This window comes from Rattus norvegicus, chromosome 6, assembly GCF_021556685.1.
Source record: "Rattus norvegicus strain SHRSP/BbbUtx chromosome 6, alternate assembly SHRSP_T2T, whole genome shotgun sequence".
Lineage (NCBI taxonomy): Eukaryota > Metazoa > Chordata > Mammalia > Rodentia > Muridae > Rattus > Rattus norvegicus.
The window spans coordinates 17,858,593-18,002,771 of record NC_141539.1 but is presented as its reverse complement, the minus strand read 5'-3'; the positions used below and the strand labels follow the sequence as shown (position 1 = coordinate 18,002,771).

Sequence of the window (144,179 nt, the reverse complement as noted above, 5' to 3'; positions counted from 1 at the left end):
CCAGACCTATCAGGGATAAAAGACGACCCTACTTTTCTTAATTTTTTTATATTTTTTACAACAACACATTTTGCCAAACTTTTTTATTACTTAAAACAATTTTAAAATGTAAACATATTTTGATCATATTCTTTTCCTACCCCAAGTTTGTCCATATTACCCACTCCATACACATCCAACTTTAAATTCTCAAAATAACAACAACAAAACCTCCAAAACCAAGAAAATGAAATAAGAAAATAAAATGCACCCAAAAAGAAAACACCAAACTGTAACAAAATAAACACGCGCACACACACACACACACACACACACACACACACACACACACACAATCTATGAATTGATTCCATTATATGTTGGCAACTACTTCTTAGTTGATATGCCCAGTGTACACTGTTGGAAAAAATGTATTTCTCATTTCCCAGCAGGTACAAATGACAGTTCAGTTGTTAAACTTTACCCTGGTGGCTAGGTTTTCATTCTTTCATTTATCCATTCATTCATTCATTTTTAAATATAACAAAATAAAATATAATAAAATCAAATAAAAACTATCACATCAAAGTCGAACAAGACAAACCAACAGGAATAAAAGGAGCCCTAGAGAAGGCACAATAATTCGAGACTCACTCAGCTGCACATTCAGGAGTCCCATTAAAAACAATAAACTGGAAACCATAATAAAAGCACAGAGGGCCTGGTGCAGGTCCTGAGCACGCTGCTGCAGTCTCTGTGAAGTTATACAAGCTTTGTAGTTGTTGTTTTACAGGGGCCTGTTTTCTTGGTGTTTCTATCCCTTCTGGCTTTTATACTCTTTCCACGTCTTCTTCCAGAGGGTCCCTGATCTCTGAGGAGAGGGACTTGATGGAGTCATCTTATTTAGGACTAAAAATTCCAAGATCTCTCACTCTCAGTATAATGTCTGCCTGTGGGTCTCTATATTTGTCTCCATCTGCTGCAGGAGAATACTTCCCTGATGGAGTCTGAACAAGCACTAATCTGAGTATAGCAGGACTCATTAGGACTCATTTTATCGATACATCTTTTTCCTGTTTTTTTGGACCAGTGATATCAGGTTTTACTTAGGTCGCTGGGTTATCTAGTCCCAGGTTCTTGGTCACCCACGCAGTAGTGAGTATGGGCTCCATCCCATGGAGTGGGTTTTAAAATCAGTTATTGCCTGGTCACTTCCACCAGCTTTGTGCTACAGTTGCCCTGGCATATCTTGAGGGTGGTACAGCATTGCAGGTGAAGGGTTTGTGGCTAGTTTGTGTTCAGGTCTCTCTTTTGCTAGAGTGCAAAGCACCGTGTAGCAAGGACAGTAGGACACAGGAGTGGAGGCTCTGTGGAGGCTCCATCTGGACAGCTCTATGTTCTACACATTCTGTTTTTCCTCTCCCACCTTGTTTGCTATGCAGCAAATCTCAGACTGTCATTGTCATTGACTCCAAAACTGCGTCAGCATTCATCTCTAAGAGATAACTGTTTTTAACAACACAGTAATTTTAATTTTAATTTTTTAAAAATTCATGCTGTCATTAAATAGCCAGAGAATATTAATATCTCTCCAATTTTCTCACAAATGAGTTTATTTCTATAGTTGGTTTTCTTAAATCATAGCCAGGTAAAGTACACATTTCATTAGGTTGATATTCTTCTAAAATCAATCTTACTAAATTTTATTCCTTCCCCTCTATTATTCTTCTTAAATGTGCATTTAATGTGCATTATTGGAGAACCTGGGTAATAAAGAATCTCTTCATTCTAGAGGTGCCCTTCGCTAATATCATTTAATATAGCTCTATGTCTCTCGCAAACTGGTAGTTAGATGCTCAGACTTAGATTGACAAACTGGGTCATCAGTAAAATAGAAAGCTATTTGGTGGTTTAAAAAGGCAAGAACTATCAGGCCAGGAAAAAAACAAGCCATCTTTATTACCTGTGGCTAAGTGAAAGAAAAATCTGCATATATGAATTTCAATTACATGAAATTCTACAGCAGGCAAAATTACAGAGCCAGGAAAATGACCAATGGTTGCTTGAGATTTGGGAGAACTTGAGGATGTGTTGATGCAACAAAACAGAAAAGGTCTTTCTAGAAAACCAAACCGGGCTGGAGAGATGGCTCAGCGGTTAAGAGCACTGACTGATGTTCCAGAGGTCCTGAGTTCAATTCCTAGAAAACAAAACCACCCTGTATGGTCTATAATAGAGGACATATATATACACATTTTTCAAATCCACACACCGTCATGGCAGAAAAAGAGTTTTTTTCTCCAAAAAAAAATTGCATATTCTTTTTTTCCTTCCTTTTCAGAAAAGCACTTAAAAGGTTGACATATCCCATCCTGGGATACAGCCTCTGTTGGAAGACTCTATGCTACAAAACAGCCTGACTGCCTTGGTATGTGCAGATAAGAGCTTAATGCAGAAGGGTTTTCACATAAGCACTGTGTGAGGAAGAGTTCTTGCTTATCACTGTTTCCAGTGGGAAATGACTGAACAATTCTAATACTGCTATCGTCTTACTTTTCTATCATTGTGATAAGACACCATGATGAGCACGACTTATAGAAGAAAGTTTATTTGGGGCTTACAGTTTCCAAGGATGAGTTAATGACCATCATGAAGGAAAAGCATGGCAGCAGGCAGGGAGGCAGCCATGGCACTGGAGTGATAGCTGAGAGTTTACATCTTGAAACACAACCATAAGGCAGAGAAAACTAACTGGAAATGGTATGGGCTTTTGAAACCTCAAGGCCCACTTCCAAGTGCCATACCTCCCCCAATATGGTCACACCTCCAAACTCCCCCAAATAGTTCCACAACTGCGGACCAAGTATTCAAATATACAAGCCTAAGAGGACTATTCTCATTCAAGCCATCACAGCTATACATGTATCCTAGAATTTTTTAATTAAATATGGTAGATGGTGACCTAGGTTTATCACTGTTGAAGTGGAAAACTGGCAGACCAACAAGTGAAAGAAGCTAGAACGAATCAGCTGATTCAGAGTTGGAGACATACTAGTGTGGATAGTTAGAGAATTATTTGCATATTTATTGATATGTTCGTACATAAGCAGGTGTATACACGTTTCCTTACCCTGTCATCTGAAAGCAGAAACAACCCAGGAACACACAGCTTGGCTCGTGCCCACATGTCAGTCTCTAGGATCATTGGCTAATAAGGAGAACCAAGTCTCCTTGGAGAGACGGGTGGTTCTGGGGCTGGAAAACAAAGCCTACAAAATCAATTTCCAACATTTTATTATGATAGAAAGTAAGAAAACTATTTTAAAAAATGGGTGGGAGTCTGTCAAAGGAACTGGGATGCCAACAAAAGAACTTCCAGTCACTTTGTGAGCAATAAAACAATAACGATTAAATCAATAATGATATGTTATAACCCAAAGTATAAAATAAATGTCAATTTCAAGTATAGCCAAATAAAGGGAGGAAAAATAACTCTCATGTGGGAGAATACCAACTTAAGTAGATCTATCTATCTCTCCTCTCTCTGTCTTTCTCTCCATCCCTCCTTCCCTCCTTCCCTCTTTCTCTCAAAAATGGAGTACAGCTCACCACTCCCTATTTCTGGGCTAAGCCTAGAGCCTCCATCTGAAATCAAATAAGGCAGAAGCAGGAGAAGGTGACTTTATGCAGAAAACACACATAGTAAACATTGAAAATGGCATTTCTTTAATATAACTCAGATCCCTGATGTGTTTTGAGAATAACACCTGAATCTCTAATGATCGTCTTTCCAGAAACTTCACCACCATGGCTTCCTCCTATAGGAGAAGCAGTACAATCAGAACTGTCAGTCATTCATGAAAGAGGATATAGGATAACCTTCAGGAAGGAAGAGGAGAGAAATAGGCAGCAAATAGGCGTGGTCAAAGGGATGTGCATGTATGAGCATGTTTTCATGAAAGCCATCCCTAAGAACAATGAACACATCGATAAAAATTCAAGTACCATCAGTCATCAAAACTAAGGAGAGCCTGAGAAACTCACAGTTCAAGGCAGTCTAAGGAGAACAGCTGTTAAATGTAATGGGACATCCTCTATGAGAGCCTGGAGTAGAGAAAACGGACATTATGTAAAAGCTAAGTAAATGTGAATGAAGAATGAACTTTTAGTTAATAATATTGTGTTGGTGTTGGTTTGTGAGTTGTAACAACTTACATCATAGCAATGCAAGACATTCAGAGTGAAGCTGTGTATGAGATACATGGAAACTCTTTACTAATTGTCTGGAAACCAAACCCCCTGTCCCCATCCCCCTTTTTTAAACTGTGTTTTATTTCCAGAACTAGGGGTGAAACTCAAGGCCCCACAAGAATCAGGCAAACACTTCTCCACCACACTGCATTCCCAGCCCTTAAATCAGTTTTTAAAGACAATCATTTTTTTTCTTTAGCTATTTTTAACTGATCATTCCATTCATTTACATCTCAAATGATATCCCACTTCCTGGTTACCCCCTCCACCAAACCCCCATCCTATGATGTCCCATTTCCTGGTTACTCCTCCACCTGTCCCACAACCTACATCCACCCTCCCTCTCCCCTTTCCCCAGCCCACCCATACTCTCCCACCCCACCTCTCAAGCATCCCCCTGTGCTGGGGTATCAAGCCCCTCTCCAGGACCAAGGGCCTCCCCTCTTGTTGCTGTCAGACAAGGTCTGCTACATATGTTTCTGGAGCCATGGATCCCTCCAGGTAGACTCCTTGACCGGTAGTCTAGACTCTGGGAGAACTGAGTGGTCAGATCAACCTGTGTTGTTCTTCTAATAGAGTTGCAATCCCCCTCCTCTCCTCCAGTCTTTCTGCCAACTCCCCCACCAGGTTCCCTGAGCTCCATCTAATGTTGGCTCCAAGCATCGCATTGGTCAGTTGCTGGCCGGACTTCCTCAGGACCCGCCACACTAGGTTCCTGCCAGCAAGCACCTCTTGTCCACGGAAACAGTGTTGGGTTTGGTGCCTGCAGACAGGATGGATCCCAGGTGGGCAGTCCCTGGTTGGCCCTTCCTTCAGTCTCTGTTCCATTTTTTTTTTTTGTCCCTGTTCTTCCTTCGGACAGGAACATTTCTGGGTTAAAAACTCTGTAATGGGTAAATGTTCACATCTCTCCACCATGCATATCTGCTGGATCTATATCCCCCTTCTCTGCACATTTTGGCTAAGGTCATCCCTGTTGGGTCCTGGGAGCCTCACATTTCCCTAGTGTCTTGGACCCACCAGTGGCTATCCCCAGTTCCCCATTCCTCCTGCCACATATTTTTGTTCAATTTCCTGACCCTTTGAACCTCTCTCACATCTCCTCCAGATCCTGATGTTGCCACCCTTATTACCTCCCTCTTCTTTCCCCCTCTCCAGTCCCCCTTTCCCTCCACCTCCCACAATCATCCTGTTCCCCCCTCAATGCAGGACTCAAGCATCCACAAAATGATCTTCCTTCCTTCTGTGCTCCATATGATCTGTGGGTTATATAATGGGCATTGTGGGCTTTTGGGCTAATATCCACTTATTAGTGAGTACATACCATGTGTGCTCTTTCGTGTCTGGGTTACCTCACTCAGGATGATATTTTATAGTTCCATCCATTTGCCTGCGAATTTCATGAAGTCATTGTTTTTAATCGCTGTGTAGTACTCCAATGTGGATATATACCTTATTTTCTCTATCCATTCTTCTGTTGAGAGACATCTGGGTTGTTTCCAGCTTCTGGCTATTATAAGGCTGTCTCTACACTCAGTTTTCAGTATGTCAGTCTATCTTTGGCTGAGTAACAACTGTCTAGAATAGCAGTCAGTGGCTTACAGGTAAGACAGGCACTGTCTAAAAGCCAGACTCACCTCTGGCTTCTTCCATTTTGATGAAATTCTAGCCTTCTTTACACCACTGTGCAGCATTCCACTGCCTTTTATCTGGCAACAATCTGGAACCCTTTTTAATAGCAATGATGACACTCCATGAGACAAGTGTCTCACAGACACTAGGGGTTTTGTTGATTATATATATATATATATATATATATATATATGTGTGTGTGTGTGTGTGTGTGTGTGTGTGTGTGCGCGTGTGTGTGTGTGTGTGTGAGAGAGAGAGAGAGAGAGAGAGAGAGTTGTTTATTTCTTAGAAATTTGCTACCTTGTCACTTTATCATTTATGAGTCTTGTCATAAAACTAATTAAATAACTAAACTAAAAAACAATATTAGAAAGTCACATATCTGAGAGGTCCCAAGCTAGATCTGACCAGGTAAAATTCTATTTATGAACCCAAGTACTGTCCGCAGAACCCAGTGACTCTCCATCTCTTAGGCCTTTGCTTCCAGCTCCATTTTCAAGTTCTGTGTAGTGGCCCAAACAATTCAACTCACATCTTCCCAAGTTCAAGTTCACTGCCTAGAGAGTCTGACACTTGCATCACAAATGCCTGTTTTCCTCCAATACAAATGGAACAGAGGTCTCAGGAGCATGGATGCCCTCACGCATGATCTCAGATGGAGGTGGGTGTAGAAGTCTCTCCCCCCCCCACACACACACACATACACACACGACACACAAGCTGAGATTCAGGAACACAGTAGATGCCCCAGAAGAAGATAGCCTAAAATGAAGCATGGAAAATGGAGGAAAGGTGTCAAATATCCAAGCAAAGCAGAAAGCTATTGTGGACAAGCACAAGAAGATGAGGAGCCCTCAAGAACTGCCCTCTTTCACAGCCAATCGTTTTCTTGCAGTATATCCTTCCATCATCCTGTATGCACACAATAGCTCTGCCATATTCAGATCCTTTCCCCATTGTCAGCATCACCCACACAATGCACCGCTCCACCCTCCTTGCCTGCGTCAGCCCACACTTCTGTCTCATCCACACTACAGGAATTGAGGGGGGAAAGAAGGAAAAATTAATGATCCCACAAAATTAAAATTTTATGCTAGGATAGTCTGTGTTTTCAGTGTTAAGAGAATGGGGTGATTTCAAGGCATCTTCCAGGAAATGTGGACTCCTAATCTGGTTTGGACTAGATACCTTATGAACTTCAAAGCTCATTTGCTGTTCTCTCTGGGTCCACTACTTGTCTACAAAGTGAAAGCAGCAGATTTACAAAGAACCTGAAGGCTCTAACCAGAAATAATGCCGTGACAATCTGCCAAAACTTGTGCCCACCCACTAAGCTGCTTACCGACTTTCCCTGAGTAATTCTTTTCCTATTCACAGACAAGGAAGGGTATGTAGCAGCACATATGTGCAGTGTAAGCAACTCGGAATGATTCGTAAATCACATTATGATGCTGCTGTGCATGCAATGGGCACTTAAGAACTGCTTGCTAAGAGAACAAACAATAACAAAATGGAACCAAGACAAAGGAAGAAAAATAATATTAATTTTTTTTTACTTCTTCAGGTTTTTATGGCAACTCCTAGCTGGAAGGTTTTTCTCCTCCCGATATTAGCAACAGGATCCAGTAGTTGGTATCTGGGGCTGTCACTACAGCAATCCTTCACAGAGGATTGCCTGCCCTTGGTTATGGGAGCTGGCTCCCTTGCAGATTTCTGAAGGTTGGCAAAGTCTCGGTTTTCAGATAGACTGATAGGAATGTCAATGTCAAGGTCAAGCAGCTCATATCTATTCTTAGAGTGGAAAAGTTACAAGTGTATGAAAACTCAAGCTTCATCTACCAGGAAAGTTGGGTGGTCTGAGTGCTGTGTAATAGTATTCTCAGACAGTTACAGTACCAGAGACCTCTAATAGGCTCTCTAGGAGCTTCCTGCTTCACTTAGTTTTTTGTACTCTTTGACACTACTAGCCATAATGAAGCTAGTTGGTCATTTCACAACCACAGGTCCTTAGCACATCTATCTTCCCTGTCAACAGGCTATCAGTAGCTCAAAGATAACCTGTCTTTGACCTCTGGCTTTGTCTCACCAACACATCTGTTAGTGGCCTTGGTCTGCAGATTCTGCTTTGGTAATGTGTTCTACAAGCTATTGTCTCCTTTGTATCTTAACCAAGCATGTTAAGCCCATTAGCACCTCTTCCCTAGAGTATTGCCCTTGGCTACCCCAAGGCTGGAAATTTCAAACATAGTTTGTTACTGTTACTGTCATTCAACAGCTTTTAAAAAAAGGCTCCCAACTTTTACAGAATGAACCCAAAATGCTAGCCTAGATTCACTCTTAATCTAATTGCACCCTAAGCCTTTCTAATACCCTCACAGAGTTATTCTTGAGTAGCCATTCAGAAGAGGGAACCCACTGTGCCTTGTGCTCTCCAACCTCCAGCTCTTCACTTGAATCTCCCTTCCATCTAGAAAGACCATCCCCTGCTCACCTCTAACTCTGTCCATCTGGTCTACCTTCTCCAACATATCTTGATTTCTCCTTTGTCAAAATGAACCTCATTCCTTTGTCTTTCTAAACACTGAACTTTATAGCAGGTGTAACATTTGTGCTATCTGCCTATCTATATGTCCATCGTGACTGCTGGGCAAGCAGCTATGATATTACAGTCTCCTGTCATCTCATCCTTGGAGAGCACAAAGGGTCTAACTCCCTCCCAGTGACTTTCACATGCATTCTCTCCTTTGATCTTCAAAACTACACTACATGCAACTTCTATTATTTTTGCTATATCATTCAATAGAAGAAAAACTTGAGTACAGAGAAATTCAGTGTCTAACCCAGGAACAAGCAGGTAATGAGGGATGCTAGCCTGCAGAGGTGTTGGGTTTCCCACCAGAGCACACAACTGAGCACAAGACAATGAACACACTCTGGGCTCCCCAGCTCTAAGATACTAAGTTCAATTTCTATTCAACTAATTAAAAAATGACTAGCAACAACTGTTCAGCTGCAACATATTGTTCAAACCAACTCAGAGTGTCTGGCTCCAGTCTCACATTCTGATGGCATTCATGTTTTTCCTTTTCTGCTTGCTTTTAAAACAGAAAGCTAATTAGAACTTAGTCTCAGTTCTCCCTGTAGAAAATGACTTTGCCTCAATTTTTTCCAGGGCTGTCCCTCAATATCCACTCCCACCCTTAAGTTATGCAGCTCCATCAATAAGATACCCCTCTACGAACCATGATGCAGAGTCCTCACATCAGGAAGCTTGTAAGAAATTTAAACAGATGGGATACTCATCAGCAGAGTTCTGAACCTGAGTCTTTTCTTCTTCAAGCTCATTAATCTGTTTTTTAAACCCTTTTTTTACCAGATGATTGAATAATGACACATTTCTTTTGTCACAACTTGAATGCATTGACTATGTTCCAGACCTACAGGTGAGTGCCTACTCTGGGAAAGTGACAAGCCAGGCTTATTGCTTTTGTGTGGGAAGCATTTCAAGTAGCAGAGAGAAAGCAAGGCATGGAGATGAATACACAATGAGTGGCATTCCTTTTCTGCAGGAACATTAATTAATCAAGCAGAGTTGACAAGGATAAGTGGTCTCAAAAGGCGGGGAAGCAAAGGTTCTTGCTGTTTTCTAAATGGTCGAGGTATCTTTCCCAGCATCCTGCTTGAGAGCTGTGCTTGCAGTTTCCTTGAGTGCTAACTCCCTTTCTAATGTTGCCATAGCAACATGTGGGTAAGGGGTTTTTGTTGTTGTTGTTGTTGTTTTGGTTTGGTTTTTTTGCTTGCTCTATTTCTTTTCAGGTTGCCGGGTGAAATGTTTGAAGGAAAAGCCTTTGTTGCATTAGAGAGGAAACGAGATGTATTTGCACTTTTATTCTGAGATGCTATCTTGTGTGGTCCATTTTCTGAGATGAGTTGGAGGTATGGAATATTGCATATTTTCACAATCCTGTGAGGAGGTGCCCAGTTTGAGACAGTTTTGCAAATTTTAAAAGCAAGGAAAGTCAAAAACAGAAGAATCATGATAAATACCTTGTAAGGGAAGATTCAGGGAAAACGTATGATGAATGACACTGTTCTTTAAGGACTAGGAACTAATGACATAACTGCCCCTGTCTTCTTCGCTACTGCATGTTAATCTCAGTCAATCCCAATAGAAATTCTTGGAGGAAACTATGGTGTTTGCACATAGAGGAGTAAAGGATTGCAAAGAAGATTGTAGAAATGATGGGAGGAGACAGGACAGGCTGTTGGGAGAGCTAGCATGTATAACAGGCAGATGGGGACACTGCAAAAATCACATGAGATGATCTTCTGAAGGTATGGTCAGTCTGTGGTGAGAGGCGGGGGAATAGAGGCAAGGGTGGTGGCAAGGACAGTCAGGAGGCAACAGCAGAGGTTCACAAAATGGACGGTGATGGCTAAGGTGGAAAAGGGCCAGAGAAGGATCAGACCAGACAGATAGCAAAGAGAGACTGTAAACTTCCTGATGCTTGGCTGTAAAAAGGAGGAAGAAAGCTCAAGGATAACTTCGTGGTCTGGGACTTTTTAAATGGAATTGCTATATCAAGGAAAGGTAGCGAGCAGCTGTTGTGGCTTTGGCAAGAATTAGGAGAATGAGAATTCAGGTTTGAGAAACTTTCAGCTTGAGAAGATGATCTGTCTTTCAAGTGGAAGTGCCAAGAAAGCAGCCGGCTATAGGAGTCTGGAGTGTGAAAGTAGCCCTCTAAGTTGTCATGTTGCTGGCACATAGAAAGTAGCTATAGTCACAGGACAGGATGGGGTTTGGAGGAGAGTGGATGGATATGTGAAAGAGCCTATCCCAAAGGTAGACCAGAGGGAGGAGGAAGATCCAGCAAACAGTTCAAAGATTTGTGTTGCAGTCAGGGAGAAAGAATGAGAGGACTAGCTGGTGGGGGGAAAACCTCACTGTTTGAAGAGGGGACGACAATTGTATGTTCATAAGACAGGTCCAGGATAGAGCGAAAGGCAGCAGTGACACTGAGAAGGGAAGAGTGGCTATGCCAACAATCTGAAAAAGCAAGGTAGTAGCTGCAATGTAGGCTCCCGGAGACGCTGGGGTAAGCTTGACACAAGAAAGCTGGAGCACAGAGGATATGGTGCAGGTGCTGGTAGGGGAGCCTCAGTGGAAGCCTCTTCTAAAGGCTTTTAGGTTCTCAGTGCAGTAAACTATAGTCGCCAAGCAATGTGGGAGGAGAAGGTGTTGACGGTTGGAGGTGTGAAATAATTGTCACTTGAAGGCACAAGGAGGAGTGCTTCACTGATCTTTGAGTTTAAAAAAATAAGCACTTGGCTACTTGTGATGGCCAAGTTAGGGAACATGCTATATCATTTTCTGGAAAAATAAATAGAACCAGAAATCACTGGGTTATGTGAAACAAGCAAGGTGGATATCACATGTGTTCTCTTCTTCTTAGAATCTAGAAGGAGAACAAAGGACATGAAAACAAAGGGAAGTTTGTCACACATGTGAAGGAGAAAGGGTAGAAGGAAAGTGAGCAGTGGTTATTAGTATGATCAAAGTGCCTTACATGCATGTATAGAGATGTCACAACAACCCATTGTTTATCATAATTAATATGTGTTAATAAAAATAACAAAACAAGAATAAGCCCTTGAAACTATAAATGCAATAAAATTCACTCTACCCAATAGGGATTCAATTCACTTCAAAGTTTAAACTTGAGAAGACAAGTTTCTCGCATCCAAAAACCAGCTGAAATATTTCCAAGTACGATTTCCCAACTACTACTAATGGCTGGGATAATAGAAGCATAGGCTATCAGCCCTTTCCTAGATGTTAGAATTCGAGGTTAAATCTAGACTTTTTCCTTCATTTACAAGAGTAGTTGTAAGCTGAAGCCAAAAATAAGAGGTGGAATCAAGAATTTTAGTTGAAACCACAGTACAGGAAGCAAAGGGAGAAAGCGGTAACTTAAAACTAGCATGGGGCACTTGATCAGGATGTAGGCTGTATGAAAGGCAAGATCATAACTCCAGAACTCTGGGGACAATTGCTATGGTTTTGCAGGGACAACAGAGGGTTGTGTCTGGGGTAGAAGAAATCTGTCCCACCTACCACAGCAGAACATCCATCACATCAAAAATGCTCTAAGAAGGAAAATGCCTGATTGATACTGTGGCTTAGAATTTGACCTTTCTACCACCAACCTTCCAGTTGTTCAGTGATTCCCTAACTACTACTGAAAAACAAACCATGGCATGTTTATAGCCTACTATGCATAGAGTTGGGCATTGAGTTCAATGGTAGAAAGCTTGCCGAGTAAGCACAAGGTCCTGGGTTCAGTCCACAGGTAGAAGAAGAAGTGGGGGAGGAGGAGGAGGAGGAGGAAGAGGAGGAGGAAGAGGAGGAAGAGGAGGAAGGGGAAGAAGAAATAATCAGCCATAGCTTCAGTCATGGCACAAATCAGCAAAGGAGGATTTTCCTCAATATGCATGTGTTTGTGGATGACATTCAGTTCTTTGAAGACTTATGGCACAAGTCATCAATTTCAGAAGGTCCTCAATTTCCTCAGTCCGTTCTCTAGGGAGAAGTCCACACTGGGACAGCTTATTCCAGATAAAAAGCAAGTGAACAGAGGAGGAATGGGAAGGGCACAATGCAGCAACAGATTCTCTCTCTCTCTCTCTCTCTCTCTCTCTCTCTCTCTCTCTCTCTCTCTGTGTGTGTGTGTGTGTGTGTGTGTGTGTGTGTGTGTGTGTGTGTGTGTGTGTGTGTGTGACTATGCCTGCATGCAGAAGCCCAGGGTGGATTTCACCAATCATCCATGATCATTCTTCCACATCACTCACCAAGGTGGTGTCTCTCAACTAAAACCCAGAGTTTGCCAGTGTGGTTGGTGTTTCTAGTCCGTTTGCTCTGGCAATCTCTTCCCCACCTTCCGAAGCTGCAGATACCACATCCACCAGGCATTTAAGTGGGTTTCAGACTCCAGTGCTCATGCTCGTCTGGCAAACACTTTGACTGACGAGCCATCACCCAGCCCTAGTCTCCCTTTCTAAAGCAGGCAAGTCTCTAGCTATCGTTTCAGCTCCAGCAGTGCAGTCTGCTTGAGATCTCGGGCCCCCTGGGCTCACAAGGCCCCTCAAGAGGCTTCCTCTTTACAGATCTGTAAGTTTATTTATTGTCTGTTCCACCACGTCTCCCCCTCTGAAGGCCTCCATCACACAATTAGGGAATCCATGGCTCCTTCTATCTTCTATTAGATTTCCTGTGGAAAGTGAGTGATTCCTTTTTCTCTCATTCAGACTCTAACCTATTCTACTTCCCTCAAAGGGGACATGGATGACAGAATTAAATAATTTAGAATGTTTCCAAACTTCAGTTGTGATGAATTCCACCTTGCAGAAGTGATCACTCGGCATCGTTTGTATGTCACGGGCTGTGCCCTCTGAGAGCAAAGGGCCACTTTCCTTCCTCACAGGTTTGCAACTGCAAAGAGGACGGTGGGGTAAGTGGTGACTGCTTTTCATACTTTAGAGCCTCACAAACCTAGGCTTTGGTCCCAAACATTTTCTTTTTTTGCTTTGCAACCCTGGGCTCATATCTGAGCCTTCTGTGCTTGTTACACGGGAAAGAGGGGGAAAGGTTTACACAGTGTGATTCCTGGCAGAGATCAGAGGCCAAAGAGCGACAGCACCCTCTCAGAGACTTCTGTTTTCCTTGGGCTCTCTGCCTCTCAATTCCAAGTCTCTGTTGTTCCTCTGAGCTATGCTTCAACCTTTTCCTCAATCCTTTTCCCCCAAAAACCTCACTTTTCAACTGTAGTGTGTCAGAAAAAAAATCTCCTCCAGAGGGCTCTCCCGCGGAAGATCAGAGTGTCTTTGTGCTAGGGCCTTCAAGATCTGGGAAGCCTGTAAGCCACCCATCAAGAATGGCTCTAGGGTTAAAAATAGACGCACAGAAATACCTTGAGGCGCCCCTCTCAGATTTAATCCCAACCTGTAACCGTGCCAGTTCCCAGCTCCAGCTAAGCCAAATCATCCACTTCATCCACTCCTGCTCCTAAGCTGTTGAAAATTACAAACGCCCGCTGCCCAGTCCCCATTACAAATCTGTGTAGTTCAGCATCACTTGCTCGCTAACCCTTTTATTCATTCTTATTAACTTTCTAGCCTGCTCCCTGTGGCAGCAATTTAAGTCGATTTTCTTTCTTCTCTAATACCCCACCCACTTTTTTCACAGCCTCCGGCAGGACTGCCATCTTGATGCCCTTTCCCGCAGCGCCTCCTTCCTGTTCCTTGGACAGCTGGCTGGCTTCCCCCAGACGCCTGGCCTACACATTATGCAGAGGAGGAAATACATCCCTTTTCTCTTGTCAACCGGGAACTTTTTATCTCATCCTTTATGCCTAAGATTTTATCACATGAGCCCACCCCTCTCCCCTCGTAGGTTCAATGTCCCCCTTTGGGTCATTGGTTCTCAATCAGTGGGTCCTAACCCCTTTGGGGGTCACATATCAGATCTCCTGTATATTGGATATTTATATTACAAGTCATGACAGAGGTATTTACATTGTCCTTCTTGGTAGTTATAAAATTAGAGCTATGAGGTAGCAACAAAATAATTTTATGGTTTGGAGTCACCACAACATGAGGTTTTTAACTGTACTAAATAGTCATAAAATCAGGAATCTCGACAAAAAGATTGAAAACCACTGATCTGGGTCTTTTCTGTGTCCTCCTCACCTGGCCCTGTGACAGCAACTGTCCTTTCACCTACCAACATCACAGCAAAATCACACTTCCCAGCCATGGACCCACACAGTCTCCAGCCATGGACCCACACAGTCTCCAGCCATGGACCCACACAGTCTCCAGCCATGGACCCACACAGTCTCCAGCCATGGACCCACACAGTCTAAAGCCATGGATCCACACAGTCTCCAGCCATGGACCCACACAGTCTAAAGCCATGGATCCACACAGTCTCCAGCCATGGACCCACACAGTCTCCAGCCATGGATCCACACAGTCTCCAGCCATGGATCCACACAGTCTCCAGCCATGGATCCACACAGTCTCCAGCCATGGATCCACACAGTCTCCAGCCATGGATCCACACAGTCTCCAGCCATGGACCCACACAGTCTCCAGCCATGGATCCACACAGTCTAAAGCCATGGATCCACACAGTCTACAGCCATGGATCCACACAGTCTAAAGCCATGGATCCACACAGTCTAAAGCCATGGACCCACACAGTCCCCATCCATGGATCCACACAGTCTCCAGCCATGGACCCACACAGTCTCCAGCCATGGATCCACACAGTCTAAAGCCATGGATCCACACAGTCTAAAGCCATGGATCCACACAGTCTACAGCCATGGATCCACACAGTCTACAGCCATGGATCCACACAGTCTAAAGCCATGGATCCACACAGTCTAAAGCCATGGACCCACACAGTCTCCAGCCATGGACCCACACACTCTCCATCCACGGACCCACACAGTCTCCAGCCATGGATCCACACAGTCTACAGCCATGGATCCACACAGTCTCCAGCCATGGATCCACACAGTCTCCAGCCATGGATCCACACAGTCTACAGCCATGGATCCACACAGTCTAAAGCCATGGACCCACACACTCTCCATCCATGGACCCACACACTCCCCATGAATCTACAGTCTTCCAAGGAGGAGCTGACAACAGAAGAAAAATATCTGTGTTTACTATTGCTTAAGAGTTGTTAGAAAAGAATGGAGACAAAACTAGATGCTGTTTCTGCCTTGTGAACAAAGAACCTCTCAGGAACAAATTAAAGGAGAAGTTTGTTTTGCCTCAAGTTTTCACTGGAGTAGGGAAGGCACAGCAGAGTTCATGTTAACAGGGCTTAGTGACAGGGCTTAGAGAGGTCCTTGACATTGTGGTGAGTCAGGAAGTAGAAAGCAGCCTGAACCGAGGTCTGGGCGTTAATCTTCAAAGGCTCACTCCTGGTGACCCGCTCCCACCAACTAGCCTCCTGCCCCCTCAAGGTTGCACAGTTTCTCAAAATATCCTCGCCATTTGACAAGCATTCAGAACATGAGCCCGTGGGGGACTTAATAGGTGATGGGGCGTGTCTGACATTTGAGAAAGCATTTTCCACAAAATGCTGAAAATAGACACCTAGGACTTGAGTCTTTTGCCCCCAAATGATGAATATTACACTGGAGTAACAGAGTTCAGTCACAGGCAGTGAGATAGGATCATGGAGAAGTTCAGCCAGTGAATGAACAACTGAGGGGACGCAAAACCAAGTTATGACTGAGCACAGATGCCTTCACTTCTTCCAGTGTCTGGTTATAAAAGGAAAGCCCAACAGTAGGGATGGCAACACACACACACACACACACACACACACACACACACACACACACACACTTCCTCTTTAACTATTGAAGCCTGTGAGAATGAAGGCAAGATCTCCTTAAGGACTCTGAACCAGAAGAAGATGTCTTAAATCATTCCACAGAGCCACCAGGAAGGAGACTCTTCCTGCAAGGTATTGATGTGAATGGCTGTCCTTTTTAATTTGAGGGGAGGGGTAGAAGAGGGGAGGACTGTGACCACAGATAGACACAGCACATCCAGGAATCCTTTTGAGTCAAAAATCAGAGCTTCTCTCTCAGGTATTTGTCCCATCAGGAAAGATTATTCCTGTCATAGCTTCACCTTCGTGGGACCGGCAAAGCTGGGAACTCTAATGGAGGACAGAGTACAAACCAGATATTGTCTCCAGTCCCTTTCACCTGATTCCGACGTTCTTGTGATTTATCGAAACATCAAAGGAGACAGGAACTCGTTTCTGAGCTCAGTACGTTTCTCTGCTGGCAATGAACTTGTGAGGGCAGAGAGCATGAGATGGTCACCAGCCAAGCGAGGCCAGCTTTGCTAACCCGAGGGTTCAGACACATTCATTATGCTCCACCGCCTGAAGGTGCCACAGCCTAAGGTCCCAGGGCTCCTGCCTGCTTCAGCAACCTTGTGTAGAAGCACGCAGCCGATTTCCATGTCCCTCCACATCACATCTATCATTCCTCTCCCTAGTTTCATCAAGATTTATAGGGATGGCTGGCAGCAAGGAGTCAGCAATGATTAACTGGAAGAGATACCTCTAAGTCACAGAACAATCCCCTTCCTTCTTTGACAGTCTGGAGAAGGCATCTCATTTCTCCAGGTTATTTTAGTATTTGAATTCCGGTAATAAATGAAACCCTGAGTCCCTTGCTCCATTAGACAGTGAGAGTGCTGCCATCTAAATTTGGGGGCTGAAGCAGAACTGGAAAGAAACTTTTCAATGGACCTCTCCTACCAAGTAGGCTTTCCCTGCGCCATGACCTCCCATCTTATTTTATGGGCCACCGAAGGCTCTGACGTCACTTCTCAGGTGATAGGCAAAAAGGAAGTCTCAAGATTCATGGTTTATTCAAGGAACACCTGGGAAAGAGACCTCAGCCCTCTAATCAACACTGATCAAATTACCTTTTTCCAAGTTAGCTCAATCTTCCCATAACACCTCAGTGCATTTGGCAATAAAATGCTCAGTAAAATATTCATGCCTTGTAAGCATGAAGACCTGAGCTAGAACCCTCATACCCATGTTTTTAAAACTCTGGGTACAGTAGCACATGCTTATCATCCCTGCACCGAAAAACAGGAGACAGGCAGATCCTGTGGGCTCACTGCGTGTCACTCTCTACTGTCAGTGAACCTGTGAGGCAGATGGGGAAGGGCAGGGATGGTCAGAGGGCCATTATCCAAGTGAGGCCAGCTTTGCTAACTGGATGAGTTGATGTACTTATCATTATTTAGCATCATATTCCGCCTTCTACCTGCAGGTGCTGCATCTTAAAATCTCAGGACTTCTGCTACGGCAACCTTATATAGAAATGTGCACCTATTTTCCCCTTGGTGTCACAGCCATTATTTCTCTTCTTAGTCACCTAAACTAGTCAACTGGGGACATCTCAGCTAGTGACAGTCTCATGAGAAATATTTAAAGGTGGACATTACCCGAGGAACAACACCCAAAGTTATCTCCTGGCCTCTCTCTCTCTCTTTCTATATATATGCAGAGGAGCAAGCATACACAGAGAGAGAGAGAGAGAGAGAGAGAGAGAGAGAGAGAGAGAGAGAGAGAGAGAGAGAGAAGAGCTAATTAGGAACAAAGTGCAGTACACCTATTCTTGTTCATTACTCCATGAATGTTACAGAAGATAGCTACAGAGCTACACAGTGAATCCTGAACCACTGGGAGAGAAGTCGCTAGACACTTCTAGACACTAGAAGAACATAGCCAATGAATGCTAGCAGATCATGCCTTCATCTGTTTAGGCCTCTAGAGTCCCTGTGGTTTGATTCTATTAACAACTTTATCGTTGAAGAAACTCATTGCTTGCCAATATTTGAGTACTTCCATAGAATTCCATATCCATGCTGGTCCCAAAATACAACGACCATGCACAGTGCTTCCTAGGACTCCTGGTTATTTTAAAAGGAAAAGAAAATTAAGTAAAAACAGTAAGATGCTTATCCATTTTCTGGCTTCGAAGGACGTTGAACCATATTGAGTGTCTTGGTTTCCATGTCTGTGAAACAAGGATGACAAGAATACCCACTACCCCATAAAGCAAGGTTTCTCACTATGACTTTCTGGGAGCAGATGATCCTTTGCTGAGGATCCTACATATTACAGGATTTATGGTATCACCCCACACCTCCAATAACCCTATTCTAGTAGCATCTCCCTCTTGCCCAGTTAGATCTTCGGAATGACTCTGTGTGTTGCCGGAAGTCCCTCTTAAGAGGCAGAGGTCACCCCTGCCTCAAAACCACCGCCTCAGAGGAACAAAGGAGTCGAGATGTCTAAAGTACTTTACCCTGACAAACACACAGGAGAGCTCCCTGCTCTCAGGAAAAGACAGTGTGTTCTATAGCAGATGACTCCAGTCTGCTGGCAGAAACCCTAAGAAAGTTTGCCTTTCTGAACCACCCTCATCCTCCCAAGGCCTTGGTGAGAGAGTCCAGGTGTCAGAGACCACCTGAAAAACTTATAAGCACATTTCTTATTATCTCTCCCTCTATCGACTGGTACAAGCAATTTGTTGGAAAATAGACTTTATTACCTGCCTTCAATACTTGAACGTCTGCCCAGCCAAAGACATTATACACTATAGAGAATATTTTATGGGATTTTTACAAACAATAAAAATAAGCCATCTGGTCTCACCTTTTTAATCTTTGCTTAGAGGCCATTTTGTTATAACATGGAAATTCTGGCTTCCCTGCTGCACAGAACACTACTGTATCTCCTTAACCCTCCAGTGCCCAGCACTGTTCTGCTGCCGCTCAAATAGTAAAAGCAGAGCTTGTGTTTAGCTGACAGCTCCCAAGAGATGGGTGTGAGTGATGGTTGTCAGTATGCCAGACCTGACCTTCCACTGACATGGTCAGTCAAGTTCATAGCAGTTGCTATGCTCCAGCTCCAGTGGTCCTTGAACCCACTCACAAGCCCTGCCCCCTTCCACTGTGGAAATATAGATATATGAAATAGTGGTTTTTCCTCAGTTTGGTTCTCTCTTTTTTCTGATTAAAGGATCATTCATCCTTATACAAGACATTGCCCTGCCCCCTAATCATCCCGGTGTCTCTCATCTGAGGACTTGGAGCTTTTGCCAGGAGACTCTTAAAATAGGTACTACACAGCACCATGCTTGGGTGATCCTATCCAAGAGTTGGTGGACCTGTATTACAGCCCATAATAAGCTGTCCATTCAGTAGTCTCGAAGACTCCTATGCTTTAGGCCAAGTAAGATCTCAGGTCTTTTCACACAAATCCTCACCTATAGCGTCTATGCCTACCCTCCGTACTCTTGGGTCAAACTTTACACTAGAATGTGTAAAGGTCTATTTATCCATTCCATTTCAAATATTAGCACCTTAAACAAAGACCAGGTTATTAAGACAACTTTAAGTCTCTAAGTCAATCTTCAGTTACTCCTCCTTCCCCCAACGTTTTTCAGCATCTTTAAACCCTCTTAAATTGTGACTGAATTAATCCCCCGTCAAAACACAGGGTGAGTAACAACCCAAGCCCAGCCACAATCTACCTTTCTAAACAACATTTTATTGGAACAGCAGCCGTGCTCGTGATTATGCATTATCCACGTTGCTTTCCTACCACCACAGAGGCCATTAATAGGGCATAGAGCGGAAATACCTACCCTCTCACCCTTTATGGGGAGTGTTTACCAAAAACCCCAACCTAAGCCTTGAAGCACAGAGAGCCTAAGTCAGGTCGCTATGGGTTTTCCATTTGTTTTAAAAATTGTTTAGAAATTATAGTCCACAAAGTTTTGAATTCATATTTAAAAAAATGTGATCATTCAAAGAGGCCTCTCCTTGCAGCAGATTGTAATTAACACGGAGATCCACAGTTAGATGGTGGACAGAGAGGAAGACACTTTGGAGTACCCAGCCCAAAGTGGAACCTCTTCATCCTGTCCCCTCAAGGCTCAGGGATCTATGCCAATGAGGGGAGGTGACTCCAAGTAAAGAGTGTTTCCCAGATCCAACATGTCCGGTGCATCTGTGAATGGACAGGGAGTGTGGCAGCAAGCATTGGATCTGCCAAGGTTCAAGCCAGATGGGACTCCAGCCCTGGGAGGGGGAAGTGGATGATTAATCCCACCCCTAACCAAGAAGCTATTTTCAGTTGGCAAAGGGAAGAGCGGTTTTCTCCAATGGTGTGTCACTGAGCATAACAGACAGATTCCAGGCCCCATGCCCAGGAGTAGTTGGCCAACACAAATAAACTCCATGTTTGGGGGCTGGTCATTTGTTTGGTTTGCTTTTAGCATTTTTTTTGTGTGTGTCTTATTGGGTTTTGTTTTTGTGTTTTGATTTTCCTTTATGGGTATGTGGGGTGGGGGGGCGGGGATCTGGGAGAACTTAAGAGAAGAGAAAAAACATGGTCAAAATATATTAAATTTAAAAAATTTAATGAAATTAAATAGATTAAATAAATATATGTGGTCAACTCTAGGGATTTACTCAGAATTCAAGATACACACTATTCTTTTTTTTATCTTTATTAACTTAAGTATTTCTTATTTACATTTCAATTGTTATTCCCCTTCCTGGTTTCCGGGCCAACATCCCCCTAGCCCCTCCCCCTCCCCTTCTAAATGGGTGTTTCCCTCCCCATCCTCTCCCCATTACCGCCCTACCCCCAACAATCATGTTCACTAGGTGTTCAGTCTTGGCAAGACCCAGGGCTTCCCCTCCCACTGGTGCTCTTACTAGGCTATTCATTGCTACCTATGAGGTTCAAGCCCAGGGTCAGTCCATGTATAATCTTTGGGTAGTGGCTTAGTCCCTGGAAGCTCTGGTTGGTTGGCATTGTTGTTCATATGGGGTCTCGAGACCCTTCAAGATCTTCCAGTTCTTTCTCTGATTCCTTCAACAGGGGTCCCCTTCTCAGTTCAGTGGTTTGCTGCTGGCATTCGCCTCTGTATTTGCTGTATTCTGGCTGTGTCTCTCAGGAGAGATCTACATCCGGCTCTTGTCAGCCTGCACTTCTTGCTTCATCCATCTTGTCTAATTGGGTGGCTGTATATGCATGGGCCACATGTGGGGCAGGCTCTGAATGGGTGTTCCTTCTGCCTCTGTTCTAAACTTTGCCTCCCTATTCCCTGCCAAGGGTATTCTTGTTCCCCTTTTAAAGAAGGAGTGAAGCATTCCCATTTTGGTCATCCTTCTTGAGTTTCATGTGTTCTGTGCATCTAGGGTAATTCAAGCATTTGGGCTAATAGCCACTTATCAATGTGTTTTTCTGTGATTGGGTTACCTCACTCAGGATGGTATTTTCCAGTTCCATCCATTTGCCTATGAATTTCATAAAGTCATTACACATACTATTCTTGGTGTAGCTTGATTCTAATAATTCCATCGAAGTAAAGAGGATTAATTAATTAACCATCTGATTCAAAATATGCTCATTTAAGTATAAGGGGAAGGAACAGAAGTAAATTCTGAAGGAAGAATAGAAGTCTAGAGACAAATTGATGCCAAGAAGCAGCCAGAGGCCCAGGACCAGAAAGATTTCTGCAGAAATAAATGGACTTGTCCCAGGAGAAGCTAATGATTTTCACTCATGTGGGCCTGGATGTGTGGAGATGTAATGTGGCTCCCAAGGCAGAAACCTTGAAAACTTACCATCGTCACTGCTCGAAATGAGGCTCCCTCTTTGTTGGCCCTGTAGACAGGTGGTTACTTATTAAACCTAACAGTGTAGTCAATTCCAACATCATTACATGGAAGTTAATTCTCACAGCCCGGAATTCAGAGAATGTATGGCCATTTGTCTCCTTTTAAACTCTGGAACATTCTCTTGTATCCAATGGACAGATCTCCCAGATGCTTCCAAGATCAGAGATCAGCTGTCTAAGTTATTCAATGTAGAATTAGCTGTTCAAACAAGAAAGTGCATACATTTGAACACATGGAGATGCTCAGCTAAACTACTATTAACAAATATTGAGCTAGGAAAAAGCAGAGACAGGTCATTTTCGGGAGAGAAGATGTTACAAATTGTTCAGAAAACTGGGGTTGGGATCTGGCAACCTTGGATTACAATCTTCTCATGTGACCTGATATTTCCATCCTAGATAGTTCCTGTTGCTGATGAACTACAGGAACTATCTATAACCAAAAGCAACTTAACATAGGGAAGTGCTTGTCTCAGCTTACATTTCTGGTTTCATGTTCCATCACCAAAGAGTATCAGACAGCAACTCAAGACAGGAACCTGGAGGCAGGAACTAAAGCCATGACTACAGAGGAGTGCTGCTGATTGGCTGTCATAGTTAGGATTTTACTGCTGTGAACAGATGCCATGATCAAGGCAAGTCTTATAAAGGATAACATTTAATTGGGGCTGGCATAGGTTCAGAGGTTCAGTCCATTATAATCAAGGCAGGAACATGGCAGCATTCAGGCAGGCACGGTACAGGAGGAGCTGAGAGTTCTACATCTTCATCTGAAGGTTGCTAGCAAAATACTCACTTGCAGGCAGCTAGGATGATAATCTTAAAGCCACACCCACAGTGACACGCCTACTCCAGCAGGGCCACACCTTCTAAAAGTGCCACTCCCTGGGCTGAGCATAAACAAACCATCATACTGGCTTGCTTTCCATTGCTCACTTAGCCTGCTTTTTATATAAGCCAGGACCACTTGCCCAGCAAGTAGTAACATCTACCATCAATCATTAAGCAAGAAAATGCCTCACCGACTTTTGAACAAGCCAATCTGGTATACACACACACACACACACACACACACACACACACACACACACACACACACACTTCCAATTGGGATTCCTTCTTCCCAGAAAAAAAAAAAACTAACCAACATATCTTCCAAGCCTCAGTTTGTTCACCTGAAAAATAGAAATACTAGCAATTTTCCATTAGAGGGACTACATAGGGATAATTGATATGACATATATCATATATATACATATATATATGGCATATGATATATAGATATAGGTTAGATAGAGAATACATGGTAGCTGGAGCCCAGTAAGCACTCAGGAAACATTAGGATTCTAGTGATTTCTAAGATAATTTCCCAAATACTCCTCCTCATATAACATTGAAATCGCAAGCTTCACTTAACTGATGAGAACATGTGGGTATAAGAATGTCTCTGTTTTCCCACAGCAAGAACCGAGCTCTGGGGATTGATATGAAAAGAATGTTCTCAGTCTGCTGCCTACCAGGGATGCACGCATCAAAAATGCTGCTGCAGTAAAGCAGCAACCGCCTCTGTTTTATTGTTTTTCCAAATAAAACTCACCCATGTTGAACTTGAGCAGCAGCTGCACAGGCATTCCCACGTCCTCCAGCCTTCTGCGTACCTCACCTGTTAAAGCACTGCGTGTGGCTCAAACTAGACTGAAGCTTATTCTGTGTGGGAATGGCCCAGAGGTGACACAGGGTGTTAAGGGCACCAAGGACTGGAGATCCTTCTCCTTGGCTCTCCCACCTCCTGTGGCCCTTGTGTTGGACTTCACACCACCCAGAAACTTGCTAGTAATTCAAGTTCTCAGACCCCACCCCAGGCTCACTGGATCAGGAGCTATGCATATGGCTGGGCATCTATACTTCAAGAAGCCTCTTCAACACTATCCTTATCTGTGTGGACATATATTTATGACTTACCACCCTTTCCATATCTAGACTTCAGAATTTCCAAAAGGAAGAAATAACAGACAAATTATGCTACTAAATACAAGACTAGATTTGGGGCCTCTGGAGTCTGCTTCAGATGCTGAGGACATGGCTCAGATGTTAATGTGCTTGCTTTGCACTGAATTTAATCCCCGGGACCCACGTAAAAAGCCAGGCATGGTAGGACAAGCTTGGAATCCCAGCACTGGGTAAGCAGAAATAGGCTGATCTTTGTTAGTTTGCCTAAGCATTGGGACCCGAGTCCCTGTAAGCCATTCTCTCTCAAAATCAAAGTTGGAGCAGGGTATGGTGATCAGCAAGATGTCCCTGTGGGTAGTGGTGCTGTGAGTCAAGCTTAGTCCCCAGAGCCTAAGTGGTGCGAAGTAAGAATCAACTCCTGAAAGTGGGCGCATACCAGGATTAGTCCTGTGTGGACTTACACAGAGGAGACACACACACACACACACACACACACACACACACACACACACACACCACAGAAAGAGAGAGAGAGAGAGAGAGAGAGAGAGAGAGAGAGAGAGAGTCAGAGGGAGTCTATACTACAATTCGAGGAGTCTTTTGCTCCTTACTTGAGAATATCAGCATCTCTCAGGTTACAGTCATTTCCCTTGGCACCTATGACACCTCTAGCTGACTTCTTCCCTCCCCTAAATATTTATCTTTCCCAAGTTAACCCTCCTAAGGATGATCTTGTTCTTTCAGCCACTCCAGGTCTCTTTCCGCAAATCCTTTGAGCGAGGGAGAGAATGTGTAAACCAGCAGGAGCATAGCAGGACCACTCTGAATCAAGTCGCTGTGTTCCTATTCCCCTACCCTACCCCATCCTCACCCCACCTGCTTCTCAACCCCCTGATACTTCCTTAGCTCTGCTTTCTTGACTCCTGACTTCCCTAAATAAAGGCAAAGTGTCACACTTTCCCAAAAACGTGATAGAAACCAATATTTTTAATCTCTACCCATAAAAGGCTATAATAATAATAATAGTAATAATAATAATAATCCAGATAAATAATCCAAATAAATAATCTATTTAAACCAGTCAAATTTAAAGGTCATAGGAGAAAGAATTAGGCATAAGAAATATTTGACCCAAGGGTTTATTTTCTACTTTTTAAATGGGTCATTTGGTGCCAGATTTTAACTGTAAAGTGGCCCTGGTTTTATTGAGGCATTATTTATAGACAAAATATCCCATCCATATTGCTACCTGGTTATTTCCCTTGATTGCTAGAAGTGGAGATTCCCTAGCTGATTAAAGTTTCTGAATAGAAGAAGTGTTTAGTTAAGTGATTGGAATAGTGCAGGTAGGTATGAAATCAAAGGAACTGTTTCCCCAGTTGTTTTCTTCCCTAACTTTACTTGGATGGCTAAGGTCATGCTTGATCTTTTAAGGCCACACCTGAGTGATTAAGGTCACACTTGGTTGGTTAAAGTCACACTTGGGTGGTTAAGGTCGTACTTGATTGGTTTAAGGTCACACTTGCCTGGTTGAGGTCACACTTCGTTGCTTAAGGTTATACGTGATTAGTTAAGGTCATACGTGCTTGGTAAAGGTCAGTCTTGGTTGGTCAGACTATAATAATGAGTGTCTCTGCAGAGGTTCTGGGCAAGCACCCAGAGCTGAGCACTACACTAAACGTCTTGCATTCAAGTCTATAATCCTTGAAACAGTCTGTCTGTCCTTGGCTCCATCTTTACGGGAGAGAAAAACGATTCAGGGAGACATCATCACACACCAAGCCACAGAGATGAGAGCAAGCCCTCAGCACTCTGCTATGCACAGCCTTCCGCCATGGAGACATGCATTTCTCAGGGGAGCTCCACAGAGCCACTCCCTCCTGAGACCCCCCAAGACAGAAGAGTGGTTGTGTAACAGATGCATGGTGTGATGAGAACAGGAGATGGAAACTAGTCACCTGTGGCCGGACCACAAAGCAGCAGTTCTCAGAAAATGCCAGGACTGCTGCTTCCTGATTCTTTGCTGTCTTTTACCCCTGACTCAAGCTACACTTGAGGAAATGACTGACAACTCATGGGTGACATCTCCCCATGCCTCACCCCAACTTCTGCTAACAGTTCTGATGCCCCCGGACTAGCAGCTCAATGATACCCCATCTAAAACTCGCTACTGTAATCTACAACTTTCGTTCTTTAGATTCACAAGACAAGAGCCTGGAGGCCACTAACCTGATGGAACTCTTGAGTGACTGAGTGTCTGGCACCCTCCTCCTGAGATAAAACCCACCTGAAGCAAGATGGAGGGCCTCTTTTGCATTCAAAGACACTATTTGAATTTTCCCTGTATCAATATTACTGATAATGTACTTTCTGCTCAACAAATAAAAATGTATATTTAAAGGAAGGAGGGAAGGGAGGGAGGGAAGGAGGGAGGAAGGGAGGAGGGAAAGGTAGAAAAAAGAAGGAAGGAAGGAAGTTTAGTCAATCTAAGGGCAACCTTAAGGCCATCGTGGTCAAGTGACAAGGTTCCCAATGTCGACTGGCCCTCATCTGTGGGGACATTCCCTTTGAACCTACTATAGCAGATCAAAGCTGGTGTTTTCTTTCGTTGGTTTTGAAAAGTGGTTGGTTTTTTGCTTGGACTTTTTTTTTCCTTTCATCTCAGGCTTCCTTCCCTCTCCTTTTGGGCATCTGAAATGTTAGAATTCTGGAATTCACTTCATTTAAGGAGAAGGCACTGAATGGTAAAGAAGCATTTCTCAGCAATGCACCAACTCAGCTGACTTGCCCTCCCCCACTCCCAAAGCAGCCCTGCCTCCTGAAGAAGCAAGATAGCAGCCATCCAAACACTGCTATGGCTGGCAGGCTTAGTCTGGCTAATTCAGGACACCTTCTCCGTGGATGGCTTTGGTACCATTCTATTCAGAGACAAGACAAATGGAAGACCGTTGGCAAGGAAGACAGATGTTCAGACAGTCCACAGCAATTCATGCAAAGAGGAGGAAGCATTCAAACAGAGTTACCAGGAGCTTATTCACAGCCAGGACTGCAGAGAGTAGCTGTCTCTACATCTGAAAAGGAAAATGACTCCGCTCTCTAAGCCTCTTTAATGGAGCCTTCATGAAATCCAGTCTAATTCCCATCTGCTGGATGTGAAAGTTTCCGTCCAAGGCTTTGCTATATGTTGATATTTCTTTTCTATTACAAAGCTTTGTAGTTGCCCCATGATGATGCAAATACGTGTCTAAAACCCAAAGCCTGGCACTGCTTCCCAGCCTCACCTGCCTGGAGAGGAAAGAACCCGCCCACCACTGCTCATTCTCCCTCAACACATTCCACATTCACCCACGCAAAAGCACAGCTCTCACTCTTAAGGGAATAGATAGTGTTTATTCTGGAGACAAATATGAGTGACAGTTACCTCCAAATCTGAAAGTGGTAAGTTTTTGTCAAGTTTTTATAGTTACAGAAGAAAGGAAAGGCATAAATCAAGGGACTTTGCAAACACATGGGGGGGAACGTACAGTCATAGCAAGGACATTCTTAGCTACAGGCATTCTTAGCTTTTGGGTTAATGGAAAATAGTGGTCTGTTCATCTACTACATCTCAGATTACTTCATCTGATATTTACAAGGACATTAGATCAGATACACAGAAGGGCAATGAATGACTATCAAGGGGCTAACGATAGATCAAGATAATTTGGTCCCAGATCTGCAACATTCTAACTCATGGTAGTCACAGGAATTCTAATCTTTAATACAGGTATGGTTTGTTTTGTTTTGTTTTTTGGAGAACTCTGGTTCACACGGACAGTAATGAGGCACTAAAGGATTCTTCTTCCAGGTTTCTTCATCCTACATGGCAAATAGACCCTTCTTGTCTCTGGAGATACCCTCCAGGCTTCCCAAGAACAGAAATGCAGGGATTTCCGTAGAAAATCTTCTAGACATTTCTTCTAAAGCCTTCTTAGAGAGTCCTGGGGACCCTGTGAAACTCCCCGGGGGTTGATTTGAGTAAGATGAGAATCACGGAAAGAGACAGCTCTCATGTTTTCAAAAAGAGCTGAGCTCAGTGTGGATGACCATGCAGGCTGAGATCTCTTCCCAGGGAAGACTGCAGTAGTCACCAGTGACATTCACACCCATGGGGAAACCCATTCAGCTGCTTGCAGGGAGAGAGAGAAAGGAAGCAACAGCCCCATCTGAGGAAGCTTCCTCTGCATGGAGGGACAACAGCTCTCTGACCCTACAGATCAGCTGATCACCCTGAGGACTGGGCTCCACTGAGTTTATCAGGAAGCCTTTTTATTTAAAACAGAAACAGATTAACTATTTCTTTGGACTTGGCTTCAGTTTGGGGAAAATGTTTTATGATTATATTTTTTGTTTGTTTTCTTCAAATACCATTGAAGTAGTATCCACAAGAGCCTGATGCTTTTCAAATCAAAGATGACTGTGACATGGAAACATGATATAAAGTGTTGATGGTTCAGCATGGCTCTCAGGGAGAACATGAGGTGGTGAACCATGAGACGTAGCCTGGTAAGACTGAGCTGGTTTGAACGCCCTGGGGAACCAAAGGGACTGTGGGAGCTTCATCTGCTCCCAACACCAGGCCCCTGTCTAGTAGCCACAGCCCTGCATAGAGAAAGTTGTAGCTATCAATCACATACTGGGAAGCACCCTACACATGATCCTACACAAGATCCTACACATGCAGATGAGGCATCCCTAACATCTCAGACCAAGCCAAGAGGAAGCACCTACTGTCAGACCCCAACCCACCCCAAAACTGTATGTAAGATCCTATCCAGAAGGGATAAGTGTGTGAGAATTACTCCATTGCCTGAGAGCATCTGTCCTGTGAGAGCTGTAACACTGCCTGGGAAGAGAGCGCTCTCCCGAAGCTTTCCCTGCTAGAAGGTTCCCCTGTACCTCTCTCACTAGCCAGCCCTCCTCTGGTCAGCACAGCAGGAGCAACAGTAGTGGCCTGGCAGAAGTGGCAGAGGCACTTCCCTTTCCCTGCCCACTCGATATCCCCTTGAATTCTCTACCAGGCCAGGCCAGAAACCTCCACAGATAGCATCCATTACACAGAGCCTTAGGAGAAGACCCTGTCAAGTATGGGCTAAGGGGCCTGGGTCTTGGGCTCCATGTGGCTGGACTGACTCTCATCTTTCTTTTTAATTGAATATTTCATGTATTTACATTTCAAATGCTATCCCCTTTCCTGGATTCCCCTCTGGAACCCTCCTAGCCTATCCCCCTCCCCCTGCTTCTATGAGGACGCTCACTTACCCACCCACTCCCTCCCAACTCCCTGCCCTGGCATTCCCCTATACTGGACCATCGAGCCTTCACAGGACCAAGGGCCTCTCCTATTGATGCCAAACAATGCCATCCTCTGCTACATATGTGGCTGGAGCCTTGGGTCCATCCCTGTGTACTCTTTGATTGGTGGCTTAGTCCTTGGAAGCTCTGGGGGCTCTTGTTGGTTGATATTGTTGTTCTTCCCATAGGGTTGCAAACCACTTCAGCTCCTTCAGTCCTTTCTCTAACTCCTCAATTGGGGTCCCCCATGCTCAGTCCAATGGTTGGCTATGAGCATCCACATCTGTATTTGTCAGGTTCTAGAAGAACCTCTCAGGGGACAGCTATAACAGGCTCCTGTCAGCAAGCACTTCTTGGCATTCCCAATAGTGTCTGTGTTTGGTGACTGTATATGGATGGGATGGATACCCAGGCAGGTCAGTCTCTGAATGACCTTTCTTCCAGTCTCTGTTCCACACCTTGTCCCTGTATTTCCTTTAGACAGGAGCTATTCTGGGTGAAAAATTCTGGATGAATGAGTGGCCCCACCTCCCAATTAGGGGCCTTGCCTAACCTCTGGATATGGTTCTCCCTCCACTTTGTTGGGCATTTCAGTTAATCTCATCCCCTGTTGGGTCCTTGGGAACCTCTTGCTTTCCTGGTATCTGGAAACTTGCTGATGGCTACCCCCAGTTCCCCATCCCTCGTTGTTGCACACCTCTGTTCAAAGTCCTGACCCTCTTCTCCTCCCATACCTGATCCTGCTTCCCCCTTTTTCCCCTCCCCCTCCTCTATTCCTCCCAAGTCCCTCCTACCCTCTTCTCCCATGAGTACTTTGTCCGTCCTTCTAAGAAGAACTGAAGCATCCACATTCTGGTCCTCCTTCTTCAGCTTCACATGGTCTGTATATTGTATCTTGGATATTCCAAGTTTTTGGCTAATATCCACTTATCAGTGAGTGCATACCTAATAATTTCATGAAATTATTGTTTTAATAGCTGAGTACTACTCCATCGTGTAGATGTACAACATTTTCTGTATCCATTCCTCTGTTGAAGGACATCTGGGTTCTTTCCAGCTTCTGGCTATTATAAATAAGGCTGCTATGAACATAGTGGAGCATGTGTCCTTGTTATATGTTGGAGCAGCTTTTGGTGTATGCCCAAGAGAGGTATAGCTGGGTCCTCAGGCAGTTCAATGTCCAATTTTCTGAGGATCCTCCAGACTGATTTCCAGAATGGTTGTACCAGTCTGCAATCCCACCAACAATGGAGGAGTGTTCCTCTTTCTCGACACCCTCGCCAGCATCTGCTGTCACCTGAGTTTTTGAACTTAGCCATTCTAACTGGTGTGAGGTGGAATCTCAGGGTTGTTTTCATTTGCATTTCCCTGATGACTAAGGATGTTGAACATTTCTTTAGGTACTTCTCGGCCATTAGCTATTCCTCAGTTGAGAATTCTTTGTTTAGCTCTGTGCCCCATTTTTTAATGGGGTTATTTGGTTCTCTGGAGTCTAACTTCTTGAGTTCTTTGTATATATTAGATATTAGCCCTCTATCAGATGTAGGATTGGTAAGGATTTTTTCCTAATCTTTTGGTTGCCATTTTGTCCTAACCACAGCGTCCTTTGCTTTACAGAAGCCTTTCAATTTTATGAGGTGCCATTTTATGAGGTGTCAATTGCTGATTTTAGAGCATAAGCCAATGGTGTTCTGTTCAGGAAATTTTCCCCAGTGCCCATGTGGTTGAGAATCTTCCCCACTTTCTCTTCTATTAGTTTGAGTGTATCTGGTTTTATGTGGAAGTAATTGATCCACTTGGACTTGAGCTTTGTACAAGGAGATAAGAATGGATCGATTTGCATTCTTCTACATGTTGACTGCCAGTTGAACCAGCACCATTTGTTGAAAATGCTATCTCTTTTCCACTGGATGGGTTTAGCTCCTTTGTCAAAGATCAAGTGACCATAGGTGTGTGGGTTCATTTCTGGGTCTTCAATTCTGTTACATTGATCTACCTGCCTGTCTCTGTACTAATAACAGGCAGTTTTTATCACTGTTGCTCTGTAATACTACTTGAGGCCATGGATGGTGATTTCCCCCAGAAATTCTTTTACTGTTGAAAATAGTTTTCACTATCCTGGATTTTTTTGTTATTCCAAATTTGCCAATTGCTCCTTCTAACTCTATGAAGAATTGAATTGGAATTTTGATGGGGATTGCATTGAATCTGTAGATTGCTTTTGGTAAGATGGCCACTTTTTTGCTATATTAATCCTGCCAATACATGAGCATGGGAGATATTTCCACCTTCTGCATTCTTCAATTTCTTTCTTCAGAGACTGGAAGTTCTTGTCATTCTGATCTTTCGCCTCCTTGATTAGAGTCACACCAAGATATTTTATATAACTTGTGACTATTGTGAAGGGTGTTGTTTCCCTAATTTCTTCCTCAGCCTGTTTATCCTTTGAGTAGAGGAAGGCTACTGATTTGTTTATTTTATATCCAGACACTTTGCTGAGTTGCTTATCTGGTGGAATTTTGGGGGTCACTTAAGTATATCATCTGCAAATAGTGATATTTTGAATTCTTCTTTTCCAATCTGTATCCCTTTGATCTCCTTTTGTTGTCTGGTTGCTCTGGCTAGAACTTCAAGTACTATGTTGAATAGGTAGAGAGAGTGGGCAGCCTGGTCTAGTCCCTGATTTTAGTTGGATTGCTTCACATTTCTCTCCATTTAGTTTGATGTTAGCTACTGGTTTGCTGTACATTGCTTTTACTATGTTTAGGTATGGGCCTTGAATTCCTGTCCTTTCCAGTACTTTTATTATGAAGGCGTGTTGAATTTTGTCAAGTGCTTTTTCAGCATCTAATGAGATGATCATGTGGTTTTTTTCTTTGAGTTTGCTTATATAGTGGATTACATAGATGGATTTCCATATTTTGAACCATCCCTGCATCCCCAGGATGAAGCCTCCTTGATCATGGTAAATGATTGTTTTGACGTGTTCTTGAATTCAGTTTGCAAGAATGTCATTAAGTATTTTTGCATTGAAATTCATAAGGGAAATTGGTCTGAAGTTCTCTTTGTTGAGTCTTTGTGTGATTTAGGTGTAAGTATAATTGTGGCTTCATGAATGAATTGGGTGTTTTTATTGTCATTGAAGACCAGCCTTACTCCATGATGATCTGATAGGATGCAAGGGATTATTTCAATCTTCTTGTATATATTGAGACTTGTTTTGGGACTAATTTTAGGGTCAATTTTGGAGAAGGTACCATGAGGTGCTGAGAAGAAGGTATATTCTTCTGTTTTAGGATGAAACATTTTGTAGATATCTGTTAAAACCATTTGATTCATAAGTTCTGTTAGTTTCACTCTGTCTCTGTTTAGTCTCTGTTTCCATGATCTGGACTGGAGACTGGTTGGGGTGATCACTGTGTTTTCTGTGCCTACATGGCCAGCTTTAGAGGATTCAAGGAGCAGAGGCATGTGCTTTTCTACTAGTGTGTGTGTGTGTGTGTGTGTGTGAGAGAGAGAGAGAGAGAGAGAGAGAGAGAGAGAGAGAGAGAGAAATAATGAAGAAAATGAACTCTCTCAACTCTCTCAGCCACTGAGCTGGGAGAACCTGCAATTCCTGACTTGACTTAGCAGGGCTTGATTCCTTGAAAACCGAGCAAACAGAGGCTTGATGGGAGCTAAATAGTTTGACCAAATGCAGCAACCAAGTTGCTACCAAGTCAACTTTTAAAACTCTAGTCTGGGCGAACCCCAGAGCAGGGTCAGCATTGCACTGACAACGGTGCTGCCCCTGTGCTGTCTTCACTTACAAACTGGAAGTAGCCAGGAATGCTTGTTAAGAAAGGATGGATGGAGGCTAGAGATATGGCTCAGCAATTGAGAACACTTAAAGTTCTTCTAGGGTTCAGTTCCCACAACAGATGGCTTACAATTCTCTGTAACTCCAGTCTCAGGGGAGGACATCCTCTGGCCTCTTGAGACATCTTGCATACATGTGCAACACATGAACTCATGCAAGCAGACCTAGACACATAAATATAAAAAAATAAATCTTTGAAAGACAGAAATGATGGATGAGATCATGTCATGTAGAAAGAATTATACAGCAATTCCCCAAAGTATTCAAGCCTGGTTCTCTCTGGGGTCAGGGACAAGCACAGAGAAGGGGGAGAGGACTGGGCAGAGCAAACCCTTTCCTGTTAGATTGAATTTATGTGTCACGTGTGCAATTAACATATAATACAGGTGGCAACAGCACTTGGTGTGGGAGCTGCAGCCATGGCTGTCACTATTAAGGGAGCCCGAAGGGAAGAGCTCATGCTCTGCCTATTTGCAGACCCCTCAAGCCAGCTCACTAGAAAAAAAAATGACCCTGAGGTACCAGCCCTCCTGCAGAAGCTGCAAAGTGGGATGCAGATTGGTGTGGCGGGTGGCTCGGACTGAAAAATCGTTAAGCAGCTGGGTGATGGGGATAAAGTCATTGCGAAGTCTGATTGTGAGTTTTCTCAGAATAGGACAGTGCAGTACAAACACGGATGGCTACTCTCCAAGCTGCTAATGGAGAACCGTGTGCGGGGGAGGAGCTCATACAGAACGTGATCAGCTTACGCCTCCATTACAAGGCTCTGCTCGGACAGTCCAAAAAGGGTGGAACCTTCCTTGAGTTCCGAAATGGCATGCTGACCATCTCGCCTACCTGCCACAGCTGCACCCTGTTGGAGAGGATTGAGTTCTACAAACAGGACAAGGAGAATATCGGGCAGAGGTTCGCCCGAGGAGGCATGGTAAGCTTCGATGTCTTCCCCAAGGGCTAGGATAAGCCCTTATAGCCTCGGCCTGGATGAGGACAACTTTGACATCATCCACTTCTTTGGGAATGAGATCAGTCCTTGCGGGAATGACTTTGAGATCTATACAGACCCCTTATAGTTGTCCATAGCCGTGGTCTTCCCTGAAGACACTATACAATAATACAGAGGGCTTTTCTTCCCAGAGATAGCCCACGAGGCATGACAGTACCTACAGCTGAACATTGAGACTGTCACAGAGTTCTGGCCAGGCTTGAAGAGAGAACCATGGAGTGCCACGGTTCCTCTCCCTCTGGCCCAACATGTACAGTCATGTAGGGTACCACACTGTCCACACAAAAAACCAGGCTTCGTGTGGCAACCATCGAAGCCTGGTGGCTTCTGATGAGAGGCATTCCTGTGCTCTGCACAGATGGCCCTGGCTTCTGATGCTGCTGGTCTTTGGGACAGAATAGGTTTCATCCTAAAGATTAGCGAGTGAGTTATGCTATAAAGCGTGCTAGCCACAGACCGACAAGAATGGCAGAGGACATTATTCAAAGGACTTTGTCACAAATATTAAAGTTCCCAAATCAGAACAAAAAAATGACAATAAAAATGCAAAGTGAACCAGTTAACTCCCAAAGTCCCTTCCACATGAGCCACTGAATAGGGCTCCTTACCAAGCGGTCAATCCCGTTGCCTCTTGTAGATGCAGTTAACTATGTGGTTTTACTAACATTGTGGGGCAATTTCGCCATCTAGTGGCCACTTTCGAAATTAACCCTCTTCCCTCAGCCTTTCAAGAGCATTACCCCACACTAGGCTTCTAAATACTGGTATTGTTCCTGAAGACAAAGAAAAAAAACGATTTTTAAAAAGTCTAGAAGCAAAGAACATAACCAAAGATATGGAAATGGCTGGATGTTTTAGGGTACTTCAGGGATTCAGTGTTTTATGAATTGTTAAAGGTAGATTTAGATTAAAGAAATTGACTGGCAGAGATTTCTGTGGTATGCTATTGAGTGGGAAAAATAACCTGCTGCAAAAAAGACTTAATGCATATACATACATGTATACATACATACATACACACATACATATACACATACATACATACATATACTTGCATACATATATACACACATACATAGATATACATACATACATACACATACATATACACATACATACATATATGCATACATACACACATACACACACATACACACACATATGCACACAAACACACATACACACACATACACACATACACATACATACATACATTCATACACACAATGGAAATAATGTCTAGATGAATGTCAATTAATGAAAAATTATAATTTTTAATAATATACTAACTTCCCAGCTTATTATCTATACAGGTAATTTCAAGAGAATGCGAAACAAATTACCAAAGACACTAAAGATGCCCCTGCCCAAGATAACCATATTGTCCCCCACTGAATCCTCTGCACTGTGTGTTGGGTCTCCCCTGGTGAACGAGGGGAATGGAGAAGTATTGAATACCATACATGAAAGTCTATACTCATATGAACACAGACACGTGGACACACACACATCAAGGACTGACAGGGTGGCATCCATCTATCCCAACATCATTCTGAGAATCACATAAGATGGTGTGCTTCAGCACTGTGCTATAGGAATGGCAGCAATGGTGTGTACACAGTGACTGTTGGACGTTTAGCACTCAGCAATTGGGATTTCTGCTACTACTACTCCATTGCTACTGAAAGACCACATTTGGGCCCCATAGAATCTTGAGCATTCCATCTCTAGGATGTTAGACAGGGTCAGATGACCAGCTGTCTCTCAAGCTAGATAAGACTGAATCCGGTGGAGTCTGCTTTGTCCTAATTCCATGGTTCTGGGAGTTTCTTTCTGATTAACACATTTAAGGATCAGAAATGCCTTGAGTTCCTCTTGTCTGCTCCACCTCAACACCATCTGGTGGAAACAAAGAATCACACACGGGGAAGACCTAAGGCTTGGGAGAACGGAAGGAGAAGAGGCTCTGGGGGCTACAGCTTCCACCCTTCTCACTGCAGGACATTGCACTGCCTGGCATTTATTAAATACATGTTTCTTGAATTCCATTATTTTGCTCTCTGTGCAATAAAGATATGACTTGTTTCTTGACCTTTGAGAACGGTGAGGTTGGATATCACATTGCAGTACTCCTGACCCATGCAAGGGGCACGTGATTTCTACTCATCTTCCTTGTGACCAAAATCCTCCACAACCACCAATGTTGATTTTGGTGTCACGGACGGATTCTTCACAGCTCCCAATGCAGTCTCGCTGAAGCCCATAAGCCAGTAATTAAAATGCACTTTGTCACAAATAGGACAGCGATGTTGGCATGCGACTCTAAGGACCCCTAAGAGTCACCAGATGTCGGGTAAGAATGTTGAGAAAGGTTGCACTAAGAAGCAGAGAAATTCAAATCAAACTCTCAGTGATGTATCTCACCCGCTTAGAATTGCTAGCGGCAAAAAGACAGGAGACAGCTTGCTGGGGATACAGAGATAAGGGAGCGCTAATCCACTCTAATGGAGGAGTAAGTTCATGCAGTATTCATTATTGTAAAATGCTTAAGTTAAAAATATACACTTTTTAATGTAAAGAACCTTAAGAACATTTTGATAGAAGCCTCCCTGGTCCCTAGTACCTTTGTGAGCAGATCGCCATTAACATCACCCTATTCTCTGGTCCAAAGACCACGTCTTTTAGCTTGTCACATCTGCCCTGTCTTTTTATTCTGTTTCAGGAGATCACTGCTCATCTATGGAAGTCTATTGATCTGCTAGCTACAGAACCTCCCTGGGAAGCAGGCAGAACAGAAACCGAAACAGTCACTACCGCATCATATTCAAAGCAACGACTTTGGAGTTAACCAGGGCAGACTTACAAGTGTCACTTCTGGCCTGGGGTAAGTCAGTGTGTCTCTCTTCCTCTGAGACACAGGACAAGGAAAGCTGTGTCACAACAACAGTGCATGTAAAGGGTCCAGTACAGAGCCTAGCAGATGGTGAGTGTTCTGAGCATGATTCCCTCCCTCCACAGAAGGGTTTGAGAGATGCCACATGCTGGTGACCTCCCCTTTCAACTCCAGTTTTCACCCATCTTTATACTGCTTTCCATGTAGACAACATTGCTGTATTCCCATATCTGGCTAAATCCATTGGCTGAGAGACTCCAATTGGATACCAAAAAAGAATAGAAAATCAAGTTCTGGCTTTAACTATTTCCATTACTGGGTCAATAAGGCGGATGCACACTTCTAGCAAGTGCCACAGCTGTGGTCAGTCATAAATCTCCCTCCCCCTAAAGCTGATCTCTTCAGGCTTCTATAACCACCTCCTCCCCTTGGAGTGATAGCCCCAAGACTCTTGAGCCTGGAGTCATGCACTCTATTAGTTCCCAAGTCTGTACCACTATAGGCACTCCTTTTGAGAAAGACACCTTAGTTTCCTCCACAAGGGTGACATCTGTTTCCCAGTGGAATTTGACTGACTTAACAAGTGTTGGCAAAACGAAGAATGCACCTGTAACAGTCCATGGTGCATGTGCCACATAAGCCAGATACAGGCACACACAGGCACACACACACCAGGGTATGTTGGGGTAGGGGCAATGCAGGAGAAGAGGAAGTAAGAAGTAGGAATTATATAAATGCAATTTGAAGTATCCAGAAGCCTTTCTTGCTAACAGAAGCCACAAACTAATTTATTTCAACAAATGTATTTCACTAAGCAGGCTGTCATTTAACAAATGTTACTGGAGAACACAGATACAGAAAAGAGAATAAATGCACTTTAATCCAAACAAACCTCAAAGACCTGAAAACAATTGAAAAAGCAAACACTTGTAGAAAAACATTTAGAGAAATATCGTGCTGCCTTCAAGTTAGTGATGACTTCTTGAGAGAGGCTCAAGACTCCTGACTTTTGGGGGCTGCAAAGATGGTTCGGTGATTATAGGTTGAGGTAAAGGCAGAGAAGTTAGGTCAAGGCCATGACTGGACAGTAAAAACATAAGACAGGTACAAATCTTTTGTAAGGTGGGAGAGAAGGAGGAAGAGGGGAATCAAGACGGAGATGGAGAAAGATGACCCAGTTCTGGGTGGTCTTGAATTGCCAAGGTAGCTGCGATGGATTTCTGTAGGCAAATTTATCTTATCTAAGTGGGTGGTTTATATCCTTATCAATTGGTTGTAAGTTTATTGTGTGGATGTGTTGTGGCTTGAGATTTTAACATGTAAATATGATTGTTGAGTTACAGTTTGTTGAGTCTTGATTTCACTGAGTAGTTGGTAGTTTATACTTTAACTACCAGGGGGCAGTTGCTGGGAGTGTGGGCAGAGTCCGTGGCAGGGAGCCAAAATAGGCCAGCCACTGCTGGACTTCTAGAGCCCTGATTTTACCAGGTAGCTGGAACCAGAGATTTCGCCAGGAGAGATACTAATCTGAGATAAATTAGCACTAATCCAATGGCCCGATAGAGCTGGAACTAGCAAGAAAGTGAGACCACCAGGGCACGAGCAGGAACTGGTTCGACTGTTTTTTGTTTGTTTGTTTGTTTTTGTTCTTTTTTTACTGCAACAAGTGATTAGGAGCACTTACTGCTCATACAGACGATCTGGGTTCAGTTCCCAGCACCCCTATGGAGACACACAAAAAAATAATTAAAATAAATCTTTTGGGAGACACCGCCAGAACCTGAAAGGAGTGACCAGAAAACAGTTCTCTGCACCCAAATCCCATGGGAGGGAGAGCTAAACATTCAGAGAGGCAGACACACCTGGGAAACCAGAAGAGACTGCACTCTGCACACATTACTGATTCCAGAGGAAAACACCAAACGCCATCTGGAACCCTGGTGCACGGAAGCTCCCGGAAAGGGCAGCGCAGATCTTCCTGGTGGCTGCCGCCACGGAGAGCTCATAAGGAACACCCCACGAGCAAACTTGAGCCTCGGGACCACAGGTAAGACCAACTTTTCTGCTGCAAGTGACCTGCCTGGTGAACTCAAGACACAGACCCACAGGAACAGCTGAAGACCTGTAGATAGGAAAAACTACACGCCCGACAGCAGAACACTCTGTTCCCATAACTGGCTGAAAGAAAACAGGAAAAGAGGTCTACAGCACTCCTGAAACACAGGCTTATAGGACAGTCTAACCACTGTCAGAAATAGCAGAACAAAGTAACACTAGAGATAATCTGATGGCGAGAGGCAAGCGCAGGAACCCAAGCAACAGAAACCAAGATTACATGGCATCATCGGAGCCCAATTCTCCCACCAAAGCAAACACGGAATATCCAAACACACCAGAAAAGCAAGATCGAGTTTCAAAATCATATTTGATCATGATGCTGGAGGACTTCAAGAAAGACGTGAAGAACTCCCTTAGAGAACAAGTAGAAGCCTACAGAGAGGAATCGCAAAAATCCCTAAAAGAATTCCAGGAAAACATAAATAAACAAGTAGAAGCCCATAGAGAGGAGTCACAAAAATCCCTGAAAGAATTCCAGGAAAACACAATCAAACAGTTGAAGGAATTAAAAATGGAAATAGAAGCAATCAAGAAACAACACATGGAAACAAGCCTGGATGTAGAAAACCAAAAGAAGAGACAAGGAGCTGTAGATACGAGCTTCACCAACAGAATACAAGAGATGGAAGAGAGAATCTCAGGAGCAGAAGATTCTATAGAAATCGTCAACTCAACTGTCAAAGATAATGTAAAGTGGAAAAAGCTACTGGTCCAAAACATACAGGAAATCCAGGACTCAATGAGAAGATCAAACCTAAGAATAATAGGTATAGAAGAGAGTGAAGACTCCCAGCTCAAAGGACCAGTAAATATCTTCAACAAAATCGTAGAAGAAAACTTCCCTAACCTAAAAAAAGAAATACCCATAAGTATACAAGAAGCCTACAGAACTCCAAATAGATTGGATCAGAAAAGAAACTCCTCCCGTCACATAATAGTCAAAACACCAAACGCACAAAATAAAGAAAGAATATTAAAAGCAGTAAGGGAAAAAGGTCAAGCAACATATAAAGGCAGACCTATCAGAATCACACCAGACTTTTCGCCAGAAACTATGAAAGCCAGAAGATCCTGGACAGATGTCATACAGACCCTAAGAGAACACAAATGCCAGCCCAGGTTACTGTATCCTGCAAAACTCTCAATTAACATAGATGGAGAAACCAAGATATTCCATGACAAAACCAAATTTACACAATATCTTTCTACAAATCCAGCACTACAAAGGATAATAAATGGTAAAGCCCAACACAAGGAGGCAAGCTACACCCTAGAAAAAGCAAGAAACTAATCGTCTTGGCAACAAAACAAAGATAAGACAAGCACCAACATAATCTCACATCCAAATATGAAGATAACAGGAAAAAACAATCACTATTCCTTAATATCTCTCAACAGCAATGGACTCAATTCCCTAATAAAAAGACACAGATTAGCGAACTGGATTCGCAATGAGGCATTCTGCTGCCTACAGGAAACACACCTCAGAGACAAAGACTACCTCAGAGTAAAAGGCTGGAAAACAACTTTCCAAGCAAATGGTCTGAAGAAGCAAGCTGGAGTAGCCATTCTTTTTTTTTTTTTAAGTTTATAGTACTAATTTTACTGCTTGGACAAAACCCAAGGTGGAGTAGCCATTCTAATATCGAATAAAATCGATTTTTCAACTAAAAGTCATCAAAAAAGATAAGGAAGGACACTTCATATTCATCAAAGGAAAAATCCACCAAGATGAACTCTCAATCCTAAATATCTATGCCCCAAATACAAGGGCACCTACATACGTAAAAGAAACCTTACTAAAGCTCAAAACACACATTGCAAATCACACAATAATAGTAGGAGATTTCAACACCCCACTCTCATCAATGGACAGATCATGGAAACAGAAATTAAACAGAGACGTAGACAGACTAAGAGAAGTCATGAGCCAAATGGACTTAACAGATATTTATAGAACATTCTATCCTAAAGCAAAAGGATATACCTTCTTCTCAGCTCCTCATGGTACTTTCTCCAAAATTGACCATATAATTGGCCAAAAAACGGGCCTCAACAGGTACAGAAAGATAGAAATAATCCCATCCGTGCTATCGGACCACAACGGCCTAAAGCTGGTCTTCAATAACAATAAGGGAAGAATGCCCACATATACGTGGAAATTGAACAATGCTCTACTCAATGATAACCTGGTCAAGGAAGAAATAAAGGAAGAAATTAAAGACTTTTTAGAATTTAATGAAAATGAAGGTACAACATACCCAAACTTATGGGACACAATGAAAGCTGTGCTAAGAGGAAAACTCATACCTCTGAGTGCCTGCAGAAAGAAACAGGAAAGAGCATATGTCAGCAGCTTGACAGCACACCTAAGATCTCTAGAACAAAAAGAAGCAAATACACCCAGGAGGAGTAGAAGGCAGGAAATAATCAAACTCAGAGCTGAAATCAACCAAGTAGAAACAAAAAGGACCATAGAAAGAATCAACAGAACAAAAGTTGGTTCTTTGAGAAAATCAACAAGATAGATAAACCCTTAGCCAGACTAACGAGAGGACACAGAGAGTGTGTCCAAATTAACAAAATCAGAAATGAAAAGGGAGACATAACTACAGATTCAGAGGAAATTCAAAAATCATCAGAACTTACTATAAAAGCCTATATTCAAAAAAACTTGAAAATCTGGAGTTAATGGACAATTTCCTAGACAGATACAAGGTACCGAAGTTAAATCAGGAACAGATAAACCAGTTAAATAACCCCATAACTCCTAAGGAAATAGAAGCAGTCATTAAAGGTCTCCCAACCAAAAAGAGCCCAGGTCCAGACGGGTTTAGTGCAGAATTCTATCAGACCTTCATAGAAGACCTCATACCAATATTATTCAAACTATTCCACAAAATTGAAACAGAGCACTACCGAATTCCTTCTATGAAGCCACAATTACTCTTATACCTAAACCACACAAAGACCCAACAAAGAAAGAGAACTTCAGACCAATTTCCCTCATGAATATCGACGCAAAAATACTCAATAAAATTCTGGCAAACCGATCCAAGAGCATATCAAAACAATCATCCACCATGATCAAGTAGGCTTCATCCCAGGCATGCAGGGATGGTTTAATATACGGAAAACCATCAACGTGATCCATTATATAAACAAACTGAAAGAACAAAACCATGTGATCATTTCATTAGATGCTGAGAAAGCATTTGACAAAATTCAACACCCCTTCATGATAAAAGTCCTGGAAAGAATAGGAATTCAAGGCCCATACCTAAACATAGTAAAAGCCATATACAGCAAACCAGTTGCTAACATTAAACTAAATGGAGAGAAACTTGAAGCAATCCAACTAAAATCAGGGACTAGACAAGGCTGCCCACTCTCTCCCTTCTTATTCAATATAGTTCTTGAAGTTCTAGCCAGAGCAATCAGACAACAAAAGGAGGTCAAGGGGATACAGATTGGAAAAGAAGAAGTCAAAATATCACTATTTGCAGATGATATGATAGTATATTTAAGTGATCCCAAAAGTTCCACCAGAGAACTACTAAAGCTGATAAACAACTTCAGCAAAGTGGCTGGGTATAAAATTAACTCAAATAAATCAATAGCCTTCCTCTACACAAAAGAGAAACAAGCCGAGAAAGAAATTAGGGAAACGACACCCTTCATTATAGATCCAAATAATATAAAGTACCTCGGTGTGACTTTAACCAAGCAAGTAAAAGATCTGTACAATAAGAACTTCAAGACTCTGAAGAAAGAAATTGAAGAAGACCTCAGAAGATGAAAAGATCTCCCATGCTCATGGATTGGCAGGATTAATATAGTAAAAATGGCTATTCTACCAAAATCAATCTACAGATTCAATGCAATCCCCATCAAAATACCAATCCAATTCTTCAAAGAGTTAGACAGAACAATTTGCAAATTCATCTGGAATAACAAAAAACCCAGGATACCTAAAACTATCCTCAACACTAAAAGGACTTCAGGGGGAATCACTATCCCTGAACTCAAGCAGTATTACAGAGCAATAGTGATAAAAACTGCATGGTATTGGTACAGAGACAGACAGATAGACCAATGGGATAGAACTGAAGACCCAGAAATGAACCCACACACCTATGGGCACTTGATTTTTGACAAAGGAGCCAAAACCATCAAATGGAAAAAAGATAGCATTTTCAGCAAATGGTGCTGGTTCAACTGGAGGGCAACATGTAGAAGAATGCAGATCGATCCATGCTTATCACCCTGTACAAAGCTTAAGTCCAAGTGGATCAAGGACTTCCACATCAAACCAGACACACTCAAACTAATAGAAGAAAAACTAGGGAAGCATCTGGAACACATGGGCACTGGAAAAATTTCCTGAACAAAACACCAATGGCTTATGCTCTAAGATCAAGAATCGACAAATGGGATCTCATAAAACTGCAAAGCTTCTGTAAGGCAAAGGACACTGTGGTTAGGACAAAACGGCAACCAACAGATTGGGAAAAGATCTTTACCAATCCTACAACAGATAGAGGCCTTATATCCAAAATATACAAAGAACTCAAGAAGTTAGACTGCAGGGAGACAAATAACCCTATTAAAAAAGGGGTTCAGAGCTAAACAAAGAATTCACAGCTGAGGAATGCCGAATGGCTGAGAAACACCTAAAGAAATGTTCAACATCTTTAGTCATAAGGGAAATGCAAATCAAAACAACCCTGAGATTTCAACTCACACCAGTGAGAATGGCTAAGATCAAAAACTCAGGTGACAGCAAATGCTGGCTAGGATGCGGAGAAAGAGGAACACTCCTCCATTGTTGGTGGGATTGCAAACTGGTACAACCATTCTGGAAATCAGTCTGGAGGTTCCTCAGAAAATTGGACATTGAACTGCCTGAGGATGCAGCTATACCTCTCTTGGGCATATACTCAAAAGATGCATCAACATATAAAAGAGACACGTGCTCCACTATGTTCATCGCAGCCTTATTTATAATAGCCAGAAAATGGAAAGAACCCAGATGCCCTTCAACAGAGGAATGGATACAGAAAATGTGGTACATCTACACAATGGAATATTACTCAGCTATCAAAAACAACGAGTTTATGAAATTCGTAGGCAAATGGTTGGAACTGGAAAATATCATCCTGAGTGAGCTAACCCAATCACAGAAAGACATACATGGTATGCACTCATTGATAAGTGGCTATTAGCCCAAATGCTTGAATTACCGTAGATGCCTAGAACAAATGAAACTCAAGACGGATGATCAAAATGTGAATGCTTCACTCCTTCTCTAAAAGGGGAACAAGAATACCCTTGGCAGGGAATAGAGAGGCAAAGATTAGAACAGAGACTGAAGGAACACCCATTCAGAGCCTGCCCCACATGTGGCCCATACATATACAGCCACCCAATTAGACAAGATGGATGAAGCAAAGAAGTGCAGACCGACAGGAGCCGGATGTGGATCGCTCCTGAGACACAGCCAGAATACAACAAACACAGAGGCATATGCCAGCAGCAAACCACTGAACTGAGAATAGGACCCCCTTTGAAGGAATCAGAGAAAGAACTGGAAGAGCTTGAAGGGGCTCGAGACCCCAAAAGTACAACAATGTCAAGCAACCAGAGCTTCCAGGGACTAAGCCACTACCTAAAGACTATACATGGACTGATCCTGGACTCTGACCTCATAGCTAGCAATGAATATCCTAGTAAGAGCACCAGTGGAAGGGGAAGCCCTGGGTCCTGCTAAGACTGAACCCCCAGTGATCGTGATTGTTGGGGGGAGGGCGGCAATGGAGGGAGGATGGGAAGGGGAACACCCATAAAGAAGGTGAAGGGGAGGGATTAGGGGGATGTTTGACCGGAAACCGGGAAAGGGAATAACACTCGAAATGTAAATAAGAAACACTCAAGTTAAAAAATAAATAAATAAATAAATAAATAAATAAATAAATAAATCTTTTTCTGAGGGGGGAGGGAAGGAGGGAGGGAGGGAAGGAGGAGGAAAAGAAGAAGGAGAAGAAGAAGAAGGAGGAGGAGGAGGAGGAGGAGGAGGAGGAGCAGGAGGAGCAGGAGGAGGAGGAGGAGGAGGAGGAGGAGGAGGAGGAAGAAGAAGAAGAAGAAGAAGAAGAAGAAGAAGAAGAAGAAGAAGAAGAAGAAGAAGAAGAAGAAGAAGAAGAAGAAGAAGAAGAAGAAGAAGAAGAAGAAGAAGAAGAAGAAGAAGAAAAGAGAAACTCATCTAGCATAAAGGAAAGAAACAGATTAGACCTAAAATCAAATTTTCCTGTTCACCAAATGATACCACCAAAAAATAAAAAAAATTATTGATTGGAAGTAGCTACTTATAGCATACAAATGTGACCAAAATAGGTCTATGACCAACATATGTAAATAACTAAAACAAACCATCAATGAAAAGATAAAAAGGAAAGGCTCTGTTTAAAAATGTACAAAATATGGAAAAGCCGGGAGGGCGAGCGAGAGAGCTAGCAGGCAGCAGGCGGGCAGGTGGACGGCCGGCACGGAGGGAGGGAACGAGCAAGTGGTGAGCAAGCCAGCGTGGGGGTCCCGAGGGCAGCGGAGATTCCTCAGGCCCCTGCGGCCCTCCCCGGAGCCCACAGCACCTCCGGCACCCAACAGAGCGGACGCGGTCCGGCCCGGCCATGGCCTCGTTGCTGAAGGTGGATCAGGAAGTTAAGCTCAAGGTTGATTCTTTCAGGGAGCGGATCACAAGTGAGGCAGAAGACTTGGTGGCAAATTTTTTCCCAAAGAAGTTATTAGAACTTGATAGTTTTTTGAAGGAACCAATCCTAAATATCCATGACCTAACTCAAATCCACTCAGACATAAATCTCCCAGTCCCTGACCCCATTCTCCTCACCAATAGCCACGATGGACTGGATGGTCCCACTTACAAGAAGCGCAGGTTGGATGAATGTGAAGAGACCTTCCAAGGAACCAAGGTGTTTGTGATGCCCAACGGGATGTTGAAAAGCAACCAGCAGCTTGTGGACGTTATTGACAAAGTAAAACCTGAGATTCGGCTGCTGATCGAGAAATGTAACATGGTCAAAATGTGGGCTCAGCTCTTGATTCCCAGGATAGAAGATGGGAACAACTTCCGGGTGTCGATTCAGGAGGAAACAGTTGCAGAGCTAAGAACTGTCGAGAGTGAAGCTGTATCTTATCTGGACCAGATTTCTAGATATTATATTACAAGAGCCAAATTGGTTTCTAAATAGCTAAATACCCCCATGTGGAGGACTGTCGCCACACTGTCACAGAGATCGATGAGAAAGAGTACATCAGCCTCCGCCTCAGCATCTCAGAGCTGAGGAATCAGTATGTCACGCTCCATGACATGATCCTGAAAAACATTGAGAAGATCAAACGGCCCCGAAGCAGCAATGAAGAGACACTGTACTGAGGCCAGGGCCAGGTGAGTCTGGCTCAAGACCGACATTGCCTTGGTTTATTATATGACTATCGTGATGGGGAAACTGGCTGGAAATAGTAATCACACCTCTCTGTTTTTAGTTAGAGTCTAATGAAACTCTCATCTAGTTCTGTGACGTGTTTACCTCTATTTTCAGGCCTCAGAAACTCTTCTATCTCCTTCCCCAACACCCCCACCCAACCTGTCCTAATTTCTGGAGAACTCCAGGTTTGTGCAGCATACTGGCACAAGAAGAATTGTGGGTTTTTGTTTTTTCTCCCCCTCTTTCCTGGTCTAGGTTTTGTGTTTTCTTCCTTTTGATGATTAGTTGGTTAAAAGCTGGAGGAACTATAGGGAAAGTGTTAGGTGTCTTTTAGGAACAGGGGAGTAGATGTGGAAGGGACATCTCTTTTGTCACAAGGCTACTGTCTCTTGTTTCTGTGGGACTTTGGTCCTTCCTGTCTGTCCTGGTGAGCCTTAGGGTTTTCCTGCATCCATCCCACCTGGAGCCTGGCCATGACGAGGGAAACCTTAGGCCTTCAGCTACATCCCTAAAGCTTCTTGGATGTTTTTATAACTGGGGTTTTCACATACACATGTGGATACATGTACATACACATAAGGACATGTATACATGCTTCCTGCTCCATTATAGAACATATCTTCCTTCTTGTACCACACCCCCTCAAGCCCCTGTCACATACAGGTGATAGTTGTTTTAGTCATCCACCCAGGCAAAAGTCCCAGGCCCACCCTCTCCTGATAATGTAGCCGCTGGTGACAGGGTAAGTTGAAGGAGAACAGGAGCCGAGCAGCAGAGGCTCATGGAGGCCTCCCTCTGTGACTCAGGTTCGTTTTGGTGTTTTGCAAAAGCCGGTCCTCTAGCCCCCACCTGCCCTTCTCTTGGGCTAGCGTGTGCGCTGGCTAGGGAGCGGTCAGCTGTGAGGCCCAGAAGCTACTGCTCCTCGCTATGCGTTCCCTTTGGGAAATGTTTCTCGTATTTATAGTATTGTGCTTCCAGGGAAAGCAGTAATTCATGTGTATATATGTGTGTGCACATACACACGTGCACATGTGTGTGTGTGTGTTCACGTGTGTGTATAAATATGTTGCGAAGGTCAAACCCATAGAAGAGTTGCCTCCTCTTGAATCTTCTAGAGATATCACTTGTTACAGTGTTTGTATTAACCCCACCAGCCCCCAGCTTTTTAAGTGAGAGTTGGTCTCTGCAGTTAGCCTGCCAGTGACTTTCAGTGTCTATTTGTCTTTTACTCCTCTCCGTCTTCCAGTTCCCAGTCATTTTTCCATCTGGGTGCATCACTTTCACTCCCAGCATTCTATAGAGCAGGAGTTGGGATGCTCTCTTCCCATGAGTAGTGCTCAGTAACAAACCAACCGAATTTTCATTGGGCCGTACACCTATCTACCCTCAGATCCCTTCCAGCCGAACCCCTTCCCGCCCACCATGTGTTTCTCAGTTTTCCTTTTTGTTTGATTGTTCCTCTGCCCCTCCCTCCTTGAATTGTAATGTAAAATTCTTTTACCATGTCAAGAAATTATTAAAAATACAGGTACTTTGACCTCTTTCTTAAAAAAAAAAAATGTACAAAATATGTGTAGGCACTCCTAAGTAATTACACCACAATGGCCAATGAGTACATTCAACATCATTAGACAAAAGGGAAATAAAATTTAAACCACAATAAAACATTACTTTATTCCCACTAGACTGATGAAAATTAAAATGACTAGCCAAATGTTGGTTTTAAAAAAATATATGTTTTACCACAGCTCTCAAACACTATTGGCCAGTGTGTAAGTGGCACAGCTGTACTGGGTGACTGTGAGATGACAGAAAGTATACATTAGTCACAAAGAACTTTTTGCCACTAATCTATAAGAACTGTGCGATCCTATGTCATCTCGCCAACGAACAACTTACCTCTATTTCCCTTGGCCACTCTACAACAAAACAGCAACTATGAACAACAGACAGTCTTACAGCTTTGTTTTTGATGACTATACCTTAAAAGGCTGTGGAAAATCTTACTATTTTAGTCTGGAAAGACAAAGGTCACCACTTATGATACCCATTCTTGGTATTTTACAAATAAATGAATGAAGACCAAAGAGACTACTTTTCCTACCGTTCCTCATCCTGTTAAGAGCAGAGTCCAGATCTACCAACCCTCATCCCAGGGTTTCTTTCTACTCTTCACCTCACAGCCTCTCCCGTCAGAATTGAAAAGAGGACCCTTCTGGTTGCTGCCCTCACAGAGAGCTGAAAGACAGCCCCAAGGAGTGACTACACACCTGATAACAGAGGTAAGACCAACTTTTCTGCTCCAAGTGACCTGCCTGGTGGATTCAGGACACACAAAGGCAGAATTCCTCTGGGACCGGGCACTTCTGGTTTCTAGCTGGGGCCTGGACCTTTCTGATCCCAGACCACAGCTCCCTGCTCCCAAACACCATGGGAGAGAGAGCTGAACACCCAAAAGTGTGGGCAATCCTGAGACTGCAGGGCAGGACAGACTGCCACTTCTGCCCACCTTTGACCACACCCCTGGCCCAAGAGGAAACTGTATAGTGCCTCTGGACACAGGAATATAGGAGCAGTCAAGCTGCAGGAGCCCCGCAGTCCAGATCTGCACTCAGATCTGAACTGAACTGGTAAAATGGCTCCCTGCACCCAAATCCCATGGGGGTAGTGACCATCAGAGGGGCAGACACTCCTGTGAAACCAGAGGAGACTACTCTATGCCCACATTCCCGACTCAAGAGGAAAACACCTTGTGCCATCTGTGCCCCCTGTACAGGGGGACCCAGGAGAAGTAAGAGCAGGACCCTTCTGGGTCCTGCCCACCTGGAGAGCTGAAAGCCAGCCAACAGGAATGACTACACACCTGAGAGCAGAACACTCTGTTCCCATAACTGGCTGAAAGAAAACAGGAAAACAGGTCTACAGCACTCCTGACACAAAGGTCCACAGGACGGTCAAGCCACCATCAGAAACAGCAAGACAAGCTAACACCAGAGACAACCTGATGGCTAGAGACAAGCACAGGAACCCAAGCAACAGAAACCAAGACTACTTGGCATCATCAGAGCCTAATTCTCCCACCAAAGCAAATACTGGATATCCAAACACACCAGAAAAGAAAGATTTAGATTTAAAATCACATTTTATCATGATGATGGAGAACTTTAAGAAGGTCATAAATTACTCCCTTAAGGAAATACAGGACAACACAAGTAAACAACTCGCAGCCCTTAAAGAGGAAACACAAAAATCCCTTAAAGAACTACTGGAAAAAACCAACCAAACAGGAAGGAAATGAACAAAACTATCCAGGAGTTAAAAATGGAAATAGAAACAATAAAGAAAGCACAAAGAAAGACAACCTTGGAGATAGAAAACCTAGGGAAGATCTCAGGAGTAAGAGATGCGAGCATCACCAACAGAATAAAAGAGATAGAAGAGAGAATCTGAGCATCAGAATATATCATAAAAAACATCAACACAACTGTCAAAGATAATGTAAAACGGAAAAAGCTTCTAGCCCAAAACACACAGGAAATCCAGGACACAATGAGAAGATCAAAGGATAATAGGTATAGAAGAGAGTGAAGACCCCCAACTTAAAGGGACAGTAAAGATCTACAAAAAAATAATAGAATAAAACTTCCCTAACCTAAAGAAAGAGATGCCCATAAACATACAAGAAGCCTACAGAACTACAAATAGATTGGACCAGAAAAGAAACTCCTCCCATCACATAATAGTCAAAACACAAAATGCACCAAAAAAAGAAAGAATATTAAAAGCAATAAGGGAAAAAGGTCAAGTAACATAAAGGCAGACCTATCAGAATTACACTAGACTTCTCACCAGAGACTATGTAAGCCAGAAGATCCTGGACAATGTCATACAGACCCTAAGAGAACACAAAAGTCAGCCAAAGTTACTGTATCCAGCAAAACTATTAAATAATATTGAGGGAGAAACCAAGATATTCAGTGACAAAACTAAATTTACACAATATCTTTCTATAAATCCAGCCCTACAAAGGATAATAAATGGCAAAGCCCAACACAAGGAAGCAAGCTACACCAAAGAAAAAGCAAGAAAGTAATCTTTTTGCAACAAAACCAAAAGAAGAGAAGTGCACAAACATAATGCCACCTCCAAATACAAAAATAACAGGAAGCAACAATCACTATCCTTAATATCTCTCAACACCAATGGACTCAATTCCACAATAAAAAGACACAGATTAATGGGCTGGATATGTAAAGAGGACCCAGCATTTTGCTGCCTACAGCATTGTTCTGCCTCAGAGACAGAGATAGACACTACCTCAGAGTAAAAAGCTGGAAAACTACTTTCCAATCAAATGGTCTGAAGAAGCAAGCTGGAGTAGCCACTCTAATATTGAATAAAATCTACTTTCAACCAAAAGTCATCAAAAAAGATAAGGAAGGACACTTCATATTCATGAAAGGAAAAACCCACCAAGATGAACTCTCAATCCTAAATATCTATGCTCCAAATACAAGGGCAACTTCATACATAAAAGAAACCTTACTAAAGCTTAAAGCACACATTGTACCTCACACAATAATAGTAGGAGATTTCAACACCCCACTCTCATCAGTGGACAGATCATGGAAACAGAAATTAAACAGAGACATAGATTAACAGACATTATGAACCAAATGAACTTAACAGGTTTTATAGAACATTCCCTCCTAAAACAAAAGAATATACCTTCTTCTCACCACCTCATGGTACCTTCTCCAAAATTGGCCATATAATAGGTCATAAAACAGGCCTCAACAGATAAGAAAGATAGAAATAATCCCATGCATCCTAGAAGACCACCACAGACTAAGGCTGGTCTTCACTGACAACAATAAAGAAAGAACGCCCACATATATATGAAAGTTGAACAATGCTCTACTCAATCATAATTTGGTCGAGGAAGAAATAAAGAAATAAATTAAAGACTTCTTAGAATTTAATGAATATGAAGGTACAACATACCCAAACTTATGGGACACAATGAAAGCTGTGCTAACAGGAAAACTCATAGCTCTGGGTGCCTGCATAACGAAACAGGAGAGAGCATACATCAGCAGCTTGACTGCACACCTAAAAGCTCTAGAACAAAAAGAAGCAAATACACCCAGGAGGAGCAGAACGCAGGAAATAATCAAACTCAGAGCTGAAATCAACCAAGTAGAAACAAAAAGGACTATAAAGAATCAACAGAGCCAAAAGCTGGTTCTTTAAGAAAATCAACAGGATAGATAAACCCTTAGCCAGATTAACCAGAGGACACAGAGAGTGTGTCCAAATTAACAAAATCAGAAATGAAAAGGGAGACATAACAACAGAATCAGAGGAAATTCAAAAAATCAGCAGATCCTACTATACGAAAGCCTATATTCAACAAAACTTGAAAATCTGGAGGAAATAAACAATTTCCTAGACAAATACAAGGTACCAAAGATAAATCAGCAACAGATAAATGATTTAAATAATGCCATAACTCCTAAAGAAATAGAAGCAGTCATTAAAAGTCTTCCAACCAAAATCCCAGGACCAGTTGGGTTTAGTGCAAAATTCTATCAGAACTTCATAGAAGACCTCATACCAATACTGTCCAAACCATTCCACAAAATTGAAAGAGACGAAACACTACCAAATTCCTTCTATGAAACCACAATTACTCTTACACCTAAACCACACAAAGACCCAACAGAAAAAAGAATTTCAGACCAATTTCCCTTATGAATATCGACACAAAAATACTCAATAAAATTCTTGCAAACCAAGAACACATCAAAACAATCATCTATCATGATCAAGTAGGCATCATCCCAAGTATGCAGGGATGGTTTAATATATGGAAAACCATCAACGTAATCCACTATATAAACAAACTGAAAGATAAAAACCACATGATCATTTCATTAGATGCTAAGAAAGCATTTGACAAAATTCAACACCTCTTCATGATAAAAGTCCTGGAAAGAACAGGAATTCAAGGTCCATACCTAAACATAGTAAAAACCATATACAGCAAACTAGTAGCTAATATTAAACTAAATGGAGAGAAACTTGAAGCAATTGCACTAAAATCAGGGACTAGACAAGGCTGCCCACTCTCTCCCTACCTATTTAATATAGTTCTCGAAGTCCTAGCCAGAGTAATCAGAAAACAAAAGGAGGTCAAAGGGATACAAATTGGAAAGGAAGAAGTCAAAATATCACTATTTGCAGATGATATGATAGTATATTTAAGTGATCCCAAAAGTTCCACCAGAGAACTACTAAACCTGATAAAGTGGCTGGGTATAAAATTAACCCAAACAAATCAGTAGCCTTCCTCTACACAAAAGATAAACAGGATGAGAAAGAAATTAGGGAAACAACACCCTTCATAATAGTCCCAAATAATATAAAATACCTAGGTGTGACCTTAACCAAAGAAGTGAAAGATCTGTATGACAAGAACTTCAAGTCTCTGATAAAAGAAATTGGAGAAGATCTCAGAAGATGGAAAGATCTCCCAAGTTCAGGGATTGGCAGGATTAATATAGTAAAAATGACCATTTTACAAAAAAGCGATCTACAGATTCAACGCAATCCCCATCAAAATTCCAGTCCAATTCTTCATAGAGTTAGAAGGAGCAATTGGCAAATTCATCTTGAATAACAAAACAACCCAGGTAGCTAAAACTATCCTCAACAATAAAAGGAGTTCCAGGGGAATCACCATCCCTGACCTCAAGCAATATTACAGATCAATAGTGGTAAAAAAAACTGCATGGTATTGGTACCAAGACAGGCAGATAGACGAGTAGAATAATTGAAGACCCAGAAATGAACCCACACACCTAGGGTCACTTGATTTTTGACAAAGGAGCCAAAACCATCCAGTGGGGAAAAAGATAGCATTTTCAACAAATGGTGCTGGTTCAACTGGAGGGCAACATGTAGAAGAATGCAGATCGATCCATGCTTATCACCCTGTACAAAGCTTAAGTCCAAATGGATCAAGGACCTCCACATCAAACCAGATACACTCTAATAGAAGAAAAAGTGAAGAAGAATCTTGAACACATTGGCACTGGAGAAAATTTCCTGAACATAACACCAATGGCTTATGCTCTAAGATCAAGAATCAACAAATGGGATCTGATAAAACTGCAAAGCTTCTGTAAGGCAAAGGATACTGTCATTAGGACAAAATGGCAATCAACAGATTGGGAAAAGATCTTTACCAATCCTACAACAGATAGAGGCCTTATATCCAAAATATACAAAGAACTCAAGAAGTTAGACCGCAGAGAGACAAATATCCCTATTAAAAAATGAGGTTCAGAGCTAAACAAAGAATTCACAGCTGACGGATGCCAAATGGCCGAGAAACACCTAAAGAAATGTTCAACATCCTTAGTCATCAGGGAAATGCAAATCAAAACAACACTGAGATTCCACCTCACCCCAGTCAGAATGGTTAAGATCAAAAACTCAGGCGACAAATAGATGCTGGCGAGGATGTGGAGAAAGAGGAACACTCCTCCATTGTTGGTGGGATTGCAGACTGGTACAACCATTCTGGAAATCAGTCTGGAGGTTCCTCAGAAAATTGGACATTGCACTATCTGAGGACCCAGCTATACCTCTCTTGGGCATATACCCAAAAGATGCCCCAACATATAAAAAAGACACATGCTCCACTATGTTCATAGCAGCCTTATTTATAATAGCCTGAAGCTGGAAAGAACCCAGATGCTCTTCAACAGAGGAATGGATACAGAAAATGTGATAGATCTACACAATGGAGTATTACTCAGCTATCAAAAACAATGACTTCATGAAATCCATAGGCAAATGGAATGAACTAGAAAACATCATCCTGAGTGAGGTAACCCAATCACAGAAAAACACATATGGTATGCACTCATTGATATGTGAATATTAGCCCAAATGCTCGAATTACCCAAGATGCACAGACCACATGAAACTCAAAAAGAATGACCAAAAAGTGGATGGTCCCACTCCTTCTTAAAAGGGGGGGAGGGAAACTACCCATAGGAGGGGATAGGAAGGCAAAATTTAGAACAGAGACTGAAGAAACAGCCATTCAGAGCCTGCCCCACATGTGGCTCATATATATACAGCCACCAAAACTATATAAGATCGATGAAGCTAAGAAGTGCAGGCTGACAGAAACCAGATATAGATCTCTCCTTAGAGACACAGAATATGTCAAATACAGAGGCGAATACTAGCAGCAAACCACTGAACTGAGAACAGGACCCCCGGTGGAGGAATGGAAAGGACTGAAAGAGTTGAAGGGACTTGAGACTCCATAAGAACAACAATGCCAACCAACCAGACTTTCAGGGACTAAACCACTACCCAAAGACTATACATGGACTGACCCTGGGCTCCAACTGCATACTTAGCAGTGAATAGCCTTATTGGGGCACCAGTGAAAGGGGAAGCCCTTGGTCCTGCCAAGGCTGGACCCCCAGTGTAGGGAATTGTTGGGGGTGCTGTAGTGGGGGGAGGGTGGGGAGGGGAACACCCATAGAATGGGAGGGGGAGGGGTTAGGGGGCTGATGGACTGGAAACCGGGAAAGGGAATAGCATTTGTAATGTAAATAAGAAATACCCAAGTTAATAAAAATGGAAGAAAAAAAAGAAATGTAAATTTAAAATATCCAATAAAAAATAAATAAAAGAAAAAAAAGAATTGAACAGAGATCCCCCCAGGAACAAGTCAATGTGAACTCCGGATATTTGCCTTTTATCCTTCATCTCTAGATGTGATTTTCCAGATCTGTCATGGCAGTTGCTTGATGTGTTTCAGAGGAGAGAAATTCTAAAGCTGAAAAGGGAAATAAATGCCAGCAAGCTTCCTGCTGGCTCCCCTGAGAGACGCCTGATCCAGGAGGCAGGTGCTGTGTGGGTTATCTAAGACAGTGCCAACTTGTCCCAGGCAGGCATGCATGAGATGGAAGCCGGCTTCGTTAGCTTCCCGATAAAATCCAGTCAACCCCTAGTCATTACTCCCGGTGTTACTTAGCCTGTAGGCCTCGAAGCTGGCATCCCAGAAGCTGATCTGGTTGCTGTGAAGTCTTTTGTTGGCCTCTGCTCTGTTGCTATCTTTCTTCTGTCTTACCTCTATGCAGCCACTGCCAAAACTGGTGGCAGGAGAGAAGTTTAGAATAGAGCCTTTTCCCTTATGAATTAGGCATGCCACCCTGCGGGATGGTGCGAGGAGTGGGAGACATGGAGGTGTGAGTCCCAGGACCCAGGAGTGCACCCCACTGGTGGAGCCCTGAGGCCGGAAGTAATGGGAAAGTGGCTGGGGCAGTTCAAGGATGAATGAGGGAAACCTGAGACCAGATCCAAGCACGGATGAGGTGAAATACCAAGGATGTAACAAGACTCCTGGCATCTCAGAGCCATCAGGGAAGATGGTTCAGCAGGAAGCTGTTCTCAGCCAGCGGCTCACATCACAGAATCCACCACAGCTCTGACGGTCTGCTCTCTCCTCGTAGCACTCGGTCGGTCGTTCAGGGTTTCAAATCAATTCTTGCTTGCTGATTTGTTATCCATTCCCCGCCTGAGCAAGTTCCCCAGGGCAGCACCTAAGATTAGGCAGGCACCTAAAGAAAGCTACCTGTGGAGAATGTTAAATGGACAGGTGATTCCTACGGAACACCCTCTTTCCCAGAAAGGCAAAAACCCTTGTGTTCTACAGAGGGCAGATTACTGGAGGCTCCTGAACTGCATCCAGAATTTTTCAGACACAAGGCCACACTCCAGAACACCCAAACCACTAGACTCAGCCACCTGTCCCGGTACACTGCTTAAAGAGACTGGTAATGATTAATAGATAGATAGATAGATAGATAGATAGATAGATAGATAGATAGATAGATAGATAGATAGATAAATGAGGAAGATTTATTCAATGTGGCACACTGGGAAGAGGGAGAGATAAAGAAGTCAGGTGACCCCAAGTCAACCGTCAACCCCCATACTGATCTTAGCTTTAGGTTTAAATGCAGGAAGACTTGAGGTTGGGAGCAGAAGTACTCATAATCAAGGGATCCTAGATGAAATAGTTGATGGTCACTGCCCTCACGCTATCAGGACATCTGTTGGAAATCTGTGTTGTTTGAAGAGACAACCTGCTTCCCAAAGATAACTTCTGTCCCAGAGAGCAGACCTCACTTCTAGATCATTGTCCTCATCCTGAGCCAGTCTGACCCGCAAGGTTTTGTTCTTCCTAGAATCCGAAGTGACCATGGGTTTAGGACAATGATTTATGTCTGGGCCTACTCCCTTAAAGGGAAGTGAAGTACGTTTGACAGACACTCTTTGAGTGGTTAACATGGCAACGGAAGAACTAAAGAACAGAGAGACTAGGGAAGGCTGAGATGCAGGGCGTTCATGCTTCTCTTCAGCACCTTGTCGGCCCCCAAAGGTAGTCAACACCTCTTAGGAAAACCTAAGTGTCTCACTCAGAATCCCAGCTGCTGACAGGAACTCTACTCTGCCATTAGACAGTGACAACAGCAGATAGTCATAGATAGCTCTGCCACACCTAGTAATCGAACCTCACAAACACCATCTTCACCTTTTAGTACCATTTATTTAACTTCTTATTGGCTCTTTGTGACTTTCATATCATGCACCCCAATCCCACTCCTGTCTCCATCTCTTAGTAGTAACCCCCTGTCCTTGTGACCTTTCCCCCAAAGAAAACAAAAATAGAAAGTAAAAACAAAAACATCCTGTCATGGAAGCTATGCTGTGTCACAATGAGTTGCACAGTACACCCTTCTGTCCATACATCTTTACTTGCAAATATTACTTGCAGCAAGGCATTGGTGTGGTTCAAGGACTCTGGCTTCTGCTGCACCATCGATACTGGATCCTCGAAAGGACTCCTCTTGGGTATCCTGTTGCTGCCTTGTGTCATGGAAATCCTGCAGATTTGGATCTGCAGGGCCTGATCCTTCTCACTTCCCAGCAGTTCATTGATGGAGTAGATGCTGACATCTGAGTGGGTCAGCCTGCCAGCTCTCTTGCACCCACACCACCAGGGCCAGCTCTCCTGCACTGCCCTGGCTAGCACACCCGTGCTACAGCTGGCAATGGGGAAGCCAGCTCTCCCTCTCTTATGCCCTCAGGACAGCTCACCATACCCACATCACCAAAGCCAGCTCTACTGTGTTACCTAGTCAAGGTGTGGGGCTGCTCTCCCAAATACTGCAGCCAGTGAGGGGTGGGGCCAGCTCTACACTGCCCTTGAATGTCAACATGATCCCAGGTGGCAGCCCAGACCAGGATGTCTGCATGGCTTTTGGTAGTAATCTGGACCACAGACATCAATACAGAATCCTGCTACTACATAGTCATGGTCTCATACATGGCCCTCAGTGACAACACAGGCTGGGACTTCACCATGGCCTCAAGTAGCAGAGCAAGCTATCCACATCAGGCTGTTCCTCTCCACCTTTGTGTCTCCATTTCTGCCTCTCTTCACAGTGTTCAAAACGTTCCACTTCTCTTTCTCTCCCGTATCTCCACCACATACTTGCACATCACAGTGGCTTCTCTACAAGCAGAACATGAGACAGATGGGCCTCTGGGTGTCTTCTTCCCACCTATATCACATGCAGGTAGGCTTCCTATAAACCTCCTCCTCCTCCTTCTCCTCCTCCTCCCCCTCCTCCTCCTCCTCCTCCTCCTCCTCCTCCTCCTCCTCCTCCTCCTCCTCCTCCTTATTCTTCTTCCTTTTGGTACAGTGTTTCTCTGTGTAGCCCTGACTGACCTGAGAACTCTCTTTGTAGAACAGGCTGGCCTGGAACTTAGAGACCTGCCTGCCTCTGGCTCCAGAGTGCTGTGATTAAAGGAGTGTGCCACCACCAGCTTATCATTTATTTTTAAATGATGTCATAGATTCAGCAAAGAGAACTGGCTTGCCCAAACTCACCACATTAATGAAACAGGAAACATTTATTCCACCTCCAAATCCATCACTATCCCTCCTCCCCAGCCACCATCCTAGCTGTGACTATACATCAGAAATGAGCACCATTGTCCCAACCATGCCAAAGGTAAATAGAGACTTCAAACATCCTTCTTTATTGCAATAGCAGCAAGGCCTATAGTAAGAGCCCAAACTCCACATAACTTCCACCCCTTGGAGGAGAGGGCTTGAAATTAGATCAAGGAGAATTGAAAGCAATCACTCCCCTAGCAGACAAGGAAGAGACCAGCAAGAGAGGAGAGAGTAAAAAGAGAAAGGCCATGTCCCTAGCCTAAGACCAAATAGTGACGTCACATCAAGTAACAGCTTAACTCCCATGCAAGTCAGGAAGATACACACTGCTGTCCAGGAAAGGCAGTTAATCACTGACCTGTGTCTGCCCCACCCTGCAACCAGTGTTCCCAGACCTCTTCGTCTTGAGGAGAAAAGCACAAGCCATGTTGATAACAATGCCAACGTTGTGTATTTACATAGCTGCATGCCCTCTCAAGACTCTAAATCCTCGAATGTATATTATCCAATGCTCTCTAGAACTGTGACAAACCACTCCCAAGATGCTGTGTAGCTGTAAATTGTTTGAAAGCATTTCAGCCTTATGAACACCATCCTCCCTCCATCCCAGATTAACAAATTTCCATATTGATTATGTTTTGGAAACACTGACTTCTTTTAATCAGAACCTGAAGGAACAACTATATGGCTCTCCTATGGCCAAACCCCTGTATCCTTTCTGTGGTTCTACTACCAGTGCCCGCTTCTCTCCCCAGGTTTTGAAGACAGCACAGGACTTTACCACACTTTCCCTAATATTCTTCTGATCCTTTCTTTCTCTCTTTCATTTTCATTTGCAGACACATACATTGACTTGACCTAGGCCTTATATCAACTCCTCACTGAAACAGAAACAAGCTGTCTTCACTCTACCAGTGCCTAGCTGTAACAGACTGATGCTAGAGAGCCAAGGGAGGTGACCCTTTTAATATATGTAAACTGAGACTATAGGAGTCCGTGTATGCAAAGGAAATTAGGGGTTCACGGCTTTAAAGAGCAGGTCTCTCATTATAAGGAAATACCTGTGGAGTATCAGGGGGGAAAAAAAACATGTGATGGAGAGAAAACACATGATCCTACCAGTCTCTAGTTGAGGAGAAGACAGGAAGATGAGTTCGGGGTTAAGAACCAAGAAGCTCATGGTTTTTTTTGTTTGTTTGTTTGTTTGTTTGTTTTTTGGCTTTTTTTATTAACTTGAGTGTTTCTTATTTACATTTCGAGTGTTATTCCCTTTCCCAGTTTCCCAGCAAACATCCCCCTAATCCCTCCCCTTCCCCTTCTTTATGGGTGTTCCCCTCCCCATCCTCCCCCCATTGCCGCCCTCCCCCCAACAATCACCATCACTGGGGGTTCAGTCTTAGCAGGACAAAGGGCTTCCCCTTCCACTGGTGATCTTACTAGAATATTCATTGCGACCTATGAGGTCAGAGTCCAGGGTCAGTCCATGTATAGTCTTTAGGTAGTGGCTTAGTCCCTGGAAGCTCTGGTTGCTTGGCATTGTTGTTCATAAGGGGTCTCGAGCTCCTTCAAGCTCTTCGAGTTCTTTCTCTGATTCCTTCAACGCGGGTCCCGTTCTCAGTTCAGTGGTTTGCTGCTGGTATTCGCCTCTGCATTTGCTGTATTCTGGCTGTGTCTCTCAGGAGCAATCTACATCCGGCTCCTGTAGGCCTGCACTTCTTTGCTTCATCCATCTTGTCTAATTGGGTGGCTGTATATGTATGGGCCACATGTGGGGCAGGCTCTGAATGGGTGTTCCTTCTGTGTCTGTTTTAATCTTTGCCTCTCTATTCCCTGCCAAGGGTATTCTTGTTCCCCTTTTTAAAGAAGGAGTGAAACATTCACATTTTGATCATCCGTCTTGAGTTTCATTTGTTCTAGGCATCTAGAGTAATTCAAGCATTTAGGCTAATAGCCACTTATCAATGAGTGCATACCATGTGTGTTTTTCTGTGATTGGGTTACCTCACTCAGGATGATATTTTCCAGTTCCAACCATTTGCCTACGAATTTCATAAAGTCATTGTTTTTGATAGCTGAGTAATATTCCATTGTGTAGATGTACCACATTTTCTGTATCCATTCCTCTGTTGAAGGGCATCTGGGTTCTTTCCAGCTTCTGGCTATTATAAATAAGGCTGCTATGAACATAGTGGAGCACGTGTCTTTTTTATATGTTGGGGCATCTTTTGGGTATATGCCCAAGAGAGGTATAGCTAGATCCTCAGGCAGTTCGATGTCCAATTTTCTGAGGAACCTCCAGACTGATTTCCAGAAAGGTTGTACCAGTCTGCAACCCCACCAACAATGGAGGAGTGTTCCTCTTTCTCCGAATCCTTGCCAGCATTTGCTGTCACCTGAGTTTTTGATCTTAGCCATTCTCACTGGTGTGAGGTGAAATCTCAGGGTTGTTTTGATTTGCATTTCCCTTATGACTAAAGATGTTGAACATTTCTTTAGGTGTTTCTCAGCCATTCGGCATTCCTCAGCTGTGAATTCTTTGTTTAGCTCTGAACCCCAGTTTTTAATAGGGTTATTTGTCTCCCTGCGGTCTAACTTCTTGAGTTCTTTGTATATTTTGGATATAAGGCCTCTATCTGTTGTAGGATTGGTAAAGATCTTTTCCCAATCTGTTGGTTGCCGTTTTGTCCTAACCACAGTGTCCTTTGCCTTACAGAAGCTTTGCAGTTTTATGAGATCCCATTTGTCAATTCTTGATCTTAGAGCATAAGCCATTCGTGTTTTGTTCAGGACATTTTTTCCAGTGCCCATGTGTTCCAGATGCTTCCCTAGTTTTTCTTCTATTAGTTTGAGTGTATCTGGTTTGATGTGGAGGTCCTTGATCCACTTGGACTTAAGCTTTGTACAGGGTGATAAGCATGGATCGATCTGCATTCTTCTACATGCTGACCTCCAGTTGAACCAGCACCATTTGCTGAAAATGCTATCTTTTTTCCATTTGATGGTTTTGGCTCCTTTGTCAAAAATCAAGTGCCCATAGGTGTGTGGGATCATTTCTGGGTCTTCAATTCTGTTCCGTTGCTCTATCTGTCTGTCTCTGTACCAATACCATGCAGTTTTTATCACTATTGCTCTGTAATACTACTTGAGTTCAGGGATAGTGATTCCCCCTGAAGTCCTTTTATTGTTGAGGATACTTTTAGCTATCCTGGGTTTTTTGTTATTCCAGATGAATTTGCAAATTGTTCTGTCTAACTCTTTGAAGAATTGGATTGGTATTTTGATGGGGATTGCATTGAATGGGTAGATCGCTTTTGGTAAAATGGCCATTTTTACTATATTAATCCTGCCAATCCATGAGCATGGGAGATCTTTCCATCTTCTGAGGTCTTCTTCAATTTCTTTCTTCAGAGTCTTGAAGTTCTTATGGTACAGATCTTTTACTTGCTTGGTTAAAGTCACACCGAGGTACTTTATATTATTTGGACCTATTATGAAGGGTGTCGTTTCCCTAATTTCTTTCTCGGCTTGTTTCTCTTTTGTGTAGAGGAAGGCTACTGATTTATTTGAGTTAATTTTATACCCAGCCACTTTGCTGAAGTTGTTTATCAGCTTTAGTAGTTCTCTGGTGGAACTTTTGGGATCACCTAAATATACTATCATATCATCTGCAAATAGTGATATTTTGACTTCTTCTTTTCCGATCTGTATCCCCTTGACCTCCTTTTGTTGTCTGATTGCTCTGGCTAGAACTTCAAGAACTATATTGAATAAGTAGGGAGAGAGTGGGCAGCCTTGTCTAGTCCCTGATTTTAGTGGGATTGCTTCAAGTTTCTCTCCATTTAGTTTAATGTTAGCAACTGGTTTGCTATATATTGCTTTTACTATGTTTAGGTATGGGCCTTGAATTCCTATTCTTTCCAGGACTTTTATCATGAAGGGGTGTTGAATTTTGTCAACTGCTTTCTCAGCATCTAATGAAATGATCATGTGGTTTTGTTCTTTCAGTTTGTTTACATAATGGATCACGTTGATGGTTTGCCGTATATTAAACCATCCCTGCATGCCTGGGATGAAGCCTACTTGATCATGGTGGATGATTGTTTTGATGTGATCTTGGATTTGGTTTGCCAGAATTTTATTGAGTATTTTTGCGTCGATATTCATAAGGGAAATTGGTCTGAAGTTCTCTTTCTTTGTTGGGTCTTTGTGAGGTTTAGGTATAAGAGTAATTGTGGCTTCATAGAAGGAATTCGGTAGTGCTCTGTTTCAATTTTGTGGAATAGTTTGAATAATATTGGTATGAGGTCTTCTATGAAGGTCTGATAGAATTCTGCACTAAACCCGTCTGGACCTGGGCTCTTTTTGGTTCGGAGACCTTTAATGACTACTTCTATTTCCTTAGGAGTTCTGGGGTTGTTTAACTGATTTATCTGTTCCTGATTATACTTAGGTACCTGGTATCTGTCTGGGAAATTGTCCATTTCCTGCAGATTCTCAAGTTTTGTTGAATATAGGCTTTTATAGTAAGATCTGATGATTTTTTGAATTTCCTCTGAATCTGTAGTTATGTCTCCCTTTTCATTTCTGATTTTGTTAATTTGGACACACTCTCTGTGTCCTCTCGTTAGTCTGGCTAAGGGTTTATCTATCTTGTTGATTTTCTCAAAGAACCAACTTTTGGTTCTGTTGATTCTTTCTATGGTCCTTTTTGTTTCTACTTGGTTGATTTCAGCTCTGAGTTTGATTATCTCCTGCCTTCTACTCCTCCTGGGTGTATTTGCTTCTTTTTGTTCTAGAGCTTTTAGGTGTGTTGTCAAGCAGGGGACATATGCTCTTTCCTGTTTCTTTCTGCAGGCACTCAGCGCTATGAGTTTTCCTCTTAGCACAGCTTTCATTGTGTCCCATAAGTTTGGGTATGTTGTACCTTCATTTTCACTAAATTCTAAAAAGTCTTTAATTTCTTTCTTTATTTCTTCCTTGACCAGGTTATCATTGAGTAGAGCATTGTTCAATTTCCACGTATATGTGGGCATTCTTCCCTTATTGTTATTGAAGACCAGCTTTAGGCCCTGGTGGTCTAATAGCACGCATGGGATTATTTCTATCTTTCTGTACCTGTTGAGGCCCGTTTTTTGACAAATTATATGGTCAATTTTGGAAAAGAACCATGAGGAGCTGAGAAGAAGGTATATCCTTTTCCTTTAGGATAGAATGTTCTATAAATATCGGTTAAGTCCATTTGGCTCATGACTTCTCTTAGTCTGTCTACGCCTCTGTTAATTTCTGTTTCCATGATCTGTCCATTGATGACAGTGGGGTGGTCCTACTATTATTGTGTGAGGTGCAATGTGTGTTTTGAGCTTTAGTAACGTTTCTTTTACGTATGTAGGTGCCCTTGTATTTGGGGCATAGATATTTAGGATTGAAAGTTCATCTTGGTGGATTTTTCCTTTGATGAATATGAAGTGTCTTTCCTTATCTTTTTTGATGACTTTTAGTTGAAAATTGATTTTATTTGATATTAGAATGGCTACTCTAGCTTGCTTCTTCCGACCATTTGCTTGGAAAGTTGTTTTCCAGTCTTTCACTCTGAGGTAGTGTCTGTCTTCTTCTCTGAGGTGTGTTTCCTGTAGGCAGCAGAATACAGGGTCCTCGTTGCGTATCCAGTTTGTTAATCTATGTCTTTTTATTGGGGAGTTGAGGCCATTGATGTTGAGAGATATTAAGGAATAGTGATTATTGCTTCCTGTTATATTCATATTTGGATATGAGGTTATGTTTGTGTGCTTTTCTTCTCTTTGTTTTGTTGCCAAGACGATTAGTTTCTTGCTTCTTCTAGGGTATAGCTTGCCTCCTTATGTTGGGCTTTACCGTTTATTATCCTTTGTAGTGCTGGATTTGTAGAAAGATATTGTGTAAATTTGGTTTTGTCATGGAATATCTTGGTTTCTCCATCTATGTTAATTGAGAGTTTTGCAGGATACAGTAACCTGGGCAGGCATTTGTGTTCTCTTAGAGTCTGTATGACATCTGTCCAGGACCTTTTGGCTTTCATAGTTTCTGGCGAAAAGTCTGGTGTGATTCTGATAGGTCTGCCTTTATATGTTACTTGACCTTTTTCCCTTACTGCTTTTAATATTCTTTCTTTATTTTGTGAGTTTGGTGTTTTGACTATTATGTGACGGGAGGAGTTTCTTTTCTGATCCAATCTATTTGGAGTTCTGTAGGCTTCTTGTATGCTTATGGGTATCCCTTTCTTTAGATTAGGGAAGTTTTCTTCTATGATTTTGTTGAATATATTTACTTGTCCTTTGAGCTGGGAGTCTTCGCTCTCTTCTATTCCTATTATCCTTAGGTTTGATCTTCTCATTGAGTCCTGGATTTCCTGTATGTTTTGGACCAGTAGCTTTTTCCACTTTACATTATCTTTGACAGTTGAGTCAATGATTTCTATGGAATCTTCTGCTCCTGAGATTCTCTCTTCCATCTCTTGTATTCTGTTGGTGAAGCTCGTATCTACAGCTCCTTGTCTCTTCTTTTGGTTTTCTATATCCAGGGTTATTTCCATGTGTTCTTTCTTGATTGCTTCTATTTCCATTTTTAATTCCTTCAACTGTTTGATTGTGTTTTCCTGGAATTCTTTCAGGGATTTTTGTGACTCCTCTCTATGGGCTTCTACTTGTTTATTTATGTTTTCCTGGAATTCTTTTAGGGATTTTTGTGATTCCTCTCTGTAGGCTTCTACTTGTTCTCTAAGGGAGTTCTTCACATCTTTCTTGAAGTCCTCCAGCATCATGATCAAATATGATTTTGAAACTCGATCTTCAGACCCGGTGAGAGAGAAACCCAACCGCCTGGTCAGGCGGGCACTCCTGAGGCTGCAGAGCAGAAGAGACCACCAACACTGCTCACCCCTGCCCACATCCCTGGCCCAAGAGGAAACTGTATAAGGCCTCTGGGCTCCCGTGGGGGAGGGCCCAGGAGCGGCAGGACCCCGCCGGACCCTGAAGGAAACAGACCGGATAAACAGTTCTTTGCACCCAAATCCCGTGGGAGGGAGAGCTAAACCTTCAGAGAGGCGGACAAGCCTGGGAAACCAGAAGAGACTGCTCCCTGCACACACATCTCGGACGCCAGAAGAAAAAGCCAAAGACCATCTGGAACCCTGGTGCACTGAAGCTCCCGGAAGGGGTGGCACAGGTCTTCCTGGTTGCTGCCGCTGCAGAGAGCCCCTGGGCAGCACCCCACGAGCAAACCTGAGCCTCGGGACCACAGGTAAGACCAAATTTTCTGCTGCAAGAAAGCTGCCTGGTGACCTCAAGACACAGGCCCACAGGAACAGCTGAAGACCTGTAGAGAGGAAAAACTACACGCCCGAGGCAGAACACTCTGGCCCCATAACTGACTGAAAGAAAGGAAAACAGGTCTACAGCACTCCTGACACACAGGCTTATAGGACAGTCTAGCCACTGTCAGAAACAGCAGAACAAAGTAACACTAGAGATAATCTGATGGCGAGAGGCAAGCGCAGGAACCCAAGCAACAGAAACCAAGACTACATGCCATCATCGGAGCCCAATTCTCCCACCAAAACAAACATGGAATATCCAAACACACCAGAAAAGCAAGATCTAGTTTCAAAATCATATTTGATCATGATGCTGGAGGACTTCAAGAAAGACATGAACACACTTAGGGAAGCACAGGAAAACATTAATAAACAAGTAAAAGCCTACAGAGAGGAATCGCAAAAATCCCTGAAAGAATTCCAGGAAAACACAATCAAACAGTTGAAGGAATTAAAAATGGAAATAGAAGCAATCAAGAAAGAACACATGGAAACAACCCTGGATATAGAAAACCAAAAGAAGAGACAAGGAGCTGTAGATACAAGCTTCACCAACAGAATACAAGAGATGGAAGAGAGAATCTCAGGAGCAGAAGATTCCATAGAAATCATTGACTCAACTGTCAAAGATAATGTAAAGCGGAAAAAGCTACTGGTCCAAAACATACAGGAAATCCAGGACTCAATGAGAAGATCAAACCTAAGGATAATAGGTATAGAAGAGAGTGAAGACTCCCAGCTCAAAGGACCAGTAAATATCTTCAACAAAATCATAGAAGAAAACTTCCCTAACCTAAAAAAAGAGATACCCATAGACATACAAGAAGCCTACAGAACTCCAAATAGATTGGACCAGAAAAGAAACACCTCCCGTCACATAATTGTCAAAACACCAAACGCACAAAATAAAGAAAGAATATTAAAAGCAGTAAGGGAAAAAGGTCAAGTAACATATAAAGGGAGACCTATCAGAATCACACCAGACTTCTCGCCAGAAACTATGAAGGCCAGAAGATCCTGGACTGATGTCATACAGACACTAAGAGAACACAAATGCCAGCCCAGGTTACTGTATCCAGCAAAACTCTCAATTAACATTGATGGAGAAACCAAGATATTCCATGACAAAACCAAATTTACACAATATCTTTCTACAAATCCAGCACTACAAAGGATAATAAATGGTAAAGCCCAACATAAGGAGGCAAGCTATACCCTAGAAGAAGCAAGAAACTAATCGTCTTGGCAACAAAACAAAGAGAATGAAAGCACACAAACATAACCTCACATCCAAATATGAATATAACGGGAAGCAATAATCACTATTCCTTAATATCTCTCAATATCAATGGCCTCAACTCCCCAATAAAAAGACATAGATTAACAAACTGGATACGCAACGAGGACCCTGCATTCTGCTGCCTACAGGAAACACACCTCAGAGAAGAAGACAGACACTACCTCAGAGTGAAAGGCTGGAAAACAACTTTCCAAGCAAATGGTCAGAAGAAGCAAGCTGGAGTAGCCATTCTAATATCAAATAAAATCAATTTCCAACTAAAAGTCATCAAAAAAGATAAGGAAGGACACTTCATATTCATCAAAGGAAAAATCAACCAAGATAAACTCTCAATCCTAAATATCTATGCCCCAAATACAAGGGCACCTACATACGTAAAAGAAACCTTACTAAAGCTCAAAACACACATTGCACCTCACACAATAATAGTGGGAGATTTCAACACCCCACTCTCATCAATGGACAGATCATGGAAACAGAAATTAAACAGTGATGTAGACAGACTAAGAGAAGTCATGAGCCAAATGGACTTAACGGATATTTATAGAACATTCTATCCTAAAGCAAAAGGATATACCTTCTTCTCAGCTCCTCATGGTACTTTCTCCAAAATTGACCATATAATTGGTCAAAAAACGGGCCTCAACAGGTACAGAAAGATAGAAATAATCCCATGCGTGCTATCGGACCACCACGGCCTAAAACTGGTCTTCAATAACAATAAGGGAAGAATGCCCACATATACGTGGAAATTGAACAATGCTCTACTCAATGATAACCTGGTCAAGGAAGAAATAAAGAAAGAAATTAAAAACTTTTTAGAATTTAATGAAAATGAAGATACAACATACTCAAACTTATGGGACACAATGAAAGCTGTGCTAAGAGGAAAACTCATAGCGCTGAGTGCCTGCAGAAAGAAACAGGAAAGAGCATATGTCAGCAGCTTGACAGCACACCTAAAAGCTCTAGAACAAAAAGAAGCAAATACACCCAGGAGGAGTAGAAGGCAGGAAATAATCAAACTCAGAGCTGAAATCAACCAAGTAGAAACAAAAAGGACCATAGAAAGAATCAACAGAACCAAAAGTTGGTTCTTTGAGAAAATCAACAAGATAGATAAACCCTTAGCCAGACTAACGAGAGGACACAGAGAGTGTGTCCAAATTAACAAAATCAGAAATGAAAAGGGAGACATAATTACAGATTCGGAGGAAATTCAAAAAATCATCAGATCTTACTATAAAAACCTATATTCAACAAAATTTGAAAATCTTCAGGAAATGGACAATTTCCTAGACAGATACCAGGTATCGAAGTTAAATCAGGAACAGATAAACCAGTTAAACAACCCCATAACTCCTAAGGAAATAGAAGCAGTCATTAAAGGTCTCCCAACCAAAAAGAGCCCAGGTCCAGACGGGTTTAGTGCAGAATTCTATCAAACCTTCATAGAAGACCTCATACCAATATTATCCAAACTATTCCACAAAATTGAAACAGATGGAGCCCTACCGAATTCCTTCTACGAAGCCACAATTACTCTTATACCTAAACCACACAAAGACACAACAAAGAAAGAGAACTTCAGACCAATTTCCCTTATGAATATCGACGCAAAAATACTCAATAAAATTCTGGCAAACCGAATTCAAGAGCACATCAAAACAATCATCCATCATGATCAAGTAGGCTTCATCCCAGGCATGCAGGGATGGTTTAATATACGGAAAACCATCAACGTGATCCATTATATAAACAAACTGAAAGAACAGAACCACATGATCATTTCATTAGATGCTGAGAAAGCATTTGACAAAATTCAACACCCCTTCATGATAAAAGTCCTAGAAAGAATAGGAATTCAAGGCCCATACCTAAATATAGTAAAAGCCATATACAGCAAACCAGTTGCTAACATTAAACTAAATGGAGAGAAACTTGAAGCAATCCCACTAAAATCAGGGACTAGACAAGGCTGCCCACTCTCTCCCTACTTATTCAATATAGTTCTTGAAGTTCTAGCCAGAGCAATCAGACAACAAAAGGAGATCAAAGGGATACAGATCGGAAAAGAAGAGGTCAAAATATCACTATTTGCAGATGACATGATAGTATATTTAAGTGATCCCAAAAGTTCCACCAGAGAACTACTAAAGCTGATAAACAACTTCAGCAAAGTGGCTGGGTATAAAATTAACTCAAATAAATCAGTTGCCTTCCTCTATACAAAAGAGAAACAAGCCGAGAAAGAAATTAGGGAAACGACACCCTTCATAATAGACCCAAATAATATAAAGTACCTCGGTGTGACTTTAACCAAGCAAGTAAAAGATCTGTACAATAAGAACTTCAAGACACTGAGGAAAGAAATTGAAGAAGACCTCAGAAGATGGAAAGATCTCCCATGCTCATGGATTGGCAGGATTAATATAGTAAAAATGGCCATTTTACCAAAAGCAATCTACAGATTCAATGCAATCCCCATCAAAATACCAATCCAATTCTTCAAAGAGTTAGACAGAACAATTTGCAAATTCATCTGGAATAACAAAAAACCCAGGATAGCTAAAGCTATCCTCAACAATAAAAGGACTTCAGGGGGAATCACTATCCCTGAACTCAAGCAGTATTACAGAGCAATAGTGATAAAAACTGCATGGTATTGGTACAGAGACAGACAGATAGACCAATGGAATAGAATTGAAGACCCAGAAATGAACCCACACACCTATGGGCACTTGATTTTTGACAAAGGAGCCAAAACCATCAAATGGAAAAAAGATAGCATTTTCAGCAAATGGTGCTGGTTCAACTGGAGGGCAACATGTAGAAGAATGCAGATCGATCCATGCTTATCACCCTGTACAAAGCTTAAGTCCAAGTGGATCAAGGACCTCCACATCAAACCAGACACACTCAAACTAATAGAAGAAAAACTAGGGAAGCATCTGGAACACATGGGCACTGGAAAAAATTTCCTGAACAAAACACCAATGGCTTATGCTCTAAGATCAAGAATCGACAAATGGGATCTCATAAAACTGCAAAGCTTCTGTAAGGCAAAGGACACTGTGGTTAGGACAAAACGGCAACCAACAGATTGGGAAAAGATCTTTACCAATCCTACAACAGATAGAGGCCTTATATCCAAAATATACAAAGAACTCAAGAAGTTAGACCGCAGGGAAACAAATAACCCTATTAAAAAATGGGGTTCAGAGCTAAACAAAGAATTCACAGCTGAGGAATGCCGAATGGCGGAGAAACACCTAAAGAAATGTTCAACATCTTTAGTCATAAGGGAAATGCAAATCAAAACAACCCTGAGATTTCACCTCACACCAGTGCGATTGGCTAAGATCAAAAACTCAGGTGACAGCAGATGCTGGCGAGGATGTGGAGAAAGAGGAACACTCCTCCATTGTTGGTGGGATTGCAGACTGGTAAAACCATTCTGGAAATCAGTCTGGAGGTTCCTCAGAAAATTGGACATTGAACTGCCTGAGGATCCAGCTATACCTCTCTTGGGCATATACCCAAAAGATGCCTCAACATGTAAAAGAGACACGTGCTCCACTATGTTCATCGCAGCCTTATTTATAATAGCCAGAAAATGGAAAGAACCCAGATGCCCTTCAACAGAGGAATGGATACAGAAAATGTGGTACATCTACACAATGGAATATTACTCAGCTATCAAAAACAACGAGTTTATGAAATTCGTAGGCAAATGGTTGGAACTGGAAAATATCATCCTGAGTGAGCTAACCCAATCACAGAAAGACATACATGGTATGCACTCATTGATAAGTGGCTATTAGCCCAAATGCTTGAATTACCCTAGATCCCTAGAACAAACGAAACTCAAGACGGATGATCAAAATGTGAATGCTTCACTCCTTCTTTAAATGAGGAAAAAGAATACCCTTGGCAGGGAAGGGAGAGGCAAAGATTAAAACAGAGACTGAACGAACACCCATTCAGAGCCTGCCCCACATGTGGCCCATACATATACAGCCACCCAATTAGACAAGATGGATGAAGCAAAGAAGTGCAGACCGACAGGAGCCGGATGTAGATCGCTCCTGAGAGACACAGCCAGAATACAGCAAATATAGAGGCGAATGCCAGCAGCAAACCACTGAACTGAGAATAGGTCCCCTATTGAAGGAATCAGAGAAAGAACTGGAAGAGCTTGAAGGGACTCGAGACCCCAAAAGTACAACAATGCCAAGCAACCAGAGCTTCCAGGGACTAAGCCACTACCTAAAGACTATACATGGACTGACCCTGGACTCTGACCCCATAGGTAGCAATGAATATCCTAGTAAGAGCACCAGTGGAAGGGGAAGCTCTGGGTCCTGCTAAGACTGAACCCCCAGTGAACTAGTCTATGGGGGGAGGGCGGCAATGGGGGGAGGGTTGGGAGGGGAACACCCATAAGGAAGGGGAGGGGGGAGGGGGATGTTTGCCCGGAAACCGGGAAAGGGAATAACACTCGAAATGTATATAAGAAATACTCAAGTTAATTAAAAAAAAAAAAAAAAAAAAGAAACTCGATCTTGCTTTTCTGGTGTGTTTGGATATTCCGTGTTTGCTTTGGTGGGAGAATTGGGCTCCGATGATGCCATGTAGTTTTGGTTTCTGTTGCTTGGGTTCCTGTGCTTGCCTCTCGCCATCAGATTATCTGTAGTGTTACTTTGTTCTGCTATTTCTGACAGTGGTTAGACTGTCCTATAAGCCTGTGTTTCAGGAGTGCTGTAGACCTGTTTTCCTGTTTTCTTTCAGCCAGTTATGGGGACAGAGTGTTCTGCTTTCGGGCGTGTAGTTTTTCCTCTCTACAGGTCATCAGCTGTTCCTGTGGGCCTGTGTCTTGAATTCACCTGGCAGGTCGCTTGTAGCAGAAAAGTTGGTCTTACCTGTGGTCCCGAGGCTCAAGTTTGCTCGTGGGGTGTTCCTTATGAGCTCTCCGTGGTGGCAACAACCAGGAAGATCTGCGCTGCCCTTTCCAGGAGCTTCTGTGCACCAGGGTTCCAGATGGCATTTGGTGTTTTCCTCTGGAATCAGTAATGTGTGCAGAGTGCAATCTCTTCTGGTTTCCCAGGTGTGTCTGCCTCTCTGAAGGTTTAGCTCTTCCTCCCTCGGGATTTGGGTGCAGAGAACTGTTTATCTGGTCGGTCCCTTCAGGTTCCAGTGGTGTCTCAGACGCAGCGGACCTGCTGCTCCTGGGCCCTCCTCTACGGGAACCCAGAGGCCGTATACAGTTTCCTCTTGGGCCAGGGATGTGGGCAGGGGTGGGCAGTGTTGGTGGTCTCTTCCGCTCTGCAGTCTCAGGAGTGCCCACCTGATCAGGCGGTGAGGTCTCTCTCCCACGGTGTTTGGGAGCAGAGAGCTGCTGCGGGCAGGGATCCGCGGGTGTGGGACTCCCGCTAAATACCGGAATTGTCTGGTCCTAGAGGAATTTTGCCTCTGTGTGTCCTGAGTTCACCAGGCAGGTCGCTTGCAGCAGAAAAGTTGGTCTTACCTGTGGTCCTGAGGCTCAAGTTTGCTCGTGAGGTGTTGCTTATGAGCTTTCCACGGCCGTAGCAAGCAGGAAGATCTGCGCCGCAGAAGACATTCCTGAGACCGGCCCCTGCGGGTGCGGTATGGCTCCCCCATCCGACCCTCGCAGGTCGCTCTCTCTGAGCGCACTCGAAGCTCATGTTTTTTAATAAGACCTTCTCTAGACAGTGATTCCTCCTGGATTCACTGAATTCGGGTACTTGTATGCTCAGGGAATGCCAAATGTCAACCAGAAGTCTTAGGGGCCCAAAGAAGATATTCTACAGAGCCTGAGGAGAGAACACATGGTCCAGTTTACTTTATTATTTAATATTGAATATTGTTAATACTCAGAACAAGATTTGTAGCCGGTCTCTGCTTCATAGGGGAAGTGCCTCAGCCGTCTCTGCAAGCCTAATTTTTATCACCTACAGAAGATTCTAATTATCTGATGAATAAAAAAGACAAAGGTAAGGAGATGGAGATGAAGTTAGAAAGAAGTTGTGCGATACCCATAATAAGTATGGCGGCACTGGACCCAACATTGAAATTTCTGTCTACTTTTAGGTATGATTGACAATGGCAGATTCTCCTTATTTCTTGTGGTTCCACCTGTTACATTTTTTCCTCCATCTTTATTAAATTGGGTATTTCTTATTTACATTTCAAATGTTATTCCCTTTCCCGGTTTCCATGCCAAGATCCCCCTAACCTGTACCCTTCCCCTTCTATATGGGTGTTCCCCTCCCCATTCTCCCCCCATTACTGCCCTCCCCCCTCAAGAATCCCATTCACTGGGGGTCCAGCCTTGGCAGAACCAAGGGCTTCCCCTTCCACTGGTGCTCTTACTAAGATATTCATTGCTACCTATGAAGTTGGAGCCCAGGGTCAGTCCATGTATAGTCTTTAGGTAGTGGCTTAGTCCCTGGAAGCTCTGGTTGCTTGGCATTGTTGTTCACATGGGGTCTCAAGCCCCTTCAGCTTTTTCAGTCCCTTCTCTGATTCGAACAGGGGCTCCTGTTCTCAGTTCACTGGTTTGCTGCTGGCATTTGCCTATGTATTTGCTGTATTCTGGCTGTGTCTCTCAGGAGAGATCTACATCCAGTTCCTGTCAGCCTACACTTCTTTGCTTCATCCATCTTATCTAGTTTGGTGGCTGTATAAGTATAGGCCACAGGTGGGGCAGGCTCTGAATGGACGTTCCTTCAGCCTCTGTTCTAAAATTTGCCTCCCTATCCCCTCCCAAGGGTATTCTTGTTCCCCTTTTAAAGAAGGAGTGAAGCATCCACATTTTGGTCATCCGTCTTGAGTTTCATGTGTTCTGTGCATCTAGGGTAATTCAAGCATTTGGGCTAATAGCCACTTACCAATGAGTGCATACCATGTGTGTTTTTCTGTGATTGGGTTACCTCACACAGGATGATATTTTCCAGTTCCAACCATTTGCCTACGAATTTCATAAAGTCATTGTTTTTGATAGCTAAGTAATATTCCATTGTGTAGATGTATCACATTTTCTGTATCCATTCCTCTGTTGAAGGGCATCTGGGTTCTTTCCGGCTTCTGGCTATTATAAATAAGGCTGCTATGAACATAGTGAAGCATGTGTCTTTGTTATATGTTGGGGCATCTTTTGGGTATATGCCCAAGAGAGGTATAGCTGGGTCCTAGGATAGTTCAATGTCCAATTTTCTGAGGAACCTCCAGATTGATTTCCAGAGTGGTTGTACCAGTCTGCAATCTCACCAACAATGGAGGAGTGTTCCTCTTTCTCCATGTCCTTGCCAGCATCTGCTGTCACCAGATTTTTGGATCTTACCATTCTGACTGGTGTGAGGTGAAATCTCAGGGTTGTTTTGATTTGCATTTCCATTATGACTAAAGATGTTGAACATTTCTTTAGGTGTTTCTCAGCCATTTGGCATTCCTCAGCTGTGAATTCTTTGTTTAGCTCTGAACCCCATTTTTAATAGGGTTATTTGTCTCCCTGCGGTCTAACTTCTTGAGTTCTTTGTATATTTTGGATATAAGGCCTCTATCTGTTGTAGGATTGGTAAAGATCTTTTCCCAATCTGTTGGTTGCCGTTTTGTCCTAACCACAGTGTCCTTTGCCTTACAGAAGCTTTGCAGTTTTATGAGATCCCATTTGTCGATTCTTGATCTTAGAGCATAAGCCATTGGTGTTCTATGCGGGAAAATTCTCCAGTGCCCATGTGTTCAAGATTCTTCCCCACTTTTTCTTCTATTAGTTTGAGTGTGTCTGGTTTGATGTGGAGGTCTTTGATCCACTTGGACTTAAGCTTTGTACAGGGTGATAAGCATGGATCGATCTGCATTCTTCTACATGTTGACCTCCAGTTGAACCAGCACCATTTGCTGAAAATGCTATCTTTTTTCCGTGGATGAGTTTGGCTCCTTTGTCAAAAGTCAAGTGACCATAGGTGTGTGGGTTCATTTCTGGGTCTTCAATTCTACTCTACTGGTCTATCTGTCTGTCTCTGTACCAATACCATGCAGTTTTTATCACTATTGCTCTGTAATACTACTTGAGTTCAGGGATAGTGATTCCCCCAGAAATCCTTTTATTGTTGAGGATAGTTTTAGCTATCCTGGGTTTTTGTTATTCTAGATGAATTTCCAAATTGTTCTGTCGAACTCTATGAAGATTGGATTGGAATTTTGATGGGGATTGCATTGAATCTGTAGATCGCTTTTGGTAAAATGGCCATTTTTACTATATTAATCCTGCCAATCCATGAGCATGGGAGATCTTTCCATCTTCTGAGATCTTCAATTTCTCTCTTCAGAGGCTTGAAGTTCTTATGGTACAGATCTTTTACTTGCTTGGTTAAAGTCACACCGAGGTATTTTAAATTATTTGGGACTATTGTGAAGGGTGTCATTTCCCTAATTTCTTTCTCAGCTTGCTTCTCTTTTGTGTAGAGGAAAGCTACTGATTTGTTTGGGTTAATTTTATACCCAGCCACTTTGGTGAGGGTGTTTATCAGCTTTAGTAGTTCTCTGGTGGAACTTTTGGTATCACTTTAATATACTATCATATCATCTGCAAATAGTGATATTTTGACTTCTTCCTTTCCAAAATTTATCCCTTTGACCTCCTTTTGTTTTCTGATTACTCTGGCTAGGACTTCGAGAACTATATTAAATTGGTAGAGAGAGAGTGGGCAGCCTTGTCTAGTCCCTGATTTTAGTGCAATTGCTTCAAGTTTCTCTCCATTTAGTTTAATATTAGCTACTAGTTTGCTGTATATGGCTTTTACTATGTTTAGGTATGGACCTTGAATTCCTGTTGTTTCCAGGACTTTTATCATGAAGGGGTGTTGAATTTTGTCAAATGCTTTCTCAGCATCTAATGAAATGATCATGTGGTTTTTATCTTTCAGTTTGTTTATATAGTGGATTACGTTGATGGTTTTCCATATATTAAACCATCCCTGTATACCTGGGATGAAGCCTACTTGATCATGATAGATGGTTGTTTTGATGTGTATTTGGATTTGGTTTGCAAGAATTTTATTGAGTATTTTTTTCGTCGATATTCATAAGGGAAATTGGTCTGAAGTTCTCTTTCTTTGTTGGGTCTTTGTGTGGTTTAGGTATAAGAGTAATTGTAGCTTCATAGAAGAAATTCAGTAGTGCTCCATCTGTTTCAATTTTGTGGAATAGTTTGGAAAGTATTAGTATGTGGTCTTCTATGAAGGTCTGATAGAATTCTGCACTGAACCCATCTGGACCTGGGCTCTTTTTGGTTGGGAGACTTTTAATGGCTGCTTCTATTTCTTTAGGAGTTATAGGGTTGTTTAACTAGTTTATCTGTTCCTTATTTAACTTGGGTACCTGGTATCTGTCTAGGAAATTGTCCATTAACTCCAGATTTTCCTAGGGAACACCTTTTTTTTTCCCCCTCTGGGCTGGTGACCGAACCCAGGACCTTGCGCTTCCTAGGCAAGCGCTCTACCACTGAGCCAAATCCCCAACCCCAACTCCAGATTTTCAAGTTTTGTTGAATGTAGGCTTTTGTAGTAGGATCTGATGATTTTTTGAATTTCCTCTGATTCTGTTGTTATGTCTCCCTTTTCATTTCTGATTTTGTTAATTTGGGCATATTCTCTGTGTCCTCTGGTTAGTCTGGCTAAGGGTTTATCTATCTTGTTGATTTTCTCAAAGAACCAACTTTTGGTTCTGTTGATTCTTTCTATGGTCCTTTTTGTTTCTACTTGGTTGATTTCAGCTCTGAGTTTGATTATTTCCTGCCTTCTACTCCTCCTGGGTGTATTTGCTTCTTTTTGTTCTAGAGCTTTTAGGTGTTCTGTCAATCTGCTGACATATGCTCTCTCCTGTTTCTTTCTGCAGGCACTCAGAGCTGTGAGTTTTCCTCTTAGCACAGCTTTCATTGTGTCCCATAAGTTTGGGTATGTTGTACCTTCATTTTCATTAAATTCTAAAAAGTCTTTAATTTCTTTCTTTATTTCTTCCTTGACCAGGTTATCATTGAGTAGAGCATTGTTCATCTTCCATGTACATGTGGCCATTCTTCCCTTATTGTTATTGAAGACCAGCTTTAGCCTGTGGTGGTCTGATAGGACACATGGGATTATTTCTATCTTTCTGTATCTGTTGAGGCCCGTCGTGTCCAATTATATGGTCAATTTTGGAGAAATTGGTGAGAAGGTATATCCTTTTGTTTTAGGATAGAACGTTCTATAAATATCTGTTAAGTCCATTTGGCTCATGACTTCTCTTAGTCTGTCTACATCTCTGTTTAATTTCTGTTTCCATGATCTGTCCATTGATGAGAGTGGGGTTTTGAAATCTCCTACTATTATTGTGTGAGGTGCAATGTGTGTTTTGAGCTTTAGTAAGGTTTCTTTTATGTATGTAGATGCCCTTGTATTTGGGGCATAGATATTTAGGATTGAGCGTTCATCTTGGTGGGTTTTTCCTTTGATGAATATGAAGTGTCCTTCCTTATCTTTTTTGATGACTTTTAGTTGAAAAATTGATTTTATTCGATATTAGAATGGCTACTCCACCTTGGGTTTTGTCCAAGCAGTAAAATTAGTACTATAAACTTTAAAAAAAAAAAAAAAGAATGGCTACTCCAGCTTGCTTCTTCAGACCATTTGCTTGGAAAGTTGCTTTCCAGCCTTTTACTCTGAGGTAGTCTTTGTCTCTGAGGTGTGTTTCCTGTAGGCAGCAGAATGCAGGGTCCTCATTGCGTATCCAGTTCGCTAATCTGTGTCTTTTTATTAGGGAATTGAGTCCATTGCTGTTGAGAGATATTAAGGAATAGTGATTATTGCTTCCTGTTATATTCATATTTGGATATGAGGTTATGTTGGTGCTTGTCTTATCTTTGTTTTGTTGCCAAGATGATTAGTTTCTTGCTTTTTCTAGGGTGTAGCTTGCCTCCTTGTGTTGGGCTTTACCATTTATTATCCTTTGTAGTGCTGGATTTGTAGAAAGATATTGTGTAAATTTGGTTTTGTCATGGAATATTTTGGGTTGTCCATCTATGTTAATTGAGAGTTTTGCTGGATACAGTAACCTGGGCTGGCATTTTTGTTCTCTTAGAGTCTGTATGACATCAGTCCAGGATCTTCTGGCTTTCATAGTCTCTGGTGAGAAGTCTGGTGTAATTCTGATAGGTCTGCCTTTACATGTCACTTTACCTTTTTCTCTTACTGCTTTTGATATTCTTTCTTTGTTTTGTGCATTTAGTGTTTTGACTATTATGTGACGGGAGGAGTTTCTTTTCTGGTCCAATCTATTTGGAGTTCTGTAGGCTTCTTATATGTTTATGGGCATCTCTTTCTTTAGGTTAGGGAAGTTTTCTTCTATGACTTTGTTGAAGATACTTACTGTCCTTTGAGTTGGGAGTCTTCACTCTCTTCTATACCTTTATCCTTAGGTTTGATCTTCTCATTGAGTCCTGGATTTCTTGTATGTTTTGGGCCAGTAGCTTTTTCCGTTTTACATTATCTGACAGTTGTATCAATGATTTCTATGGAATCTTCTGCTCCTGAGATTCTCTCTTCTATCTTTTATATTCTGTCGGTGATGCTTGTATCTACGGCTCCTTTTCTCTTCCTTTGGTTTTCAAAACCCAGGGTTGTCTCTCTTTGTGCTTTCTTTATTGTTTCTATTTCCATTTTCAATTTCTTCACCTATTTGATTGTGTTTTCCTGTAATTCTTTCAGGGATTTTTGTGTATACTTTCTAAGGGCTTCTATTTGTTTACTTGTGTTTTCCTGCATTTCTCTAAGGAGGTTCTTTATGTCTTTCTTAAAGTCCTCCATCATCATGATCAAATGTGATTTTAAATCTAGATCTCACTTTTCTGGTGTGTTTGAATATTCAGTGTTTGCTTTGGTGGGAGAATTGGGTTCCGATGATGCCATGTAGTTTTGGTTTCTGTTGCTTGGGTTCCTGTGCTTGCCTCTCACCATCAGATTATCTCTAGTGTTACTTTGTTCTGCTATTTCTGACAGTGGCTAGACTGTCCTATAAGCCTGTGTGTCAGGAGTGCTGTAGACCTGTTTTCCTGTTTTCTTTCAGCCAGTTATGAGAACAGAGTGTTCTGCTTTCAGGCATGTAGTCGTTCCTGTCTACTGGCTTTCAGCTATTCCTGTGGGAGTCCTGAGTCCTGAGTCCACTAGGCAGGTCACTTGGAGCAGAAAAGTTGGTCTTACCTCTGGTCTTGAGCCTGAAGTCACTCCTTGGGGCTGGGTTTCAGCTCTCCTTGAGCGCAGCAACCAGAAGGGTCTGCCCCTCCTTCTCCGGGGTCCCTGTGCACAGGGGGCCCAGACGGTACTGGGCGTTTTCCTCTAGAGTCAGAAATGTGGACAGAGAGTAGTCTCCTCTGGTTTCCCAGGAGTGTCTGCCCCTCTGAAGGTCTAGCTTTCCCTCTCATACGATTTGGGTGAAGGGAGCTATTTGACCGGGTCCTTTCAGATCCAGGCGCAATCTGAACCACAGGGCTCCTGCAGCTTGAGTGCCCCCACCTGTGACATTTTAAATGCAATTGTATAAAATTAAGTGAAAAATATATGAAATTATTCAATTTATTGTTATACCAAATAGCCAGAGGCCCTGAAGATCATAATTGAACTCCAAAGGACCTGATTCTCTGGGGCATTTAAATAATAGATCCTATATCTTCTGTCCCCCAAGATGTGATTGCTCAAAAATTATAATTAAAATCACATATGAAGTCTGAACACTACCACCCACAGAGAGAGAGAGAGAGAGAGAGAGAGAGAGAGAGAGAGAGAGAGATGCAACAACACACAATGAAAAGGTTCATATCACACCATCAATTCATACTTTTGGGGGATGGGAAGCTGTGAGGCATGTAACCCTCATTCATTACTCCAATATTTCCCAAAAGCTCAAATGAGAAACTTAAGAAGGACACATGTCCCTAAGAGCTGTCTTAGAACCTGAAGTCTATGGATCATAATAGTCCAAACCTGGCAAGGGAGAGAGTAGAAAACTAACATTCTTGAGTGTGTAGCATGCGTCCACCTCTGAACAGACACCACACATGCATCATACCTTTGGTATCCATGACAACAGTCCTCCATAAGTAGAACTGTGCTATTTTAACAAAAAGGAAAACTGGAGCAAAGATGGTTAAGAGGCCTCAGAGCAATAACTCAGGCTCTATTCCATAAGATTCTACCCCTTTTCTTCTGCCAAATTATAAGGACACTAACTACCGAAGTACCAGGATCTTCACCCTGATGTTACCATCTGTTCCAGGTATAGAAAGAAAGACCACAAAACTGGCAGAACTATTTATATAACAGACTCCAGCAGTTGGATACCCAATGTCTACTCTTTGGTTTTTCCTTCTCTAAGAAATTCCATTTCTAGCCAGGCAGTGCTGGTGCACACCTTTAATCCCAGCACTCACAAGACAGAGGAAGGCGGATCTCTGTGAGATTGAGGCCAGCCTGATCTACACAGTAAGTTCCAGGAAAACTGAGGACGAAAAAAAAAAAAAAGTCCTGAAAAAAATTCTGATTTCTGTTTAACTTTATTCTTTCCCCCTGTTTTCCTCCTCAATACAGAGGTTAGCACATTGCTCACTCTGGGTATAGATTCTGATTTGATTCTGAGCAGATTGATGGGTGGCATTTTTCCCAGTGATACTAATCAATCGCACAGTGCATGCATGACCTAAATCATCCACACAAATTAAGTGCAATCATTTCTCAAATATTTAAAACTTGAGAAAGTCGCCTACCCTTCGCTCTTGGCTCACTCTTTCTCTTTCCTTTCTTCTAAATTTCTTGCATGAAATTGAGAGCTCATGTCTTCTTTTTTTTTTTTTAATTTTATTTATTTAATGTATGAGTGCTTTGCTCCATATGCTCCAGAAGAGGGCATCAGATCTCCTGATAGATGGTTGTGAGCCACCATGTGGTTGCTGGGAATTGAACTCGGAAACTCTGAAAGAGCAGCCAGTGCTCATAACCGCTGAGCCAACTCTCTGGCTTGTCTTCCCAATTCTTATGTGGAGATCTTGTGGCTTGATCCTCAATTCTCTAAAATGAAATAAGATAAAGGGGAAAGGCAAGAGGGAGTGGGGAGAAATGGGGAGAGTTAGGAAACAAACCCATGGAGACTAAGGAATATTAACTTGTTTTTCAGTTAGAGCAGAAAGCTGGTAGAAAACCTTTGGCAAGCTCGTGGTCCTAAGACAGTGATTTGGCTGAGCAGCAAAAACAATTGTAAGTGAATGGATGGAAAGAGCAGATCTATTTCCCCATGGTGTGGGCTAATGTATGATGCTCTTCATTCCCTGTTTATAGATGCAGGGTGCCCAAAATAAGGAAAGATGGGATCCAGTGATGGAGGAAGGAAGAGAAACTGCAGAAGGAAGAGGGGGCTCAGGAGCTACGGATCCACGTGGCCCTCTGGACCCTTCTGATAGCTGAAGGCTTTGCGATCTCCCAGAGAGCAAGAGCTATCCACAGCCAAGCCATGGGAACGTGGGGTGCAGGGAGTGGACGATCATTTAACAGACACTGTTCACAGCAGCAGCACTGTGGAGAAATTTTGAGACAATTACTGGACTGACAGAAAAGGTTAAAGAGAAAAGAGAGGAAACCAGATGAGGGACCCTGAAAAAAACATTTTAAAACCTGAGTTTCAAGACTGGAGAGATGGCTTAAGTTGTTATAGTAAGCTTCCTACTCTTCCAAAGGACTCAAGTTCAGTTCCTAGATATGGATTAGATGGCTCACAGCCATTGAAACTCCAACTCAGGACACTTCAATGCTCTCTTCTGGCACCGGAATGCACACACACACATACACACACACACACACACACACACACACACACACACACACGGCATACAAGCACACAGATATACGCACACATACATAAACACATATATTTAAAAATTAAAAATAAAACCGAATTTCCTACAATCTATTTTTGATGACTGCGTGGCCGAATCTGAATTTATGTTTAATTTCATGTTCGTTTCTTTACTTTAGCATTGAAAGTCTCATACAGTCGGAAGTTCTTGAGTCCTTGACAGGCTAAAATGTCTGACTCCTCCCAAAGAAGACCCATGAGTACCTGATAGGGGATGACTTAAATATCCCCTCCAAAACTCACATCGAAAGGTAATCATCAATGCCACAATGTGGGGTTGTGAACACTGCAAAGTGATTAGGACTCGAGCAGAGCCTCGGTGAGTAGGAGCAGGTCAAGTTACCACAGGCTTGGGTTCGTCTGTCTTTTGTGATCACGTGTCCTGCTGCCACAGCCAAGGAATGGTGCAGAAGCTAGGCTGTTTCTAGATACTCAGGAGATGCACCCAAGCTCTTGAATCTTCTGGTCTCCAGATCTGTGAATGAAATATGTTTTTTCTTTATAAATTTTCCATTATAGGAAAATAAAATAGACTAATAGACATTACCCAGATCTTACACTGGACGTGTTCTCAGTCTAGAATAAAACACTTCAACGGGAACCAAGGAAATCAAAGACGAGGAATTTTTCTGAGCTTAATGGGAGCCACTGGCATCTTGTTATCATCCTGTTTGAGAAAGAAGGTGACTCCAGGGAAGAAGAAACCTGGTCCGGGAGAACCACAGAGGGCAGTGGAGAGTATGAAGGGGGAGGCAAGGCCTGCAGTTCACTGAGACCCATGAGGCAGACGTCAGCCCTTGCTTACTTTGGGAAACTGCCAAGCACCTAATGAACGAAAGAAAGGCTAGTTCGGAGGCCTCTTTAAAATAAATTAACCAGGGAACAATTAACAGCCTTAAATGAACGATTAGCCCAACTGGCAAAGACTTATAAATCTTCCCTGGATCTAAACAGTTAGTTGAAATTATCTGCCTTCAGAGGCAAATTACTCTTTGAGAAATTAGTGGATGTGGGCATTGATGAAGGGCTAGGAGGAAAAGGGTCAATCAGGGCCTCATTCAGAAAGAAGAGATCTGAATTCTTTACTCAGAGCCACAGTAATTAAAGCAACAATGTAACTAAACAGCGCAGGTGTCCTTGGTCATTATCTGGATATAACAGGGTAGTCTTTAGGTCATCTTGGCAGACAGGTTATATACCAAGCTGAGCCAAGGAAAACACAAGCCAGGTAGTCTGCTGGGGTCCCCAGATTCAGTCCGTGGAAGGAACATGGGATAGAAGTGCCTGGTGTTCAGTGAGAATGGCTAAGATCAAAAACTCAGGTGACAGCAGATGCTGGCGAGGATGCAGAGAAAGAGGAACACTCCTCCATTGTTGGTGGGGTTGCAGACTGGTACAACCATTCTGGAAATCAGTCTGGAGGTTCCTCAGAAAATTGGACATTGAACTGCCTGAGGATCCAGCTGTACCTCTCTTGGGCATATACCCAAAAGATGCCCCAACATATAACAAAGACACGTGCTCCACCATGTTCATCGCAGCCTTATTTATAATAGCCAAAAGCTGGAAAGAACCCAGATGCCCTTCAACAGAGGAATGGATACAGAAAATGTGGTACATCTACACAATGGAATATTACTCAGCTATCAAAAACAACGGCTTTATGAAATTCGTAGGCAAATGGTTGGAACTGGAAAATATCATCCTGAGTGAGCTAACCCAATCACAGAAAGACATACATTGTATGCACTCACTGATAAGTGGCTATTAGCCCAAATGCTTGAATTACCGTAGATGCCTAGAACAAATGAAACTCAAGACGGATGATCAAAATGTGAATGCTTCACTCCTTCTCTAAAAGGGGAACAAGAATACCCTTGGCAGGGAATAGAGAGGCAAAGATTAGAACAGAGACTGAAGGAACACCCATTCAGAGCCTGCCCCACATGTGGCCCATACATATACAGCCACCCAATTAGACAAGATGGATGAAGCAAAGAAGTGCAGGCCTACAGGAGCCGGATGTGGATCGCTCCTGAGACACAGCCAGAATACAACAAACACAGAGGCATATGCCAGCAGCAAACCACTGAACTGAGAATAGGACCCCATTGAAGGAATCAGAGAAAGAACTGGAAGAGCTTGAAGGGGCTCGAGACCCCATATGTACAACAATGCCAAGCAACCAGAGCTTCCAGGGACTAAGCCACTACCTAAAGACTATACATGGACTGACCCTGGACTCTGACCTCATAGGTAGCAATGAATATCCTAGTAAGAGCACCAGTGGAAGGGGAAGCCCTGGGTCCTGCTAAGACTGAACCCCCAGTGAACTAGACTGGTGGGGGGAGGGCGGCAATGGGGGGGGGAGGATGGGGAGGGGAACGCCCATGGGGAAGGGGAGGGGGGAGGGGGATGTTTGCCCAGAAACCAAAGAATTATTATTAAGTATTAAATAAATTTTAAAAAAAAAAGAAGTGCCTGGTGTTGCCAAATCTAGTCTATTTGTTGTGATTCTCATCAATTTTTCCATGTTGATATGTATTTACTGTAGCGGACACTGCATTGCATGAACATGTGCTCACATAAGTCTACGATGCACTTGAAGCATATTTCTCTCACCTCTTCCTAACTTCCCTTGCTTTTTCTTGATCCCTCCCTCAGTCCCTTTATTGTTATTATTTTGGGGTTTTTAGGGGGGTTGCGTGTGTGATGTGTGTGTGTCTGTGTGTGTGTGTCTGTGTGTGTATGTGTATGGTGTATGGTATGTGTGTATGTGTGTGTGTATTTGGTATGTAATATGTGTGTGGGGTGTGTGGGATGTGTCTGGTGTGTATGATGTGTGTGTGTGATGTGTGTGTGTGGTATGTGCGTATGTGTGTGTGGTGTGTGTCTGGTATGTATGATGTGTGTGTATGATGTGTGCATGTGTGTATATGTGTACATGCATGCACTCACACCCATTCCTTTGTAGGCAGGTGTGTGAGCAGGTCCACGTTAAAGTCAAAGGTCAGCCTCAGTCACCATTTTCCTTGCCTTTACAGACAAGGTCTCTCACTGGTCTGGAGCTCACCAAATAAGCAAAACTATCTGGGCCAGTGAAACACCCCACCCCACCCCACCCCCATTTTACCCCCAGCTATTAAGTACATGAATTCTTGGAATCAAATTTAAGTCCTCATGTTTCCAAAGCAGCCAGTTAGCACGTGAGAAATCTCCCAGTCACTTGTCAGTCCCCATTTTGTTCCTAGACAGAGTCACTTCTATTCTCAAGTCAATGTGTGTGTGTTATGATACATACATTTTATTATATATTTATATATTCTGTATATAATTTAGGCTCCATAAATGAGAGGAAGCATGATATTTGTCTTTCTGAGTCTGACTTTATTTAATATTGGATTTATTTATTTAATATATCTCCAGTTGTACCTACTTTTCTTCTAATAATATTGCTTTGTTCTTTGTAAATTAAAATCATTCCGTTGTGTATACTTTCCACATTGTATTTATTCATTTTCCTGCTGACAAACACTGTCCAATCACTATGGAAATCAGTATGGAGGTTCTTCACAAAAACTAAAACTTGAACTGCCTCAGGCCCCAGCTATTCCAGTCCTAGGTGTTTGCCCCCAAAACCTCCATACCAATGTATCACTGAAATACTTGCACAGTACTATCTCACTCACATTTAAAGGCATCCTGTCTTCTGCCTTCATTGTAGAAAGGATGTTTAATAATACTTCACCATTTAAACTGTACTATATTAGATAATCCAATAACTTAGGCCAGCACCTCCCAACCCTTTAACATGTCTCACACGTTTTTATTCGGCATGCATGAAGAAGTGGAAATTGCTGGCATGTAGTTACTGTGGACACTGCTGAACTCCACAGATTGCAAAGAGGCCCCTACAACATCCCAGACTCTCAGTAATGCCACCATCAAAACACTTTGAATGAGATGTGCTAATGTCACATTTGAGTGTACTCTGAACATCAAAAGAAAGACTTTCATTGAGAAATTAATAGCATGGCCCTGCCATAGAAATGGATCTGTTCCATTGGTTGGTTGGTTGGTTGGTTGGTTGGTTGGTTGGTTGGTTGGTTGATTAGTTGGTTGGTTTTGAGACAAGATCTGTAGCCGGAGCTGGTCTCAAACTCCCTATGAGGTTGAGAATGACCCTAAACTTCTGATCCTTCTGCTCCACCTCTCAAATGCTGGAATTAAAAGCATGCACCACCATCTTAGTTTGGCTTACTATTACTATGACAAAACATGGTGACCAAAAAAACTTGTGAAAGAAATTGTTTATTCCACTTACACTTCGTGTCATGCTCATCATCAAGAGAAATCAGGACAGGAACTCAGGCAAGGCAGGAACCTGGAGGCCATGGAGGAGGGCTTCTTACTAGCTTGCTCACATGGCTTACTCAGCCTGCTCTCTTATAGAACCCAGAACTTCCAGCCCAGGGATGGCACAACCCACAATGCACAGGGCCCTCCCCCATCAATTACTAATTAAGAAAATTCCTTACCGTTGAATCTTAAGAAGACATTTTCTCAATTGAGGTTCCCTCCTTTCAGATAAATCTAGCTGTGACAAGCTGATATAAAACTAGCCGAGACTAGTTTGGTTGATCACTTATCAACTGGACACAAAACCTTTTCTTTCTCATTTATCCCCAAGATCACACGTTAAGACCAACATCACAATAGAAAACATGTTACAAACTTTAAAGTTCCACAGTCTTTAAAAATTCAAACATTTTAAAATTCAGTCTCTTTTTTTAACACTTCAGATTTTATCCCCCTCCCAGTGCGCCCTCCAACTGTTCCATATCCCATACCTCAAAATATCACAAGCCAGGCCCCCATCATTTGTACTGCTCTCAACATACTTATCTTCCAAGCTCCTACAGAATGGCTCGTGGAGATCTCAACACTTAATAGCTTTTCTAGGCCCAAAGTTCCAAAGTCCTTCCACAATAGTCCCCAAAACAACATGGTCAGTTCCGGCACAGTAATGCCCATTATCCTGGTACCAACTTGTCTTAGTATCTTACTATTGTTGTGATGAAGCACCATGACCAAAGCAAATTGGAGAGGAAAGACTTCATTCAGCTTACATTTCCACAACATAGTTCATCATCAAAGGAAATCAGGACAGGAACTCAAACAGGGCCAAGAACCTGGAGTCAGGGACTAAAGCAAAGGCCATGAAGGGATGCAGCTTACTGACTTGCTCTTCATGGTTGCTCAGCCTGATTTCTTATAAAAGATCATCAGTGTGGGCAGCGGGTGTGGCGACAGTCCCAAGATGGCGCCTGGGACTGCAGCTAAGTCTCATGACTAGCACCTGACTTCCTCACACACACACCTGAAACTAGCCACGCCCATTGTGAGAGCTGCGCAGGCGCACCATGACGCAAGATCAGGCCATGTGACGTGGACCTATGAACTGAGATTACACAGTCTGGACTGAGGAGGCGGAGTTGAGGGAGGATATAAGGGAGTGTGCTTTGGGGGCTAGAGAGAGGAGAAAAGAAAAGAAAGATTTGCTGCTTGCAGACAGAAAGAAAGGTTCCTGAATAAACTGCTTTGTGTCGCTCCTTTCTGCGGGACGGAGGCGGAGACGACACATCAGCCCAGGGACAGCACCACCTGCAATGTTCTGGGCCATTCTCCATTGTTCATGATTAAAAGACTATCTTAAAGCCATCTTGTGAAGGCATTTTCTCAACGAGGTTCTCTCCTTTCAGATAGCTCTACATTGTGTCAAGTTGACAAAAAGGACAACCACCATTTTGTCCTGCCATTCAGAGATGGAACTCAGGGATTCATGCATGCCAAGCACTCTGAGCTCCATCCCTAGAGCTAATTAATTAGGTAATCAAATAGTAGTTGCTGAGAAATGTCTTTGTATGTCAAATTTCAACATGATAGTTTAAGGGTTAGAGGTGATCCTATGGGTAAAATCCCTGCCCCATAAGCATGAGAAACTGAGTTCAGATCCCCAGTACCCTCATAAAAGCCAGGCAGGGGGCACACGTCTATAACCTCAGCACTGGGCCAGAGTGGGTAAAGATGGAGAAAGCCGGCCTCAGGGAGAAATCTCTGGGTTCAATAAGAGACCCTGTCTCAAAAAACAGAGTGGAGAGCAATGAAGAAACCAATAGCAACCTCTGACCTTCACACACACACACACACACACACACACACACACACACACACTCCTGACACAGCATGCACATTCACATACATAACATAGATATCTGACCTTCGCCTGTATGCACACCCACACACATATACACATACATATCTGACCTCACACACATGTATGTGTACATATGATCTTCACACACACTCTCCTGACCTTCACATGTATGCACACCCACACACATGTACACATACTTATCTGACCTTCACACACATATACATGTACACATGACCTTCACACATATACTGACACACACATGCCTGACATTCATATGCACACACACACACACGTCTGAACCTTTACACAAATGAACATGTACATATGACCTTCACACACACACACACACTCTTGACCTTCACACAATGCACTCCCACATACATGTACACATACATATCTGACCTTCACACACATTCCCACATACATGTATATAGACCACTCCCACAAAAAATGTGGACAATTTTGTCTTATCCTTAGAGCAAATCTGTCAGCAAATCTTTCTTCCTTTCTTTTATTAAGGAAAAAACTCCTTTGTCTCTTTGCCCATTGCTTTAGCAGCGAGGTTGTAGGTGCATATTTTATTCCCAAGCATTCGGCATTTATGACCTGAGGGACTCTTTTGCCAACAGAGCACATATTACACCAGTTACTAGAAGTGTGGAGATTATATATGCTAATTTACACTGACAGACTCACCTCCCCAGCACCGGCACAGACGCTCACTAAATACAAGGCCTCCCTTGCATTTTCAAAACTCACAGAAACAGGAAAGCCAAATCCCTCCCTCAGGAACACAAAAACATGAGCTACACGATTCAGTGAGGCTGCCTATGAGAAATGGCAGCTTCTGGGGGGAAAAAATATTTTAAGGAACATTGTAACCTTCATACAGTGTTCCCTCCTGGTTATATTTCTCTAGAAAGTAAAAAACAAAATGCCTTTAGACGCCTCCATTGTCCCTGTCAGGATGTTAATTGGAGTCTCAGCAATGCTGTTTATTTGTGCTGTAAAAATCTCTTCCATCCCTGAACACAAGGAAGTAATAGCAAGGGGACAAGTGTGGCGTATGACAGAGCCCTGGGTTCATCACGCCACCGACTCTGTGGCCTCAATGAGTCGCCTAGCATTCTCATCTAGGCTCTGTGAAGTATTGGGCCCAGGAGGGCAGTTTGGGTCAAACTAAATGTTTCCCATATTCACATTCAAAATATAAACCCTCTATTTGTCCAAGATCTTTCACACCTTTACACGAAGGTTCTCTTATTGTCACACGCATATGATCACGTGTCCATTATCAGTGCATTGCAGAAAGCAGTTCCTCCCCCAAACCTTCCCACCTCTTCCTCTCAGCACAGCATGGGGCATGGTCCCTCCCTTCCTTACAGCTCTGACTTTTGAGAATGCCTGTCACTGGGATTGTCTCCTGTGTGGCCTTTTGGACTGGCTATTTTCAATGAGCGGTAAGCACTTAGGCTCTTCTATGCTGTCATGATTGGTTAGCTCGTTTTTTTACCATTGAATAAAATTCCATTGTACGAATGTGCCCTAAATGTTTACCTAGTCGCCTGCTGATGACCAGTTGGGTTCCTTCCAAACTCACAGTACCTAATGACTAGGATACTGCCGCATGTTTTCATGCATGTGTTTGCCGTCTGTGTGTTTTCTGTAGTGACGTTTCCATTCCACTGTTTTCCTCTTAAAGAATTTTTTTTTTACAGATTTTGTAAACAAACCCTTATCCCAAATACCCCGTTCATTCCCGGTCTGCAGAATTGTCATTTTATTCTCTCACGTGAATGGGGTTGTTTTTCAGAACACAACAATCTTTTTTTTTCCTTTTTTAAAGTTTATTTCTTACTTACACTTTATTTTTCGTTTATTCATTTTACAACCCTCTCACTACCTCCCTCGAGTTGCCCCTCTCATAATCCTTCCCCCATTACCTCTCCCCTTCTCCTCTGAGTGGGTACCCCCTCCCAGGCATCCTCCAACTCTGGTACATCAAGTCTCTGTAGGGACAGGCACTTCCTTTCACTGGGACCAGACAAGGCGGCCCAGCTAGATGAGTATATCCCACATACAGGCAACAGCTTTTGAGATAGCCTTCCCCCCACCCCCACCCCATTCCAGTTGAACATACGATCATAACGTTAATGGAACTCAGAGTAATTTTTGTTCCATGCATTATGATTTGATCTGTACAAATGAAGAATTATTGCCAAACTCAATGTTGGCTGGATTTTCTCCTCTATTGCTTCCTAGACGTTTTAGATAAGAAGAATCCATTTTAGTTAAGTTTTATGAGAGGCATGATGAGTTTTGCAGATACATATACAGATGCTTAAACGCCATCTTTTGAAATCTCCATCCTCTGTTGTATTGCCTTTGTTCTTTGTCAAAGACAAATTCACTTTGGGTGTCACTATCTGCATCTAGACTCTTTGTTCTAAGGGTGTAGTCCACAGCCCCCTACCTTCAGAGTAAAAACTAAAGTAATACAATGTTAGTCTTCAGGCTTTAGTCTTCCTTTCAATCTTGTTTTGGATGTTCTGGATCCTTTGGCTTCTTGATATCTACATATAATTTGTCAGGACTTTTATTGAGATTATCATCTGTAGCCATAGATAATGCGGGATGAGCTAACATCTCAACAATGTTGATTGAGTCTTCTTGAAACACAAAGACTTTCTCTGTAACAAACCAATAAAAAGTTCTCTTCAGAAACCGCATGAGCAAGGTTATGGTGTACAATATCAAAAGATGAATGAAAAACTCAAACACCAAAAGTAATCTACATATTCAATGCAAAAGTTTCAATGCAACTCTTTACAGACCTTGAAAGAGTAATGCTCAACTTCATATAAATAAAATAAACAGAATAGCTAAAACAATCCTGTACAAGACAAGACATTCCAGAGGCATTGCTATCCTGACTTCAAGCTCTATTTTGGGGCTTGTATTTAAAACGTTATGGTATTGGCATAAAAACGTACTGATCAACTGAGTCAAATAGAAGACCCAGATGCAAATCAGCACACCTATGGACATCTGGCTTTTGATAAAGAAGCCAGAAACATACAATGGAAAGAGAAAACATCTTCAAAAAATGGTGCTAGACTAATTGGATGTCAGCACGTAAAAGAATGCAAATAGGGGGTTGGGGATTTAGTTCGGTGGTATAGCGCTTGCCTAGCAAGTGCAAGGCCCTGGGTTCGGTCCCCAGCTCTGAAAAAAAAAAAGAATGCAAATAGATCCATATTTATCAGTCTGCAGGAAACTCAAGTCCATGTGGATCAAAGACCTCAACATAAAACCAGATACAGTGAACCTGAAAGAAGAAAAAGTAGGGAATCGCCTTAAACGCATTGGCTCAGGAGACAACTTCCTGAACAGAACGTGGATAGCACAGGCTCTAAGATCAACAATTAATAAATGGGACCTCATGAAACTGAAAAGCTTCTGTAAGGCAAAGGGCACTGTCCAAAAGACAAAACAGCAGCCTACGGAATGGGAAAATATTTTTACCAACTTCACTTCTGATAGAGGGGGCTGATATCGAAAATGTATAAAGAACTCAAGAAACTAGACATCAACAAACTAAATAATCTAATTTTTAAATGGGGTACAAATATAAACAGAGAATTCTCAACAGAAGAATCTCAAATGGCTAAGAAACACTTAAGGAAATGTTTGACATTCTTAGCCATCAGGAAATGCAAATCAAAATGACTTTGATATTCCACCTTACATCTGTCAGAAAGGCTAAGATCAAAAACATGAGTGACAGCTCATGCTGGCGAGGGGAACAGTCCACTGCTTGTAGAACAAACTCGTACAGCCACTTTAGAAATCCATATGGTGGTTTCTTGGGAAATTTGGCATTTCTCCACCTCAAGGTCCAACTATATCACTCCTGGGCATATACCCAAAGGGCACCCTACCGTACAACAAGGGTGCTTGCTTATGTATGCTTTACTCATAATAGCCAGAAACTAGAAACAACCTAGATATCTCTCAACCAAGAATGGACTTTTTACAAAAAAAAAATATATATATATATATGGTTACATGTATACAATGAGTATTACTTGGCTGTTTAAAAAAAATGGCATCATGAAATTTACAGGCAAGTGGATGGAACTAGAGGAAAACATCATCCTGAATGAGGTAACCCATACACAGAAGGACAAACTCGGCATGAAATGGACAGTAGCTGTTAAGTAAAGAGCACCATGCTACAATCCACGGACCCAGAAGACTGAGTAACAAGGAGCTCTGGGGTGTAGACCTTGTGGACTGCCCAGGGAAGGGGAAATAGAATAGACTTCACTGGTGGACTAGGGTGGGAGGGCAGGTGGGGAAGGAACAGGAGGGCTTGGGAGGCAGAGGGAGTGAGAAGATGCTGAGAGAGATGACTAGCATGGGGGCACTTGGGCACGATGTAGAAATCTAATGTAATGGAAACTCCCTGGGATCTACACGGGCGACCCTAGCACAGACTCCTAGTAATGGGGAACAGGAAGCCTGAACCAGCCATCTCCTGTCACTAGGTAAGGCTTCTGGTGATGGAACTTGGACACCGACCCAGACATAAAAACTTCAACCTACTGTTTGTCCTGCCAGGAAGATGTGCTGGGGTAACGGTAACACAGAACCCGTGGGAATGGGCAACTTATGACTGGCCCAATTTGAGACCCATGCAGTGCAAGGGAGCCCACATCTGACACTGCCTGGAAGACCAGGAACTAGAGGCTGGAGAGCCCAGAGACCTAGGAAGATTATAGGAGCTCCAGTGTGTATGCTGTCCCTACCCCTTTGGCTCCTATAATCTTTCCTTTCCCTCTCTCATGGAGTTCCCTGAGCTCTGCCTAATGTTTTGCTGTGGGTCTCTGCATCTGTAATCTATCGATTGCTGGATGTGCTTGGCACCAATCTCTGAGTATAGCAGAATATTGTTAAGAATCACTTCATTGACTTCTTTTCTGTTTTGTTCTTTTCTGTCTTGTTTTGTTTTAATTAAATCAGATGGAGGCAGAGAAGGTGAAAGGGGTGAGTCCTCTGATGGCCACACTGAGCTGACAAAACAAAGCACTTGACAGGCTTCATAGCATAAAAAGTGTAGAAGGTAATGTCATCACAGCCAAACCACGGAGCTAGGCTGGGGAGAGAGCTCAGGGGATGAACTGCGTGCTGCAGAGGCATGAAGACCTCAGCTCACATCCCCACCACACACATCAATGCTCACCCAAGATTCCAGCACTCAGGAGGAGACAAGGTCACCAAAGCAAGCAGGCAAGCTCTAGGTTTACTTGAGAAAATCTGCTTCTGCCTCTGTGAGTAACTTGGAGAGGGATTAAGAAAGACTCAAATCAGCCTCAGGCCTCCACTTGCATGTACCCTACAGAGATAGAGAGAGACAGAGAGAGAGAGAGAGAGAGAGAGAGAGAGAGAGAGAGAGAGAGAGAGAGACTGTGCACTCATGCATATATATGCAAACGATTACTATTTTCATTTAAATGGAGTAGAGTGATGCTGGATCCTTATCTTACACCACACTCAGGAGTCAGCTAAAAATAGATGGAGCTTTAACTTCCTGTGATCTGAAACAAGTTCTCACTGTCAGTGGAAATCTGGGCCTTTAATAGACTGATAAGGACTCAGAAGAAGGCAAGAGAGTGTTGCTGGAAATAAAACAAGAGTGACCCCCACTTCGTAGGGCTCGCTTCCTAATGAACTCGCCTTCTGCAGTTCAGTGAAGAGCAAAGGTGATGACGATGGCACCGACTGTGCAACCGATGCTCTCACACAGAACGTGAAAGGTGGCTCCCCGTGACTTCCCGCTGCTTCCAATAAAAGTCAAGGGAAAGACAAACTGAGAACAGGATGCTCAACGGAGGAAAGAAGAGTCTGATCACCTGAAATTTCTCAGCATTTTCAGATGCCAAACGACACTAAAATCAAGGGATTCAATATCAAGGGTCAGCAATATTAGCTCAGCAGAGAGAGGCCCTTGACACCAAGCCTGAGGTCCTGAGTTCAATTCCCAGGACCCAGACAGTAGATGGAGAAAATCAACTCCTACACACACACACACACACACACACACACACACACACACACACACACAAAGTGAGCTTTAGAGGAATGGCCAAGAGTGTAATTGTACACCATCTTTTCCTAAAACCTGGTTAAGAGCAAAGTCCCCATCATCCAGTTCTGAGAAGGACCTTTCAAGACATTATAGTTGTACTCATAGATGTTCTCAGGCAGCCAGAGGGCATCCTGGAAGTTTGGGGGTGTGGTCCCTCTGTGATCTCAGTGGGAAACCAAAACGCTGAAGGGTTTATCTCAGAAATACCTGTCACTGTGGCTTGGGTCTAGTCGAGTAAGCCTCTGGGAAATCCACAGAGGACTCTTGATGTTCTTGAGAAAATTGTTTCAGTAGAAATAATACCCTGGCTGGATAAAAATAGACAGAAAGGGTTTGCAATGAAAAGAGACTGTCAGAGCTCCAAGATCCAGCTGGCAGTGAGCGCACTAATAACACTGTTGCCACTGTGCACATGTGCAGGTGTCACAGGAAGAAAAGGGTGCCCCAGAGGACTGAGCCAAGAGTTCAGAAGCCAAAGTCGAGGACTACAGAGAACCATTCAATTTTCTGCAGGTTTAAAATATTATAAAACAAAGTGTTGGAAAGAAGTCAAGAATAGTTGACATTAAAATACTGTAAGTTGGAATGGTGGTTTGAAAAAAACTTCAAAAATTTTTTTCTTTTTTAAAATAAATTATGGAACGCTTCACAAATTTGTGTGTGTCATCCTTGTGCAGGGGACATGCTAATTCTCTTTCTCTGCATCGTTCCAATTTTAGCATATGTGCTACCAAAGCCAGCACCAAAAAAAAAAAAAAAAAAAAAAAAAACCCAAGAAAATTATTTTTCAGCCATCAGGAAACATCAAATAATGAAAGTATTAGTATTAATATTAGAAAAACAAGTAACTTGTGAATTAGGTATAATGTGCTAATTGTATTAGTTACACATCAAAAATATGTATATGTGTGTATGCGTGTGTGAGAGTACACATTGAGAGTAAACAGGATAAAAATCTTAATTGCAATTTTTTTAAATTTCACTATTATAAAATTTCATAATTTTTTATAATTATGTAATTTGAGTCAAGGGCTATGTGAGTTCTATGTGCTGGTTTTTATGATTTTTTTAGTGATCCCCATAGTAGGTTCTAAATAAAAATGTTGGAAATAAATACATACAGGATTTTATAATTACACACTTCACAGCTATTTTGCCCTCAGAAGACATAGACTTTTATTAACGTTTGAGTTAGCACACAGAGCAGCACGTTTCACTACGGCATTTTCACACGCGTGTATTGTTGTGTTCTGTGCTCACCCTCCTCACTGCTCCTGCTGCCCACCCCACCCCTTCTTGTTGGTTCTCCCTCCTCCCAAACAGTCCTCCCTCCTGCTCTCATGCTGCAAGTCAAATACACAGACACTCTCCGTCACGCTGAAAGCGAAGTTTTAAATTGCAAGCAAGTAAGTACAATCCTTGGGAGAAATATTGATAGAAAATGGAGCTGCAGTGTCAAAACGTTGATCACTCATGTGCTGTGCGTTGGCCATCTAGGATTCTCCCCACTGTCCTCTGCCTTTCGTGATTCCAATTTCACGATGAAATTGTAAACTTTTTTTAGGAAAAAATAAGTCATAGCTCGAAAGGCGAGCGCCGGGACCTGATACGCAGGCTGCCTGGAATCAAACAATGGTGTCTCCCTCAAATGTCCTTATTTATCTTGCATTTTAAAGTCAGGGGCCTGGGAATTTAAGGTCACTAGCGTTCACTGAGCTAGCTTGGGCCTTCAGTAGCTGTTTAAGCTGCCCCCGGCTTGAACCATTGGCACCCTGAATTATTCAACATCTTATCTGGACAAACAGCTTATCACTAACACAGGTCCTCATGATTTGTTCAGCTACATGGGTCCCTGACAAACCAGAGAGGCCCCGAGTGCTGTCGACCGTGCCAAGGTGCACACACACCTTAGAACATTATAACGTGTTTGACAAATTCATACAATTTTGTACATCAACCTTAAAACAAATTTGAAATATTAAAATAAAAATAAGATGTTTGGGGGAAAAAAACATTCAAAATATGACAGGTTACAGGTTACTCTTAGAACCCAAGACACATTCTATTTCCCTCTCCTATATATAAAATGTCCCCGTCCCCAGCCAGATGCACCTCTTTTTCTGACAGGGTAGCTTGCCGTTCACTGTCTCTTTCTACATAAGGATGCCCGCTCATTCTGAGGGAGGTGAGGCAGGAAGAGGATGGCTGAGTTTCCTCTTTGTCTGCCTCCAAGACACTAAGCCAAAATTAAGTATGAATAGCAACTTCCCCCCCCCCCCCGCCGGTCCCTGAAATGTAGGGACCAACCATGTCCTACGAGCACAAGGTCACAATGACAGAGTGTGACCAACCAAAGTCTTCCAGAATTTCAAAACCATATGTGACCACACCTGGCTGCCCCTCATCCCCGCCAAGGCATAACGGTGTCTCTGAAAGAACAGCCCAGGCGTGGGGTTGCTTTCTGTCGTTTTTGAAGACCCCAGAATAGTTGTAAAGTTTCCCAATATCAAAGAAATCTGAAGAGTTTTTGAAAAAGGTTCAAGTAATGAACATAGGGTTAACATCCTGAGATGATCTGAGAATTCCTGTTGGAATGTTCTAGAACTGTGTCTTCCTACAACATTGTATGAATGTCTGCCCAAATTTGATAGTTAATCTACCAGTGTAGGCTTGCCTATTCCTGCCAAATTGGGTACATTATTCATCAAAAATTAGGCCATCATAACTGAGGTATGTGCCTGTAATTCACAAAGAAGTTGGTGATTTTTTAAAAAATATTTCACAAGAATGGTTATGAACAAGTCTATTTATAGAGCTAGACCAGTAATTCTAAACCTTTCTAATGTGACCTTTAATACGGATGTTCATGTTATAGTGACCCCTGACCATAAAATTATTTTTGTTGCTACTTTATAACTGTAATCTTGCTACAAATTTTGTCACAAATCAAAATATAGGAATATTTCCATGATCTTAGGCAACCCTTGTAAAAGGGTCATTTGGCCCCCACAGGTTGAGAACTACAGAAGCTATTCTTTTGAATAAAAACAAACAAACAAAAAATTCCTTTTATTGTTTGATAAAAGAAAGTCTTCCCAGGAATCCCTAAATTTATCAAAATACAAATGAATAGGTCTATCCTGGGATTCTGAGATAGAAGATAAAGCCCAGAAACTTGGATTTTAACAAATTTCCCAGGGTAGGGATGGGGGATGGGGTTACTCGATGTTAGAGCGTGTGCTTGGTATATGTGAGGGACTAAGTTCAATTCCCAGTCTAATGGGGGAGAGGGGCTCAGAACGGAGATACTGAGGGAAAGAGGAAGAGGGGGGAAGGAGGGAGGAAGGAAAAGCTTTAGAGCTATTAGTGTACTACACCTAAAATGCTATTTTAGAGTCTTTGTGAAATAATTTATCATCTATTCATTCAAATATTTGTTGCACTCCAGAGCTTAAACAATGAGTAAGACTCACTGGCCGCCTTGGGACTGCCCAGCGGTCCATGAAGTACTATCTCATTACAGCGAGACGAGCGCTTTAACAGCCTGTGCAAAGGACAAGGGGAATGCAGGAGATAAATTATTTAATAATACCCGGTAAACCAAGGGCAGCTTCCCGGGAGATGTGACATTTGTGCTGAGACTTAAAAAGAAATTTAGAGTTTACTGAGAGGAAAAGACGAGTTCCAGGAAGAGATCCGGAAACACAGTCATGCAGAGCATGATGGGAAGAGGGGGAGAGCCCGACTTGAACACAGCAGGAGGAATGTAGGGCAAGCATAGGGCAATGGGCCGGTGACAGCAGAAAGAGCTGTGAGGTGTTATGGTTTGGATAGAAAGTGGCCCTCCAAAGCTTCACAGGTTAAAGGCTTGGTTCCCAGCTAGTAGCGCCATTGGGAGGTGACTGTACCAAGAAATCTCTGACCTGATCAGTGGATTATTCCACAGATGGGATCAGAACTCAGTGGCATCATCTGGAGGTAATGGAAAAATACAGAGGTTGGGGCTGTTAAACCTGAGCTTCCTGAGACAAAGAGCAGTTGCGCAATTTTGAGCCAAATCTGAAACAAGCTTTAACTAAATACTGGCCAGGATGGTATGTATTCTCTGACCAGGTCCATTCCTGGGTTCCCAGAAAATGGCAACAAGTCACGTTTTGCAGAGCCTTAAAAAGGCAAAACCATATTTCCTATCAGGTTTGTTCACGGGCAATCATATATCCTGATGTACTTCCTGCCTATGTACCTCCCATCCACATCCAGTACATACGAACTTGTTTAGGGGAACAAAAGCATGTGGCTATGTATTTCCCAAGAACCACTGCACCCAGAATTGCTGAAAGTCATCTGCCCTTGGGCAAGTGAGGCTTACGTTAACTTTGGTGCTGACAGGGCACAGCTAAAGGATACAGGAACTTGGAGGTGTGTTTTTATCCCTACCCCACCCTGCCTCCTGTCCACCAGGAGATGAGCCATTTTGCTGTATCTCACAAGCTCTTGATCCCTTCCTACACACACACACACACACACACACACACACACACACACACACACACACAGAGAGAGAGAGGGGGGGGGGAGAGAGCGAGAGAGAGAGAGAAAGAGGCACAAACAGAAGCAATGGAACCAAGAGACCACAATCTAAAACTAATGAGTCTTAGCTGAAACAAATCCCCATCTTTGTATTCTTACTATCTTGTCACAACGTTGAACACTTGACTAGTGTGGAAAGTTGCCCTTCGTTTTTAAGAATGGTGATGTGATCGTGCCTGCATTTTAGAAAGATGGTTTTGGTATCTATATGGAGAAGAGAGAAAATACCAGCAAGAAAATTAAGTAGGCTGATGTGACGTGTTCTGTTTCAGAGAGGGGAGTCCTGAAACAGGGAAGTGGCTATGGGGATAGGTTTAAGGGACTCTATAGGTAAAATGTATAGGAAAAAGTGATGTTGCTAAAGAGAAAGATGACAGTGGTGTCATTTCCAGTTCTTTCTGTAATTCAGTTTCACTCTTACCAAATATGGCCACCCTCCCAGAGAAAGTACCCTGAGAATATCCCCTCTCCTTTCTGTTCTTTATCACATTTTTAGAAAATAAAATGAAACCAAATAACCAGGGTCCAATCCCTTTAAATAAGGTAAAGGGAGAAAGTTATCATGGCTGCCCCCTGTGATAGGGCACAGACTCTAGAGTGGTCCTTTTTTTTTTTTTTTTTTTTTTTTTTGTCCGGAGCTGAGGACCGAACCCAGGGCTAGTCAAGCGCTCTACCACTGAGCTAAATCCCCAACCCCTAGAGTGGTCCTTTTTAACCCTGCAATTCTTTCATTACACACAATGAAGAATTGACAGGAAAATTATGTAAATTGCTATGGTACACAAACCGTCCTTTAAAATGTATGTTGCATCTCTCAGTGTTACCTGAGACCTTTGGCAGGTGTAACAGTCCCTCTGCATGGTATCCTCCCTGCTCATCTTTCTTTAAAGAGGGTAAAATCTTCTGTTAGCTCTTGTGTTTCTCTCAATGTACTCCTCTCTCACTTGAAAGGAGTTTGGGGCCACCTAGTGGCTCATATGCAGAATTGCATTTTTCTTTTTTCTTTTCTTCTTTTTTTTTTTTTTCTTTTTCTTTCTTTTAATTTTTACACTCCAGACTTTATTCCCCTCCCGTCCACCCTCCAACTGTTCCACATCCCATACCTCCTCCCTGCTGCCCCTCTCCCTGCCTTCATGAGGATGTCCCCACCCCACCCACCCCACCAGACCTCTAAACTTCCTGGGGCCTCCCGTCTATTGAGGGTTAGGTGCATCTTCTCTGACTGAGCTCAGACCCGGGAGTTCTCCGTTGTCCTCTGCTGTGTATGTGTTGGAGGCCTCATCTCAGCTGGTGTATGCTGCCTGGTTGGTGATCCAGTGTCTCAGAGATCTCAGGAGTCCAGGTTAATTGAGACTGCTGGTCTTCCTACAGGGTCCTCCTCCTCCTCAGCTTCTTCCAGCTTTTCCCTAATTCAACCAGAGGGGTCAGCAGCTTCTGTCAATTGGTTGGGGAATTGCATTTTTCTTTAACGCTGTTTAATATCATTTGCAGTTTTTTTGTTAATAGACTTAATGTGTTTGGTGTTTATTTAATCTCATTGTAAGTTTAACACATTGACTACTTGTGTTATGTCAGTGATCTTTACCAGCTCTTGGTCTCATTATTGTCCCCAGGGTCTATGTTTTAAAGATATAGTTCCCGAGGAGATCTGGAATGGTGTGGCCTCCAGAAGGTTGGACCTACTGAGGGAGATCCTTGTGTCAATGCAGATATGCACTCGGCAAGGACTGTGGTCTTTCCTTTTTCTCTGTCTTTACCATTGATTTAAGTTTATTTTCCCTTTATTTCTGGCTCATCAAGTGCCATCAAATGTTCTTGCTGTGGAAGGCTGACTTCATCAGAGAACCACAGAAAACAGGGATTATGGACTAAAAGCTCCAAAATGGTGAGCCCCAAATAAACTGTCTACCTTTATAATTTAATTATGTCAAATGCTTCATTACAGTTCTGAGAAGCTGACTAACATACACCCCCTTCAAAACTCTTGTCCTGTGACAACTAAATCACCTGCCTTTCTACAGGGAAATGACGTTCACGCAGACTACGGGTGTAATCGCAATTTCATTAGAGCCTTACGTATAACAGGTAAATGCAGAGGAACTGGTTTCTAAATAAATAATACTCTTTTCATATGTGAGAATTTGGGCACAAGTGTATTTGAAAGCATGACAACGCAGCCAAAGACATGCACTTCCGTGTAGAATGACTAGGCGTAGCACCAATCGGAGCCAGAGGGGTGTGGCACTGTCTGTCACATGCAGGCATCAGTGCACTAGTGATATCATTTTCTAAAACGGAGACCAACTTTGGTAAAGCGGAAAATAAAATGAGGTCTCGAAGCTGGAGAGACGCCTCAGTGCTTGCTACCCAACAGGAAGGCCCACGTTGATCCTCAGCAATTACGTAAGAGCCAAGCCTGTTGATAGGTACTTGCAATCCCAGGGATGCTGGGGCTCGCTGGTCAGCTCACCTAGCCAATTCAGTGAACTCCAGCTTCAGCAAAAGACTCACCTCACAAAGCAAAGTGGAGAACAATAAAAGACACTCAACATCGACCTCTGGGCAGGGACGGCGTTGTCCTCATCATCCTCGTCGTCATCCTCCCACCGCTCCCCCCTTCCCTCTCCCTCCCCTCCTCCTCCTTTCCCCTCCTCTTCATAGTATGCTGGACTTTTTAAGGAAACTACCTAAACACCAATCAGGGGTTGGGAAAACACAGCCTAAGATGTGAGAGGCCAAAGCTAGGGTTCCCTGACTCTCAGCCACCCAGTTGAAGCTGGAAAACCACACCCGGGGATTGGAAACAAAGTATCGGGGGTCCACTGCCCCACCACAATGCTGGGACCCAGGAAATAGGAGCTCCCTCTTAGCTCATCTGTAAAAGTCCTTATCTTGGTGGTGGTTATCTGGGAGGCCTTCTGTGGGAGACCTACACTGTGGCTCTGTAGAAAGCTCATGGCTTTCTCCATGCGCCCCACAGCAGTTTTCAATGGAAGAGACAGTTCTTGGTTCCAAACTGTTTGTTGATTGTTCTTCCTGGAAAAAGGATACATAATCACTCCTCAGGGTGGACCAGAGATTAAATATCTTTTGCAGGAAGGAATGTCTGGGAAGGGAAGCTGATTGGCTAAACCCTCAGGGCCTCTAGATACCTCATTAGCATAGAGAACTCTGCTTTGAACTACGTAACCATCACAGTTCCTTACGTGGAAGTGTGGCACGTCTTCCAGACCCGGAATCTAGTACGGAGCTAAAAGCTGCCTACTGTCTCAGGTGAGTCCCTGAATGCTGGGGACTCTGAACCCGCTCAACACACACCACATACACACACACACACACACACACACACACGCGCGCGCGCACACACATATGCACACATGCACACACACATATGCACACATATGTGCACACAGAGAGACAGTAATAAAGAATAATTTTCCCTCACTTTACATGGTGATTGTACTCCCGGAAAAAAAAGTAATTAATTAGTGATACGCATAGCTCAACAAAGAGATGCAGGCCTCTGGCCACTGAAAACCCTCTTTCTCGCTCTGAGGATGCCAGAAACATGCAGTGGATATACCTGCTCTCCTCCTGCTAAGAAGTATAAACCCTGAACCTTATTTCTATTCAGAAACAAGACTTAAGACTCTAAGCATTAAAAGAAAAAAACATGTCAGTGCATGCCCTCGGGATAAAAGGACGATGTGATGGGGAGATCTCTGAGCTTTGTTTTTACCTCTTGCCGGATTGGATGCTGAACAAGCTAGCAACATGAAAGTACATACAGAAAAAAAGCATGTTTACTGTATGCAAAGGACCAAGAAAAAAGCGTCATAGCTAACTAGAGAGCTTAAAGAATATAACGACTTTGTTGTGGTCGAACATCACACACCTCTGACTCATCCCCAATTCACACGCCCAAGGCCAAGTAGGGACCACATATTTCCACCCTCAACCAACTAATGAGGCTCCCCACCCCCACCTCCTCCTACAGGAACAGAGCCAGAGAAATCTGCAGCAAAACAGAGCTCAGTCAACCATCTAAAAAATCATAATCAAAGGGAGAATTTTGAAATCAGTAAGAGACAGATGATGCCTTCCCTACAGGGTAAAGATAATCAGGATAACAAGGGATGTCTTACCACAAATCGCAGGAGAAACTGTTACGTTTTCCCCGTGCCTACTGAAAAGAACACAGAAAAGAACTGTCCATGCAGCAAAACGTTAAAAATGTCCATCAGAATGAAGGAAGCATCAAAACACGTTCAGATGAAAGAAAATAAAGAGAAATTATCAACAGCCTGTCTATCCTACAAGAACGCCTAAAGAAAGGTGATTTCTAAAGAACACCTTTAAAATATCAAGAAAGAAACGGGGGAACTAGACAGAGGGCTCAGTGGTTAAGTGTACGGACTGCTCTCCAGAGGACCCTGAGAGTTCAATCCCCAGTGCCTACATGGTGGTTCACAGCCATCTACAACTTCAGTTCCAAGGGTTCTAAGACTCTCCTCTGACCTCTACAGGCACGAGGCACACACCTGGTACACAGACATACATGAAGACAAAACACTTACACACATAAAATAAAATAATAATAAATAAAAAGAATGAATGTGTCTTTGTTAGGGCTTTACTGCTGTGAACAGACACCATGACTGTGGCAACTCTTCTAAAGACAACACTAGGTTCAGTCCATTATCATTAAGGCTCGAGCATGGCAGCATCCAGGCAGACATGGTGCAGGAGGAGCTGAGAGTTCTACATGTTGAGCTGAAGGCAAACAGGAAGAAGACTGTCTCTAGGAAGCTAGAAGGAGGGGCTCAAAGACCACCCCAACAAGTGACACACTTCCTCCAACAAGGCCACATCTAATCCAACAAGGCCACGCCTCCTAATAGCGTCACTCCCTGGGCCAAGCATATTCAAACCACCACAGAAGATTTACATAAGTATGCCTCTCACTCCTTACCAAAGAAACTTCTTTTGGTAGCAGACAGAGACCATTACAAAAAGCCACAGCTGCTCAAACTGCAGAACAAGTGACTGTGATGTCCCCAGCCCCAACTGATACATCTATGACAAAATCCTTACACCTAAAACTCAGGGAACATTGCAGAAGGGAACGGAGTAAAAGCCAGAGGACCAGGATGGGACATCAACCAGGAGATAGTGCCTTCTATGTACTACAGGGAAGCTGAATCCGGGAAATTTCAACAATTTAGATGCATAAAGAAGACTTGAATGACAGCACCAATTGGTGTGCCAATGTGTGGGGGAAATCTCACAAGATTTCGTCCACCCTGAGAGGAGCTAGAGTCAGTTGATGGTAAGCAAGAGAGAGAGGTTAATGTTCTCCAGGGATGAGCACCTGATGGGTTGTCCAATCCCTAGAGGTCAGCCCTAAACACATACAAGCAACACTAAATGATCTCAGCAGGTTGTATTCATAAACTTACAGGCATGCATATGTTGATTATGATTAAAAGCCCATGAATCTGAGCAGGAGCGAGAGGAAAACGGGGAGAACTGGAAGGAGAGGTGGGAAGGAGACCTATATAAATACAGCTTTCATATATGAAATTCTCAATAAATAAATAAATAAAAGAAGAGGGAATGCTCATCAAAAATGAAGCATTTACAGCATCTTGAGTTTCCTGGATCACATTTCACGGCCAAGGTGAAAATCACAATTTGATGCGGTCCTAAAGCGTATATAGAGCCAATATGCTAAGGCAATTTCTTTAAAAGCAGGGAAGAGAAAATAGGCATAGAGAGAAGTAAAGTGGCTACACTTTATATAACAAATTTTAGATACTTTTTACATAATTGCAAAATGATGATACCAAAAGTATAGACTTTGGTAACATCATGCACAGATAAAGGACCCTGTGATTGTTTGGGACATTTTGAAAGGGAGGAGGCATATTACCTAAAGTAACCATGAAAAGCATTGCATGGAGAGATGCTCAAAACACTATGAGCCTGGGTCAAAATGTGCTTGCTATTCTGCCGCTGCCTCTGGGCCCCGAGACTTCCGCCTCATTTTAAAATCAAGTTCTCTTTACCCAGTTGCTTCTTCCCTCCTTTACATTCTCTCGGCCGCCTCTCTAAAAAAGGACTTCATCCAGACGGACACACATGCTCACTCCTGCAGCAGCCCCTCAGGTATAGCCATAAACAGTCGGCACTGTGGTGTGCGTAAATGTCTAACCATGAACACGAATGTGGGCAGCTGATGAATCCTTTCTCCTAGGCCTTTTGATGAATAAATGGTCGCAGACAGATGTGGGAGCTGAACAGTGTCTCCTAATTCTATTGACCAAGGTTCCAGTCACCCCAGCCAAGAAACACTCTGACGGCTAAGGGATGGGTCCTGGACACCTAGGCATTGTGAGGCAGAGTCTCAGTAAAACATTTCTTCTGCCCAGGACTGATTCTGTCTCCATTGCACTAGCTCCCTCCTCTGTGCTGATGCCTTTGATTTAGTCAGATGATTAGCATATTTTGGGGTGTGAGGGAATTTTTACCAAAAGATTTGCTTTCCAAAACTCTCAAATTAGCCCCAGTTTTAAAGACTAACAGTCCAGGATCATGATGTGGGTAGGACCTTGAGTGTAAGCTCTGCCCTTAGCCTGCAGGTGGCTGCTTTCCTCCTGCCTCTGCACATAGCTGCGCCCATGTGCACAAGCACTGCTGATGCTCTCCTGTGTACCCAAGTGTCCTGCCCTCATACCAACACTGCCGCTCATGAGAACTCGCAGGGATGCATAGCTCAGCTCAGAACAAGCCAGGTAGGTGGGGAATTTCCAAGTCGTATCAAACAAAAAAGAACCCCACGTGTAGCTTAAGGGCCCTGTGATTGTTTGGGCCCTTTTGAAAGACACAGAAGCTGCGTGTATACTAAGCCCATCTAAATGCAGATGACTCCTCAAAAACCAGCGTGCTTCTTGATACCTCAGCAAAAAAACCTTCAAGTTCTCTTATTACAGCTTTTTCTTTTTAATTTTACTTATTCCAAAGAGAGGTTTCCCTCATTAAAATGTAAGCAGCTTTGCATGAGCTCTTGCTGCAGGTTAAGGCTTCTGGTGTATATCATTGAAGCAGTCCAGAGAAGAAATGTTTCTGTCTAGCCTGGTGATGGCTTTGGAAGGGGAAAGGGGTGAGCCTTTAGGGACAAAGCTCTGTGCACTGAATGCAAAATAGGTGAACTAGCTATGATGCTTTAGAAAAAGAATGGAATGACTTCAACGTTTCACCCTAAGAAACCAGGAAAGGACGTGCTCTAGGGAAGAGAGTTGGAAAAGAAGAGTCAGGGAGAAAGAAGCAGAGGAGAAAGTACCGTTTGGGGTCTGTGCAGATTTAAGGCAACTTTCCAGTCAAATGAGCAGTTTGACATCAGCACACACGGTTTGATTTATGAGCCTGCCGCTCAAGGGAAGGTCAAGAGTGAAGATTAGCATTGAGGAGTCATCTGCATTTAGATGGGCTTAGTACAAGGGAACTAAATGAAATCCACCAGAAAAACAGTATAGTTGAGACCCAGGAAATGGCCTGGAAGCCAGACAGACAAGAGAGCAGGTGAAGGGACTGAAGGGGAACATCCAGTGAGATTGGAAGTTGGGGTCAAACCTAGAGTCTGGTGTCTTAGACACCCACAAAAGCAAGAGCCTAGCTTATAAGTGCCCTCGAATTAACACAGAGGGGCCAAAGGTTTGCTGAGTTTCTTAAAGATTTGAGACAATTGTTTCTACCTCATTCCTCATAGAAAGGAAAGTGTGCCCAGGTCCTGGACACTAACTACATCCAACATCCATAGCCTCAGTCCCCTGTTGAGCTAGTGAGAATATTCACAGCCTGCTTCCTCTCCTCGGCTGCGATCATCTCAAGTCTTTTAGAACAAATGCAAGAGTCTTCACAGCCATTACAGATCATCCAAACCAGCCACGTCACTGAGAGGACAGTGCAAAAGGGAATTAATTTATGTACACTGATGACGCCATAAGAATTGGTGTGTTTTATCTAACTTGAAAATCAAGATGGTTTTGGACTGGCTAACGTGAATGCTAACAAGATTTGTGTGCATGACTAGAGAGTTTCAAATAATTATTCCTTGTGATTCAAACACCTAAGGAACAGCTGTATGTCTTCAACTATGACATGGGAGTCCTCTTCGTGTACATATTGTGCAGATTACGCTGTCAAAGTTGGGCTGAGGAGCTGAGTCAGCGGTTGAAAGCACTTGCTATACAATCATAAGGAGTGGAGTTTTGAGCCCACCACTCACATAGCAAGGCAGGTATCCTGCACATGTCTGTATCTACAATTCCTGGAGACCCAACGTCCTTGTCTGGCCTCCATGCACCTATAGACAAATGCTTTGTATGCGTGCACAGAGAGGGGAGAGATGAGAATCTTTTTTTCATATCAAACTATGGCTTTCTATACAACAGGTACAGATGGTGAGTGTGTTTGCTCAATATCAATGAGTTGCTTTAGGGGATGAATTTTAAGGGTAATTTTAATTACCTTTACCTTGTGTTTGAAACACTTTGATCTGCTGCAAATATTACCCAATTCAGTACTCACTGACCACCGGCTTGTCTCTTAGTAAACGTATTGTGTACAATCTTAAAATTAAATAACTGTGACAGTTAATTTGTCAACTTGATGGGATCACCATAGAAACAAATCTCTGGGTGTGTCTGAGAGGGATTATCAAGATAAAGTTAACTGATGTGAGAAAACTCTCCCTAAATGTGGCCAGTACCTCTTTATAGCCTGGGGTCCTGGGCTACATTTAAAGGAGGAAGCTAGTGTATCAATTGTAGCATTGATTACTCTCTGCTTCCTGAAGACTAATGCAATGTGGCCAGCTGGCCTCGAATCATAAGCCAGAGAAAAACTTTCCGTACTTAAGATGCAATCGGGCAGGTATTGTGTTGCAGCAACAAGGCAAGTAATTAATTTGAAGATACATAAAAAGGATTTTCTATTCATCTTGGCGGTCTCGTTTCCCTCATTAACTATAGCTTATGACCACACAGTTCTTTCAGTAGCTCCCTTCCAGATTAGATAAATTCAATTCAGATTTATGGGTTTCCATCAAACAATCTGAGAATCCTTCAAATTATAGCTTAAGGTCTCAGAGTAAAATGCTTTTCACAGAGTTTGCTTCTTTTTATTGATTCTGTCATAAAGAGTTACAGATAGTTATTAGATGCTTGAATAACAGGGGAAATTTAAATGAAACTCCTGGTCACTCGCACTAATGTTAAGGTGCTTATCAAAGTACAGAAACCATACATGAAGGCACCAAAATTAGTTCATCTGGGTGATCCTCAAGTGAAATAAAGCAAATTTTCATTTCCTTATCCACTACGACACATAAATGTGTTAATTATTTTTTGCACTGTTGTGATCAAAACCTGAAAAGAGGCAACTTTTAAAAGGAAGGACTTGTCTTCACTCATGGTAGATGGGGAGGGCATGGCTGTGGAGGTGGCTTGCAGTTCTGTAAAGGTAAATCAGAAGAAGGCTGGCCACAGGGCAGCTGCAGTCAGGAAGTAGAGAGAGTGAATGCTGAGGCTCAGCTGGCTTTCCCCCACCACTTTTAAAATAATTGTAATGATATATTTACTTTTAATTTATGTTAACAGGTATTTTTTTCCTGCATGTGACAGTATTGGATCCGCTATAGACAGTTGTGAGCTGCCATTTAGGTGCTGGGAATTAAACCCGAATCATCTAGAATAGCCAGTGCCCTTAACCACTGAGCCATCTCTCCGGAACCCTTTCCCCATTTTTATTCAGCCCCAATCATGAGGTAATGCCATCCACATTCAGAGTGGACCCCGTCCTTCAGTCAGTCTTCTTTGGAAACATCTGATAGGCAAGTACAAGGGTGTGCCTCATAGGTAATCCCAAGCCCAGTCATGGTGACACTAACCATCAAAGAACTCCTCAGGACAGTCTGTACATTGTCAGGAGGCTCTCGGCTCCTCTGAAGACAGCTGTGTCTCCTGAGTGTTTCCAGGGTTAGCCGGTGGAGCCTAGACTCTTTCCTCGAGTGGGGTGAACCTGTGTACGCTCTCCTTATTTTCCATCAGAAATTATAATTTTGGGTTTCTGAATGTAGAATGTTTAGAAAAACAAAAAACAAAAAAAAACTGCTCTTGTGTTCTCTAGGGAAATGGCTAAGCTCTTTGGAGAATTGTCTCTCCAAAGCAATGAAGTTTGAGAGGTTGGGTGCTGTCCTGGGTCCTGAAAAAATATTGATACAAGGTCAAGAGGTGCTGTCCAAGGTTCCAAATGTCTTAGTCCAGTGTTCTCAAAGTGTGAACCCCACACCACCTGTGTTGAAATCAATAGAGTATGCTGATTTAGAAGCAGGCTCTGGGCTCATCTCAGAGCCTCTGAGTCAGAATGTTAATAAGCATTTTAAATAACTTCTAAGAAGATGTTTATGTTTAATGTTGCGATAACATCTGTCATATGTCAGCACTACTTTGTTAAGTGCTGGAAATCACTTTCCCCCATCTCAGCTCACTGATCCCTGAAAATGCACTGATACCTTCAAAATTATCTGTACTACTAATAATGGAGAGTTATCACATTACTCACCAAGACATTAACCAAATTTCTTCCACATGGTTTCTGTCGCAATTTAGCACCAAACAAATGTAAAAATACAAGGTCATCAAGGACTCTCAGGAAAAAAACAAACTCTTTCTGATGTCAACTTCCTTGACCCTTCAGTAAGTGGTTCCTGTATATCCATAATAGTAGCAACATATTATAACAACCAACGTATAATGATCAGCCAAGAGGTGCATACCACACCAAACCAGAGCAAGGATAATAATAGTCAAAACAATTGTCGAGAGCTTCCCCATGCCGCGCACTATCCAAAGCTCTCACATGACATGTATTTAATCCTTACAGTATGGTCCTTGTGATCCCTAAAGAAGGAAAATTTGTAAACTGCATATTACTTAAGATGATGACACTTGGCTACAAGATGCCCCATATAATACACACTAAAAAGCTAAGTTCCTCATGTGGTTTGTATTCAAAGGTGAAGGAGAATGGAGGAATTTGATTATCTGTTGTTGGTTATTTGCTATCCCCCTAACCCTTTGTGTTTTCATCATTAAAATAGTGATGTTTACACTTTATTATCCCTGCTTTAACAGGTTCTCGGAAGTGAACATGAAGTAACATGAGCATATTCAATGTAAGTATCCAATTTAGTAAGTTTTGAAATACCTGTAGACCTGTGAGGACATCAACCACAACCAAATAAGATAGTGACACACCAGTCACCTCAAAGCAAGAGAGTGGACATATCTGTCCTCAAATCCTCCAATCTTGCTTTTGCATCCTCTGTAGCTCTCTCCACACTTTCCAAGTGCTTCTCCTCAGACAACCCCTGATCTTTCTGACGGTTTGCATTTTCTAGAACTTTACATAAATAGAACTGTACACTGTATGCTTTTTTACCTGTTACATCATACTATTTCTGGTTTTTGGTTTGGTTTGGTGGTGTGTGTGTGTGTGTGTGTGTGTGTGTGTGTGTGTGTGTGTGTGTTAGATGGGGTCTCTCTAGTTAGTCCTGGCTGTTCTTGAACCCACTATAGAGACTAGGCTGGCCTCGAACCCACAGAGATCCTCCCATCTCTGCCTACATAATGCTGGGATTAAAGGCATACACCACTACACCAGACCTCATGACTCTTTTGAGCGTTCTCTTGATTATTGCATTTAGTAATAATTCACTGCTTTTTTACTTCTTAGGTAGCATTGCAGTTATACCCACTATATAGGTAAGAAAATTATGAAATAAGCAACTACTCTAAGGTTGCATGCTAGAGGATCAGATTTCAAAGTACAACTCAGAGAGAGAGAGAGAGAGAGAGAGAGAGAGAGAGAGAGAGAGAGTTTTCCTGCCATTAATTCTGCTTTGCTTTATTGTGATTGAGAAATAATATGCATACATTTTCAGAATGAATTATGACCTCCCCTGAGTGACCAGAATACAGTAGTAGTCCTATAAATTGGCTGACAAATGAAGAAGAGTGTTACTGTCTTACACTCCCATTCCTGAGTCATTAACTTCAAGAAGAAACCGAGAACCAGTTCACAAACAAGTCCTTTATCCACACTTTCACAAGTTTTCATGAGTACTGGTATATCATAAATCTCATAGATATAAAGGATGCCATTTACCTTGGGCTCCCAGGACTCAAGAGACAGCCATACAGGAGCCTAGTCTCTAACTAAACTCTACTCTTAGAAGCCAAACAGCAAGTATGGGGACAGATGATGAGACAGGCAGATTCGTGGTAGGGAGCAGAGGCATCCAAGAATTGTGACAGCCCCTTAAGTTGGGTCATTTATGTGACTTGCCATGAATAAGCTGCTACTTAGGAACAGAATGAATACCTAGAGAGTGTGGGGTAATAGACAGGTGACCAAGTCTTGCCGAACTCTTCTTGTTCATTGGTTATCTCTGAAACACATGACTACACATGAAATACAAAAACCTCAACATACTCTGGGTTTTTCATGATCTCAGCAAATCTGGAGAGCAGCCCACCACATGATGCAAGAAGTGAGCAGCCAATCATGTGATGCAGGAAGAAGAGAGCAACCAATCACGTGATGCCAGAAGAAGGAGCAGCCAATCACACAAGAAGCAGCAAGCCTTGTGGGGCTGGAGCCCAGATTGCTGAGCATCGCTGGCTGGGCTTCCGCCCATGTCCGGTGGCTCCAGAGTCAGTGGACGAGCTTGTGCTGCAGTCAGCTTGGGGCTCTACTCTGACTCAGATCTGGGGACTGTATAATCACCCGCCCAGCCCTGCCCCTTGTATATGCACCTTCACTTCCAAGATCCCACACAAAGCCATGCCTTCCCCCTCTCTGTGCGACCCTGTCACTACCCACACTGCACCGTTTCGTGCTCTTACTTTTTCCACGTTGGGCCGAGAGTACTTATCAGAAAAATCTTCGCACAACTTATTTAAGCTCATGGCACTTACTTGAACTGTGCAATGAGGGTAGTGACTCATGCTCAGAGCTTCACGCCCTGATACTAGCAACGCACTTAGAAGAATGTTTTGCACAAAGCAAATTTTCAGATATGAGTCACTGTCATTCTTGTACCTCCACAAGCATGTAAGTACGTGACAGTGTTTACAACTAACTCCAGGCATTTAAATATTCCTTCTTAGAAATGTAAATTTCATTTCTCTCACATACAAACATGTGTGTGTGCTGTTTGTGTGCGTACATGCACAAGTGTGTGCATGTGCATGCATGTGCGTGTCCATGTGCGTGTGTCCATGTGTGCGTGCATGTGTGTGTGTGCGTGTGTGTGTGTGTGTGTGTGTGTGTGTGAATCTTCATCGGGGCTTCAACAATGACATATTTTCACAACTGAAACTGGACGGTAGGGCTCACATCCTCACTTCCACTGACCACTTGCTCTTGGGCTGTAAAACTGAGATCATCACAGTAAAACTTTCTTCATGGGACTGTGGTGTGTGCACAGCAGTGCACAAGCAATGCTTAAGAGCCATGTGTGTCCTCTCATCCACCCTCCATGTTTATCTCCCTTGCTTCAAGAGCCAGGGCAAGCACGTGAGAGCCAGCTGTGACTTGGCATGCCTACACCTGTCCCCAGCAGAGCAAATTCCTGTTTCTCTTGTAACGCAGCAACCACAAGAGGCTTCTGGCTTGCTGAAGTCCTGAAGTAGCCACAGTGAGCTAGGATCCTGCACCTTCCAATACAGTTTACATCAACTCCTGGCTCTGCATCGGTATGTGGCTGGGAACCGCAAACAATCCAGTGACTGTGGACGGCAAGACCACAGGCGAGCAGAAAGGCTCATAGCCAAGACTGTCAAGCTAAGTCGAGTCCTTGTTGCTGCTGCTGCTGCTGCTGCTGCTGCTGCTGCTGCTGCTGCTGCTGCTGCTGCTGCTGCTATTGTTATACAAATGACAAAGTAGAAGGGCCCAGTTGGCAGCTGCACACTCCACAACCAAGTCTGGCAACTTTCTGATCTCGTGAGTATAGTTTTTTGATATGACCCTCAAAGAAAGGTGTGCTATGGGGTTTCTACATTAAGAGTACTGTCATTTTTTTATTCTATTCTGTTGATTTCATCCACTTAACAGCATATCTCAAAGGGCATGTGGGATGTCTTTATGTATCTATCTTACCTACTGCACCTAAAGGTCTTTCATACCCGAGTTCATTTTACCGTCCCCTCATTGTCATATGTCTAATTTTATTTTAACTTCGTACTATTTGTGTGTGCATGAGGGGGTGACATGGTGCCGCCGCATACACGCAGGGCAGAAGGCAACTTCGTACAGTCAGTTCTTTCTTCCCACTTCTCTGGGAGTTCTAGGGATTGAACTCAGGTCGCTCTTCTTGCATGGCAAACACCTTTACACACCGAGCACTCCCCCTGCTGTCCATGTACTTTCACAGACAAGTTCTGTGGAGTCCTTCCACATGCTCAAAGTTTTGATGGCTCAGCCTACACACCCTCCCCTCAAAGACCCAAATCTCCAGGAAATGAATCCTTCTGGATAACAGTTAATAGGTTCTCAATTACCTGATGAAGTGTGAAGAAGATACCAGTCAAGAGCTGGAAAGAATGGCTGAGCACCTTGCTACCTAGGAATGTTAGGGATACTCTCTCAGACCTTCTTCTTCAGACCTAGAAGTGTTCAGTACCACTGTCCCATAGCCACCTCCATCCTAGTCTTTCACAGATTATTCCCTAAGAACTTAAAGTGACACACTGGCCTGTTGTCAGATGAGCTTATACACCATTCGCCCAGGAAACACTGGCCGACTGCTGCCATTTCCTTGGGAAAAGGCTCAGGCAGAAGATGGAGCTAGACTCCACTGTTCCTTGGGAGTTTCATGCTGAACTGTAGCCGTGAACTTGTTATCATCTCAGAGCGTCCTTTTCTTCACCTGTGAGTGGTAATCGAACTGGAGGATTGAAGATCTAGGACATTTAACTGAGGAGAGAAAAATGGCTCACACCTTTGTAGAAATGCAGCAGTTCCTAGAGTTAGGGAGCGGCAACGTTTTCCTCTTCAACCCTCTGCTCTCTGACACAAACATGTACCATGCTGAGTAGAAAGTCAGGGCCTTCCCTGTGTTCAGGGATACAGTGTACATTAAGGCCTCGGTCCAAGACAGGAGGGATCTTTCCCTGAGGAAGACAGCCTACAAAAGGGTGGGAGTGTGCTCTCAGTTCAGAACCATCAAAAACCAGCCTGTCTCATCATGGTCCATAAGGTCCCCCTACACCATGAGGCATTGTTCGCTGCTAGGGGAATCCCTGGAGCTTTGAAGCTTCAACTGCTCTCTAAAGCATCTGCCCTTTCTAGTGAGGAGACATTAGTTTAACTCTTTCCCGATATCCTGGAGACCCTCATGGACCAGCACTTTCCAGATCCAGCCCTGGAGCAGACCCCACGAAGTCCTCTTATGATCAATAGTCACAGGAACCTCCTGGAGCTAAAGTTTCCTGGATGAGGGCACAGACTTTGGGATTGGAAATGGTAAAAACTATTAGAAGCACACACATCCTCTGATCCTGAGCTGTCCCCAGAAGTGGTATGAGCTATTCATGGATGGGTGTAAGGACTGGGTCACATCAGGCAGAGGAAGGAGCAGCTGAAGGAGAAGGATATGGTTTGAGTGCCTGCTCTAAAACTCATCTTGAGACTTAATTGCCACTACGGCTGCATTAAGAGGTGGGCCCTTTAAAAGGTGGTTGAGTCGTGAGAGCCCTTCCCTCATGGATGAAGTAATACCATGGATGGAGCGGTGCCATTATCTCAAGAGTGGGTGAGCTGCCTCTGGAGTGGGTTCTTGAGTTAAAGGGAGGCAGGGTGAGTTCTGCAGATTTCCTTTCTCCCGTCTTGCACGTGCGCACTTATCCTTCTGCTATGTTATGATGCAGACACTGGGGCTGTGCTCTTGGGCTCACCAGCCATGAGTCAATAAGCTATTGCTTCTAAATCACCAAGTCTACAATGCCCTGTTATAGCAGCAGAAAGCGAATGAGGAGAGACAGAGCAGAAGACAGCTGGTCGGAGATACAGTCCCATTGGAAGATGATGCATGATTTCTTGACTTTAACTCCAAATTCCTTCTACCTGGGTCCAAAAGGAAGGAGTCCCATATCTCCCTTTTCTCCAGAGCCAGTAAAGAGTCTTTAGAAAAGGAACTGGGTGATCTAGGATCTATGTGATCTCATGTCTAGACATGTCTCCAGACGGCTCAGCTTTTAGCCAAAAAGCACCTTCACAGTTGGCTACAACCCCATGCTCACGTGAAACCCAGTATAGCTTCGCAGCCAGGAAGCAGAATCCACACTGGAGAGGTTTCTCACTCTAAGATCCAACATAATACTAGGCAGGAGCCACACTAGGTAGATGAGACATGAAAAAGTAGGGAAATTTTTGGAAAAAAAAGGGGGGGGGAAAGACTGCAAACATGAGTGACATACATAGAATAGAGAATAGAGAGCTCAGAGCTGGGACTCCAGGTCACCTCTAACGTTGTCATGCTATGAACTATGCATTCTTCATGACGATGTGCATGAGGACTACGATACGGATATGTATAGGTAACAATAGCAAAATGAGCTCTGCCTTAGAGTTTGGATCTAGACCTGCGGTTCCCAACATGTGGGTTTCAACCCATTTGGGGGTCACATTTCAGACATCCTGCATATCAGACATTGTCATTACTATTCATAGCAGTAGCAAAATTACAGTTGTGAGGTAGCAATGAGAATGGTTTTATGGTTGGTGGGTCACCACAACCTGAGGAGCTGTATTCAAGGGTCTCGGTGTTAGGAAGGTTGAGAACCGCTGCTCTAAACTGTCCCCCAAATGCTTGTGCATGTAAGGCTTGTTTCTGGCTGGTGATGCTACTGGGAAGGGTTAGAAACTTTAGGAGGTGGGGCCTAACTGGAGGGGAGGAGGTTATTGGGCACATCCTCTTGGAGGATGTATCGGGTGTCTGGCTACTTCCTCTCTTTTCTTTCCACTTTCTGGCCAGGACAAGCAAGCATCTTCAATACGCTCCTTACCGCCTGCCATGGTGTTCTGCCCACAGCAGCCATGAGATTTCAGCTCTGAAACCAGGAGCCAAAGGAGATCCCTCCTCCTTTTAGGGCATCTTTCTCAGCCCTGCTCTCATGTGGGTGAAAGTCTGACATCGTCAGTAGTAGAACTGGGTAAAAGTCTGACATCGTCAGTAGTAGAACTGATCGACTGAAGCCTTTTGATAAAACGAGTGGGTAACATACCACCAAATTCTTCTGAATCAACCATTTATTATTTACAAATATAATTGAATGAATAATTTCAAAGACCAATTTTTGTACCAGAAAAACATCTACACAATTAAGTATCTAACTTCGAGGTTCAAGAAATAGTTAAATAGGGAGCAGCAAGACAGCTAACTGGGTAAAGAAATTCTCACCAGCCCTAACAACCTGAGATTGATTCCCAAGGCCCGCATGGTGGAAGGATAGAACTGACTCCTGAAAGTTGTCCTCTGACCCCACATGTGCACCTTAGCACTTGCACACACACACACACACACACACACACACACACACACACACACACACACGCACGCGCAAAGGCACATGCACATTAATTAAAATGTAACACAATTTTAAATGGGAAAGCAATTAAGTAACATTGCTGTTACAAAGACATATAACGCATGACAAAGGTCTCTGCTGCAATGCTGAGGAAAGGAAAGGAGATTCGCAGAGTAGGTGCCTTGTGTTACAACTTCATCACAACCCACGCTGCACACAGCTTTCACTTAACCTCTCCATGAACAGCGAGGACGCTGAGACAGAGAGTAAAGGGACGACAACCTGGCCAAATAGCACATGAGGGGTGCAGGTTAGTCAGACCCCTATCACCTAAGCCCCAAAGCAAGAACTGCCAGCCAGACCTTATCAAATTTACAAGATACTTCCCAGAGTTCCCAGCCTCACATTTTTATCCCCACGATTAAGTCCTCCAGCTCAGCTGATCCCTGCTCTCCCAGGCCTCACAAAGAGCACTCATCCATTAGGCCTGCTACAGGAAGAAGGCTCCAGAAGTTGTCAGCTGTGGGGAGGAAACAGAAGACTCCGCTGTGCTTCTGGCTGGCTTCCTGAGGATCCTGCCAGTATTTGGTTGGAAAACACACAGGACATTTCAGCTCTCCCTGTCCTAACTGCATTGGTTCAGACAAAATTAAGCACCCATTAACATCAAGGGTTTAGAGCTGGGAGGGGGGCTGACAAATGCCCAGACAAGACAGCAAAAGAAGACATCTTGGCACTCATGTAGATCATCTCCAGACCACAGGCCCTGTTTGCCCAGACTGTCCATTCCATTCCTCAGCTTCTTCCCCACACAGAAGGACCCAGGACCCTGCACTCTTCCCTCCGAGCTGGGTGTAGTGGCTTCTGGAGCACATTCCCGCTGGAGAGCCTGTCTCTTCCCGCTGAAAAGAAGAACCAAACAGGATCTTGCCTGAGAAGTCATCTCAGTACAACTGTTCCAGAGAACCATGACTTCAGTTAGGATCGTTACCTTAAGACTACATTTCCCATACTCCTTAGAGAGAATGCTGTGGGCAGTAGGCTGTAAATGATAGCATTATGAAGGACTTGCTGGGAGGCACAATCAAGGCAGCCTCTTCCTCCCTTCCTTTTCTCCTCCCTCATCCTGCTTCCTGAGAATAAGAGGTTACCCCTGGTAACAATGGCAGTCTCAAACTAGAGCATCCGGGCAGAGATGAAGAAGCAGCTTGGATCCTGACGGCACAGACAATGGCAGGACCCACCTTCTGATTTCTTTGAGACCATAAAACCCTGGTGTGGAGGAACCACTGTCTTTTTAAGATCCCTACTACGTGCAGCCTGGCCTCATTCCTGGCTGGCTCCTTAAATCCCATTCACTTTCTAATCTATTAAGAACTGAATAGAAAAATGAAAATCTAAACTGCCTTAACTTACTGAGGAAAAAAGATGTCTGTAAATTGAAATACTCTTATGGTTTAGTTATGTTGACCAACACAAATTCACCTTGGGCTCTTGAAACGTTTGGGGCCAAAGCATACAACAAGCCTATCAAATCTGCCCCTTGGCACCAGGTAGACATTCTGTTTTCCTGTCAGAAGAAAACATTATTCTACAAAGGAAGAGCCTCGGTGAACAAGCAGACACTGTTACAGCTTCTTTGGTGGTCCTGTTCCATCCAAGCTCCAAGCTGAACTCTGAATAGCAGCTTCCTTTGAACCTAGGCCAGCCGCATTAGCGGTCTCGGAGGAGTGGTCAAACGTTCACAGCTGACTTGCGTTCCAAGCCACTAAGCCTCCAGGCCAGGTTTCTTCTGTGGAGGGAATCCAGCTGGCCCTGGTCTTGTAAGTCATTGGCAGTCCCGCCCTCCCCATGCTGTTGTGTGAGGGGTACCTTTGTCCAGGAGCAACGGTGCTCCAGCTGGAGAAGCCTCAGAACCCCAGAAGTGTTGGGGGGACGGGGTGCTTGTTTAAACACAAATGGCTGGACTCCACCCCCCCGAGTTTCTGATTAGGTAGATTTTAGGCAGAACCCAAACATTTGTAACATTCATAAATCCCAAAAAGGAGCCGATATTAACCAGTCCAAGGAGTGTACAGGGAGGGCCCCTGTCCTGCGGGAAGAGGCATTTCTTCATTATCTTCTTTCTGACCTTTGGGAAATGTCCTAGCCCAGGTAGTGGAATCTGTGTGGCTGCCTGAGAGCACACGCCCAGGCCCTTCCTCTCTCTTCCTAGCGTCAGGATTCCCCTCTAGAGCATTCTCCCTTGCTTCCCCTGAGCCAATTTGTTCTGAGGTATCCTTCACAGAGTGGGAGAAGATAACGAGGTAGATTAAATAACTTATTTCTCCTGAATACATTAAAGCATGATGCTTTGTAATAACTTTTATCAAGTAATAAAAGAATGTTAAGAGAACAGACACATTGGGAAAAGTCATTGAACACTGGCTATGCCTGAGGCTCTGAAGGAAGTGTTCAATGGATTACTGTCGCCATGTCTCAAATGTAAAGCAAGCTCAGAAGGGTGAAGTCCTTCGCCCGTCAGTGACAGACTCAGTTCTAGCCTAGCCTGTTCTAACTCTCCAGTTATGGTGCTGTTTGGAAATGCTACTAATTTGGGCCTGAAATTAGTAAATAAAGTCAAAGTACTCACCATGCAAGCAGTGGCTGTGTGGACACACACACACACACAAATAAATAAAATCATAAAAGAAAATACTGTTGATTTTTAAATTCTACTCAAACATACTTTTCATTAAGGATGATCCCTCCCTGAGGAGAGAAAAACCTGGACACTTAGGGAGTTGGTCCTTACGTTATCAATGCCAAGCACAGATCTACACACAGTGTGTAACAGATTTGTAGCTCGTCTGTGTCCCTAAACACACGTGGGAGGGCCAGCCAGAAACAGTTGTCTGGGAAGGTTTCTGGCTGGGATGCTAATCAATGGGGAGAAAATGGAGAACACAGCGTTTGAGCCTTCTGACAAAGAGCCCATGCGACGGGAGAGCAAACACCGACTTACCCAGCTCTCAGGGTTTCTTCATGGAGCAAACCTGTCACCAAGGCCAATGACAACACCTACCATCTGTCCCTTGAAAGCCATGTGGTCCCCCAAGGGTGTCTTAATGAAGCCACTACGAGGAAGACGGTCCTACTCACCACTCTATTGTGTTGTAGAACGTGAAGAGATGGTCTCTATTGTGACATTTTTGGGGAGTAGAACATTGATGCTTATACTCTGTTTCTGTCCTCCCCTTAGCATCCTGGCTGTCCCCTCTGTCCCCTCCGATGGTCACAACTGTCCATAATACATGTCCCATAGCTCTCTCCTGCTTCCTACCACTCTCTCTTCAGACCTCCTCCTCTTCTCTCATGGTTCCCTTCCTGCTCTCTCTCTCTCTCTCTCTCTCTCTCTCTCTCTCTCTCTCTCTCTCTCTCACACACACACGAATCTCTATCCCACACATGATATAAAACGTGTACCATTTATTTTTCTGAGTCCAGCTTATTTTGTTTAACGTGATTCCTAATTTCAAACATTTCTCCGTGAATGTCATAATTTCAATTTTTTACAGTTGCTTAGAATTCCACCGTGATGCATACAGTATATTTTTATACGTTCACCTAATAATGGGACCTGTGTGAGCTCTGCATCTTGTCTACTATAAATCATGCCTCAATAAACATGGATTCCCCAGTGTCTCCTGAGCAGTGGAGCAGCTCCTCTGTTAAGGCATCTGCACACTGATTTCCATGGCTGCCACAGTTTATCTCCCATCGGCGGGAATAGGGGTTTCTCTGGCCCTGGATCCCTCTACCATCCACTCTTCTCAGTTTTCTTGATGATAGTCACCCAATATGGAGTGAGATGTAATTTCAAGGCCATTTTAATTTACTTATGTTTTTTTCCGTCGGTGTTGGAGTTTGAGGACTTATGTTACAGTCTTTGATTCATTTTGAGTAGATTTTTGTGCAGGAGGAGAGCGACTCTTATTTCATTCTCTTATGTGTGGAAACCCAGCTTCCCCACACCATCTACTGGAGGGGGCCATCTTTCTCTTTAATATATGATTTTAATAGACATAGAAACTGAACTTTGGAGACAATAACTGTCAACACTACATTTAATACTGAGCAGAACTGTGACATAGATCTGTAGGCAGAGTAATGACAAAGTCAGTCTTCTATTGCTGCGAGGAGACACCATGACCATGGCAACTATTATTGGGGCTGGCTTACATTTCAGAGGTTCAGTCCGTTATCCGAAATGCCAGCATGCAGGCAGACAGGATAATGAGGAAGGACCTGAACGTTCTATAGCCAGATCTGAAGGCAGCAGGCAGAGAACCCCTGGCTTGAGCATTTGAAACCTCAAAGCCCACCAGTGACAGACTTCCTCCAACAAAGCCGCTCCTATTCCAACCAGGCCACACCTCCTATTAGTGCCACCCCTGGTGACCAAGCCTTCACATCTATGAGCCTAAGGGGGCCATTCTATTCAAACCACCACACTGTCTGTGTCCCAGGGTTGGGCAGATGAAGTGAGCTAGCCCCTGAGGCCTCACTGGAGGTGGAGGGGGCTGAGCTGCAGAAGGCTGGGGGTGACACCCAAGAGAGGCTTGGCAGCTCTGACTCTTAGGACAGAAGCTTTTCTAATGTGTGACAGGGCAAAACAGATCCATGAACGAGACACTAGAGGCCTAAGAAGGCATGGGCTTCAACTGAGCCAAACAGTACAATCCTGGTAAACCTTTGGAATAGCAGTCATGTGCTAAGCACACTCCATGGAACTGCACTGTATATGACCCAAGAACGGTGACTCAAATGCATTAGCAGAATAAAAGACTTGATAACCCAACCTTACATCAACAGCCTCCTGTTACAACACAAAGTACCCAATATGATCACTGAAACTTTCATTTGGGGGAGGTAGCAGTTGGGGGTTGAGACGAGGTCTCACACTGGCCACACCAGGCACTTTGGGTAACCTGTGCAGGCCTTGAACTTATAATCCTCCTGTCCCAACATCCTGGGTACCAGCATCACAGGCAAGAGCCAATCCAGCCAGCTTCTAATGAAGTATTCTCACCAATGATGTCTAACGTGAACCTAGCCATGAGAAAACAGCCCAGCACCCCCAGCCGTGGGACATTCTAGAATACAGCCGGCCTGAACTCTTCGGGAAAGGCAATTTCACTCTTTCTTTAAAAAAAATCAAAGTTGGTGATGCCGTTTACACAAAAGACACTGAGAAGACTAAATTCAACGCGTAAACTTTGATTAAAGCTCGGACATAAAACACATACAAATATTTAAGAACGGGATAAGTGGGGTAACACGATATTAAAATGTGGATCAGATGTTGTTAAGCTGTTGAAATCCTTGTTGTGGTGGTAATACTGCGGCTGGTTAATTGTTTATACAAACCATCTGCTAAATATTTAAGAGTCAAAGTGTTAAGATTTCTGCCAATTTTTCTTTCCCAAATGGCTTGGGATAAAAGAAATACAGAGGACAGATGAGGGAAATGTGGTAACAATGGTAATTCTCAGAAGGGACTGCGGTTACGCGGTCACCCTCCTCTCTCTCTCCTTGGTTAGCCTCAGCTTGCATGACCCATCATGCAGCAGCAGGGTCAGCTCATGCTGTCCTTTGAGTCCTCTGTAGGCTAAACATCTCAGCCAGTGTGCAGCCACACACCTGAGGCAGCTTCCTTCCCATTCCTAATCTGAGGTCCTGATGTCCCTAGACTAGCACATCACAGACTTCAGAGGACACACAGTCTAGAAGTTTCTGATTCTGAGGGTTCAGAATTCACATTTCTTTTGGGAAGCTTTATTATGATGTGTGGCACACATGTGCATTATGTGCACGGGTGCCCTGGGAGGCCAGAAGAGGACATCAGACCCTCCCTGGGGCTTGAGTTACAGGCAGCTGTGAGAGATGCATGTGCTGGAAAAGAGAACAGAATCTCTTGTACAACAGCAAGAGCTCTTAGCCATTGAGTTGTCTCTCCAGCCCTTAGACTTCATTATTTATAGCACGTGCACAGGTAAGCTGGCCAGGGAGCACAGTGTGAGAATGACTGCCCAGAGCCTAGAGACCAGGGACGGCCACTCCTAATCCACACACTCCAGGTATGCTGTGACCACCGCTAGATGTTCAGTCTTTCCTTAGACTGTCATTGCAATGTGGCAATGTTGCCACGAGGGGGCAGCAGGCCTCTGTGTAAAGTAACTCCCTTTAGGCAAGCAACTTGAGCCTCAAGAGCCCTTTACAGAATTTCAACGTTCTGCAGAGGGTGCTTGTAGCAACAAGGATCAGAGTACAAACATCCTTTACACTGATTAGTGTCCCCATATAGCGCCTCGCCTGACGTATGCAAGTCCAGAGGTCGCAGAACATCGAAACCTCTGTGTGACAGAGGAAAAAAGAGTTCAGAAAGATTTTCCCAAGCCCAGAGGCTGGGCCAAGCCTGAGCACAGGTGTTAGCCCTCCAGCCTGTCCCAGTACCATAGATGTGACTTCCCGATGGTTAACTACCCAGGGAATCCCTCCTTTTCTTCATGACCTGCCAATCATACACACATTTCTCTTTACAGAGAAATCAAATAACTCCCAGTGAAGCAAAGATTTGAACTCAGGTCAGACTCAGATCCCACCTGCTGCCTCCCCAAAATCATGTGTCACCAGGACATGTACTGAGCAGTGCTTGCAAGCAGATCTGTGGCAGAGCGATGTGTGTCCTCAAGTGGCGACCAGTCTAGAGAAATTCTCTTTCCAAGTGCCCCAAGAAGGCTACCAGGTCGTAATGGCCACTTATTCCATTTTCAACAGAACCTAGACAGGTTAATCGGTTTGCCCCAGACCTAAGAACAAGAACTAGTGGACCAGAGATCTATACCTACACTGACTGTGTTATTATTATACGTCTCAGCCCTGAATTTTCTGAACAGAAACATTGGGGATAAAGGATGATCCTAAGCATGTAAGACATTCAGTAAATGTGATCATTCCATCAGCTCCCAAGGCCTCCCCTGCTCAGCCCTGCCAGCCCTCCCCCAACCTGCCAAGCTTACAGTCTTCTCCAAGAATGGTCCAGAAAAATAAGATCACACTAGGGTGCACGCAGAAACCCCCTTGATGAAGAGCTACTGAGAAAAGTGAATCCTTTCTGTGTGACTTTCACTGGTCTTCATCCACTACCACTGAGAGGCAAGGAAGAAAGGAAGGAGCTGAAGCCAGATGGGGCTGGAGGCTACCTGACCTGCTCCTGTTGGGTCCCCTTGCCCAGGCAAAGCCCACTCCCTACGCAGCCCTTTTATCTCCCAGCAGATTCTAGTCCTCAACCTGGTTCCCCGTCCCCGCAGCTGTCACTCCCCACTGACTATACCTAGAGAGTCCCTGATCTGCTGTGCACCTCCTAAAACAAGCACACATGCTCACACGGGAGGTAGTGGAGAATGTTGTTGGCTTGAGAACCCTGCCAGCCTTAGCCTCGCATGCACAGAACCAAGGCAAGCAATTTTTTTTACTTTACTTTTTATTGAAAATAGATTGTTTTGCACACAATATAATCTGATTATGGCTTTCCCTCCCACAACAACTCCTCCCAAACTCTCCTGCCTCCCAAATAGTCTCTCTCTCTCTCTCTCTCTCTCTCTCTCTCTCTCTCTCTCTCTCTGTGTGTGTGTGTGTGTGTGTGTCTGTCTGTCTGTCTGTCTTTCTTTCTCTCTGTGTCTCTGTCTCTGTCTCTCTGTCTCTCTCTGTCTCCCTGTCTCTGTGTGTGTGTGTCTGTCTGTCTTTCTCTCTGTGTCTCTGTCTTTGTCTCTCTCTCTCTCTGTGTCTTTCTCTCTGTGTCTCTGTCTCTCTGTCTCTCTGTCTGTGTGTCTGTCTGTCTTTCTCTCTGTGTCTCTGTCTTTGTCTCTCTCTCTCTCTGTCTCTCTCTCTCTCTCTCACACACACACACACACACAAATATCGAAAGACTAATAATACAATAAAATTTAAAACATACCATAATAGGACAAAACAAACAGAAGAAAAAGAGCCAAAGGAAAAAATACAGGAAGCACATATATAGACAGAGACTCACAGGTTCATAGACACAGGAATCCCATAAAAACACAAAACTAGGAACCATAATATACATGTAAACAATCTGTAAGAAAAAGACCCTGACAAGGTTTTATAAAATAAAGAATCTCCAAAACTCACGTCAACTTCATTTTCTGTCAGCCTTCTACTGATGGACGTGGTACCCACCATTCGGAGTGGTTTGTATACCCAGTGAGACCCCCTTGGAGAAAAGGAATCTTTCCTTTGTGAGCAATTATCAACTAGAAACAGCTTCTGGCTTGGGGATGGGGCTGTGTCCACTTCTCTGGGCACTGAGACCTCACCCACAGCTCAGACCTGTGACCTTCTGCATGCTGCCATGGTCTTACAAGTTCACATGTGCTTTGTTTAAACCGTCCTGTTTCCTTGGCGTTCTTTATTCCCTCTGGCTCTCACCATCTTTCTGCCTTCTCTCACTTTGCACACTGTCCAACTCTGAGTCTCTGTTCTCATCTTCTTCAGGAAGAAGCTTCTCTGACAATGGCTGAGTAAATCACTGATCTATGAGTATAACTTAATGTCACTAGGAGTCACTTTATTGCTACCCGCCTTTAGTAGAACAGGAGTATTTGGTATTCCTCTAGGTCCCTAGTCTACCTAGTCTCTGGTTCTTGGCCACTACCAGTGTCAGGGATGGGTTCCATCTCATGAAGTGAGCCTTAAATCCAATCAGATAGTGGTGGTTGCTCCCATAATCTGTGCCACAATAGCACTAGCGTGCCTTGCAACATTGTTGCGTCATTGTTGGCCAAAGGGTTTGTACTGGGTTGGCTTTACCTTTCTTTGGTGGCATGCAGAGTACTTTCCTTCTAGTACAGGAAAGTACCACGTTACCAGCTCAACTTCTCCAAGTTCAGTGCCTTGTGCAGGTGTTGTCTTCCGCATCAGGGCCTTCCTGTCAGCCTGTGGAGAGCAACCAATAGCTGTAGCAAAAGACTGGTTTGCTCAGGGGTTTCCAAGGGACTTCTTTGCCTAAGAACTCAATTAAATGTAACCCATTCTTAAAACTGGGGATTCATTTGGTGATGAGAGATGTCTAGTTGGGACTTTATCTTTTCCAATTATTTGCTGACTCTGTATTTCTTCTGCTTATATAGATATTTTAGTAAACTTCTACTGCATTGGGTTTTCATATGATCCTTCAAATGGCCCTTAGATTTATCTATGGGACAAACCCTTAATGTCTCTGGCAAGGCAGCATTTTCTTCTCCTAGGATGGAAATAATAACTCTAGGGTCTTGCTACTTTATTCCTGGGCTTTAGTGATTAAACAAGTACAGGTTGAGTACCCTTAGACTGGAAATCTGAAATCCAGAATTCTCCAGGATCTGAAACTTTTTAAATGCCAAATGATGCCGCAAATGAAAACTTCCACATCTAACCTCATATAACTACGTAAACATAGGACTTAGGTCCCAGGGTCACCCAGTCTTCTGTGACACATGTTGAACAAATATGGCATCATCTGGTGGGGTTCCCAGTTATATAGACATATGCATGTAGATTTATAACATCTAAAAGGAATGATGAAGGAGAGGTATAGTGATGTCTCTTATATTTAATCAGTCATTGGACATAGGGTGGGGTAGGAATATTAACTCAGTGTAGGATTAGGAATTACTAATGTGACTGACATACAAAAACCTGAAATGTTTTCGTTTTTGATTCATCGATAAGAGGTCTCTGGAACTATTTTAAAAATCCTGTTACTTCAGGTGCTTCTGAGCCGATACCTGGGGCAAGAGGATTCAGAAAGGTGAGGAATACCACATGCCTGTGGAAAGTGGAGGAGGCAATCACGGTGTGAAGGAACAGCTTAAAGTCCTGTGGCTCAGTCACGTTCTCAGAAGAGAAATGTTATCAAAATACACCCCCTTTCCTGACCCCAAACCCCTGAACAGTCCTTCTATAAGCCTAGAATGAAGATGTTCTAATCTGTGCTTAGAAAAATAGGTCCCAGGCCAAGGTGAGGCCAGCTGAGTGTCCTAGCAAGACCTTCCCACATTCTGTGTCTCCTCTGCCAGACTTGCCAGAGGGCGTGGCCTGCCCCTACTCCTGCGCCTGCGCCTGCGCCTGTGCCTGTCCTTACACAGGCCGGTGGCTAACCACAGTTAGAGACGTCTTCCGGGTAATCCCCATCTTCCAAGACTCCTCTGGGACTCCTCATCTATCCTTCCTTTGCAAACGGAATTGTGCCTCTACCTTGCCCCATTGGGCTCTTACCATAATATAGTCCCAGAGTTATACAGGCTCCGTTTGCACATCTGTTTCCTCACTTTCAGAATCAGTGTTTTAGACCATTCTGTATCCTCAGCTCCATAAACATCGTAGAACCTCATTAAATGTCAACTGAATGAATGAAATGGAGGCCTGCTGCCTGTTTCTCAATTAAGCCTCTTGCTTCAGTCTTTCCAACCTGAACCTGACCTGAGCCTGACAGAACAGAACCAAAGGTTAACTCTAGCTGTATAGCCTTTGCAAACTTGGTCGGGATGCCAGTTACCGGCCCAACCGCTAGAAGCCGTTCTGGGTAGTGACTGCACAATAGAGTCATCCTCGGATATTTACAAATGCTCAGGCCACAGCCTAAATCGAAAGCCCTGGGGCCTCCGAGATGAGGCTCAGTGGAGCGGACCTACCTAGCAGGTGCAAGTCCCCAGCACCAATCATCAATCAGTCGACGGATAAGGATAAATGACCCGAACATGTTTCAAGCTCCCCAGATGATTCTAATGGGCCACCAAGGCTGAGAGTGTGTTGTCTTAGCAGAAGGCAATTTTGGGTGCGGAAAGAATTCTCTGTTCAAACTCACATTCATTTCCTAATCTCTCCAGGTGTGGACTCCCAAACCTTTTCCTCGGAGCTACATGCACATCCACCTGGAAGCCAGCTTAGCATTTAAGCCCACCCAAGAAACCATATGTCAAAATATTTAAAAGTTATAAATTAGGTAACAAACTTTTAAGTAGAGTATGTCATTTCCTCCCGGCTTGATAAATTTAACTTTTCTAATGTCAAGATTTAAAAACACGTGCAGAAAAGTTCTTTTGTACAAGTTAAAAAAGAGAAGTAAAGCAACTGATTGATTATGTGGGTCTGGCTGTTCGTCTCAAGGAGTTGATGATGTTTGGAGACTACTACAATGTAGCACAACCAATTAATATGAAGTTATTCCACAGTAGTTTTGTCTCTTAGGGCGTCACTAGTGACATACTTGCCACGTGAGCATGGTGGTCTGACCTCAGATCTCAGACACCAGGCAAAAGCCAGACATGGCGGCATCATGTGTCAGTCACCCTAGCACTGCAGCTTACTAGTTAGCTAGCCTAGAAGAACGAGTGACCTCTGGATTTAGTAAGAAACCCTGTCTCGAGAACTACATTGGAAACAAACTAGCTAGACAGTTCAGCAGTTAAAACCATTTACTGTTCTTGCAAAGGACCCAGGTTCAGTTCCCAGCACCCACTTATGACCTCAGCCTCCACGTGACTTCTCACAACTACCTGTCACTCAATTCCAGTTCCAGGGGGTCCAATGTCCTCTTCTGGCCTCTGCAGGCTCCTACATGTATGTGCTGCACATATACACACTCAGGTACACACACATACATACATACATACATAAAATACATCTTAAAAATATAAGATGGGCAGTAATTGAGGAAGACAGTGGACTATTAACCTCTGAATTCCACATACACACCATACACACATACACTCACCACCTGCATATGTAACACATGCCAACACACACACACACATACACACACACATATTTTAAAGTCTGGTTGCTGTGAAGGTGGCTCCGACAACAAAATACCTGCTGCACAAGCATGAGGACCTGAGTTTGAATCCCCAGCACTCTTGTAAAACACCAGGCATGGTTCACATCTGTAACCCTATAACTAGGGATGGTGAAGACTGGCAGATAGCTAGAGCTTACTGACCAGACAGTCCAGCCAACCAGTGAATGTAAGGTTTACTGAGAAACCTTGTCTTATAGGGAAGGCAATATGGGAAGACAGCCTATGCTGAACTCAAGCCTCCACATGCATTCACACGCAAGTGCACACATAGCTACATGCATATATCCACATGTAAATATGAACATATATACATAAACATTATAAGAACATAAAACTATATGTATCGTCCATCATTTCCTCAACTCACTATTCATGGAACTGCAATTAAAAAAATTTTTAACAATGCCAGATTTGGTCAACTTAGAAAATGCTCTAATAAGCAAGATTCAAAATGCCAAGAAAATACTGAAAGCCATAGTTTGATTGGAAGTAAGCCATAATTTTACCAGTCAATCTCAAACATTATAGTAATACCATACAGACTAAATTGCAAATAACAAGATGTTTACATTTCACTGTAGAAATTATTACGATTTGCATAGAAACTTTTAGCTTTCCCTAGCACAATGTCTAAATGGATACACCACTTTCGAAGTGCTTTTTTGGGTTTTTCTAGAGTAGGTTTTGATAAAGAAACCCCTGTTGAGTGGTGGTGGCACATACCCCGGACCCCAGCACTCGGGAGGCAGAGGCTGGGGGAATCTCTGAGTTTGAGGCCAGCCTGGTCTACAGAGTGAGTTCCAGGACAGCCAGGGCTACGCAAAGAAACCCTGTCTCAGAAAAAGAAAAGAGAAAAGAAAACCAAAAACAGCACTTGCTGGCTTTATTTGTTCGTGTTTCTTTTCAATCAAGACAACCCCTTGATAACGGAGAAAGAGCCCTCTTAGCGCAGTCTCCAGGGGTGTGACTGGGAGTCTCTTCCTTCACAGTCATGCTGCCTGCCTTTGGGGCACACGGTATTAGCACGCCTGCAAGAAAGCTGGGTATACCCACAAGTGTTTGTATCTGCCCTCTTCACCATGCAAGGTGAGCTTGTCTGCCCTTTGAGCCTTTGAACAGATGATCCTTGCCTTTGAGTTAAGTATACCCAAAAGTGTGCCCACCATCTTTCCTTTCGAGCCTGTGGTCTTAAATTGAGCAGGCTCAGAAACATACAGGTTCCCCAAAGTACTTTAAAAAAAAAAAAAACAAATGAGTGCATACTGATCCCCTGAACAAAATCCCCATGCTTCCTCTGCCCAATAAGAGCATTGCTTTGGAAACAACTCCTTACCTGCAACAGGTAATAAATCTCTCTCCTGCCTTTCGTTTTTCAGCCATGCCCAATCTGACCTCGTACCTGCCCTGTTGTTTGCCCCCGAGCTCAGTAGCAAGGCAAATGCTCTGTCTCGCCGTGAAGTTTTGCTTGCAGATGGCTGAGTTTTTACTTTTGTTATCTATCTGGGCAGCTCTTTTTCTGCTTAATGATCTTGCTCCAGATTTGACATTTATTTTTAGAATATACTTAAAAGTCAAATAAAACTTAGAGCACTTCGTAGGAGGCTTGTTTATTTGTGATCTTCTTGCTGTGTGGTCCAGTGTCTTAGGTTTTCCATTGCTATAAAGAGACATCATGGCCAAGACAGCTCTCATAAAGGACAACATCCATTTGGGGCTGGCTTACTGGTTCTGAGGTTCAGTCCGTTATTGTCATGGCGGGAATCATGGCAGCATCCAAGAAGGTATGGCACTGGAGGAGCTGAGAATTCTACATCTTGTTCTGAAGGCAAACAGGAGAAGACTGACTCCCAGGCAGCTAGGACAAGGGTCTCAAAGCCCACCCTCACAGTGACACACTTCCTCCAACAAGGCCGCACCTCCTAATAGTTCCGCTCACTCCCTGGGCCAAGCACATTCAAACCACCACATCCAGGTTGCCCTCAAAGTCACGATCCTCCTGCCTCAGCTTCCTTTATGCTAGGATTACCGTCTTTAACACTACGCCAAGCAGTGTTCAGCATTCATCTTGGTGAACTTTTGCCAATGGTAGTTATTAAAAAACAATGGTTCAGAGGTCAACACTAATCCTACTTCCAGCCAGAGGCCCTGCTTAGCTTTCTATCTGAGGCTCTTCCTTGGTTTCAACGTCTTTCACGTCTTAGCTAAATTCAAATCCACTGGCTTTAACAGCATTTCATTGGAATGCCCTCTCTGTGTACCAAGCATGTTCCTTCAGTACGATATCGATTGTGTTTAACCGAAGTGTTCCAACTTTAGAGCCAGTGAGATGGCTCACTGTGTAAGGTACTTGCCAGCAAGCCTGAGGATGTGAGTTCGATCCTTGGACTCCCATGGTGGAGGGAGAGAACTGACGACTGAAAGTTGACCTCTGACCTCCATGCACATGCTGCAGTAGACATACACATGAGAAAGAAAGATGTGGGCAGGCAAGGAAGGAACAAAGGAAGTGCTTCATCTTCAGAGGGACCTGAGAGCAGTGTGCACCATTGCTGAACTGTCCCAAGCAACACCACCAACCTATGGAGAGAGGTGAAGTTCTCCTTGTTAAAATGGAAACCATTGCTCAAAGAATGCTTCCACATTTTCAGCCAAGGCCTGGAGCATGTATCTTTTTCTTTAGCAACCACAAGACATCAATAAAAGCCAGCCTTCACCATCCTTTGGAACCCGATGGCTAAACATTAAAGGCATACTTTCTCAGTTGACAAGAACTATATGTTTCACAGCGGGTATTAAAATAAAATCAGTGAAATTTCTGTGTATTTCAGGTTCCTTGTTTGCTTCTGATCATGTAATCTCACACGTGTAAGGCTTCGCCATGACCTCTGATGCATTCTACCTGAACTGTGTAGACACAGACTTCTAAACTATTATATAGGCTTGCCCTTCAATTGCCTATGAAAAAGATGGGTTTTTTTTAATTCAATTTATTTAACAGCCTTATCCGTCTTTTCAGAGCCTTCTGAGAACTTCTAAACCTTTTTTTTTCTGGACAATACAACCAAGACAGTTACAATTTGTTTAATATTGATAATTTATTAAGTGGCTTCTGAAGTTTATTCATAATGACACTTTGCATGTTTTTTTTACCATATAGAACTGAGGGAAACGAACACTTTCATATTTAGAAAGCTTGGCTTTTACAAATACCTGTTGCAATAGAACATCTTTTCCAGTTCCCAGGTCAAAGTATATATTATTTCTTCTACAGTAAAAAAAAAACAAACAAACATTTGATACAACACTGGCACAAAATACTCCCTAAGTGTGAATTTTGTCTCCAGGAAACAACACTGAGCCCTCTCGTCTTTTTCCACAGTGTTGAGATTGAACCTAGGACCACAAGCACATCGTGCCAACTATGTAGAGCAGGCTGGCCTTGAACTCAGAGACGTGCGTGAATGACACGTGATGTCCCCAGCCTTCTTACTGTTTCAGAGTTTATTCTGAGATAGGGGGTCTCATAGATTTTTTTCACAGGCTGCTGGTGAACTCATGACATAGCCCTAGGCAGTCTGGATTTATTATCCCCCTCCCTCAGATACCCTAATGTTGGCAGTCACTGGTGCATACCACTCAGCTTAACTACCTTTATGTTATTTTTCTCCTTACTATAATTCTACACTGTGCACATGGTTACCTCTACTGTCCCAGACACGTTCTGGCCACAGTGAATGGTTCTCATCAGGAGAGGAGCTATGTACTTTCTAGGAACTTTCGACCTGGAAAGAGAAAGAAGTCAGTGTCAGGTTTTCTCTACAACCCTCTGAGTCAAGGAACCCGAGGTCAATGATGTGAAACTACACAGTGGCCACCCAAGGAAGGCTGCAAGCTGCTCAGTGCAGTCAGCAATCTTGTTTTCAACTACTCCAGACTTTCCTTGTACCCTTCCCCAAGATACACAGGTTTCCACCTACACTTTATCTAAACTCCATTTGAGATAACCTGCTCTGGATCCATTGTATGTCACTTACAACACACACACAACAAAAAAATTCTAATGTACGAGGATGTACCCAAGTTTTATACATTATCGGGGGTTCATGGGACTTCCGCACTTTCTGAATTGAAGGAGAGGATTTTAAAACCTTCAGTTCGTGTTTGAGCCACTTGGGAGCAAACTCAGAAACATTTTGTGTTTGTTTGTTTGTTTGTTTATTTGTTTGTTTTTTCCCTAGATTAGCATGGAGTTCACTATGTAGAGAAGGCTGGCCTCGAACTTATAGAAATGCACTTGCCTGTACCTCCTGAGTGCAGGGATTAAAAATGGCATGGACCATACCCGGTTTTTCCTGTTCTCTACAAAGACCCCAAGAAGCTCTGTCCTGATTGGCTCTAATTTTAGAGCTATTCTGTCAGTGTCCCTTACAGCTTGTTGATTATTTACCTCTGTTCCTCCGTGAGAGTCGCTTGTGTGCTTTTCTGTGAAATTCTTTCTGAAATTCCTCCCTGGTTAGAGCTGCCTTAAGACTGGCAATAACTGTTACAGAATTCACAAAGCATTTTGCCTTTGAACTTAAGAGCCAATTTCCACAACGTCTTTTTCCGACTGAAAGAATTCTGGTGTGAAACAAAATGTTCAGTGCTGTGCCATGTTTAGCCAAGAGGAATAAATCACTTAGATGAGAATGTGCCGGGAGGAAAGAGTCAGTCAGAGCCAGAATCAGGCTCCAGGGAGCCAGCAGAGCTCGAAGGCCAGGGCTCTCCCTCTCTTCCCACTGGGCTCGTTTTACAGATGGAATTTTCTCCTTGTCACCCAGACAGGCACCAGCTGCACCTCTTGCTTCTAGGGTCTCAACTTGATAAGAACCGCCTTTTAATTTCTCATTGTTTTCATCATTAACTAGACCTGTCTGAAGTAAGTCATTTGCAAAGCCCTGAGTGGCAATGTCACGTGGGAGGCGCTGAGAGCCGTCCAACTCACGCACTTCCCTCGTTTCTCCAGGGTCCAGAGATCTGTGTAGATCTCGCTCCGCGCGCCCCCGCCCCCCGAGTTTCTGTTTCTCTTAAGCTTCCGAGTTTTATGCCCCCATTTCATCTTTTACAGCTCTTCTGACTCATAGCCGCTCTCAACAATAAAAATGATTAATGCAAAATGTGATCCTATTAAAATTTGCATACATTGAATACATTTTGTAAAAAAAAATGAAAAGAAGAGTTATTTTTCACATGCATTAGATTTACTTTTTAAGACTTAAACGTATCCACTTAAAAGAAAAATGTAAATGGTAACAAGTGTACTTTTTTTTTATTTGAACAGTGACATTTTGATTTTAAAAACTAAGCATGGTCACAGTTAATATTTTTAATCTGCAATAGAGCAGGATATTCCTGGCGTCGTAATTTATCTGGCTGCCTAGTGATATAACCGATGGGAGGGGGTACTCCGAGGGCAATGGTTGTTAACGAATACACAAATTTAAATAAGAGTGACACTGTAATCTTCTAAAACTTCAATCTGATTACATGTCACATTTTTTTATTTTCAAGAAACCCTTTCTCTTTTAAAGTGCAGCAAACCTTTTTATCCCGGTGTCTTATGTGTGTCTGGTTGTTACTAGTATAAAGAATGAATGCCAAGAGCAGTGCACATCTCCCTGTAATTCCAGAGCTCGGGGGTGAATTCAAGGCCATCCTGGGCTACACTGTAACAAGCCCCCAGACCTTAACACATCTGGTGGCCTCTGAGAGACACCATTCCAACCTTAAAAGCCAATGTGCAGCCCAGCACCTACCAAGCCAAGAACAAAGACCAAGTCCAAAGTTCTAGGATCCAGAAAAGTCCCTCCATGTCCTAACCTTGCTTTTAGGCTTCTGTGGTTTTCTTCTTGCTAACTACTCTTGCTAACCGAAATGTGTCTACTAAAATGTGTTTTTTGTGCATAAAAGACTAGCGAGGCTTGGGGCTGGACGGTTTGGGCAAATTAAACCCAACTGTGCAGTTGCCAACTGGCAATGTAGACTTTCTATTTGGCCTTGAGTGTGTCTGTGTGAGTTCTCTGGTGGACTTGCCCCGAAATAACATGGTGAGATCTTGCCTTTGGCTTTTCCTGCTCCCAAAATAATAGTGGGTGCTGTAGTTCACACCAGTGAACTACAGTGCTGCCATGTGTTGGTACCATCAGCGTTCCTCAGCCTTGGCAGCCTTCTGGGTCCATTCAGGAGTTGGAAGCTGGTGAGAAGCTAGAGAATGAACACTTGGGCTTGTCACCAAGGTTAATCTTTGGTCAGCCTGGCTGGGTTTTGGACTCACCATGAAAACATATCTCCTTGGGCCCGTAATGAAGGAATATAAATGTGGCCCCTCAAATAGTGGGAGCTGTCAGAGCATTGGTTTGGTTTGCTCTGTCTTTCTATTCTTCATTAAAGACACACATGTATTGTTTAGCCTTTCATAGCACTGTTGAGCTCAACTTGTGGTGATGCTGCCATTGAGAGAAACCTGCCAAAGAATCACTCATGAGGTTCCTGTAGCAGTCTGTCATTCCTCAGGCCAGTTGGTGAGCCTTGCGGTTCCTTCAGGATTGAACTACGTCTGCTGGTTCATGCATGGGGTCTGCCTGCTGAGAGGACTGGATTGAAGCTACTGAGTCGTATTGAGTGCTTGCTCTGGGACTACACAGCTGCCCAAGAAGATCAAGCTCGACCCCCAAAGAACTGTTCCTAAACAGGTCCTCTTACCCTATGTCCTAATATCTTTTCTCTTCTACTACCTCTGGTAAGTGTTGGGCAAGAGGAGAGGTTGGAAGTTTATTGAAGTGGGCTGCAAAAAAAAATGTATGCCTGCGCTGACTCTCATTTATAAGTCGAGTTTACTGTCTAACTCATGAACTCAGGTTACTCGTCTGACCTGAACCTCAATTTTCTCTTCTGTAAAACGTGCCTGAGGACCATATGGCCAGGGACACCCGTAGGCTGGCCAGCCCTTAGGAATAGCGCCATAGCTCTTTTCCTATGCGATTACATATTTAAGAACAACCTAATTCTACATGGTAAAAAAAAAAATATACATTTTTCTTTGGGCATCCGACACAAAATTTATCACAGATAATTTTTCCAAACCGAGTTATTGGTAGAAGGAGAGAACTCGGTAAAGAACTCGGGGTTTCAGACTTGCACAATAAAGTGAACAGTTTGTAACTATTATCAGGACAAACTGGTCAGACAGACAGTCGTGCCTCTCAAAGACAAGATCAACAGTTTGCACAAATGCGTGACCTGCTCTCTCTTCTGGTCACCATCTACTTTCTCGTTTGTTTGTCCTCAGATCGTGTGATGTTGAACAATGGGTTGAGGCCAGCTCTGTTTGGTTCCAGCCCTGGCACATGGCTTGGGACCAAAAGAACATAGCTCTCTTTTCTCCAAGGCAAGTTGAACTTTGGTCGTTTGTTTTAGGTGTTTTGATGCTGCCGACCTGTAGAATGTTCTCTGAGGCCTCAAGGTAGGTCTAGGTAAGACAGAAGCCGACCAAACCAAACCAAACCTAGACCGGTGGTCCCAGAAACAAGATTTTAGTAACAGAGTCCCAAAGGCACATGGATCCAAACAGCCAGGTGCTTCTGACTGTGAACACTGATGTGATCTGGGCCATTCCCAGGGTGCTAGTAAACTGTTGTACAGAGCAAGGTTGTAAGAGAAACCAGGTCCCAGGCAGGGAAAGGACTGGCAGTCTAGTTCTGCTCAAGTGCCACTCAGGAGAGGACATTCAGATATGGGTGGAGCCCCTTAGAAATGCCAGTAACGTTGGTTCCTATGCATCAAATGCGGCACCCTGTTTGTATAACGAGTTAGAGACCAAACCCTACCTACCCTTGAGCTAAGTCTTGCCTGAGTTTACCTCCATCAAAGTTATAATGGTTTTCATTCAAGCACGCCCCCTCAGCGTCTGAGTAATGTTCACACAGTGTGATTCTAGAAAGCGCGGTGTGGCTCTAGAAAGTCAGCCTCCTGGTTTTTGTCTTGTACTCTTGAGGCCAAAGGGAGCTTTCTGTTTGATACTCTGGGGTGAAAAGACACCTCTTCTCTAACAGGTCAAGACGCAAACACCGCCGGAAGCATCATCTCTGACAGCTTCCGCGTGTTTACCCAGATACCGGAAGGAGGGCGGTCTAGTTCACACGTTCTTGTTATCCACCAGGGGCCTCTATTCTTCATCTCTCTCTGTCTTCTTCCATTGGCCCCACTCAATGTTTATCCATCACAGGTCTTTCAAATGACAGGCATGCTTGTTGTTCAACTTTCATGTCATGTCTTTGCAGAAATAAAAAAAAAAAAAAACACTTCATTTCTCCTTATTTTTAAAAGACTTGAGTACAACGTACTATTTTTTCCTACTTGCAGTCTGTTGTTAATGGTTACCATGTGCCAAGTTTCTCTTGGCTGAATAAATTTACCTTCCACTCAATCTATTCCTCCCATAATTATTCCATGGGAATTTGAACAAGTATAATGGTATCTATTGCCTTCTGCCTGTTGTCTTCCTTGAATTTTGCCTTATAAATCTTCACATTCTAAGATCACACCGACCAGTCGAAATCAGCAGAGGACACACTCCCCTTGTCTGTGACTGGTTCTGACACAAAGTCTTACTGAAAGTGCAAAATAATGTTCACACAACGTTGAGTTTGCATGAGACCGGCTCCCACAGCCTCATAGATTTGCATGCTTGGTCCCCGGTTGGTGGAATGTTGGGAAGGATTAGGGGGTGTGGCCTAGTTGGGGGCGTAGCCTAGTTGGAGGAGGTGTGGCCTAATTGGAGAAGGTGTGTCCTTTGCGGTAGGCAACCTTGGAGATTTCAAAAGGCCAGCCAATGTCTGTTAGCTTGTTCTCTCTTCCTCATGGTTTCTGTCTCAATTTGTAAGCTCTCAGCTACAGCTCAAGCAATATGGCTGCTTGCCCGCTGCCGTGCTCGCCATATCGATGGTCTGGGACTCCCACCCTCTGACACTGTAAGCAAGAACTCAATACACTTTTTCTTCCATAAGTTTCCTTGGTCATGGTATCTTTTTCATGGCCATAGGAAAGTAACTAAGACACATAATATTTAAATTAACTGTGAAGTGGCAAGAAATCCATGTTCAAAGGACAGCACAGCAGGGACCTCGGCCTTCTATTTCAACTGGTCGTTCTATTTCACTAAAATCGAGTCTGGAGTTCTTCACAACCAAACTTCTCGTTTTTACTTCGTCAGCCTCACAGACCAAACACTGCAGGACTGTACCTGTGAGTGGAAGGAAACAGAAACTGTCCCAGATTCAGGTAAGAAAATCGTCTGGCCTAGGGGTGGTACCAGCTAGGAAAGGATTGTTCTCCACACTTGTCCTATCACCACAAGCACCAGCGTGCGTGCGCGAGCGTGCGGGTGCACACACACACACACACACACACACACACACACACACACTTATGCTACGCAGGCATGTGACCATGCGCATTCACGCTTAAGCGGCACCTACGCTTAAGCGGCACCTACGCCCACAGGAAGAGCAGGGCAGCCTCTGGTCCGGCAACTGAGCGGAAATTTGGGAGCTTTTGGTGAGGACGGGCTTGTGGCGCAGGGAATGGGAAAACAGAGAAAAAGAAAATTTATGTGCGAGTTCCCTTGGGTTTTGCCAAATATCTTTCTATTCCTGGTTGTCTTTCTGCTGTCCAAAAAGAGTGTTTGGCGTGACAGCTGTGGGGAAGGCCTCCAGGCGGACTTTTGAGGCAGACAAAATCAAAGAGGGAGAGTCAGAATGAGAGGTGATAGATGACAGAGAGCCATCACAGGTTCCCCAGGAACCCAAGGTCACAGACTCTGCTGGGTACTACTCTTAGGTGGCAGCAGGGGGGTGGGCAGGAGGAGCACCTGAGGGTCACCCTCAACTCCAAGCTGCATCAACTAATCCAAGCTGACCACCAGGCTGAGTGGGAGTGGAGATCTAGCATGGCTGAACTCAGTGCTAGGTGTCACCTAAGACAGAATTAACTACCGCTGCTGGTATCCAGCATTCGCTGACTGCACACATTTCACCAATAACGGCTTTAGGGTGGGCTTTTCGGCACTTGCGTCCCCAAGCCTTCAGACAGTCCTCGCCCTTCGAATCCCAAATGGCGCTCACATTGGGGCTTTTTTACAGGTCAGGACGTTTGCTGTCAGGGCTGCAGAGATGGCTCGATGGTTAAGAGCCCTGGCTATTCTTCCGGAGGACGAAAGTTCACCTCCCAGCACTGTCTGTAACTCCAATTTCAAATGATCCAGTGCTCTCTTCTGGCCTCAGGCACCAGCCATGTACCTTGTGCATAGACAGACATGCAGGCAAAACACCCACACACATAAAATAATTTTTAAAAAGTAAGTTTGCTGTCTCTCCCAGAGACAGGCAGCCCTCCCTCCCTTCTCCTCCCTTTGAAGTGACATCCAAACCCCAGTGGTTTCACTGCCTGGTAGGGACTGCTTCTCACAGCATCTGCAAGCAGTTAATTTTCCAAATAGGAGACGGGCACCGCCACTGAAGAAATTTTTTGAAAATACACACTAGAAAAATATCACTCCAGCAAAAGTGGAACTGGAGATCCCACGTGAGTGGGCAGTGGGTGGTACTGGTATTCGGCAGCAGATCCAGTCTATACAGGTCACAGTGAGTCCGCTCCTGCTGGACCCCATAGGCCCTTGGAGAGTGCTCCAGCTCCCAGTGGAGAAAGCAAGGCCTGGGGTAGGGAGGGAGTGATTGTCTATGGCAGTGACAGAGTCTAGCCCATGAGCTCTCTGTGCTACAGTAAGCCTCGTTTTTTATGTGGATAGTTTACTTAGCTCTTTTAGAAAAACAAATGGTCCCTGACTCCTTAATCATTGCCTTTATGCCCTACTTGGAACCATGTGAAAGGGACTCCTATGCTGGCCCCCTACACACACACACACACACACACACACACACACACACACACACCAGATCCAAAATGGATGAAAATCAGAATCTGGACTCCTCCCAGCCAGCTCCTTCCTCTCTTGTTGTAGCATTATCGTAACGAAGTTTGAGAAGGCCGTGTCACTGTAATTAAAGGGGGTTGTGGAGAAGTTGGGGCAAGAGAGATAGGAGACCCAGCTGTACCCCACACCCTACCCTTTCCCTGCTGGGGTGTCAACATGATCATAGTGCCTCAGATCTGGGAGCAAACCGAGGGATGGTGTGTAACCCCAACGTAGCACAGCTCAGAATGGGCACCATGCACACGGGAGCTGTTCCGGTGTGGAGTGTAATGGAGGGATATGAAATAAAAGGAGCACATTGGACACATTGCTGGGTAATCCCTGGTCACTGCTGAATGATCGCCCACAGCCAAGCGGGCGTGACGCTCTATCACACAACTATCGATCTCTTCCGTAGTTGTTGATAGTTTTCTGTAGCAAGGCTCCAAATGACAAAGCCTGAACCATTCGCGGGAAAAGCAAAGCTGTGAGTATGGTGAGTGGAGGTCCAGGAGAGAGGCACCCATTGAGAAAGAGAACTGCGAATGCCAGGGTGGATCATGAAGGAGCGCTCGGATGTGAGGCCACAAGAGGGCGCTGCTGCCCCATCACCAGCCCCGGGTCTGCTGAAAACATGAAAGGATTCAGTTTTTAGCAGCTCCAATGGATTTCCGCTCCTGCCTCACACTATCCCAACTCACAGACTCTTCCTGTCATCTTTGAAGGGTCCCTTTTGGTCACCCTGAGAATGGACTCAGGGACCACTAGAGAGTTCCATTCTTGTAAGGTTTTCCCTGACAGAAAAGTAACCGAGCCCGGATGGGGGCCCTGAGTAGACAGTTTAGAGCCCCCGTAACTTACTTTCCAACTGTGCAGGTACCAGAAGGGGTGCTAGCAAGAAATTTTCCTCTCTGTCTACTAATTCCTAGTGGGATCGGCTCTGTCAGATGACCATTCCAGGTAACCACGTCCTGGTTCAACTTCCAAGTGCCCCTCCACCCTCAATAGCGCTTCTCCACAGACAGCGAACAGAGAGCATATTGTAATGAGAAGTCACAATGTCAGGGTCCACTTACAACGAAACCAGGGTAGACAGACATTCTTAAGGATCCAGATGTTGAGCCCCGGCATTGTATGCTCCTAGGTTCGTTCCGCACAAACAAACCCAGGTCCTCTCTCAGGGGCCAGCACCTGTTGTCTACCATCCGTGCCTCTGCCCGCGTGCAGACACCCTGACGAATTTTATACTCTGCTTGGCTTCTCCACTTTCAGCCCTGTCCCTCAGACACTAAAACTTATGACGGCAACCACCCTCCTCCTGCCTTTTCCCAGATTAGGGTTCAGTAGGTATTAGTTAGCAATTCAGGCTGATTCCTGTGGAGACTGAGAAATCTGTCTCCCCCAAGCTCTAATCACCTCCCAGGATGGAGCCCCCACAAACAGAGATTTATCCAAAAGATAAATACCGATCTGATTCTCTGGACTTCTTTACTCTTTTTCTAAGGCTGTCCCACCCCTTCCTCTATGTCGCTGCCTGTCCACCATGTACCTGACCTCCGTGGTGCCTGCTTCTATGGCTCCCACCCCACCCCCAGCCCCTTCTCTCCTCCATTTGCCTCCTCCAGGCAGCTGCTGAGGATTCACAGCCCTGGGATATTTTCTTTTAAAGCCCTAAATAGAACTGTCCTTGGACTTCTGTTTGAGTCCAGTCTTACATTCTTTGGTTAACAAGATGAAGATCTATGAGAACAGACCCCGATCTCCCTCATCAAAAGTCCCCAGCAACCCAAGGGCAGTCTCAGCTCCCAGTGGTCCCAGCTTAATTAAATGGAGTGAAGTCATTAGACAAGACCATGATCAGATAGATGTCGAGTTGAGGAGATCTCAATAGACGCCATTGGGGAATGGGATGAGAAGGAGATTCCGAAAGCCAGGCTGCCTCTGACACACCCAGTGTCTTGGTTGGGTTTCCGTTGCTGTAAAGAGACACGTTAACTATGGCAATTTTTATGAAGGACAACATTTACAGGTTCAGAGGTTCGGTCCATTATCATCATGACAGGAAGCTCATGGTGGGAAGCATGGTTATGTGCAGGCAGACATGGTGCTGGAGGAGCCGAGAGTTCTACATCTTGATCCAAAAGCGGGCAGAAAGAGTCTGTTCTTCAGGCAGCCAAGACGAGGGTTTCCTCCACACTAGGCGGAGTCTGAGGACTAGGGCCTCAAAGCCCACCTACTCAGAGACACATTTCCTCAAACAAGGCCACACCTAGTCCAACAAAGCCATGCCTTCTAATAGTGCCACCCCCCATGGGCCAAGCATTCAAACCACCACACCCAGTCTTGAGTTGGATTTGAATAAAGAAGAGGAGGAGGAGGAGAGGGAGAAAGCACCCAGGAGGCTGCGAATGCTGGAGCCTCTGGACCCATGTCTGGAGACCATGGTTTAAATACCAGCTCGGAGCACAGCGAATACCTTAGTCTCTGAGCTTTAACTGAGGCACAATTGTGACTAATAGAAAACATGCACGCTGATTTGAGCCTCTCCACCCTCCAGGGGAGCTTGCTAAGACTCCGTAGCCCTTTCCTACCAGATCAGGACTGACTCTGGAATGGATCCATTGTGTTGGTGGCTTCAGCTGGGGAGCTATAGTGAAGTAAAGGGAAGACAGAAGGACACCCAGGGGAAAGGACCCATCCTGGTCCTCCCAGCCGCTGGGCACTGATGGCAGGTATAGGGAGTCCTTAGCATAAGTCAGCCTTGTGACTGTGGTACAGCACAAAATGCCTGCTCTGGGAACAGCCCTGCTACCCAGTCAGTCACCCTAGATAAGGGACCATCATTTCAGAGAACCTGCCCCAACCTCCAACAGGTCAATTTTCTTGAGCTCACAGAAAATCAGACACATGGGGTGTTGCCAGAAGGATCCCAGTGGATGTCAATCAAACCAAACCCCAGCATTTTGCAATTATGTTTCAGAAATAGAGCAACATCACAGAGGAAGGTCTACCCTACAACTATTTTCTCTAACACCAGGATTTTCCAAAAAGAAACAAAGAGATAACCAAATACGATCAACACCTAAGAGTTTGAATTGGTTTTAAATGTCAGGGCAGCTTCAGGGAAGAGGACCAGGTCCCCACCAGTCAGTGCATGCATCCTGAGGTCAGGTTCCAAAGTCCATGCCTGTGAGGGGCTCTCAGGCTCCTCCTCAATTCATGAGCAGTTCAAACAAGGCTACCATTTTAGTTGTTTTCTACCTTGTTTTATGCCAGGGTATATTGAGCACAGCTGGCAAAACAAGGGGGGAAATCACTGAAGTATTGGGGGCAGCCGGTATGCTGGAAACCAGAAAATGCTACTTAATAGTAAAACCCATTGTAGCACACACCACACAAATAAAAGCCCTCCAAAACTAAGAGCCTCAAGTCATCTTCATGTAAGAATAATCCAATGGATCTGATGGTACCTGCTATTGCCTGGATTACCTTTCTTAAACAATAAGGAAATATTTAAAAATACACATAAATTGATGACGGTGATGATAATGATGACTTGATGATGGTGGTGATGTGGTGGTGGTGGTGATGGTGGTGGTGGAGGTGGAGGAAGAAGAGGAGGTGGAGGAGGAGGTGGAGGAGGAGGAGGTGGAGGAGGAGGAGGTGGAGGAGGAGGTGGAGGAGGAGGAGGTAGAGGAGGAAAAGGAGGAGGTGGAAGAGGAGGAGGTGGCGGTGAAGGAGGAGGAGGTGGAGGTGGAGGTGGTGGAGGAGGAGGTGGAGGTGGAGGAGGTGGAGGTGGAGGAGGAGGTGGAGGAGGAGGTGGAGGAGGAGGTGGAAGTGGAGGAGGAGGTGGAGGAGGAGGTGGAGGTGGAGGAGGAGGTGGAGGAGGAGGAGGAGGTGGAGGTGGAGGTGGAGAAGGAGGTGGTGGAGGTGGAGGAGGAGGTGGAGGAGGTGGTGGAGGTGGAGGAGGAGGTGGTGGAGGTGGAGGAGGAGGTGGTGGAGGTGGAGGAGGAGGTGGTGGAGGTGGAGGAGGAGGTGGAGGTGGTGGAGGAGGAGGTGGAGGTGGAGGAGGAGGTGGAGGTGGAGGTGGAGAAGGAGGTGGTGGTGGTAGTGGTGGAGGTGGTGGAGGAGGAGGAGGAGGTGGAGGAGGAGGTAGAGG

General features: G+C 43.6%; 1 long non-coding RNA gene and 3 pseudogenes across 6 annotated transcripts; 2 read left to right on the top strand and 2 right to left on the bottom strand.

Annotated features, from left to right (window-relative positions):
* Positions 1-33,740: 33,740 nt before the first annotated feature.
* LOC103692540 (phosphomannomutase 1 pseudogene) lies at positions 33,741-34,634 on the top strand (annotated as a pseudogene).
* Positions 34,635-45,813: 11,179 nt separating this feature from the next.
* Positions 45,814-46,814, top strand: Psme3-ps3 (proteasome activator subunit 3, pseudogene 3; annotated as a pseudogene).
* A 26,574-nt stretch (positions 46,815-73,388) lies between these two features.
* LOC148005069 (uncharacterized) lies at positions 73,389-130,510 on the bottom strand. 6 transcript variants are annotated; one of them, XR_015622766.1, is made up of 6 exons: positions 120,112-120,248; positions 91,189-91,405; positions 82,742-82,973; positions 81,357-81,657; positions 79,798-80,109; positions 73,390-73,532 (listed from the first exon to the last, which is right to left on the bottom strand). It is a non-coding gene; the product is annotated as an uncharacterized LOC148005069 (long non-coding RNA). The 6 variants fall into 6 exon arrangements; XR_015622768.1 differs by lacking the exon at positions 91,189-91,405 and having other exon boundaries at positions 73,389-73,532; positions 120,112-120,213; XR_015622764.1 differs by lacking the exons at positions 73,390-73,532; positions 79,798-80,109; positions 91,189-91,405; positions 120,112-120,248 and adding an exon at positions 86,823-87,833 and having other exon boundaries at positions 81,429-81,657.
* On the bottom strand, positions 95,497-95,609 carry LOC120093297 (U6 spliceosomal RNA; annotated as a pseudogene).
* Positions 130,511-144,179: the final 13,669 nt, after the last annotated feature.